Raw genomic sequence first — 138,853 nt, 5'->3', positions numbered from 1 at the left:
GGTGACCTTTTTTGCTGCTGTGACCAAAAGACCTGACAAGAACAATTAGATGAGGAAAAGTTTATTTAGGGCTCACGGTTTCAGAGTCTCAGTCCTCTGATGGCCCACTCTATTGCTCCAGGCCCAGGGTGAGGTGGAGCTTCATAAGTGACAGAGGACAGCAGCTCAGGGCATGACAATCAGGAAACAGAGAGAACTCCACTCGAAAAGGACAAAATATAAACCCAGTGGCACACGCCCAGGGCCCGGTCTCCTCCAGCCATACCCCACCTGCCTCCAGTCACCACCCAGTTACTCCCTGTCAGGAGCTTCATGATTAGGTGAAGGTTCTCAAGACCCAATCTCTTCACCTCTGAACTGTCTTGCATTGTCCCACACAGGAGCTTTGGGGACACCTCACATCTAAACCCGAACCCCTCACGGCGGGTTGTAAGACGCAGATCTCCCCAGCACCCACGGACGGTCTTCACTTTCCTCTCTCCCGTCTCTTAGAATCATCTCCAAATGCACATCCTTGCTCCGGTGCCACATTCGGGGAACCCAGATGGACACACCTGGTGAGAAGTTTGCCCTGCCCCAGGAGACACTGGAGACCTGTTGGAGGTCTGTGCTGGATGGGGCAGGGTGACTCCCTCCACTCCTCACTGTAGGACCGTCCCACAGAGAGGAGGGAGGGACAGGCTGGAGGAGGTGAGACATGGCCCATGAGTTCCCAGATTGGGAACTGGAAAGGGCCACAGTCGCTGAGAGGGAGATCTGGACCCAGAGCCCTTGGAGGCGGGGTGGAGAGCCTGCAACCCAAGGTCCTGGCAGTTGGAGGCCAGGGCTGGGGGACAGGATGGAGACAGGGAGGGGAGATGATTTGGGAGAAGTTGGTCCCATTTTCCTAGTGTCCTTCCTCTCTAAAGAAGCAAGGAGTTCATGAAACGTCCAGCAAAGCTCCGGAGACAGGGAGGAGACCAGTGGCCACCTAGAGCTGGGGGTGGCATGTGCTGCTGCTGGTGGTGGAGAGATTGGGAGTTGGGGCGGAGGGTATGATGGCGGCCACCATCTGGGGTGCTTTTGGGGGGTGTTGAAAACATTCTAGAGTCGGCTGGGGAGATGAATGCACAACTCTGTGAATTTACTAAAAACGATTGAATTATAGACTTTAAATTGGTAAATTAGCAATGATTTTCTTTCTCTTTTTCTTTTCGTTTTTGGTACTGGGGATTGAACTCCAGGGCACTTGACCACTGAGCCCCAGCCCCAGCATTTATTGTATTTTATTTAGTTGCTTAAGGCCTCACTGTTGCTGAGGCTGGCTTTGAACTCATGATCCTCCTGCCTCAGCCTCCCGAGCTGCTGGGATCACAAGCGTGTGCCACCAAACCCAGCTATAGTTATGATTTTAATAAAGGGAATGAATGCAGTTGGGCCAGGGCTGCAGCTTGGCCGTGGGAGGATTTGCTGGCTAACCAAGGTGAGATGGACCTCAGAAGCCCTGCTACTCAACCACCTTATTTGCCAGTGGGACCAACCCTGGTGGCTGCCGTGGGACAGGGTGAGGTGGGGGCTGAAGCCCAGATCCCCGACCTCACTCACCACCTCCTGCCACTGTCCACTGCATGGCCTGCCCTGTGTCCAGCAGCCTGCTCAGAGGTGGGTGACGCATCGGATGAAGCACTATGAGCCCTGCCCTGCCCTGCCCGGAGCCTCTTCACCGTCCCCACAAGGGACCTTCCTGCTGCCAAGGAGGCGGCCTGGGAGGACCCAGCCTGGGTGGAGGGACAACATGTTTGGTTCTCAGAGCAGGAGGAGGTTGGGAGATTGAAGCCGACACCTGGCAGAGTCCTCAGCCTGGGCAGAAGGTTGGGGAGACTGGCCCAAGCTCCCCGCCAGGCTTGTCCAGGCCAGCCCCTCTCCAGGGTCCTGGCAGAGGCCAGAGCGGGCGTGCCCCCGGGACCGCGGGTGGCAGGCCGCCCGTTGGTCATGGTGGGCTGACAGGATTTTGCATGTTGATGTTAACAATAGGGAAGGGACTGGGGAGTTCTTGCCAGAGACTCTGGGATTCCCAGTGTCTGCTCGGAACACATGCTTGGATAGCTTCTGGAGTTTTCCTGCCATCATACCCCACCCTTGCCGCCAGTGAGGCCCTGGAGCCTTCAACCTCCGCTGCCTCCGTCAACCCCACTCTCCCTTCCACCTTTCCAGTGTCGGTCTCTTCCGAGCCTCTACCAGGGACTGCCTGTCCTCCAGGACACCCCCAGAGGCTCAGGGCGTCTCTGCAGCCACCCGGGAAGGCCTCGCTTCAGTCCTGGAACAGGAAGGCCTGTCCCCAGGTCCCATTCCCGGCTGTCTGGCACCCAGTACGGAGACTGCCCCTGGTTTGGCAGCCCCAACACCGTCCACCGCCTGAGTCCTCTGGGTGCTGTAGCTGACATCGGCGGGCACCTGGGTGTCCTTACCCCCCCCCCGGGATCTTGTCTGGCAGAAGGGGCTTCTGAGAACCAACGCAGGGGGTCTATGCCAGGCCCGGGCGCGCTCCGTGCTCAGGGGAGGGGCCTGGTCCAGTTGCCCACAGAAATGCTCTTCTGGTGGCTGGTCTGGCCGTTACCCGTGTCTCCAGGTCACTATCCACAGCAGTGTCCCCACCCGTCCCCATCTCTGCAGCCAGGGCCCTCACCGTTCCTGTCCTTCCTTCCACCCCACCTTCGTGGTCACCCCCCCACCCCCTTGGTTGTCACTGCCTCCATTCTCTGCACCTCCCACCCCGTCCCCAGGATGGGCTCCTGGCAGTGCCAAATGCTTCTAAATGGCCAGATGTGTGTTTGATGGAGAGGTGACCCTGGGGGGCGGGGGTATGTGTGACTGGGACCGCAGGCCCTGGCTGCCTGTGGCTCACACCAGCCTGTGAGTTGGGACCCTTTCCTTGCAGGGCGATGGTGGCCAGATGGGGGACGTCCGTGCCGACTGGCTTGCCACTCACACAGCCAATGCCTGGGAATCCACAGACAGGCCCTCAGGTCAGGGCCACCTGTGTCATGTGCTCTGGGAGCCAGGAGCCTCGTGCTCTTCACATCCGACCTCTAAGAAAGCAGAGGGCCCCTGGGTGTGGAAGGACAGCCAGGTCAAGAGGCCTCTGCTTTGTTTTCTGAGCTCCTGTTGACTGGAGAGTGCGTATCCAGACTGCAAGGGGCATACGGGGACACGGAGGCCTGTCCCCTGCCCTGGAACCCATGGCCTGGGCCAGGAGGAAGGGCGATTGGCCCCAGCAGCAGAGCTGGGCCGGGAGGGAGTACATGGTCGCTGGACTCGGCAGGAAGCAGTTGGGGAGCTGAGGCAGGGACGCTGGGCAGGGCAGTTAGCTGGGGTGGACGTTAGAAAACCAGGAGGACTTGGAAAACCCAGGACAAGGACAACAGGCAGCCGGGTCAGGGGACCTGAGCCAGCAAGTGCTGATACCCCCGAGGGCATGTTTGGGGGCAGGGGATGGACGCCCCTTCGCCTGCCTTGTAAGTAAGAAGAATCCTGGGACCTGAAAGTCAAAGGCTGAAAGAGTCCCTGGGGCCACCAGCGCACCCACGTCGTCACCAGGAGAACCAGGCCAGAGAAGGGCAGGGCAAGGCGGAACCTGAGCTGGTACCGGCTCCCTCCTTCCCTGCCTAGCACTGGGTTTGCCTCTCGCCACCAACAGAATGGCCCAGGGTCCTTGAAGATGGCGGTCAAGAGCAGGCCTGCGTTTGGGGCTCTCCTTCTTTCTTGTTCTAGGGATCTACGTCCAGGAGCCCTACTCCAGAGGAGGCCCCAGCAGAAGACTGATTAATGGAGGATTAATAATGGAGGACGGCCTTCAGAAGAGCCTCCTTCCTGGGCCCTGTGATGGGGCCATGGGGCGTTGCCCTCTCATGTTCGCTGACCACCCACCAGAGGCCAGGCACCAGGCCAACGTGTCTTCTTCGTGTCAAAGCTGGAAACCGAGGCTCAGAGAGGCAGCTTGTCCATGAAGTGCAGCCAGGGCTCTGGGGTTGGCCCAACGGGGCTGACTGACGGCCCTGGGAGGCACACTTGCCCCAGGGCCCCTCAGGAAGGCCGTGAACTGGCTGGTGCTACGGGGAGGAGACGGAAAACAAGCTGAGCAGCTGCCCCCAGAGCCAGCCACCCGCAGGCCCGGGCTCCCTGCCACCCACAGTCCCGCCTACCCTGCCAGGGCCTGATGCCCGCTGCACCGTGGGCGGCTGGAATGGCCAGGATCCTTGGGCCACCTCCCTCTCTCCCCATGTCCCTGCACAGGTCCCCATGCCAAAGGCCCTGGACGTCAGATCACCACCCCGAAGAAAGCCCCAGGCCTTTGGCCAGTGATGGCCAGCCACAGAGCCCAGAAACCCAGGCTGGGTCTTCAGAGATGCTCGGTGGACACCCGTAGCCCCAGTGAGCAGGGGACAGGACACCTCTGTGCCTGGTTAGGATAGGGCTCAGATCTGGCCTCTAGGCTTGGTTCTGGGCCACCCAGGCAAGGCCTGGCTCTGTCCCCTGCTGCTGTCCCCCTAGCGGGGGGACCTGATGTGGGAGAGGGGACCCAGAGCCTGGCCATCACCGGCCAGTTTAGAGGGTAATTTTCCGGGTGAAAGGAAGAAAGAGGAAGCCAAGCCCAGCCATTCCCAGGAGCCCCGGCTGCTCCTCCTCTGCTCACGGCCACTCTGCTCCTGGGCGTCCTGTCTTGACAGGCGAACCTCCCCCAAATCGCCGCAGGCCCTGGGCTCCTCCTTTGCTGAACTCGGCCCCCGTTCCCGGGCTGCTCAGTCGTCCTCTTCTCTGTCCCTAACCCCTTCCCAGCTGCATCAGCGACTCCAGCACACATCCCTCCATCTCTCTTGGGGACCACGGTGCCACCCTGCAACAGAGCTTTCCTGCCCCTCCAGTTCTCCCTTGTCTGTCCACCCCATCCATGGCCAGAGTGACCTTACGAGAGCAGCAAGTCTGACGGTGTCCCCTGATACACGTCCTTTCCTGGCTGCCCGTCGATTGCAGAGAGCATTCCAGGCCCTTAGCCAGACGGTCAAGGCCCTGGAGTTCTGGCCGCTATGGCCTGGGTGCTGAGTGGGCCTCTTCTCCCCCAGGCACCCCACCCACCTCCCAAGGAAGCCACAGTGGTCCTGGAAAGTCTGGGCTGCTGGGCAGTGCCCCCTCTTCTCCGTCCTCCAGACCCAGCCCGACACCCAGCTTCATGCATGTGCCCACCTCTCCCCTCTCCTCCTGGCTGCCCTGGGCTCCGGTGGGCCTGTTGATGACTAAACTTAGGAGCTTGGATGCAAGTCCTGGCACGGCTTCCCGCTAACATGAATGCTCCCGGGGGCAGGAGCTGAGTTGCCCACTCAGATGCCAATGACCGCTCCTCTCCTCTCCTCGCCTCCCAGGACCCACTGGCTGCCCCAGGCCCTGTGGTTTTGAGTACAGCCACCCAGGTCTTCAAGGAGCACCTTGATAGTACTGAAGTTTGAGTGTCAGCTCTGTGGCCTCCTAGCTGTGCATTCTGGGTAAGCTGCCTACCCTCTCTGAGCCTTTGTTGCCTCATCTGTGAAGCTAGATGTGGTAAGCAGGAGGGGTGCCCACCACCTCTGTCCCCCACAGGGACCTCTGTTCAATATGGAATGTCTGGGGTCCCTCTTCCAAGAAGCAGGGAGCTGGGGCAACCCAGCTTGAAGAAACCGCTCTGATGTGCCCACATGGGAATGTGATGGGAACAGTGTGACCCGGAGACCCCTGCTCTGGGAGGAGGAGCTGCCGAAGTGGGGTACAGGGGTCTCTCCCACTCACAAGTCACCATGGGCCCTGTCCTCTGCACTCCTGAGCAGCCAGGCACCAGGAGGACCCAGCACTAGCCCCAGGGCCATGGGCGGGCCACATCTGTCACGGGAGGCGTCCCTGGGCCTGGCACCCCTGCTGGCACTGCCTGGGCACTGGCTTCCTATAGGTGGATGCAGGATGGTACCAAGCCCATGCCTGCTGACCCTCGGGGCAGGCCAACTGACCTTTACCTGCTGACCCTCCAGGGCACGCCTGATGAATGGGGGCTCCTGGAAAGGAACCCTCTGTCCCCTCAGGTCACACTCCCAGGCAGGTCCCTCTGCCTATTGGGGCTTCTCAAGGCAGGGCCTTGAACCCCACCTCACCCCACCTCCCTATCGGACTTCCCAGGCCAGGGCCGTGTCCCCCATCATACCCTCCCAGGCCAGGGCCGTGTGCCCCACACCCTCCAAAGGTCTTACTTTTTGGAGCACGTCCACGTCTCCTGCCTGAACTGGGGGAGAGAGTGACAGAACATTCTAGAAGGAAGTGGCATGAGCGGATCCTGGCGTGGGGGGGAGCATGGTGAGGTCTAGGCTCCGTGGTGCTCCGTGGGCAGGGGATGAAGAGGTGGAGGGCAGCAGACAGCAGACGAAGGGCGAGGGTCCAGGTAGGCCTGGGCCTCTGACCTGAGGACTCTGGGGGCGAGGAAGTCCGATGGCCCCCATGTGAGGCGGCCTGGGGGGCCGGGGGAGGGCCCTGACTGGTGAGGAAGCTGGGGAGCAGGTCGGCCCCCGGGGAGGAAGAAGCCAGGCCCAGGGCTGGCTGCTCACTCACCCGGGCACCTGAGGAGACGTCCACGGGAGGAGTCATGGGCCACCCCAAGGGGGCTGCATCGGGGGGGCGGCTGCCAAGGGGCTGCAGGCTGTGCAGATGTAGCGCCCACTGAGGTAGAAACAGGGGTCACGGCTGCTGTGCGAGGTCACCTGGGGTGGGGACATTCGGATGCAGAGCCAGGGGACCCGGGCAGGAGGCAAGGAGAGGAAGTCCAGGAGGCCCCTCCCCAGGGCCCACCTGGCCTGGCCTGGCTCCTGCCCCAGCCCTGCACTCAGCAGGAAGCCCTCGCACGCCTCTGGAATTTTCCAGGTGGAAATTCTCCTCAAGGGCCCCGTGGGGTTCCGCATGCTCAGGACATCTTGTCTCTGGGCCACAGCCCCCTGGAGCGCTGGGCCCTCCTCCTACAGGGGGCAGCGGCCAAGGAAGGAGACGGGCCTCCGGTGACCCCCGCTCACCTCTCCCCTCTCCCCACCAGTTCCAGACACATTCGCGATTTATCTTTCTCTGTTGTTTATTGTGTGGAGGCCAGGCCTCCCGGCCAACTCGGAGCTGGACGGGCCAGCGCAGCCCGAGACGGCGGTCCCAGCCAAGCCCGGAGCAGCCCCCCGCCTGCCGTCCCCTCAGCCGCCCCCGAGCCAGGCAGGCCCTGAGCTCTGGCCTGGCCGGACACTCTTTATGGAGCCCCAGGGCCTGTCTCCCCTATTGTCTGCCCGTGTTTACAAGCCCGACCCTGTTTGCTTCATGATTTTCTCCGGGTGACGCCCCGGTCTGGCCACGGCCTGCGTGCCATCTTGCTGAGGCCTTGCTTAGCCTGGGCCTGGGCTCCCCATCCATCATCTCCCTGAGCCTCCAGCAGGGTTGGGGGAGAGCCTGCACCCAGAGGAGCAGCACGTGTGGCCGGAGAGCCGGGTGGGAAGCCTGCAGCACAGGGGGTGCATGAACACCCGTGTGCACCGGGGTCTGTGTGCGTGTGTGTGTGTATACGCATGTATGCACATATGTGCATACTAGGGTTTGGGGAGGCTTACACCTGACCCCGACCCCAACACCTCCTGGTAAACCCAGCCTGGGGAGCCCACGGGCCAGCTCTGGCTTCCAGATGACAATCTGCTCCACAGGCAGGTGACCCTGGCCAACTCGTCCTCTCTGGGGCTCGGTTTCCCCTTGGTGAAAGAGAGGCAGTGGGAATCCAGCCCTCAAGGCCTGCCTTTCAGCATGGAATGGCTGTGTTGGGATCTGGCTGCAGACCCAGGGCCTGTCTGTCCCTCTGTCCCTCTCTCAACAGTGGTTCTTAATCTTTGGGACTTTTCCCAGAAAAACCACCTGTTCACATCGATACCAATAAATGCCCCAAAGCAACCCTCTCCTCCCTCTGGTTAGAAACCTTCCTGGTGGATCTGGACAGAATTGTCAGGGGCCCAGAGCCTTCCACAGCCAATATTGGGTTGGAGGGGGCGGCCACCAGGATGTCCCTGGGGGCAATGGAGACCCAGGGCTGCCACTTGGGCCTATCTCCTTGGTCCTGCAGGCAACAAATCATGGTGATTCTCGGACCCAGGACCATAGAGGTGAGCCGAGGCCACAGGAACCTGGTGCCCAAATTCAGGGGGCAGCTTTGGCAGCTTGTTCACGTGTGTATGTGATCACACGAGTGTGAGCTGGTGTCTTCACATGGAAACCTGCAGGTCTCCGTCCAGCTGTGCAGAGGATTGGACGTGCGCCCATGGCCTGGGCAGGCTGAGGGGCCACGAGAGCTCCAGGCTGTCCCCCTCCATCTGAGCGTCCACCCCCTCGACTCCAGGTCCAGCATGGCTCTCGGATGGCCTTTCCTGGAAAAGGGGGCTGGGCTTCGAGGTCCTGGAGGACCCACAGAGGTAGGTGCCAATGACTGTTCATCTTCCCCAAAATGACACCTAAGAAACAAAGAGCCAGCGCCCCACGCCTTCATCCCGGGCTGGGGACCGTGCTGTGGGTCCCATCACCTTCCCGGGCTCTGGGAACCTCTGGGGCTCCTCCAGAGCCTGCCCCGCCCCGCAGCCCAGACGCCCGTGAGTGCTCTGCTCGCTCCCAGCTCCCCGCTGCCTGTGAAAAGCCCCACCCGGTCTGCTCCTCCGTCCAAGCGCTCAACGCCTTCGAGATTTTATGATTTCGGGTTATTGACTTGGCCTCCTGGGTCCCCTGTGGCAGCCGGCTGTTTGAGAGAGGCTTTGGGTGACCTCAGCTTCACCCCTTGCCTGGCCGGAGCCGGGAGGATCCTGCAAAACCCTGGCAGTGGCCGAGGGGCCCGTGGCCTAGTGTGGGGGCTCCTGGTCTGGGGAGGCCCCTCTGTGCCCAGCTTAAGCCCTGCACCCAGCACCTCCTGAATTCCCCCTTCATTTCCCTTGGCTTCCTAGACAGTAATTGCCCAAACCTCGGCTCCTGCACACTCCCAGCCCCAGTTCCTCATTTCCACGGGGAATCCCCCAGGAGGACAGAGGCCAGGTGCATGGAGGGGTCCCTGCGCAGGGTCTTGTGCACACCACGGCCAGCCCTGGGCCTCCTCCGAGCCCCACCTCACGCTGCCACCAAGAGCCAGATAAGGCGTCGCTGGTTTTCAGCTGATCAATCCTGGAAAGCATTACAGGTTGTGAAAGGGGTTGGCAGACATCTAGAGGGAAGAGACACGTGTCCTAGCTTGGAGGGAGCCCGCTGCCCCTGGAGGGAAGCAGGCAGGTGACCCGCATGCCATCAGGCCAGTAGCCAGGTGTGTTCAGCATGCTCGGGGTCTGGTGGAATCAGCTGGTGCTGTCCAGGGCTCCTGGCAGGAGAGGGTGGGCCACTTCTGAGTTAATCCCTGCAGGACCCACCGGAAACACCAAAGGTTGTAGTGACAGAGGGGCAGGGGAGTGACAAGTGCAGGCAGGAGGAGCCATGTGGCCCAAACCCAGAAGCCTGAGAGAGATGCTTGGCACGTTTGGAACAGGGAGGTGAAAGCTGGAGACGAGGCTGGGGCAGGTCATGCTTGGCCATCTGCAAAGCTGGGCTGGGAGCCTCAGGTCTGCCCTCGTGGGTGACCAGGTAGGCGGGGGGGGGGGGGCGGGGGAGGCGGCACAGGCTTCAGACTTTAGCAAAATCCATCTTCAGTGAGAAGGAGGAGGAAGAGGGAGACGGGGGGGAAGTGACTTTCTCTCATACCACACACAGACGAACTCAAAGTCCATCAGACCTACCTTGTAAAAGCTAAAACTATACATTTTCTAAAAGAAACTCGGAGAAAAATCTTCTACCTTGAGCTTGGCAAATACTTCTGAAAGACAACACAAAAAGCACAAGAGATAAGAGACAAAAAAAAAAAAAAAAAAAATCACCAGGCACAGGGACGCACACTTGTAATCCCAGAGTCTCGGGAGGCTAGGGCAGGAGGATTGAGAATTCAAGGCCAGCCTCAGCAATTTAGTGAGACACCTAAACAATTTAGGAAGTCCCTCTCTCTAAATAAAATACAAAAAAAGGGGGCTGGGGGTGTGGCTCAGTGGTTGAGCGCCCCTGGGTTCAAACCCTGGTATATATAGAGAGAAGAGAAACCAAAAAAGAAAAAGAAAATCAATAAATTGGAGTTATCCCAATGAAAAACTTTAGTTCTTCTAAAACATTATAGGCAAGCCACAGCCTGAAACTTTGGTAAACACACATGCAACCAAGGGCTTATCTAGAGTCTCTAAAGAACGTTTCCGACTCCTTAGTAAGAGGACACCAACCCACTTTAGGAGGGTCTGGGAGGCGAGTGACGGGGACAGTGGATGTGGACAAGTCTCAAAAGAGTGCTGCCTGGAAGGAGAGGAGAGTTCACTATCAGGAGATCAGGAGGGGAGTGGGGGGCTAAGGGAAGTTGGGGATTTTAGTTACAGAAAGACTTGGGCATACTAAATCCCTATAGATAGTCGCCAGAATGGAAGAGTCTGGAAACAGTCCTTGGCGGTCAGGGCACGAGCGTCATGCCCGAGCCAGGGGTGCCATTGTATGGTAAAGGGCCTCTTTTCAATTCTCGCTGCCAGAGCACCTGAGCATACGTAGTGAGGGCAGAAAGTGAGCCTGGACCCCTACCTCACACCACACACACGTGAATCCAAGACGAACCAGAGACTTAAGAGTGAGATCTAAAACCACACAGCTCGTAGAAGGAATTGTAGAGTATCTGTGACTTCAAGATAGGCAAATGTACATTAATGCTTAAAAAGCACCAACCATGAGAGAAGGGGTGATAAACTGGAATTCATTTAAAAACTGAAAACTTTGTGTTTTTTTTTCAGAATCCCACTGAAGGCCACATGAGGAGGCATGTGCCTGTAGTACCAGCGACTCAGGAGACTGAGGCAGGAGGATGCCAAGTTTGAGGCCAGCCTCAGCAACTTTGTGAGGCTCTGAGCAACTTAGTGAAACCCTTTCTCAAAATAAAAAATAAATTAAAAAAAAAATGGATAGGGATATGGTAAAGCAACCCTGGATTTAATTCCCTATAGAAAGAAAAAGAAAGAGTGGCTTAGCCAGAGAGGCTGAGCCTGGGGAGGAGGAATTGTCAGGAAAAGGCCTCTGGAGTCCCACAGGAGGTCAGGAGCTCCTTCTCCGGCCTGGGGCTGAGGGTAATGGAAGCCAGGAGGCTGTGGCCTTCCAAGTAAGAAGAGGCCGAGAGGGGTTGCAGAGGCCAGGGGCCAGGCGAGGATGGGAAGGAGCGGTCAGAGGGGTCCAGTCCTGGGCAAGAAGGCCATGATCTGGGGGCTCCACTATGGGCAGCAAGGTCAGGACCTGGGCTGGCGGGATAGTGAGGGACAAGGAAACAGGCCCCAGGGCAGGCTGGCCAGGCTGGGCTCCTGTGTAGGACCAACAGCCGGACAGCATTTCCAGGCCACTCTGAGGGTCGAGTGCGGCTGTCCTGTGCCAGGACGGAGGGAGTTTGCCGGACCCCCTGCCTCTGTCCCTGCCGCAGGCCTGGGCGCCCAGGGGCTAGGAGCCACTAGACTCAGGCACAAGCCCCCTCTAACCTCCCCTTTCTTTCTGTGCTCACCTGCAGCCCGGGGCACCTGAGGCCACACACCCAGTCCTATCAGGCCCTGGAGCAGAGGCCCAGCCTCCCCCTGGCAGGGCCAGGCCTCCCTCGGCATCCCTCAACCCCCGGCTGGCATCAGCCTCCCAGAAACCTGGCCACCCATAGCCCGCGGTCAGCCACACATGGCCTCCCTAGCTCCTGTCGGACCAGGCGGGAACAAGCAAGTCCTGTGGGGACAGAGGGTGCCCAGCTGATCATCACTGTCCCCCTTGAAGGCAGGAACACGCTCGCCTGGTTCTCGGGGCACCCAGAGGCCCACAGAGCTGGGCAGAGTGTGACACCTGGTGGGCTCCAGCACGTGGGGGTGGAGGAGGGGTGGCTGCAGGGGACGGCCATCGGGCCCACCTGGGGACCTACACAGCCAGGCAGTATTGACTGGGAGGTGGACGGGTCCTGACTTCCCAGAGGAAGGGATGCCACCGACTGGGCCAGGGTCAGGACCCAGAAGCTCAGGGAGGAAAACTGAGGCAGAACCTAGACCCCAGGAAGAGGCCACACAGAGGGTGACAGGAAAGGATAAACCCCACGCCCCTGGGACAAGGGCACTGAGGCGGGGCCCCCGGCCAAAGGATCCATTTCCAAGCGGAGGGCACCATTGGCTTCAAGGGCAGCTCAGGAGCCTCAGATACTGCGCTAGTTCCTGGACCCAGAGGACCCCGGCAGGGGACAGAACCCACACCCAGGGGACTCCCAGAAGAGACCTACAGAGGCAGGGGTGGGGGTTGGGAGCCCTGAGGGGCCGGGCCTGGGGAGCACAGGGGCAGTCGGGGTCAGAAGGGAGCTGGGACCTTGCAAGAGGACCTTCTCCACCCCCCAGCGGGGCCCTGAGGGACACGGCCACTGACCCGGCCAGGACAGGCATGAAGGGTCAGGAAGCACCTCCGTCCTCTCCTGCAGCCATGCCTCCCGGGGTAAGGGGGCCTGGTGAAGCAGGCCCCAGGGGTCAGTCTACTGGGCACAAAGGGACAGAGAAGAGTGGATGGTGACTGGAGCAGAAAAACCAGCGAGAGCCCTTCCCCTGCCTCATGCCATCGTCCTTCAAGGTGGTGGCTTGGGACCATTTCTGCATAAGGAAACAGAAGCTGAGACTTGAGGGGACTTTTCTGGGATGGGTCGGGGCTCTGCATCTCGGTGCCCAGGCCAAGCCTCCGAGGCCTTCCTCTGCTTCTGCCGGCCCCCAAGAGGTGGCAGGTGGACGTGGTGAAAGCTGTCCTTGGGGACCCCGAGCTCCCTTGGAGGATGACCTCAGCCCCCTCCTCCCTCGGGGCTGGGGCACGGAGCCTGTCTGGCCCCTCCTCTGGGAGCTGCCCTCAGCCACAACTGGACACTGGCCCGTCACGTGGCCTGTGCTGACAGATTGGGTGTCTCCGGTGCAACAGCAGCTGCCGCTGAGTGGCTTCCTGGCAGGGAGTCGGGGGTCACCTCCAGCAGCCCTGGTCTTTTCGGGGGACGCCCACCGCCCCCGTCTGCGGCACGCGGAATGTTCAGTGTCAAGTCTGAGGTCCAGCCACCTGCTGGTGGCTCCAGGGAGAGTGGCCCCTTGGGACAGATGGCTCTCTGGATGGAGGGGCCCTGTGCTAGTGTTGTGAGCTGACAAGTCCCGTCACGTTCACCAAGTGCCACATGCACAGGGTCCTTCGGAATCCAGAAATCTGGCTTCCAGGTTCCCATCCTGGGGATTCAGGCCTGTGGTGTCCAGGCCTCTGGCTCTGGACCTCAGTTCTGAACAAGACAGTCACAGTTCTTCTCAACTGTAGGCAGTGCGTCCTGCTAAGGCCCAGCAGCTGCTGGAGTGAGCCAGGACTGCCGTCCTCTGGGTCAGTGAGGCCACCAGAATAAGCACAAACGCTCCAGGTCAACTCCACCACCTCTGAGCGGAGTGACCCTGTGGGAGGTCATTTCCCTTCCCGGACTCAGTCTCCTCCTTTGAAAAACGGTGACCAGGGAACGGAGTACTTGATAGGTCTTGGGCACGTCAGCCTCCTGCTCCCCTGTCCCACTCTGTGATGTCCCCTGAAGCATATGGGTCTGAGCACACTTGTGTCATGGATAGGCCTCTGGCCTGCCCTGCTCAGCCAGCCGTCCTTGGCTGGCCTTGAGCTGGGGGTCCAGACAGGGCCAGGCTCCTGATGAGCTCCCAGCCAGGATGGCACAGCCTCAGCCCAGAGGAATGAGCAGGTGTCAAAGATCCGTCAGAACACAGGGCCGGGACAGATGAGGCCGGGATCAGGAAAGGCTTCCCAGAGGTGACCCGGAGCCGGTCGCTAGGCCAAGTAGGGATGTGTTGGATAGAAAGGAGGCCATGAGCAAGAAGTTTGGAACAAGGACCAGCCCACGGAGAGGAAGATCCAGAGAGCACTGGGAACAGGTGCAGCTCCCCAGGTCAGGGCAGAGGGTGCCTGGTGGGGCGTCGGCTTCCAGGAAGTGCCCTGCAAGAGTGGGGCTCAAGTACCAGGAGCCAGGCCTGGTAGTGACCAGCTGACTCAGGGAAAGGGCCTGCTGGAGCTGGGGAGAGGGTGGGCAGACAGCAGAGGAGCCAGAATGGACAGGTTGTGGGAAAACCAGGGGGTGAGAGAGGCGCCCCATCTTAGCTGGCCAGGGCCTGGGGCATCCGGGGACTGTTGGAAGACAGTCCAGGCCACGGGGAGTCAGGCGGACAGGCTCTGGGGTGCCCCCCGTACCTTGCCTGTGGGAGACTCCTGAGGAAGGCCCTGGTAACACTCAGTGACATTCGAAGCAGGCAGAGGGCCACTTAGCTCTGCCTCCTTCCTCTGTGGCAACGAGGGCAGAGCTGAGCCTCTCTCGTGCCCTGTGGCAGGAGGTCTGCCCCACGGCCGGCAGGCACGGTCCCATCCAGCTCGCACACTCGTTCTTTGTCTGCGTCTCAGCGGGGGACAGTGCCCGGGTTGGTGTCCAGCTTGGTCAGCGTCCAGGCCGGTCAGCAGCGCCAGCCTCCCATCAGGCCCTGGAGACAGCCCCCCAGAGTTCTGGGGCTCCTTTGAGAGAGGCCAGTTTGGCCTGTGGTGGCCAAAGGCCACAAGAGCGGGAGCTGGCATGGGCTGGGTAGGGGCACCTCAGGAATAAACAGACCCCCCACAACAGGCAGCCTGGCGACAGACAGAGGGCTCAGCGGGAGCCCCAGAGCATGGGTGGGTGGGTGGGTGGGGCTGCAGCCCAGGCCCAGCAGGCCGGACTGGCCAGCCCCACACCTGATCCAGATGGCTCTGTGCTCTGTGACCTGGCACATTAGAGCCAAGTGTCACCTAGCTTCCCCAAGGCTCCAGGAGAGGAGACTCAAGTCACCCCAGCTGGGGGAGGGTGTTGCTCAGGGACAGGGCCCACACAGGCCGCCGGAGCTCTGTGGGGTCTGCGGCCTGAGCCCGGGGCCAGGCAAGGCTTGTCCTGGGCTGAGCTCCTGGTGCCTGGCACAGCCGACGAGCCCTCCTGGGCCCGGGCGGGGCTGCTCATATCTTCCCCGTTACTTCACTCACTGTGCTCCTGCCGATCCCGTGTTGATCCCGCTGGGCACACAGCCGCCGCCGCAGTGCAAGCTGGGGCCCAGGGAAGGCCAAGCCTGGGCGGCCTCCAGGAGCCCAGCCCCGGGCACCCTCCCCCTCACCTGGATCCCTGGGCAGAGCGCATCTGAGCACAGCCCTGGAGGCACCAGCCGCGCATGCAGGGGCCGGCCTGGACCCCCCCATGGAACACAGAGGCCAGGTCTAGACGGCACCCTGCTGCCCCCAGGCCTCAGGACAGGCTGAGAACCGAGTCTCTGGCTGTCCTTTCTTCTGGGTTGTTCCAAATGGCCTCAGAGAAAGATCCCCATCCTCAGAAAGAAGCCTGCCATTTCCCAGTGCCCACCCTGTGCTCGGTCATGGGCTGGCCCAAGTTCTGTGCTCACATCTAGTCCTCAAGGTCCCCAAGAGGTGTGGGGGTAGAGTCCAGACTGGGGGAAGACCCTCTGGGCAGAGTGGGCAGTGCGGGGGAGCCCAACAAGGAAATTCACTGAGGAACTGGCCCAAGGGCCATGCCAGTCCTCTACCAGGTATGGCTGCTGCAGAGCCTCTGCCAGGGGCCATTGCTGAACCCCAGAGGCTTTGGTTTAATCGGCCCTAATCCCACTGCCAAGCCAACCTGTCTGTCCCAGAAGATCACCTTCCAAGACTCCAGCCCCTAGACAAACGTGGCCTGGCCTCGCCACCCTCAGGAGCAGGGGCAGGTACTCATTGTTGTTGTTGGGTTTTTGTACTGGGACTGAACCCAGGGTCTCACGCATGAGTGTCCTACCTCTGAGCTACATCCCAGCCATACATACATACATACGTACATACATACATATACATAAAGGGTTTCACTAAGTTACTGAGGCTGCCCTCAACTTGCCATCCTCCTACTTCAGCTCCCAGTCCTTCAGATGACAGGTGTGGTGACCCTGGCCAGCAGGTACTCTAATTTTAAGCAGGCCTATCTGAGCCCTGTCCTTAGCACCGATCTCCAAGGACATCACAGCCCTGAGAGGAAGAGGCTGCCAAGACCCTGTCAGAGGTGAAAATCGGGGTCCAGAGAAGGCAATTCAGTTACTAAGGGTCACTCAGCCATGCAGCAGAGCTGAGATCCAAGCTCAGCCTTTCTGCTCCTGGAACTCGCTCACCGTCTGGTCACCTGCTGGACCTCTCTTGCGGGTCCCATCTCCAGACTCAGCAGACCTGGGAGGGCATGAGTTCAGGCTGAGCAGCAGGCTCAGGGCTTCCCTGTTCTTTCTTTTTCTTTCCTCTGCGAGTCAGTTTTCCAGTCTGTGAAATGGGGAGGGTGGGTCCAGCTCCAGGCCTGGATCCTGGAGGAGGAATGAGGTCAGCGGTGTCCAGAGGCTGGAGCGTCTTGGAAGGAGAAGTCTCAACAGAGACAAGGGCCTATTGTCCCCCCTTCCCTTCCCCCCCCCGTCAGTTCCCACCCCAATCACCACACGAGGCCAGCCCTGCCCACGGGCCCCCATGGCCACCACACGCGCCAGCATGGGGTGACTCAGTGTCCCCTCCCTTCCTGTGGATAACACTGCCAGGAATCAATCCACCATCAAAGCTTGGTTGGGGTGCCTCTGGGGATGGGGAGAGCAAAGGAGAGAAGCTGTGGGGGAACCTTGGCTGGAAGAGCCACACAAGGTGGCCTTGGAGGAGAAACGCTGACCGCGGCACCCCCAGGCCTGCTCATCGGCGGCTGGGGAGAGAATCCTCTGCGAGCCCTGAGAGGGGCACTGCTGTCACCCCGTCTCCCAGGTGCAGCCCCAGTTCCTAACTACCAGGTGGATAGAGAAGGAGGAACTGGAACTGAGGGGTCCTGCAGAGGGGCCCAGGCGTAGGGGCCAGTCTGGGTGGTGGGGCAGGTGCAGGCCCAGAGCCCGGAGCTCCCAGCCAGGGGGTCCCCGGCGGGACCACGTGCGCCTTCCCACTGAACCCTGGGCACAAGGCCCCGGTCCCTCTTTGCTGTACAAGGAACAGGCTGAGGCTGGTCAATTCCGCTCCTGGGGCCTGGGAAGGATCCAGGGTCCTTGGCTCTGAGGAGGGACAAACAGCACTCAAACCATTTTGGTCCTTTGAACACATAATGGGGACACACATGGGCAGATGGGGGTCACTGCCTCTCTGAGGCCCCCAGGGCTGGGCCAGCCATAGCTGGGCGGAACGGGTAATAGCTCCAGCTCCACACGTCCAGAAGCAACCTCCCGTTTTCCTCCCCGGCCTCCTCCCTGTGTCTCCCCATCTCAGGAAACGGTACCATCTCCCGCCCAGAGGCTTGGGCCAGAAAACTGGGAGGCAGCCTTCTATCCTCCTGCCCCTCACCACCCACGTCCCCGCCATTGCCAAGACCTGTCAATTCTCCCTCCAAAGTAAACCCCAAATCCACTCTTCTCCACTCAAGCTGCCACCCCCCCGCCACCCCCATGTCCAAGCCACCACCCGCTCTCCCTTGGACCACAGAACTGCCTGTTCCTCCCAGCCGCCCCCGGCCCCTCCCTGACATGAGCCCGAGGGAAATCAGGCCCATCACTCTCCTGAGAAGAAGGTCCCCCTCCACCAACGGCTTCCCACAGCTCTGGGACCCAAATGAGGTCCCTGGCGACCTGGTGCTGACCTTCCACCTGGCCCCAACAGTCTTCTCTGCACCGGTGGGTTCACAATGCTGTTCCCTCTGCCTGGAAGCTCTTCCCCTCATTCCTCGTCCAACAGACTCCTTCCCACTCTTTAGGTCTCAACTCATGGCTCATTCTCTGTCCCTTCCAAAAAAAAAAAAAAATATAAAAAGATCTGCCCCCAGCCCTTGTCTGTCTCCTTCATGGGACTTAGGCTTGATTTTGTTTATTTAATTACCATTTTTTTCTTTGTAGTACTGGGATGGAACCCAGGAGTCCTCTACCACCGAGCCACATCCCCAGCACTGTTGATGTTTTATTTTGAGATAGGGACTCGCTAAGTCACCGAGGCTGGCCCTGAACTTGTGACCCTCCTGTCTCAGCCTCCCGAGTCACTGGGATCATAGGCGTGCACCGCTGTGCCCAGCCTTCATTTACAACTCTGTGCCCATCTGTGTCACTGCCACCATCAGCAAGATCCCTGCAGACAGGAGGCTCGGTTGTCCTGTCCACTGCTACGGTCCAGGCAGGCACGCAGAGATCTGTTGCATGGATCAGTGACTGACACGCCAGGCACTTGCAAGTCTTTGAGGGAATGTCACCATCTCGGCCACCCTTCAGTGCGTCACATTTTCCAGATGGAGAAACTGAGACACCGAGGCTCAGTTTTATGGGCCACGTGGACACTCCGATAATTAAACTATAACCTGCCATCCCCGTTTCAAAGATGGGAAAACGGTGCTTACTGAGAATTGATGAAATGGCTGTTGGGAGAGTAAAAGTCATTCAGTGCTGAGAATAGACGGGTGTCCCAGGAGCGCCCAGGAGGCTCTGTCCCCACCTGGAGCCGTGGATGCCCTGAGAGCTCCTGGTCCCTGGGGAATGCTGCAGCCGCAGGAGCCCAGGACTTCCTAGGGGGGCGAGGGAGGGACCATTCCCGCAGGGAGAGATGCAAAGACAGGGGCCAACCGTGGTGCGGAGCTCTCTGGTCAGTGCAGGAGAGGAGGCCGCAGTGTCCTGGGGCAGACAGGAATGGCCCTCTTCCCAGGGTCCACAGAGGACCTCAGGCCTCATCCTGCAGGGCAGGGGACACTTGAGACCATCACGAGGCAGCCGAGTGACAGGGCTGCCGCTGTAAAGGAGGAGGATGGCGTGAGGGCGGAAGGGAGGCTGGAGGCCGGGTGGAGGCCTGGGAATGTCTGGGCAGATGCCGTCAAGGATCTCTGGTCACCCTTGGGCTGGACAGTGATAGATGGCCTGGGTCAGAAGCCCGCTCTTGGGGGCTCCCCTGGCATGGCCGAGTCCACTGTGAGGGGCTGGGGGCAGGCAGGGTGGAGGGCAGCCTCCCCCGTCCAGGCCTGGGAACGTCTGGGCTGGCTGGGGGCCCGCTGGCGGCTGGTGAAAGGCCCACTTACCATGACGGATGGGGTCCCCGCCAGGCCCCGCCAATTAGGCAAGATGCAGTGCCAGGGCTGGGCTATAAATATCTCGGCTGCCGACCGGCCCTGGAATGTAAATGATGGTGTTGAACAAGCGAGAGAAAATGTTCAGTTTAGACAGGACGGGCTTTGGGGGTTTTAAACACATGTTCTTTCCCCCACCGAGTCTTCAAGTTGGGCAGCCCAGGCTGCTGCCCGAGGCTGGCTTCGAGAGGTGGGGCGTGTCCCTGGAAAGGACACTGAATTGGAAATTCAGAAAAAGCGCCAAGTCTGCTGGCCACTTTGTCCCCGTCAGGAGATGCCTGGGTGAGGGACGGAGCTCACCATCCTGTCTGGGGACACAGGTGTCAGGGGGCACTAGCAGCAAGTAGAAGTGTCTCCCCAAGGTCAGGTTGCCCCTCGGAGCTCTCTTCTCTTTTGAGGGCTTGGGGCTGAACAGGGCTCGTGTGCTGGGGCGGAGGGACATGTCCTTCAAGAGCAGAAACAAGGATGCCTGACTTTCTGTTGAGGTCACTAAAGAACAAGGCTGGGGAGGCCCTCAAGGGTGTGTCAGGAGACATGCGTCCCCCAATCCCAACACACTTCTAAAATCTCAGAGCAACGTGGTCCTATAAGGAGATCAAGCCTCCGGCTCATTCATCTCCTGGTGTTTGGGACAGGTAAGGGCCAATGGCAGTGCAGGCCCACTGCCCTGCATGAGTGAGCTACGCCTCCTACAGAGGTCATAGAGTCACCTCCACCCCAGGCCACCCAGTGATGCTCTAACAGAGAAATGTGCTCAGAGGGGTGCCAGGACACATGGCCACCCATGGGGAAGGTCCAGCTGGGAGGCCAAGGCTGGCAAAGGCACCCAGTGGAGAGACCCCAGGACCAGACAGAACACAGATCAGCTGGGCCCTGGGCTAGACATAACCCTGTGTTGACCCTGCTCTTTGACATCCTGGAAAGGTGCCCTGGGTCTTGCTGCCTGGTGGGTCCTGCAGGGCCTCAGCTGTCACAGGCTTCTGGAGTGTGATGTCACGCCTAAAGGCCCAGGCTGTGCAGGCAGAGGGGACTCTGGCCTGTACCCAACTGAGGGCACATCTTCTCAGTGGATGGGCATGTGTCCCTTGAAGCGACTCCCCAGGGAGCACTCCTGAAGGACACCAACAGGTGCATGCTGGGGAGAAGGATGTGTGTGGAACTCCTAGGACGTGTGATGTCACGCGCAGCCAAAGGTGCGGGTGTGCCCAGGGGGCGCCATCCTGTGAGCCTCCGGGGGCTGCCCGGGGACTCCAGGCACCAGCCACGAGGGCCGTGAGAGTCTGCTGGTGTCTGTTCCTCCATCTTCCAAGATGATTCTCACTGCTGGTCTCTCCCTCCTGCGTGCCTGGTCACTCCGTATGGTCCCACGTTCATGGTAGCGGCCCTCCTGTCCCTTCCTCATCATGAGGCCGGGTAGGTGTGTCTCTTTTGGCATGATTTCTCCTAATGAATGAAAACTTAGAAAACTCCTCAGGAAATTTAAGGGGAAGTTAAGGAAAATTTATAAATGCTTTTCCAGAGGGTGAAAAAGAATTCAATATATTTCCAACTAGCTGGTCTAGAATTTTATGACTTATTTATGTATGTTTCCACTTTATAATCTGTCTGGAGATCTTTTAATGTTAGATATAAACTGTTAGCTAATTTCCTCTCACCCCGGATTTCTGGCTCTGTTTCCCATTGTTATGGAATTCTTCCTTCATCATGGACTGTATTTTTTATAGGTAATTGGTTCTTAAATATAATTGCCCCTTTCTGCTCTATCCTGGTGGTACAGATTGTGCTTTCCCTCCAATGTCACACTCTGAAATTATTGTTCCTCTGGACCATGTTTTACAGAAGGCTTTATAGCATAATAATTAAGATGATGGTCTTTGAAGTCAAACAAGCGGGGATTTATATCCAAACATTGCCACTCAATAAATGTGTGCCCTCAGGCAAATGACCTCACAGTTTGTCATCTGTAACGTGGGATACCAAGAGGTCTTTCGATACTATCTTCTTCACGAGTTCAGAACAAACTGAGAACTAGATACAGGAATCCATCAAACACAAAGAACATCAGCCTTCTCAAGGATGAAAGGTAGCAGCTGTCCATTACCATCACTTGTGTTCAGTCTTATACCAGAGATACTAACCAGTGCAATATGGCAAGAAAAAATAAATAAATGTGTTATGATTTGGATCTTGAATATCCCCCAAAAGCCCATGTGTGAAAGTCTTGGTCCCCAGGACCAAAAGGTGGTGGAAACTAAGAGGTGGGGAGTTGTGGGAGGTCCTTAGATAATTGGGGACATGTCCCCAGAAGGGATTGTGGGAGCCTGGCTCTTTCCTCATTCTCTTTTACTTCTTGGCCATGAGATGAGTGGTTTTGCTACACCACATGCTCCCACTGTTAGGAGGCTCCCATTAGGCTCAAAACAATGGGCCCAATAATCATGGACTGGAATCTCCAAAATTATAAGCCAGCAAACACCTTTTCTCAGGTATTCCATTAGATTGACAGCAGGCTAACACAAAAGGTATGATGATTGGGAAAATCAACCAAAAAACAAAGGCTCAATGGACGTCCTAACACTTATCCTTGACTTAGACTCAGACCACTGGTCATAGGCCGTGGCAGACCCCCAGGTCTTTCCTCCACCTCTACCGGGGTGTATCCCAAAGTTAGCAAGGAGCATGGCAGAAGATGCAGCATCCTGGGGAAAGAGAAGCAAGGATGAGCGAGGACCTTTGGCTGAGGTCCCTTCTCACAGAAAGATGAGGTGCGGGTAGTAGGGGAGACTCCCACCATAGTGAGGCCTTGGCTTGGTGCTGCACACACCCTGGGGACAGAGGAGACACTGCTCGGCTGGCAATGCCTCGTTCCCTTTCACGTCTCCACGTGCCCTCCTGTTGAGGGGAGAGAAGAGGCTCATGGGGAGACCCACCAGGCGCATCAGGTAGCATGAGGAGACCTCAGGAAGCAAAGGGCACAGCCAAGGGTGGTGAGGTCTCCTGGGTCAAGGTCTCCTCGTGTCCCAAGGTCAAGGTCCGGGCCCAGTGGCCAGCTCAGCCACCAGCTACTGGGCGACCCTGGGCCAGCTGCTCTCCCTCCCTGAGCCTCAGATCCCTTTGTTCAGGGAGGGCACCTCTCAGTGCCATGGTGCTCTGAATCTTTCCTCTGATGGGAGGCTGTCCCCTGCTCCCCTCCCGTCCCCTCAGACAGCTCAGGACTGGCTCCTCCAACCTCTTTTCCCATGGGGCCCCCAACGTCCTCTCCACCTCTGAAAAGTCCATCAGGCTGCCTTCTGGGAGGGCAGCCCGGCACAAACCCAGCAGTTCAGCCAGCCCTCCTATGTCCCCAGCCCTCCCCTGGTCCCAAAGGAAAGACAGGAAAAGAAGCCAGGGGCCCAGCACCTGGAGCAGGCTGCAGGGGACCCTCTGTGAACAGGCCCTTTCTTTGTGCCCATTCATCCCAGAAATGTTTCAGAGAGGCTGCCACGTGCCTGGACAAGCCGCGGGGGACACAGACACGGCCTCTCCTCCTGGGGGCTTCCAGACTTGAGGTCAAAGTGCCAGGAAATCATGACTTATGTGATTTGTGCCCCTGGGTCCCGTGGAAGCCAGCAGGGGCCCAGGCCAGGCTTTGGAGGGAGAGAAGGCTTCCTGGGGGAGCCACTTCACTGCCACGACATGAGGGGCAGACACCATCAGCTATGGGAGGAGGGGGAGAGGGGGCTGCAGGAGGGGCCCCGAGTCCTGCAAAGGGTGGCGTGGTGCCCTGGGCATGGCCGAGAGGAGGGCAGCTCCGGGAGGGCTGGAGCAGGAGTGCCTAGCCCAGATTGGCACAGAGCTGCACCTGGGTTACCCAGGGTCCTGTCTGTTATCCTGCGGCTGCTGGGAAGCTGCAGGGGCTCCAGGCTGGTGGCATGATAAGATTTGCATTTGTCCAAGATGGAGCAGGATCAGGAAGGGGTGGGTGTGGACGAGGGTGGCAGGAAAGGAATGGCAGTGGCCTGGGATGGGCTGGGGCAGGGAGTAGGTGGGGATGATGGGCGGGTGAGGAGGAGATGGGCAGCTGCTGGCACCGTGTATGACTCCACTGGGGAGCGCTGAGGAGGGGCAGGGGTGACAGGAATGGGGTGGCGAGGATGGCCCTAGACAGAGCTGGGGGCAGCGATGGGTGAAAATAGACAGGTGAGCACATGGGAAAGATGCTCTCCAGGTAAGATTTCTGCAAGATATCCTGAGGTGGCCAGGGCACAGTCAGGCAGGGGTGAAACCCCTGGTCAGGGCTCAAGGGAGCCTTGAAGAGAAGGTCTGGTGCTATCTTGGCCCTTGTGTGTCCCCAGCACCCATCGTAGAGGGTCTTGATGGGCCACAGTAGGCACCAGCTGCTTGGGGGCTGGGCAGCAGGAGCCAGGGGAAGGGAGACACCTATGCAGGCATTTTTTGGAGTCCCTGGTATGGGACACGGAGGCAAGAGACGGGGGCAGTCAGAGCTGAAAGGGGGGTCAGGAGGGTCTTAAATCTTGCTAATGGAACATTGAAGTGCCATAGAGAAGGGACCAATAACCAGAGAGGCCGTGGCACCTCCACGCGCTGCTGGGCTGCAGGAGCCAGGCTGAGTGGGCCCCCTCTGTGCAAGTGGCCTCTCTTCCCCATGGACAGGGAGAGGAGAGAGGAGACAGAGGGACAGGGTTTGCATCCCTGCAGATTCAATGGTGAGGAAGGTCCCCCGATCTCAGGCTGAGGACGAAGAACCAGAAACTATTGACAGCGAAGAGTGGGGAGGATTGGCAGGAAGGATTTCTGAGACAAACCTTGGGGACAGAGGAAAGCACAGAACAGCCTGGGGTTCAAGTCAGAAGCTGTGATGGGCTGGGATCAGGGGTCACCCTAGACTTGGAGCCAGGTCTCGCCTGGAGTTAGGGTCAAGGCTCAGTATGAGCCAGGTGTGGTGGTGCACACCTGTCATCCCAGCGCCTCAGGAGGCTGAGGCAGGAGGATTGCAAGTTTAAAGCCAGCCTCAGCAAAAGCGAGGCCTAAGCAACTCAATGAGACTCTGTCTCTGGATAAAATACAAAACAGGGCTAGGGATGGGGCTCAGTGGTCGAGTGCCCCTGAGTTCAACCCCCAGCACCAAAAACAACAAAAAAGACTCAGTATGAGTCTCAGGAGAGTTCTGCCCAGAGTCAGAAGCAGTTGTCTAAGTCCAGACCACAGTTCCTATCCCCTGATCTACCCTGAGCCACAGAGGTCAAAGGTAAGCTCCCCTAGGCTGTTCCACCTCCAGGGATCTGATCCAGTTAGGTCTCCCTTCCAGAACCCTCCACCCCAAGGGGAAATGCCAACCCAGGCCCCACTCTTCCTTCAGGCCAGAAGGGCCCCCAGCCCAGGCCCACCCTCCCCAGGCACTGGGCCACGAACCGAGCCCAGACCCACCCCACCCAGACCAGGGTGAGAATTCCGGCCACACGTCCCTGTGATGTGGTCACGTTGGAAAAATGTTAATCAAATCTTCTCCTCTGAGTTTCCTCTCTTTCCCAGGCTGGATTCCTAGAAGACAGGAATTTATGGTGTGAGAGCTCGGCCCCCGCAGCCCGCAGCCAAGGTCAACAGCAGGAGGCGGCAGGGTTGCCAAGCGGGGAGGGGAGCCGAGACTTGAGGAGCTGGGTGCACAGAAAACCCAAGTCCGTGCAATGACAAATCCCTTCTGACCCTCGAGTCCCCAGGCCAGGGGCTCAAACCAGGTCCCCCCTGCCCGTTCCCCCAGCCTGGACTGGTGGGCCCCTTGTCTGGGAAGAGTGTTCCTCTTGGAGACGCTGCCAGGAGGTCACTCGGGCCCAGCCCCCACCAAGCCAGGATACCCGGGGTGCCCCCACTCACTGGCCAGCCGAGGGCAGATGGAAACCCCTGGAGGGGACTGCTTTGCCCGTCCCCACTCCTCCTTCTCGGGTCTGAGGTCTGATCACCCACACGTGTTGGCCACCCAGTGCCCTGGGGGCCAGGCGTCCCCCTGACAGGCCCAGACCTCTGGTCTCTGGCAGCAGTCTCGCCTCCTGCTCTGGGGATGCTGCCCGGGTGGGGGAGGGTGGGTTCAAGGGAGATGCAGAGGGACCTGTAGGCCACCAGGGTCCAACTCCAGATGCTGGGGAAGCAGCACCCGCCCAGCCTCAGGCCCCCACAGGGGTACTGACCCCGGTCAGTCATGGGCTCACCTACATCTGCTGGGCATCTGGGAACCAGCAACAGGAAGAGGAGGCTCCACCTGCAAGTGGGGGTGGGGGAAGATTGGCACAGAAAGGGAGGGTGACCGTCACATAAGGTTGAGGGCTGCAGGTCCTGAGGAGAGAGTGGCCACCCTGAGGGTGGGGGATGGACAGTGTTCAGAGAAAGCTGCCCGGGCGAGGTACACCCTGACGGTGGCCAGGGTTCACCAGGCGGACACAGGGGGAGGGGGCTTGGGGGAACATTCCAGCTAAGCCCACGGCATGTGCAAAGGCCCAGAATGTTTATACCTTGGTAAGACTTTTCATATAAATAAGTTCTCAGATTAAAAAATAAAAAGAAAGGTCTCTGGCAAACCACACGTCTGCATTTCTTACTTAGAGAATGAGGCCCGGACCTATCCTGGAGCCCAGGGTCCAGCCGACAGCCTGACCTGACACATCTCAGGTCCCACCCTCCCCCAGTCCAGCCACCCCGACATTGCCACACTGTGTACCTCAAGCGGTGCTCTGTCTGTGCTTCTGTCCAGTCCTTGCCCACCCCATGCTGCTGCCCCTCCCCATGCCCTGCTATTCCCTGTGCCTCCCGAGGCCAGGCCCAGTGAGCCACTGCATCGTGCCAAAGGGCAGGGCAGTGTGGGACAGCTCAGGGTCCTTCCAGGGTCTCTGTTCCCTGGGTACTTGGAGTAGAGGGACTCTCCAGCTTCTCTTGAATTTTTTAAGTCCCCCCACCATCTGCAGGGGATATAGTCTAAGACCTGCAGTGGACACCTGAAACTCTGGCTTTCACTAAAGCTGAGATATACTACATTTTTTTCCCTAATAAACGTCCCTATGATAAACTTTCCCCTTTTCACTTAAAGGAAGCACTTTCCAACTTCTCTCTGATACATCCAAATTGCCAGCATCACCATTCCTGAACATGGGAGCTATTTTTAAATTTAAACAATGTTACATAACACAAGCACTGTGATACTGTCTATCCTATAGTGACTAATGTGAGAGTAGCATATACCATATGGATACCTTGCACAAAGGGCTGATTCACGTCCCGACCAGGACCAAGTGGGACAGCACGAGAGACTTAATCACACTACTCAGAACAGCACACAATTTAAAATATGAGTTGTTTCTTTCTGGAATTTTCCATTTAACATTTTCAGACTGTGGTTAACCACAAGTAACTAAAACCACAGAAAGTGAAACTGGATAAGGGTGGGGGGTGACTGCATTCACCTAGTCCCTTTTATTCCCATTTCCCTCCCGCATAAAAGTGGCCTGCGTGAGGCACTCAATGTGTGTCCTTATAAAGTGTGGATCACCAGTGACAATTGGTGGGCATGAGTTTTCCCTTTGGGGCAATGAGCATTTCTCAGAACCAGATAGAGGTGACGGATGAACCACTCATGAATGTGCTAAATGCTGGTGCATTGCACACTTAAAAATGGTCCAGGGCTAGATTGATGTTAGGTGAATTTTACCTCAGCTTTTACAAACAGGCCTCACTGTTTGGGGGCATGGATTTTTATTTACACGATCATGTGGGCACCTAGGAGCTTATGGTTGCTGTCCAACATTTCCAGAGAGTATCACACCTTCTATGGCTGGACGAGATCAAAACTGGCCGGGCACAGCGGCACACGCCTATAATCCCAGCAGCTGGCCTCCAACTTGTGATCCTTCTGCCTCAGCCTCCCAAGCCGCTGGGATTACAGGCGTGCACCCTGTGCCCAGCTAAAGATGATTTGAACACAGCCCAGATCCACGGGGCAAGGATAGACTGTTTCATGTGTGAGTTGAGGAAATGGACTCACCCCGTGGAGAAAATGACAACTGATTTCTACCCACGACCTCACAAAAAGGCAGACCTGAATGTGCCGGCCAGACTGGAAGTATCTCGAATAAATTGTCGGTCAATATCTTAGGAAGGCAGGGGTGGAGAAGGACTTCTGAAACAAAACCCAGGGCACAAACCACGGCCGGCCTCCAGCCTTATCCAGAGGAAGCGACACTTCCTCCCGGACACGGCCGGGCCCTGCCCACCTAGTGAGTCATGGCCTCTCAGGCTGGCAGCCTGGCCCGCCCTTCCCGTCGTACCCAGGGGGAGCAGCGTGCTGTGCCCACCTTATCTCACCCTCGTCCACAGCCCTGCAGACATGAGGTCAGGGCCGGGATGTGAGGAGGGCGGGAGGCCGGAGACAGAGGAGGTTCAGGGGGAGGTCAGGGGTCACTGGCAGAGTGTCCCACACTCCCAAGGGGCAGTGGGAGGCAAAGCAGACCCTGGAGGGACCTCAGGCAGCTTCTGGGGGTGGGGACAGCCAAAGTTTGGTGTCACCAGGGTGTGGGGAACAGGGATGGGAGACGCCAGGAGGGCAGGGCCCCGGGCTGTGCTCCCCACCCCGTCGGCGACCCCGTCCTTCCCAGGGTCCTCTTCCATCTCCCTGTGGCTCCTCGGAGCAGCCACCACAGCCAGGACACACAGAGGGAGAAACTGAGTCAATTAAGGACGCCGGGTGTCGCTTTGGAACCCTGTGGGTATCTGTGTCCTTCCCATTTGGTCAACCATGAAGGGTCACCAAACACCAGCGCCACCCCTGCCCTTGAGATACTGAGAACATTGGGACGTTGTGTCTGCCTGGTGGCCTGGCGGCTCCTCTGTGCCCAACACCCTGAGGCCTGCGTGTGGCCTGGACGAGCAAGGGTCCAGCCCTCTATGCCCTCGCTGTTGCTGGGTCAGTGCTGACCACGCTGTCCCATCTTTTTCCAGAAGGTCCCCCACCCCGTGCCCGGGTACCTGGCCAGGGCTGGGCACATGTGGTGGGCACCTGGCTGGCTGACCAAGGTCTATTCGGGAGCTTCTACCGGAGCCCTTGGGCGGGGGCCTTTCTGCTGTCTGTCACTTTGCAGGGACAGGGAAGGGGACACAGTGATCCCCTTGGCCAGGCTCTCAGCAGTTGGAGCTTCTTCCCCTTCCCTCGAGTGCCAGGTCTGTGGGTCACTCTGTCCAGGGTGCAGCGGGACCATGGGGTGCTGTTCCAGGGGTGACACTCCTCCCTCCACCGGCCTCCTACAGAGAGCCCAACGGCACGAGAAAGGACACCCCGGTCCTGCAGAGGCCCCAGGTGGGCGCTGGGCGTGCAGGCGGGTGGACGTGGTGACAGTGGCGATGACTGACCTTCAGATGGAGCTTTGTTCCACTCCCACAGGGAAGTGCTCACCACACAGGTGAACCCGACACTGGCCCCTGAGGCCGCCCCTGCCCCGACAGCCCCAGTTCCGTGCCCGACATGGGGTTGGAGGGGGTACGGGGCAGGGGGCGGGGAGACGTGGGGCTGGGAGACTGCGAGGGGCAGGAGCTGAGGACAGACAAAGTCTCCAGACAGGGAGGGAGGCCTAGGTCCACCTAGGTCCCCTGGGCGAGAGGAGCTGAACAGGGTGGACAGAGGTACAGCCCCAGAGTCACAGGGACCCGCTGCCCTCCAGGACAGGGCACGCGCAGGGACCAACCAACTGCCGGCTCTTCCCCAGGGCTGGGGACACAGACAGGGCCACACACCACTGCCCACACGTCCTTCCCCTCTGACTTCCGAGGCCCAGATTCAGTGACACCTCCTCTGTGAGCCCTCCGTCTCGGCCCACTCCCGGGCCCCTCCAGCCCCTTCCCAGCAGCCCCCGTGATTGTTCCGATTCAGGGTCCCTCACACCGGAGATCACGCCCGCAGGGTCATCCCAGGATGCAAAGGTGACCGAGCTGCCCTCTGCAAAAGCATTCGAATGCATCCGGCAGGACGTGGGCCATGTCCCCCCATTGGGGGCTTCCTGAGCCCACCCCCCAGCCTCGCCTGCTCTTTGGTGGCTCAGTGCTTTTGAATTGCACCGACTTAGATGGCAGAGCCCCTGCCCACTAGGCTCGCGGCCTTCTAGAGGACCCCAGGAGGCCTGCGCTGACTGGCGGGACCGGCACCTCCCCTGGCCCTCCACAGCCCCAGGGGGCAGCTCCTGTGGCCAGAGCTAGCAGAGCCCTGGAGGACCCATCCATGACGAGTCGCCAGGGACTCCAGCCAGTGTCCCACATAAAGCATGTCCCCAGGGATGGGCCATTCTCCCCTCTGAGTTGGCCTGGCAGGTTTCAAGTGATCATGACCTTGTAGGTTAGAAACCAGCCTTGGGCAGCCCTGAGCTGGGGCTGCTCTGACTCCCCAGATGAGCCCCAGGATCCCACAGTCCCCTCACAGGGCTCCCCAACTGCCCAGGCCCGTTCTTCACACAGCAGCCAGATGACACCTGCTCACATGCAGCGCCATCTGTTGATGCTCCCTGCCTCGAACCCTCCATGTCTTCCCAGTGCCTCAGGGCCATAGTCTGCCGACCTCTCCAGCCTCCTGTTTAACACCCACCACCCACCTGAGCACTTCACTCTAGCAGAATAAACCCTGATCTGGTCCCCAAACTTGTGTCCCCTGGGTCTTTGCTGGCCCCACAGCCTCCACCTGCAGGACTCATTAGCCATGCTCCAGAAATGGTCCCTGTTCTCGCCAGAGGTCATGGGTCAAGGCACCAGACCTGTCCCAAGGTGCCACTCACCTCCAATCCTGGACAATGCAACACCTTGGGACCTTCCTGGACTTGCCTATCATCTGTGGGATCCGGGCCAAAGCTCTGCAGTCCCTGTTTGTTGAGTGACTGAGTGAACATATCCATTTCATAGACAAGGCACATGTGGCCCAGAAGAGCAGTGACCATGGCTCAGGTCCATGGTGGAGCCCAAGTTCAGGCCTCCTAGGAGAGTTTCCAAGGGTTCCTGAGCTGGGGTCTGGGCCTCCTGAAAGAGGGCACTGGTGTGGGCCCACCCACCTGGGCAGGCACCTGCAGGGAGCAGCCGGCTAGATCACTTTCCGGGAGCTTGTGAGTGTGGTCCCTGGAGCAGATTTTGGGCCACTTGCTGAGGACAGTCCCGCAGAGCTGGGAGCTCCCAGGGAACCCCAGCTATGCCCCATCCCCTTCCACCTCCCAGCCCTGGGAGACGGGGTGGGCAGGCCACCCAAGGAGGGGTGTGGGAGCAGGGAGGTGTCAGGAGTGGCCATCTGATTTATGAAGCAAGCAGTGATGGCCACCTGGCAAGGTGGGCACACGCCACAGACCCTCGCAGATAAGAGCCCAGAAGTATGTGAGCGATGTAAACAGCAGGCAGCGGGCACTCCAGCACCCCCACCCGTGCCAGCCGGAGACACCTAGACCGGGGAAGGTGCAGGCAGCCCAGTAGCCAGTCCCAGCTCCTGCCCCTGCACCTCTCCTCGACCTATTGCCACCTCCACCTGCAGCTGACCACCCCCCCCACTGTGTTCTGCATCCTCATGTGACCCCTGTCCAGCTCTACCCCTGACTCAAGGCTCATCCACCCCAGGAAGCCACCCACTGTCACCTGGGGAAGCGCTCCTGTGGTCCACATCAGACAGGTCCCTCTCTTTGCCTGCTCTCAGCAGACCTGAGGACACCACCCAAGGCCTAAAGCCCGGGCTCAGGCCCTTTCCAGCAGACCCTGCCAGTCCCCGCTCCTGGATCATCACCGCCCTGATCAAGCTCAGCTCCCAACCTCCTCGGGCCCTTGAATGCCTACCACCTCTCACCACCTCTGGGCCCTCGCCCACAGGACGCCTGGTCTGTCAGCAAACTCCTATTCAGCCTTCAAAGCCCATCTTGTGGGTGGCCTCCCCCGGAGCCCCTTCCTGAGTGTCGAAGGCAGGGCTGCGCTGTCCTCTGCTCTCACAGCACCCCGGCCCAGCCCTCTCAGACTTGCCAAATTGCTCCTCTCTTGAAGGGGAAGAGGCCTCGCATGTGCCCTCCCTGGATCCCTGGCCTCCACCTTGAGCTGTTGAGGACTCAGAGGCTCCAGGTTCAAGGCCAGAGGATCTCCTGCTTGGGGAGGAGGCCTAGAGCTGAGAGGAAAAGGACCAGACTTCAGCATAGTCCCCACCGCCACCCAAGCATACTCCCACCAGCCCAGCCCTGGCCCAGACACAGTCTCCTGGCCACTGCCCTGGATCCGACCACAGTGGTCATGTGAAAAGGAGGACGGGGCCTACGTAGCTCAGTGGTGGAACCCTGCCTGGCACGTGCAGGTCCTGGGTTCTGTCCCCAGCACCGCAGGGAATAAAAAGGAATTAGAGGAGACTGAGGCGGTGGGGGAGCGGACTTACTACCCAGGCCACCCAGCGGACAGAGGGAGGACTCAAGCCGGTGGCTCCCTGGTGACTCTGTGTCCAGAGGAAGTTGCAAACACGCCCACTCGAAGTCCAGAGCAGGGGACCTTCCAGCTGGCGCTCAGGCAGGACACAGTGGCAGGGACGCCCAGCTCAGGAGAGTGGGTGGTGCGCTAGGCAGGGATGCTCTGCCGCCGCTTGGGGCAAGGGCCGCTGTGGGCAGGGTCAGGGCAGTTGGGCCCATGGGGCAGAGACGCACCAGCCGAGGGTCCCCAGCAGGAAATGGAACTGGGGTGTCTGCTGTGAGCAAGGGCGGGATGACAGGTGCCAGACTCACATGAGCAGCCATGCACCAACCTGGACTCCGTGGCCATGGTGCCCCAGGGACCGACGGGGCTGCAGGCTCCCCCAGGCAGGGCTGCCTGTGCTCGGCAGAGCCTTCACCCCCATGTTCTCGGTGCAACGCGACCCGGCCCCTGTGAAGCCACCCCCTGCACCTGCTGGAAAGCCAGGAGGCAGCGCCTGGGGCTGGGACCTAGGAGGTGGCCTGAAGGCCGAGCCCCAGGCCCCAGTGCCAGACACAGAGGCCACTAGCCTCACACCCTCTGAGTCTCAGTCTTGTCCACGCAGCAGGCTCCCTCTAGAACTTTCCATCCCTGGAGGATCTGAAGGCAGAAATGTGGGGTCTTGACCCCAGCAGTCCATACCAAGAAGGTACAAAAGGGCCTCAGGGACACCAGCCTTCGTTTCCTTCCTAGAGGTCCTTCCGTCCCTGGTTGGCCCCCGTCCTGGTGCTGGACGGAGCTGTCCACAGGCCTCTCCTCTCCAGTGAGGAGCCCAGGCCCAGCCCTCAGGGGGCTCTGATATATCTCTGGGGTGGGTGGGCTTCACTGGGGACCCCAGGGTGGCCAGGGAGCGAAAGTGCCAATGACCCAGGCCTTCTGCAGCTGCCAGACTCCTCGCCAGCCCCTCCACACAGACCTCCACCCAGGCAGGGGGTCTGGGTGTCCCTGGCTCTGGTTTGAGGTCAGGCGACACCTGTGCCCAGGCTGAACACAGCAGTGAAGGAGACGGCAGAGCTGGGCAGGTGGGACCGAGTCAGAGGTAGCCAGAGGACCCCGAGCCTCAGGCCAGTTCCCTGCCCTGCAGGGGTTAACTGCGTGCTCGGGCCCCCTTCTGCTTTCGATGTGGACACGGTGGACAGAGTCTAAAGATTGTATCCTTAAACATGTCTGGGCTGGGGCCAGGCAGGAGCTGAGGACAGATCCCTTTGGGGAGAGGACTAGGGCAGGGTGGACAGCGCAGCCCCTGCCTCCAATACCAGCAGCGCTGTCTGCTGTCTACCTGGAAGGCCACGACAGCACAGCAGGCCTGGGGCCACCTGCCCAGGTTCACGGTGGGACCTGTTTCACAGACAGGGAAGCTGAGGCAGAGGGAGCAGGCCTAGAACCAGGGGCCAGGGCAGAGCCCACCTCTGGGCGTCTGCCCGCAGGTTGTGAGAGGGCAGCTTTGAGGAGGGGGCATCTGTGGAGGTCTGAGGCCTGGGTTGCGATGGCCTGTCTCTGCCTGGACGCAGGTGTGTGTCGATGTGCGGGAGTCTGTCCCTCTCTGACCTCCTTCTAACTCAGGGACTTTGGGATTCCCCGTCCAGCCGCTCACCCCCGGGGCCTGGGGTAGCAGCCTCCAGGGCCTCAGCCAGGGCCCCTGCAACCTGAGGGGAGGTAGGGCCTCCACAGAGCCGACATCCAGGAAAGAGTCGGGGCGGCCCCTCGGAGCTCTTGACCTGTGCGCCTGCCCGTCCCGCCTGCCCCCTGTCCTGCTGGTTTGCCTTGGCCGCCTCTCACCAGCCTGAGGAGGCCCAAGGGCCTGGAATGGGTCACATCCGGCCCAGCCGTCTAAACAGGCCTGAGCCCCGGAGCTTGCTGGGCCCAGGGGGAGCCCGAAATAACATCTGAGTCAGTGTCCCTGCAGACATCCCCACCCTCTGGGGCCCAAGGGAGGGACTCAAGGCAGCCCAGACAGGGGACCAGGCCAGGTCAGACAGCCACCTGCTCTGCTGGGGCCCAGCCAGCAGCTGGCAGTGCCCAGAGGGCAGCGAGATCATCAAGATGGTGAAAGAGAAGCCCAGGAGGAGGAGGCGGCCCTGCCCAGGGGCTGGGGTCAATGTCACCGAGACAGACAAGTAGCGGACCAAGAGTCGGGGCCCGAGAGAACCCTCTGCCCACCCTGGGTCAGGGAAAGCCCTCCCGACACAGGCAAGTCCTGGCCGATGGGCTGGATTGGGACAGGGCCGAACCCCCAAAATGAGCAGAAGCCGCTTCACAGGGTGGGTCACCAAGCCTTAAGAGCTCAGGGACGCGTCCCAGGGCCCAGCTGGGGACCTTCGGCTCTGGGCAGTCAGACACGGGCGGTCCAGATGGCTCCCACCCTGGCCTCTCTCTGGAACCACCCCTCAAGTCCCCACCAGGCTCATCAGCCCCACGCTGCCCGGCAGAGCCCAAAAGAGCACCCAGCAAAGGGCCCACCGCCTCCAGGGCGGCCTGTTCCGGGAGATCCCAGGTCCAGAGCAAGCTCGGGGACAGGGTCTAGGCCAATGTCACTCATGGTCAAGTCAGGGTGGGCTGGGGTCGAAGGTGCTCCAGGCCGTGAGGTGGGGCCTGTTTGGGGCAGAAGCCAAGAGCACGCGGCCTCAACTGCTTACTAAAGCTCAGGCTGCAGCACGTCCCCACGTCCCTGAAGGGTGGCTTGTACAGCAAGTTCGTACTGCCCCTTGTCCCCAAGCTGGGGCAGGAGGCAGATACTTCGTCCCGCTGGCCTGCTGGCCTAATCCCCCAGCTTTCCTGAGAGCGGCTCTGCTGTTCTTGGCCAAGGGCCTCCTCTGAGCCTGGCACGGCTCAGGCTTGGCATTCACCAGCGAGTGAGGGCCTGGCCAGGGTCCAGCCAGGGCAGTGGGCATGATTAAAGCACAGAACCTGGGCCTGGGCAGGCAGCAGGGGCCTGCCAGACTCGGGTCCACGGCCCTGCTGCAGGGCTGAGCCCACTCCCAGGGCCCCTCTGGTCCAGCGGAGGCTGCCGGGCCTCCTCCAGCGTACCTGGCAGAGGTTTTGTTCTTCTGAAACCAATCAGGGCTTCCCCATGGGGGACGGAACCCGGAGACAGCAAAGCCGGGATCCTCGGGCCCACACAGGCCTCAGCGAGTCTCTGCCATGTCCCCGGCTCCGTGCCAGCTTCTGGGCAGGGGTGTGGAAGCAGATTTTCTCCAAAGCCCCTCTCCCGGCTCTGGATTCTTGGAATGGCCCTGAGCCAGCGGCCCGAGGGGCTGCAGGGAGAGCCGTAGGCAGCGCGTGCTGAGGGGACACCCTGGGCCAGGACCTGCACCCGTGCAGTAGCTACGCCACTCTCCGGCGCACAGAGCCTCTCCAGCAAACGGGGAAACCGAGGTGTGGGGCAAGTCACCTGCCCGAGGTCAAACAGCCTAAAGTGGAGGGGTGGAGATTGAACCCAGGACCTTGGCTTTGAACCACCCGAGGGCACGGAAGGAAACAGAGAGAGTCCAGGCTAGGGTGGAGGCCCCCAGGCCAGCGTGGAGGACCGGAGGCAGGGCGGCAGGGCAGACCCAGGTGGTTTGCCACTGATGGTCTCCAAACTGTCCCTAAAGACCATCTTAGAGACCCTAGTGTCCCCCAGGTCCGCATAGTCTGCAGTCTGTGTTTTCAACTCCTTTTACTTATGGGCTTTCTGGGGGTTCCTTTCTCGAATGGTACCTCAAGAGAAACATCTCGATAGAACCCTAGTGACCCACCAAGTTCCATTTCTAAATCTGCTGTAGTCTCACCCCAGGGACCAGGGCTGAGGGGAAATGAGAACAAGCTCACCAGGTGGCAAATGACCATCCCATCAGACCACCAATCCCTTAATTCTATACGTGGAATATCAGAGTCAAGGAAATCACGCGCTTATCCCTCGTCCCAGATGCCGGGGGTGAAACCAAGGGCCTCCACATTCTAGGCAAGCCCTCTACCACTGAGCTACGGTCCCACATCCAATAAGGGACACATCAGAGTAGGGCTTAGGCCCCACTGCATCTTCAATGTCCAGCACAAGGCCAGAGACGTAGTCGGTGCTCAATGAATATTTGCTTAATAAATGAACGGGTGCCTCTCTGTTCAACGGATGAATACCAAGCTTCCAAACCAACACTGTTTAACAGCTAAGTGTCATTGCCTGAGTCATTGGTACCCTGACTTTGATCAGTTCCAGAAGAGGGACTCAGATTGGTCATCACAGGCACAGCCACACTCTTGCTTCCAGGCAGACATTTCCAATCGGCTGTGTGATTCTCACCCGCTGGGCCCGGACAGTCTCAGAACCCTCCTTAACTCGGCTCAGGCAGTCACTGTCCCTCAGACACAGGGGGTGAAGGATCCTCTGTCACCCTGAACGGGACTCTTCCTACCCTTAAATCCTTAATCGAGTGGAGAGCAGCAGCTGGAAGGCCAGGGGGTGGCATGGGTACAGGAGTTGGCAAGAAGCAGATCAGGAGGCCCTGGAGATTTCTAACTGCACTCTGGGGACCCTCTGAATGCATGAGCGGGTAAGCTTGCCCGCCCCTGTGAGAAAGGAAATGCCCGTGGAGAGGGAGAGGTGGCCCCCACCTTGGGACCTGAACCCTGGCAGGCTCTGGAACCAGATCTGGGCCTGAAAACCACAAGCTTTTATTAATCCCAGGGCCTGGAGCAAGGGCTGGGCCACAGCAACAGGCTATGCAGCTGGCGACCCAGGAGGGAAGAGCTGTTTCCAAATGCTGGGGCCACCAGGCTCGGGGAGGGTGTGGGCGGGCACGCTAATCCCGACTCTGCTAAGACGCAAAAGGCCTTGGATCAGCGTAGATCATCGGCCTAAATATGAAAAGCCAAACTGCAAAGCTTCTAAAATAAAACAGGAGAATGTCTGCATGACCTTTGGGTAGGCAAAGATTTCTTAAACAAGACAGAAAAAGCACCTAACCTCTAGAGAAACGTTCCATACATGTGAATTCATTAAAAACCAATGAGCAGCCGGGTGCAGTGGTGCATGCCTGTAATCCCAGCGACCAGGGGGAGGCTGAGGCAGGGGAATCACAAGTTCAAAGACAGCTTCAGCAAATGACTGAGGCACTAAGCAACTTAGCAAGACCTTGTCTCGAAATAAAAATAAAAAGAAGGGATGTAGCTCACTGGTAAAGCACCCCTGGGTTTAATCTCCAGTACCAAAACTAACAATGGGCTGGGGGTATAGTGAGCTCAGGGGTAGAGCACTTGCCCAGCACGCATGAGGCCCATGGTCCATCGCATTGCCCCTAAGCAAGAAATTAAAAAAAAAAAAAAAAAAAAAAAAATCAGGGACTTTTGTTTAACACAAGACAACATTTGAAGAAAGGCAAACTATAGGGCAAAAGAAAATCTTTCTAAGGTACAGAGCTAGCCACAAAATGGCACCACCATATATAAAGAATGCCTATAAATCAATAATATCAAACAATCCTGTTTTCAAAAATGGGCCTAAGATTTGAAAAAGCACTTCAAAACCAAGGATGTGAAAGGGCCTTAAAAACATATGAGAAGGTGCTTCATGGTCATTACACCCTAGGAAAATTACAATTAAATCCATAATGGGACACCTGCACACACCCCAGAATGCTAAAATATACAGACTGATGATTCCAATTGCTGCTAGAATGTGGAACAAGTGGAATTCTCTTGCATTCATGGTGGGGATGTCCAATGGTACAATCACTAAAAAAAAAAAAAAAAAAAAAAAAATCTGACAATTCTTCAAAGTGTTAAATAGATATATTACCATAAAACCCAGCAATTACACGCCTAGATGTATACCCATTTCTATGAGCACATTTATGTCTACAGAATGGCAGAAATATGGCCAGCAGCAGCATCTGCATCTGTTATAACAAAAAAATCAAAATAACTCCATGTCCATCAATGCTAGAACGGGTAAAAGCCTGGGCATCCCATATCTCAAAAGCTCGAGGCCAGAAACCTTCATATTTTTTTTCAGATGTTGACATATTTGCTTCTATATAATGAGGTATCTTGGGGATGAAATCCACATCCAAACAGGAAATTTACTTCTTTCTGATATACCTAGCCTCAAGGTGATTTTATACAATATTATTAATAATTCTGTGCATGGGGTGGCGCAGGCTTGGAATCCCAGTTTCTTGGGAGGCTGAGTCAGGAGGATTGCAAGTGTGTGGCCAGCCTCGGCAATTTAGCAAGGCCCTATCTCAAAATTAAAAAATAAAAAGGACTTGGGATAGAGTTCAGAGATAAAGCACCCCTGGGTTTAATACTTAGAAGCAAAATAATAATAATAATAATAATGTTGGGCATGAAACTAGGTTTCATGGTGTGGAATTTTCCATCTGTGGAAGCATTTCTGTACTCAAAGATTTCAGATTTTAGAGCGCTTCGGATTTCGGATTAGAGATGAAGGAATTCTACACAGATAAACTCCTACTACACGTAACCACCCGGTGGACCTCACAGGCACAACATGTGCAAAGGATTCAGGCACAAAAGAACCCAGTGTGGGGTTCCGCTTCTGTGAAGTTCTTATTTGCCTACTGGTGTTGCTGTAACAAATGACCACAAACCTGGTAGCGTAAGATAACAAAAACTCACTCACTCACAGCTCTGGAGCCAGAGTCGAAGTTGAGGTGTGGGCAGGCTGGGCTCCTTCTGAGGATGCCAGAGAAGGGCCCTCCTTGCCTCTTGACAGCAGCCCGTGGCTGCCACGTGGGCATCAGAGGTGTTCCTTGGTTTGTGGATGCCCCACAGCAGTCCGCCTGGGCCTTCAGGTGACCTTGTCCCCTGTGGGTCTCCACTGAACTCAGTGTCCAGGTCTCCCTCTTGCTTCCCTCAAGGAGATCCAGTCATTGACCCAGAGACCTGCCCTGATGCCGTATGACGTCACTGTAACCCGACTTCGCGGGCAAAGACCCCGTTTCCAGAGGAGATCACATTCTACATGTCACTCCTCAAGTCGCGGAGGTCTCTTTTGGAGGGTGACAATTCAACCCAGGACAAAGTTCCAGAACAGGCAAAAGTGATCAATGATGAGAGACAGATGATGAGGACGGGGCGGGGTGGGGGGGGGACAGAGAGAGAGAGACAGAGAGAGAGACAGATGAGGGGTCCTGGTGACTAGAGCACGCTCCCCCTTTGCGACTCCAGGTTCCCCTTCCTCATTGGCCCACCAGGCCCCGGGCTCCCTGTGGTTGATACAAACAACATGAAAACAGCTTATAAAAGAGGCACTTGACCCCTCAGTGACATCCCTACGCCCCCAGCCCTTTTTATTTTCTGAGACAGGATCTGACGAAGTTGCCAAGGCTGGCCTTCAACCTGCAATCCTCCTGCCTCAGCCTCCTGTGTTGTTGGGATCACAGGCTCGCACCACGGCACCTGGACAAAATACAGATTTTATTATTATTATTATTATTATTATTATTATTATTTTATTTTATTGTAGTGAGGCTAACAGTTCAGAGAACAGTTGCCACTGAAAAGCTGGTTTGTTGAACTCATAGATCTCAAAAGAAGTGGCCAGGCCACAGCGCAGGGGACCCTCGGGGCCAGTCCCAGGGTGGGTCACAAGGCAGAGGGAGAAGGGGAAACGGAGGCAAGAGATTTGTTGTGGGAAAAAACTGGCGAGTGGCGGGAGCAGGGTGAGGACAGGCGAGCCGGAGTCACTTCAGCAAGCACTGGGGCTTCGTCGTGCCCCTGGGTGTCTGGAACCTGGCCCTGGGGTCAGCGGGGCTGGTGCGCAGTGACCTGGGGCCCAGGGAAGGAAGGGTCCAGTGCAGGCTCTGGGTGAGCTGTCGCGCAGGAAGGGCGAGCTGCTCGCTGTCCCTAGGATGAGCGAGCCCTGGGAGGGGCCGTCCTTCCCGGATCAGCAAGTCCCCATGAGGCCAAAGCATCAAAAATACAGGACAAAAAAATGTGCTCAAGGAAGGCAAGGATGGCCCTCCCACGCGTGTCTGGCGATTAAATCCGTGACTGTCACGGAAACTTTGCGGCGCCTGGCAGGAGCAAGAGCAGAGGCCAGATCTGACGCCACATCTCACCACCTCTGGGGAGCCCTTGGGGACGGACCCTACCTAGCTCTGTGTCGGCGACTGGCCCCCAGGGACAGTCAGGTGGTAGTTTTCTACACCTGTGAACTCTCAGCACGTGATCTGGGGACGCAGATTCTGGGGCAGCCAAAGACATGGACGAGAACAATCGTGACCCCCTGGACACCCGGATCACCTTGTAATACCGTGTGAGACCAGAAAGGGCCCTTCAGTCTTTCTCCCCCTTGGGACATTCTGAAGAGTGTTCCAGAATGTGCACGCACCTCCTCAAACTCACCTCTCCAGCCCTGGGCTCCTGCTCTCAGGATGGGGTGATGGAAGGAGCCGGAGGGCTTCCATCCAGAATGTTCCATGCACTTGGACTGGGAGGAAGGAGAAGGCCCCCTCCCGGGTCCTGAAAATCCCCGATTATCGGTGGAGCATGACTGTGCCTGGAGACAGGGTATTTTAGGAAGGCTTTAGGTTGAGATGAGGTCATTAAGGGTGGACCCAAGTCAATCATGGCAGGTGTTCTCACAGGAAGAGATTAGGAGCTGGGTGTGGTGCATGCCTGGGATCCTAGTGACTCGTCCCGGGCTGAGGTAGGTGGATGGAAAGTTCGAGGCCAGCTTCAGCAACTTGGTGAGATCCTGTCTCAAAAATAAAAAAATAACAAAGGGTTGGAGATGTAGCTAAAGCAGCCCTGGGCTCAATCCCCAAAAGAAGAAGAAGCAGGGGAGGGAGGAGGAAGAGAGAGGGAGGAGGGGAGGGAGGAGGGAGGAGGAGGGAGGAGGAGGGAGGAAGAGGGAGGAGGAGGGAGGAAGAGGGAGGAGGAGGGAGGAGGAGGGAGGAAGAGGGAGGAGGACAGACACACAGAAGACTGAGAGAGAAGGTCACCATTCAGAAGCCAAGGTTGGAAGTCTCAGAAGGAAACCACCCCGCCAACACCTTGATATTGGAGGTGCAGCCTCTGGAATTGAAAGAAAATGCACTTCTGCTGCTCAAGCCCCCTGGACTGTGGTACTCTGTTATGACAGCCAGGACACTCAGCACAGGCGTCTTGCTTCTTTCTGGGATTAGAAGACGTGACTGGAGACACAGGGAACCCTCACCTGGGGACTCCAGAGGTCACAGCGTCGGGCAGGGGACCTCACGTTGGACATGCAGCAGCATCATCTGGAGGGCTGGTTACAGCAGATTGTCAGTCTCACCCCCAAGTCTCCCAGACAGAAGGATGGACCTGGAAATCTACATTTCTAGCAAGTTCAGTCCCTAGCAAAGCTGGTGCTGCTGCTCCAGAGTCCACACTTTGAAAACCAAAGATTCTGATGCTTGTTAAACTCTGAGAACCACTGTCCTGACAGCTAGGGTCCCCTGGGTAAGGGTCCCACACACACCTGAGCCCGTTGCTTCCCAAACTACCATGCACCAGTGATTCCTGGAATCTGCAAATGCTAAAGCCTCGTCTGCTCTAAAAACTCCCAGATTCAAATGCACAGCAGGGCTCAGAACCTCCTCTGACCCAGTGCCCCCTTGTCCATAGGGAGCTCCTGGCCCAGAGAGGGAAGCCAGTCGCCCAGGGTCTCCCAGGGATGGGGCAGGTCAGGAAGAGGATGCTGAGGGTCCCCAGTGAGTCTGGAGGGCTTTGCGGGGCCGGGAGTTGGAATGGCCTCCAGCCTAAGAACAATGGTGACCCAGGTTAAGGGGCCATCACCCAGCTCCCATGGGTGGCCAGAGCCAAAAGCGGTCAGGGGTAGTGTAGCTATCCTGTGCATTTACTCAGCACCTCCCCAGGTGCCCTCCCCCAGCAGGTCCTGACCCTCCCCCAGCAGGTCCCTAGCCCTCAGTGCAGACGGAGAGCAGGAGCTGTGTGTTTCCGACTTTCGGACAGCGTTGAGTGAGAACTCTGTTCCGCAAAATCTGCTCTCCACGTGCCCAAGTGTGAGCTCACACGAAAGGAGCCGGAAACCCTGCTGAATCGGATCATCCGCCTCACACCCGCCTGTGCGGCTGCTCCCTGAATCACGATGGGCTCCCTCCCTGTAAACCCATCATGAGTTGAAAATATCAGATCAAAAATGTGTTCATCTCCAGGTGCAGTGGTGCATGCCTGATATCCCAGTGACTCGGGAGGCTGAGGCAAGAGGATCTTGAGACCAAACCCAGCCTCAGCCACTTGGCGAGGCCCCAAGCAACTCAGCAAGTCCCTGTCTCTAAATTTAATCTTTTAAAAAGGGCTGGGGATGTGGCTCAGTAATTAAACACCCCTCCATTCAATCCCTAATATCAAAAATAATGATAACAATAAGTGCATTTATCACACGGAACCGACTGAGCCTCTAGCTTAGCAGCGCAGCACCCGGTTGGTTGTTCCCTGACCCAACTGACTGAGTCAAACATCGTAAATCAGCGCTGTCTGGATTCCTATTTTCTTCTATTCTAGTCCATCTGACCTTAAAATGCTACAGGAACATTCAGTGACCCACTAAATTGATTTCACGCCCCACCAATGGGTCACAACCTACAATTTGAAAAATGCTGGTAGAAATGAAAGGCCCTTTATCAGGAGCTGTGAACGTGGACCAGGCAGGGTAGGAAGGGCCAGTGTCCTGGGAGAGTTGTTCCTGGCTGCCTTGCTCTCGGAAGCTCCCCAGCAGGCGGCCGTGTGGGTGGGCTGAAGGTCAAAGGCCGGCCACCAGGTCAGGGCTGCCTCCAGCCCTTGTGTTCCTGCATACACAACATGCCACACCACCGGGAAAGCATGACCCTTTGGGAGCAGGGACCAGGATTCAACCCTGGCGTCAACTCTTCGGGGAAGCCTTCCGGATTGCCTCCACACCTCCAGGGTCCCTGCAAGAGCGCAGCTGCTGGGTCCTTTCTATCTGCCCCCCTCCAGGTACCAGGCCCAGCAGGGCCGCTGCTCAGGAATGCAGAGGACAGACTCAAGAGGAGTGGATTACCCTGGCCCAGCGGGAGCCCCTGGCCCAGCCGTACCTGCCTCTCACCCTGCATCCTGGCAGCTGCCCTGGCCGCCCGTGGGACCCGCCTGGCGCCACCAGGATCATGCCAGCTGAGGTTCCGGGCATGGGTGGAGGGTTCTGCTCAGGACAGGGAGCGGCCGAACGTGGTGTGGGGATGGAGACAGGCGAAAACCTGGGAGGAAGAGAGCTCCCCGCCCCGCAGCATTAGGCTCTTGGAAGGGCTCCTGGGCACGGCAGAGGGCTGGGGGAGGCTGCGGGGAGATAAGGCCCCTGGAAAGGCGGAGAGCACGGCGGGCGAGGTGAGAGCCTGCCCACCACCCAGCGCCAGCTGGGCCCTGGGCGAGGCGGGCAACAGCCCAGCCCCAGGCCCTACTAAATGCCTGGCCCAGGGAAGAGGACCTTGCTGTCCAGGTGCTGAGCAGACTCTGGCCAGGGCCACGCTCCCTCCTGATGTGGTGCCCCAGGGGCCTCAGCGGCATGCACAGAGCCCTTGGGTGGCCTCTGCCCATCCTGTGCTCAGCTATGCATTGAAGGACAGTGTGTAAAGCCCTGAATACCTGCACGTGTCCACCCGAGTCCCTCCCCTCTCTCCCCTCTGAGCAGCATCTGGGTGGGAAGCCGAAAGCAGCGGGAAAGAGTCTCCCCTTGAACTGGGATGGCACATCCCCGAGGAGCAGGGGGACCAGAGGGAGCACTTCCTGGGGGTGGCCCAGCCTCAGCCGAGGCGGCACAGTCCCCAGGAGCACGGGAGCTTGCAGGATCCCAGCAGATCTGGGAGGCCATGTCCTCCAGTCTCCAGACCGAGACGCCTGGGTCTGGGCAGAGGGTGCCAGGCGCAGGGAGACAGAGCCTGTAACTGGGATGGAATTCACTGCCTCCGCCTGCCCACGTGACAAGGGCTTAGAGCTGAAACTCAGGAGATCCCACGAGCTCTTTCTGGCCAGCCCGAGCTTGGAGACAGGACTCCTAATAACTCCTCGGTTTATAAACTGGGATAATAATATCCCTGATGGAAAAGGAAGATGTGCTTTGTAAACTCTCAAGTGTCAAACAAATGAGAGGCGTGTTCTGGACTCCTCCATCCGGGTCCCCCGGGGAGCGGGTGCGCAGGCTGCCCGGCTCTCCGTGTTCCCCGCTAGGCGACGTGGGAACTGCCCCGGGCAGGACAGCCTGTCCAGGACACCCACCCCCTGCCCACACCCATCAAAGACCCAGACTGACAAAGGACTCAGACGCACAGACACCCAGGTCTGGGGAAAGCGTGGCATCACCCAGAGGGCTCTGGGGCTTGGGAACCAGAGCACAGGGCCAGGGTAGGGGACGGTATGTTCAGGGAAGGGGCTTCCTCCTTTGCCTATCCCTCCATCGGCTGCTTCAGTTGCCTGAGACGGTATCAGAGACCCCATCCCATGATTGAGCACTTGCTGAATACCAGACTCTAAAGACATGAGCTTTTGATCTTAAAGGTCGACGAAGACCTCTGTCCCCGTGGGAGGGCACTGGAGCTTCTGGGGCTGAGTTAATAATAATGATGTCACCATTATCAGGTAATCCACCCAGGTTCACACTAACATTAGTCCCCATGACCACACTGATGACACTGGCTGTCCTCCCACCACCTGGGGGCTACAGATGTGGAGTCCCAGCCCCGCTTTCCACAACTCCCGTCCCCGACCCCAAGCACAGCCTGTCCTTCCCTTGGGTCGACCCAGGAGTGGCCCTGCCCACAGGGCCCTCCGTCTGTTCCCGGTTACTGACCCTTGACTTCCAGTAAGGCCTGTCCCCCAGGACAACCCCTTCCTTTCCTGGCCCACAGTCCATCCCGGGGGTCCCTGGCCATCTCCGGGCAGAGACGTCTTCCTCTTTTCCCAGCCAAGATGTCGGCTCTGGGCCGAAGCCTCCTGGGAGCCCACGGTAGGTGGTCACCCTCTCTGCCTCGGCCCCCAGCAAGAGGGCAGGGCCTCTCCCGTGGGGCTACCTGTCATGGGGGCACCTCAGCCTTTCCCTACTGGCCCCCAAGGACACTCTCCTTCTCTGCCCTGCTCCCTTGACCTCAAGCCCCATCCTGCCTCCGACCCTCAAGTAACAGGTCCAGTCTTCCCGCATTGCCTGCCATAATGAAGTCAGCCTCGTCCTCAACCATAACCTCAGTCTAATCCCACACTGTCCCCGGCAGGAGCCATGGCTACAGGAAGCTCCTGGACAATTGAAATGTGAGTAGTCCAAATAGATGCCGTGAAAATGTAAAATACGCTCCAGTTTTAAGACTTGCTACAAAAAAAATGCAAAATATCTTGCCGATAATGTTTATATGGATTAGCGGTTGAAATAATATTTTAGGTATTCTAGGTTAAATATAACATACTGCCAGGTGTGGTGGTGCACGCCTATAATCCCCGCTGCTTGGGAGGCTGAGGCAGGAGGATCACAAGTTCAAGGCCAACCTCAGCAACTCAGCAAGACCCTGTCTCAAAATAAAAAAAATAAAGAGGGCTGGGGACGTGGTTCATCCCAGGTACAGAGTACCTGGGTTCAATCCCCAGGACCACACATGCACGCACACACTCACAAACACACACACAGTTTTACTTAGGTTTTCTTTTAAGTAGCTACTAGAAAGTTTAGAATCAGAGGAGGGGAGATTCCAACCTCACTGTCTGCAGCTGAGTCTAATGGACAAGGCAGGGAGGGCCGGGAAGGTGTATCCTGAGGTCCTTCACCCTGTCTCGCTACTGAGTCTGTCCCAGAGGGGCTGCCCCAACCAGCCTTCATGTCCTTCCCAAACCTCAGTTTGGGCTCATATGAGAAACACTTTTTAGTGAACCGTTGATCCTCTTTCCTCTGGGGCTGGCTGGAGGGACCTTGGCTCATGCGGAGGTATAAATGGCTCTCAGCAGCATCTTCAGTGGCCCGGGGAGGAAGCACCACTGGGGTCCCAGGTCTGGCTGAGCTCTGCTCTGCCTAGATCAGCCCCACAGTCCATTGTCCTCTCTGTAGCTCAGGATCCCACGTCCTGTGTTTCACGGATGATGGGACCATGTGTACACAAGGAAGAAAACAGAAGCCACACCCCAGGGATTCTGTCTACACCAGTATCTGTCCCCATCTCCTAGAAGGTTCATCAGCACTTACAATCCAACATTCTTGGATGAGAGGGGAGAAAGACATGCATTACCCACCAACTGCCTTCCATGATGGCCAGGCCGGTGGGGATAAGAGCAAGCCCCCAAGCTCAGTCCAGGGGGACTTTGTTAAAGACCCTCAGAGAGGTCCAGAGGACAGGGATGCTGAGCACGGGAGCAGACCCGGAGGTGGTGGAAGCCCAGACCAGGGAACCTCGCCAACACAGGTCTCCCACTAAGACCTCCAGGACCAGCCTGGGGGCCAGAGAGCAGCTTCGGAGGCCAGTCGGAGGAAAGAAGGAGACAGGGCAGGTGGAGCTGGGTCTTTTGGGGTTGGAAGTCCTCACTCAGAGATCTGGAGTTTCTCTGAATGGCTACTGAGGGTTTCTAAGCAGAGCAATGACATTCTCAGAGCTGGGCAGAGATCCAGAACTGCATCCTTCTTAGATGGTACACCTGGAGGAGCAGGAATGGAGAGGTGGTGTTCAAGAGACTCACCTGCGAGCCCTTGGCCCACATGGGCCAGGCAGTCAGCAAGTGGTGAGGTTTGTCAAGGGTAAGGGCCGGGGCACCCTGCCGCTCTCTGCAGGTGGCTCTCTGGTGTGCCCTTATGTCATCTGTTCAGGTATTCAGGGAGATGGCTGAGCAGCTGGGGACACTGGGCCTGGATGAACGAGCGGGGAGTGAGTGCCATCAACCCCTGCGCCCCTTCCTTGCATCGGGTGTAGCACATATTGGGCTAACGTGCACCAGGTGATCATTTGATGGATTTGGCCCTGAACCCAGGCCCCTTTGGAGGTGTATAGCAGCCTCCCAGATTACATTGAGAGGAGCAACCACAGCAAACACAGGCTGCTAGGGACAGGGGCGGGGGAGATTCGAGCTGGGCGCAGGACACAGGACCCGGGCCCAGCAGCCTCACGTCTACCCCAGCAAGTGCCCCTGCACACCTCTCCTGGATCCCCACAGCAAATCTTCTCCCGCTGGCTCCAGCCTCTTTCCCAGTCCTGGAATTAATAAAGCCTCCGAGCCGACTGCGGTTTGTAAGTCTGAAAGCTGGTTCCTGCCCACGTCACTGCCCCAAGAGGAGTGGGGCCCAGTTCCCCACCAGAACCCCCTTCCTTTCCCCTTCTTGGGAGGAAGGCAGACACACAGATGCACCCCTGACCTCCCTCCCCTCCCAGCAGATGGCTCCCAGGCACAGCATCTCAGCCTCTACCCTCGGACCCCTGACCGTACCAACAAGGGCTGACTTGGGGGGTTTTAGGCCCCCCCAACCAACACACTTCCAAATAAACACACACCATGTAAGAACTGTATGTTTAAAGATTATTCTCCTAGTGTGTCCGCACCTCCCAAAAATTTGGAGCTGCTTTGACCAGAGACCAGAGGGAGGCAGAGATTGCCTGGGGTCCCAGGGTGGCCTGGCAGAGAGCCATCCTGATAGTTACGCTAAAACCAGGAACAGCTCTTGAAGACCTGGCGGTGGCAATGGCAGTCCAAATGGTACCAGAGGGTATAGAGTGCATTTGTAAGCTGCAAGCACAGGTGGAGTAGATGACCATTTTCAATTTACCTTTGCCATCATCTTCCTGGGCAGGGACATTTGTCACCCTCTGAGAGGTGAGCAGACTCAAGCCCTGTGGAGAAGTTAGCCCACTAGAAAGTGCCACAGCTGGAACTCAGTCCCAGGTCCACCTGAGTTCCAAACCTGCGTTTGACCTCTTTCCTCCTGGCCACTCCCGCCAGCCCTGCAGACTGCCACCGTGTTCTTGGCTGGACGAGGGGCATTAACTCATCCCTCTGTGCAGGGAAAGCCCCAGAGACATGGTCCAGACTGTCCCCTGACCAGCTGTGTCTTAGGGCACAGCTTCCTCTCCTATCCTGTGGTTCCGACAGCTATTTCCCACTAGCGAGGGCCAGGGGGGACATGACCCTCCCCTGATCCACCATACACACACCCCAAAACCCCCAGAGCCCCATCCTGCTCAGGCCGAGGGCATCAGGGTTCTGCTGCCCGCTGCCCCAGCTGCTCAGCGCAGGCGCCCCCTCCTGGCCACCGGAGGAATGGCAATCCTGGACTTTTCTCCCAAGAGCAGAGAGCCAGTCCTGAGTCTGGGGCTCTGGGGTCTTATCTGGACACTAGTGCTGCTCAGCCTTGGGACAGGTGGTGAGCAAGTGACAGTGAGGAGACTGGGCTGCCTGTCAGTATGCGTGGGGCTCCCACCTCCCTATTCCCCATAGTGACTTTTGCCAGACACTGTGACCTGTATGGAACTGTGGCCTGGACCCATGCAGAATAGAACCTCGTATGTCAGGGTCCCCTGCATGCCCCAGAGGTCTCAGGGGACAATGTAAACGTGGCCTTCACTCCCAGGCCGTTCTCCTGACTGCAGTCTCCTGGCTTCTACAGATGTCCACCACAAACCTGTCCAACACCCTGTTGCAGCTTCAGGCAGGAGACTGAGTCCTTGGCCCATGCAGAAAGGAGCCTTATAGCATTCCAGGGTCTCCACGCTGTCCCCTGTGTGCTCCAGACAGCACCAACCTTACTGGTCCTTCTACAGAGGGGCCCTGGACCTCTGCAGACATTGCGCCCTTGTCCTGCCCAACCTCCCCATCCCAGCTTTGGGCAGGGCGGGTCTCTAGCCAGGCTTAGGGGTGCTGGGGTGTCTGGAGGGCCAGGGTGGGGGCTGAGGCTCGAGACAGCTGGCCTGTGTCCCCACACTGGGCCCGGGGCCCAGCCATAGGGGCGGGGGCCTGGCCACTCAGGACTTGGCGAGGGCCGGCCGTTTTGGCCGGGCTGCGGGGCCCTCCCTTCTGCTTCCTCTCCTGAGGGCCGTCCTGGCAGAGGCCCCCTCGCACTTTCTGGCGGGAACGGGGCCAGCAGCGAGAGCAGCCACAGAGGGAAAGCGGGAAAGGGATGGGGAAAGTGTGTGTGTGTGTGTGTGTGTGTGTGTGTGTGTGTGTTTGCGCGCGCGCGGGCGTGAGCGCGAGTGTGTGTGCAGGAGAAGGCCCTGGGTCCAGGCGGCCCCGCCGGAGGCTGCAGCGGGGCTTTCGTAATTGCCCCCTCCCGGCCCCCGCCGGCCTCCCCCGCCCGCCGCCGCCCGCCTCCGCCCGCCTCCTTCCCGCGCAGCCGACCAGGCAGCAATTACGCTTTGGGGATAAAACGAGGCGCGGAGAGCAGGCCGGGGCATTCCTCCCCGAGATGGCGATGGCGGGTCTGACGGCGGCGGCCCCGAGGCCCGGAGTCCTGCTGCTCCTGCTGGCCCTCCTCCACCCCGCGCAGCCTGGAGGTAAGGGCCCTGCCCGTTCCCACGCTGCTGCCCGCGCCCCAGGCGGCGGACGGACAGGGGGCCTGAGGGTGGACCGGCCGACGGAGCCTCCACCCCCGGCCTCCCAACCTCAGCCCACCGGCCTGGAAGCGCGGCCCCGTGCGCAAGGGGGTCCTGTCAAAGGACCCGCAGCTCAGGACGGTCCCACCTCGTGCCAGGCTCTGCTGCCCCGAGAGGACTGCGGGGCCCCTGCGCCACCCAGTGCGCTCTGCCGGGTGGTTCGCACCTGCGGACCAGCCGGGTGTGCTGCGTGCAGCCCGCGGGGGCAGGGGACCTGGATTGGAGATCACAGTGAGCTTGTGACCTCGGCAGGTTCCTCCTCCGATGGGAAGTCCCCCTGAAGAAGGTCAGGGTCAGGTTGGTTACGGGACTGCAGATTGAAGAACTGCTGCTGTGGTCTGTCCCCAGGGAAGGGACTCTGGAGAGTGTGTTTCACATGTGCTCATGTATGAATAAGTGTGTCGCATGCTACATTGCACAGGTGTCCCTGTGTGCCCGTGCTCAAGCTTTTCGCTGAAGCAGGGGGACTTTCTGGGGAGGTTTGAACATCCACTCACAGGCTCACCACTGGACAGGTGTTTGTGTACGGGGCAGGGGGCTCCAGGAGCTGCCACCCCACAGACAACTACACATGGAAGATCTGGCATGCAGATGTATCCCTGGGTGTGGATTGTCACTGTGCATGTGACCGTGAGTGTCTGCGTGCACAACTCTGTGTGTGAGAGAGACGGGGAGTCCGAGCAAGGAAAGGCAAGCTGGGGAAGGTGACCACCTCCCGGCAGAGGGACAAGCTGGTGTCTCAGGCTGGAGTGGACCCCAGTCTGTTGCTGGCCTATCTGGTGTGTGTCCAGACCCAGATGCTGCTGGATTTGTGGGACTGCCCACAGGGGCCAGCTGGGAGCCCAGAGGTGCGTTGGGTTACAGGAAGAGAGAGGTGCAAGATCACTGGCCATCTGCTGCGGTGGCCTAGGTGGGGTCTGTTTCCATGGGAACCTCCTTGCCATGAGAGCCAGACTCTGCCTGGGTGACAGGTGGGGCCCAGGGTGCCTCAGGGCTGTTTCCATGAGATTGACCTGCAGGGCCAGATGCCGGGACAGGAGCTTCTTGTGCAGGATCCAGTCCTGGATGAGGCCAAGGGATGTGGGCACCAGTGGTAGTGGGGAGCAGAGAGTCAGCCCCTGAGAGCAGCGTCTCTGGGCTGTCTGGGTCCCCTCCCCAGGTGTGACCCCCAAACACCCACTCATCTCCTTCCCAGCCAATGCCACCAACTGCGAGTGGCAGTGAACCCCCCCAGCTGGGAGAGACGGGAATCATTATCTCCACTTCACACCTGGGAAACTGAGGCTCGGTCAGTCTCAGGCAGTCCCTGGGGGTCAGCACCAGCCAGCTCTCTGCCCTGGGTCAAAGGAAGAGGGAGTTGGGAATAAGGTACAGGCAACATTGGGGAGGGGGACCTTTAAGGGCAAAGTAACCCTGTTCCTCTAGCCCTGGTGACATCATTAATCCCTCAGAGGGTATCATTTTTTACAAAGATAAATCTCCATTCTATCCCAAACTTCTGGACTGGCTTTGTTCAAATAAGGGGCTTGTGAATGGATAAGCTCTTCTGGGGTTTGGGTGCAGAGTCAGGAGACGTCAGGAACAGATACCGCAGTCACGCACTCCCAGCACCCACCTGGATACCCTGGGGGAGCCCAGCCTCTCTGCAAGAGGAAGGTGTCACATGTGCAAATTCCCTAGTTGGGTCAGGACAGCATTTCCTGGGAGAATAGCCCCCCTAAAAATACCCTCAGGGTTCCTCCCCATCCCCCGGATTTCTGAGCCAATGGTGGTTTGGATCGGGCCCGGCTGGGTCCGTGAGCTCCCCAGGGGAACCTTGAACAATTCCTGTGCCAGGTCCCACCCAAGGATTCCTCCTCCATTTGGTCTGGAGAGGAACCTGGATTGCGGGGACATTCTTTTAAGCTCCCCAAGTATCTCTGATGAGCCGCCAGAGCCAAGAAGCTCTGCCTGAGGGATGGATCCAGCTCTGTGTGTCTGCTGGGGCCTCGGCAGGAACACAAATATGCCCCCACGTGGGAGGGGACAGAGTCACCCACCGAGGACAGATTGTTTTTGAAAAACCATTGGCAACCTTTTCCTGCAAACAACAAAGCCTCGTGAGGTTTTATCTGCTCCCCAGCCGCCCCCCCTGGACTTGGCTTGGCAGAGCCCCCTGCCAAGGCCCACGGCCGCGGCTCCCTCCCAAACAGGCTTTTCCCAGATCTTTGAACCTGGAGCCCAGGCTCCGGGCAGAAGGCCCTGCATGTGACTGGGGTCAGCTACAGGTCCCAGGCCAGCCCTTCGTCTCTCTGGCTCTCGGTTTCCCTGGCTGCAAAATGGGAAGAGACATCCCGTCTGAAGTCCCTGCCTCCTAGAGCCAGTGGGAGCTACAGCCATGTCACCCCTGCCAAAAATGCCTTCAATCAGAGGACTGTGGGAATGTCCAGATGTAAAACGATATATTCTCGTATTCAGGCTGATGGATCCTTGCGGTTCCTTTCTAGGTTTAATTTCTCAGGTTGAATTCTCCCCCCAGGGGAGCAGAGGTATAAATGGCTGTGCCCTGATAGAGGACACAGACAGGACTCGGGGAATGGGTGGCCCAGGAGCCCCAAGAAACCCAGGAAGGCTTCCCAGTGGAAGGGATGTTTAAGCCAGACCTTGAACGAAAGGTCCAACTTTCTTTCAAGGGGCTGTGAGTCGGGGGGCGATGGGCCTCCTCCATCTGGGGGGCTCTGGCCATGGAGCAGGAGAGAAGGGGTCCATTCAGCCTCAGCAGGAGGAAGACCCCTTCAGGTAGAGCCGAGGGGAGGGAGGGAGCTTCTGTCCCCCTCCCCAAATGTTGCCTGTACCTTATTCCCAACTCCCTTTTCCTCCAGCCCAGGCCAGAGACTGTTGTGATCCCTGAGAGCCGGGGATCAGGATTCTTAGCTGCAAGACAAGTTCCGCCCTGGGCTGCTTCAGTAGGACAAGCCAAACCCACATAAAACAAGACCAGTGTGTTCCAGGCCGCCAGGCCAGCTGAGCGGCGGGCGAGAGCAGCCGCAGGCCCAGGAAGGCAGAGGGAGAACAGCTCGGCCTCGGAGCCAGGGCCGGGCCTGGAGGGAGGCGGGGGCCTTCTTGGCAGGAAGCGCACTTCTGTCGCGGAGGTGGGAACGCGGGTGACCCGCTGGGCTCTGCCAGGAGCCTGCCACTTCTCCAGGGCCCTTTCTCCACTCGGGTGCCATTTTCCTCTCACCTGCCCCACATTGGAAGAGAGACAGGGCAGAAACGGCTGCCCCAGGGTGGTCAGGGTTTGGGTGTGGAGTTTGGCCAGCCCTGTCCCGCATCTGAAATGTGGGCGTGGAGAGTGGGGAAAAGGGAAGCAGAGTCCTCCTCCAGAAAGGGCCTGGCCACAAGTCCAGCACCAGGAGAGAAGTGGGGTTCAGCCAGGCCTGGCAGCTGCACAAGTCTGAGATGGGGAGACCCCAGGGCAGATACGATGGGGTGAAACAGGTCAGACCCAGATCCATAAGCGTCCTCTCTGCCTCCCCTGCACCTGCTTCACCCATCGTTCACTGAGCACCTACTATCCACCCAACCCGAGCAGCAGAGTGGGAAGAAATGGAGATTAGAGGTCACCCATAGTTTCTTTGTTGTTGTTGTTGTTTTGTTTTGTATTGATTTTTGAACAATGACTCTGGGCCAGGTACCGACAAGACACAGCCTCTTACTTGAACCCTTGCAACCGTGCAAGACAGTGAGGATCAGCCCCACTTTGAAAAAAGGAAAATGAGGCTCAGAGAGGTTAAATGACTTGCCTGAGGTCACACAGATAGTAAGAAGCAGCAAAGTTAAGATTAGAAGCCGGGGGCTAGGGGGGATCTGTCCTGAGCCTCCTCCTACCCCTTCCCACCCACCTCACTGTCCCCTGCTGTCTTCTCTAGAGCCTGAAGGCAGAGAAGAGGGGACAGGGGGCCATGAGAGAGGAGGGGAGAAAGTGCAGGAAGAGAGGCTGAGGCAGAGAGAGATGCATTGGGAGCTGGAGGCCAGAGCCGGAGACAGCACCAAAGCCCCAAGGCAAGCCCTGTGTGGACTTGGCAGCCGATGACAGGGCCGCCTGCTCATTCCCAGCAGGCCCAGCCCCCTGGGGCCACTCCTCCAATCCCCCAGGCTCTGGCCAGATTGCTCACACACTCCAGGACTGGACCGTGTTCCCCGGGGGGCCACAGACCCCTGTGCTGGCTTTGGCATGGGGTGGCCAAGACAGCCAGCATCCCCAGCCCTGCTGAGCTCTAGCTGAGGCTGACCAGGCCCAGGGGCCAGCTGGGACATGTCACCCGGCCCCAGAGCCAGACATCTGGCCACGGTGCCTCTCAGATGCACTGCAAATCTGTGTGGCGCTGCCCCTGAGCCAGCCTGTGCCCCCCGAGATGCCCCAGCCCCCTGGGACAGGGCGGGGCTGGAGCCTTGGCAAGGTGACTGGTCGAGGTTGGGAGCATTCTGTGGTGGAGCCAGGGCCTGGTTTGAGACCCTGCTGGTTGCCATGACAACGGCTCAGGCCTAGGTCCAGGGCCAGCATGCCAGTATCCTCCAGTGACAGCTTCACTGGTCCATGGGGACTGTACTCCTGACCTTGGCCAGGGAATTAGCTGTGCCTTAAGAAACTATTCACTTTGCTCATTCATGATGTCTCCCTCCCGGACCCGGCGCCTCCCTAAACAGCCCTGTGTCAGATGGCCAGGACTCCACCCCAATACTGTGGCCCAGTGGTTCAGGACGCTGACCTCACGCCATCCTATCAGGGTGGGAATGGCCGCGATCTTGCTGGCAGCCGCTGCAGCCAGCTCTGCCCTCCCACAGCTCTGGCTCTGACCTAGGCTGCTCAGTGCAGGAGGGAACTGTCTGCCCAGCGCCCAGCCCCAGCCCCGTGCAGAGCCCTCTGCCCCTAAGGAGATCAGGTAGCACCACATCACAGCATTCTCAGAGGCCGGGTCTGGGTTGAGCCCAGGCCCCATCTTGTTTCAGCTGTGTGACCCCAGACACATCCCTTAACCTCTCAGAGCCCAACTTCACATCTGTTAAATCCCTGTGAGTGATCCCCACCCTTCCAGCCTCCCGGGCTACTTTGAGAAGCGAGAATTTGAAAATGTAAACAGAACCTGCTTTGTCAACAAAACCATTACCATTCTCTCCTGTTTATCCATGTCACCAAGCTTTTGTGAGTTCTGACTGATGAAAGACTCTACCTCCTTCCTTCCAGGGGTCCCAGGGGCTGTTCCTGGTGGAGTTCCTGGAGGAGTCTATTATCCAGGTAGGACACACAGCAGCCAGCACCCAGGGTGGGCAGAGGGGATGGAGATGCTCGGAAGAGATGGCATGTTTTGTCACTGCAAGAACATTAGCAGGCCTACCCCTGGGGACCCACCAGTCAGCCCCTTCGGAGTGCAGCTAACAGGTCCTGATTTACAGCTTCCAAGAGCATAAATATTCTGAAGGATAAAACACGGCTCTTGGGGAGGAGGGCATGGGCACACATTCCTACCTTAGGTTTCACTGTCTTCTAACCATGTACCCCGCTCTTGGCCATCCATTCGAGGCAAATAATTGTAAAGAACAGAAAAACCGCAGCTCACAGGAGCAGTCTTTGCAGAAATCTGCACAGCAAACCACCTATCTGATTGGCAGGTGTGATTAACTCAACAACTCAGGCCCCAGGGCGACGTGCAGTGTGGGTCCTGGGCTGGTGCCCCCCCCCCCCACGAGAGAGAATGGGCAGGATGTTGGGACAATGGTATGAGGGAAGGGGGACTTCTTTTCCTCTATTCATCTAGGGGGAAACATAATGTTTTTAAGTCAATAAAAAAAATATGGAAAGGAGCCTTTTCAATACTGGAAAGGTAGGTGGGTGTTCGGAATCAGAGGAAGCCTGGCAGGACCCCAGGGCACACATTGGCCCCAGGATGTTGACCCAGGGAGGAGAAATGGAGGGCCACAGAGGTTGACCTGCCCAAGGTCGGGTAGCCGGGCAGAGGTCGGGGGGAGGAAGGATGGAGAGCGGCTTCTCTGGAGGATGCTGATGGTTTTTTCTCCCTCTCTCTCCTCACAGGGGCTGGTCTCGGAGGCCTGGGAGGAGGAGGTGAGACCACAAACCAGCGGGTGGGGGGTCCTGTGGCCACACTCACCCTCAGGGCCCAGCTCCCCAGAAGGTCCAGGTATCAAAGTCCCAGATTGAGTGTCCCGTGGGAAGACACCTGTCTGAGAACTGAGCCCCCAGACCTCTCCAGCCCTTCCCTGGGCTCTTCCCTGGGCCCCTGTCGACCCTCAGACCTCCATCCTCACTCTCCCTGGGGTGGGGGTAACTAGTAAGACGTGGGCCGGGGCCCCCTTCACTCCCGTCTCCTCTCTCTGCAGCTCTGGGGCCCGGAGGCAAACCACCCAAACCAGGTAAGAGAGGAGTAAGAGGCTCAGAGTCCTAAGGAAAGGCCGAGAGGCGGGGGAGGGCTGACTGACGGCACTGGGGGGCAGGAAGGGGAGGGGAGGGCAGCAGCAGGGGTCCTCCTTTGGTAACACGTACCCAGCTCTATCCAGTCAGTGCCCACGCATCCAGCTCCCCAGAGACAGCCCTCTGCTCAGAGCCTCAGAAACAGCCCCAGTGCTGGAGGCAAAATTAGAGATTGAGGTCCCAGGGGCCACCAAGCCTGTAAAACAGCGCTGCAGGAGCAGGCGCAGACGAGAGCCCCGGACTCCACCTGCTCGGCCTTCAGACCCTTGATCCCAAACTAACCCCTGTCTAATCCCAGGTCGAGACCCCCGATAGGCCTGAGCTTGATGCCGGTCTGAGCCCTAATCCTGACCCCTGACCAAGCCCTGAGCTCAACCCCAGGCTGAACCCTGACCCTCACCCCAGATGCTAAAGTGGAGCTCCCTTCCGGCCCCAGGCCCCGTCCAGCTGTGTCCAAACTGTGGAGCTTTCCAGTAGGAAGGCGGGGTAGGTCTGTCCAGGCCTCACCCCCTGGGGCTCAGATTTGCCCCCGAGGGCCACCCTCAGCTCTGGGGAATTCACCCCAAGGGGGCGTCTCTTGGAGACTCTGGGGGATGAGGAGCAGGTGGAGGCCACAGTGTCTCCACCCAGATTTATGGCCCCTAGTGTGAGATGCTGCACATGTGGCCTTGGCGTCCCCATCCCCACCCTGCGCCATACGGCCCTGGCTCTGAAGCCCCAGGCTCCGGGACACAGCTTGGCTGCCCAACAGCTCTTACGAAACCCTGGCGGCCCCTGATCCAAGCACAGATGAATCCACAGACTCCCCTTCGCTAAAAGCCCATCTGCGTTGTGAAACCCTGGGGCGGGAGCCAGTGGGAGAAGCAGAGGGGTGTGAGGGCCAGAGGGACCCTGGGGTCTGAGGGGTCTGCCAGGCCAGGAGACCAGGCCCACTGCTTCCCCCTGCTTGAACCCCATCCTGTCTTCCTGGAGGGTGAGGGCTCTTAGCAGGGTCTTGGGAGGCCGAGAGAATACAGGGATGGCCAGACGAGCCGTGGTGTGGAGAGAGGGCCGTGCACAGCATAGAAGGCCCAAGTGTGGAGGTCACACCTGCAAAGATAGAGGGTGCATTCACTGATTGACCCCATAGACAGTGGAGGAACCAGGCCAGGTTGTCATTAAGTAATGGAGGGAAGACTGAGGTACCTGCGTGCAGTCTCCTGATGGATCGTAGCTAAAGTGAAGCTTCTACGGATGAAAGACTTAGGTTAGACTTCCAAAAGAACTTCCAACTCAGGCCAAATGAATAGACCAAAGGAAAGTCAGGATATCTCCTTTGGAAGCCAAGAGCACTGTCTGGAGGAGGAGGGCTGGATTCCATGACCTCCCTAAGGTCACCTTTCAGCCTCAGGATTTAGGGCTACAAAGGCTTTGGCAGAGCCACTGTGGCTACCCGAACGAAGCTCCCTACATCCGGGCTGGGGGGACGTCCGGGCCTGCCCAGGCAGGACGGGATGGGTCACAGGCAGCGCATGTCATGCTTGGGAACAATTAATCCCTTGGTGATAGAGGGTGGGTGGCCTGGCAGCTGCTCCTACACGTGGGCCCCGCAGGCTGTCCCCGCCCTGGTTCAGGCTCAGCGGGGGACCAGGCAGCTGGGAGCCTGCACTGCCCACGCCCGAGCTCTAGCTGGAGGACAGCTGCCCACCCAGGGGGGGAGCGGGGGCAAGGACAGCCTGGGGGCACCTCTGGGCGCACTGGTTCCCAGGAGGCAGGGAGCGTTAGGGCCACCTGCAGATGGGGAAGCTGAGGCTCAGAGAGGGGAGGTGACTCGCTCCTGCACACAGAGCCGCAGGGGCAGGAGGATCTGAATCAGAACTTTCTGACTCCAGAAATAAAAGTGGTTGGGCTGGGGGCTGGGGGGTGCTCTGGGCCGTGTTCAGCCCCTCCCCTTTCTCCTCTCCAGGTGCAGGACTCCTGGGGGCATTTGGAGCAGGTGAGTCCAGGGAAGGGAACACACAGGGGTGGAGCTGGCCCCAAGGGAGAGCCTTCTGGGGCACTGTGGGAGAAGGTCAGATGATGCACAGGGGCTGTCTGTCCCCAGGCCTGACCCCACCCCTGCCCCAGCCTCTCCTTAATTCCACTCTGGTCGCATCTCTTCCTTCCAGCCCCTGTGGACAGGAAAGATCCAAGCATGTCCCCTGCCCCCTGGGAGCTCAGGAAACAGACCTGGCTTGGGGACAGCCACTGCCAGAGCCAGGAAGGTTTGGGGACAGCCACTGGCTTGGGGACAGCCCAGGCCCTGTCTGTCCACCTCCAGGGGCAGTTACAGACCCATCTTACAGAGGGACTGCCTGAGCTTCCCAAGGCCCAGGCCACGCAATTAAGAAGTGAGTGGGGCCAGGTGCAGTGGTGCCCGCCTGTAATCCCAGAGGCTCAGGAGGCTGAAGCAGGAGGATCGAAAGTTTGAGTCCAGCCTCAGCAACTTAGTGAGGCCATAAGCAACCTAGTGAGACCCTGTCTCAAAATAAAAAATAAAAAGGGCTGGGTTTGTAGCTTGGTGGTTAAACACCCCAGGTTCAATCTTCAGTACCAGGAAGAGAGAGAGAGAGAGAGAGAGAGAGAGAGAAAGGAAGGAGTGGGCAGGGCTGGTTAGAAGAGAGACCACACCCAGCGGGAGCCCACTAGTCTCCCCCAGGGCTCAGCAGGCCCCGAGCCGGAGGTCCCTGGAGAGTGTTCCCCCGGGGCCTGGACCCTGGCAGCCAGGACTGGTGCTCGCAGGAGAGAGTCTCATAATTGGAAACAAACCTGTGTAGCTGTAAACTCCAGCCCGATTGCCCATTGTCCCAGCCAAGGCCGAGGAATGTCCCCTGGGAGGGGCAATGGGGCCCAGATGTGGGGAGGAGAGTGCCAGGGACCCATCTGGCTCTAGCCACGAGGCTCCTGGACGGCGGGGCAGGCTGGACGGAAGGACAGATGATGGGGACAGACCCAGGTGAAGTCAGAGGCACCTGCGAGGGAGCGGGCAGGCCCAGGTGGGGCCCCTGGCTTGGCTGAGGCCTAGCCTGCAGTCCATGCCCAGCTCTGGCCCCGCAGGAAGCCCTGCTGCCTCTGGTTGGCTGTTAGGGGCACAGCCCTTCCCAGGTCGCCAGGGGCTTCGGCACAGTCCTGTCTACACAGCATAGCGCATGGTCACTCAAGGGTGGCTACCCTTTTAGCAGAATCAGGCAACGTACCAAAGGCCTAAGGACCAGCTTAGAGACCAGAGTTGTGACCTGCTCGTCACAGCGCTGCCAGGGTCCTGCCCCCACTCTGGGAGACCCTTCTCCCCATGGGCCAGGGCTGGTGCCCACACACCACCCTCCTCTCATCTGCTGTCTTTCTCCTGCAGGTCCCGGAGGGCTTGCGGGCGCTGGCCCTGGGGCAGGTGAGTGTGGACATGCCCGACGGGGGACTGGTGACTAGGTCCAGTGGGGCCCGAGGCTAAGACCACTTGCTTCGAGCAGCCATGTGGGCAGGAGGGGGTCCCAGCTGGGTGAGGGGACTATCACAAGGAAGTGATGAGGACCAGATGGAGGCTGCCCAGGGCATCAGCTCCCCAGGGCACTTGGGAAGGCATGGTGGGGTGCTTGGCCCAAAAGATCCTGCCCACTGGAGCCGGGGCCCCCCTGGCCTCCAACACAGGGTCCAGTCCTCCTGAGCGGCCGTGGCTTCCTGGCTGAGGTCTTGCAGGGAGCAGAGGGGTCGCAGATGAGCTTCCTGAGTGGGCAGGGCCGGCGGGCTGGGGCTGGGCAGTTTCCAGGGTGCCGTGCCCAGGACCTCACCCTGTCCTCTCCTCCGCAGGGTTGGGAGCCTTCCCTGCAGGTGCCTTCCCGGGGGGCGTGGTACCAGGTGGAGCTGCTGGTGCTGCTGCAGCCTATAAGGCTGCCAAGGCTGGTGAGTGGGACCCTTTAGGACGGGCCATCAGCCCCTGGCTTCCCTGGGCTCCACTTTAACTTCTCTTGCCCAGGGGCCTGCGAGGCGGATGGGCAGGATCCTCATCTCCAACCTGCAGAGGCTGGGGAGGCAGCCAGGGGGGTTAGTGGCAGGGCCGGAGCTCCAGGGTCTCTGCCTTCCGCCGTCCTGTCCCTCGAGTGACCCCTCCACCTGGCCCTGCAGGTGCTGGGCTCGGAGGCGTCGGCGGAGTTGGCGGGGTTGGTGGTGTTGGAGGAGTCGGTGGCGTTGGAGGAGTCGGTGGCGTTGGCGGAGTCGGTGGCTTAGGAGTGTCCACAGGTGAGGTGGCTGACCTGAGTTCTCTGGGCGAAGCCAGTGGGCCGAGGAACCAACCCTCACGTGCCTCCTGCTGTGCCAGGTGCCGTGGTCCCTCAGGTCGGAGCTGGAGTCGGTGTCGGAGCTGGAGCGAAGCCAGGGAAAGTGCCCGGTGAGTGTGGAGTCTCTGGGGCTGGAGGGCAGAGGTCAGGGAGGGGCAGAGCCCCTTCCCCATTGTGCTCATGGAGAAGGGGCAGGGCCTGACCGCAGCAGGGCGGGGGAGATGGCCAGGTCAACCTGCTTCTGTGGAACGGGGCAGAGGGCCCCCTGGCCCTTCTAGGAACTTGAAGCAGAGAAATACTTCAGAGACAAGCTTGTGGCAGGCTCTTGGGTGACCGTGTGGACACTGAGGCTCAGCATCAAGAGTCAGAGTGGGAGGGGCTGTGGCTGGTCCCGGCAGAGCCAGGGTGACATCCTCTGACTCTTCATCTGGTACTCATTCCACCTCACCAAGCCCTGTAGGAAGTGACTTGAGGTTCAACAAAAGGCTGCCTGTCCACTCAGCAGGGAGGGGACATCTGGAAGCTGTTAGCCAGAGGTGGGCTGGCTCCAGGAGACAGACAGAAATCCATGCACGGGAGGGTCAGCAGATGACTTCCGAGAGTCGTAGGAGGAGGGACGCTGACACCCAATGTCTGTCCCTGGCTCCCGCAGTGGGCACAGGGCTGCTCTTTGGGATCCCTGGAGCTTCCTGGGTGGGGGGCTGGCGGAGTCCCTGGACTCTGAGCTACTGCTCATGGTACCTCCTTCTCCTCCTTCCTCCAGGTGTGGGGCTCCCAGGTGTATACCCAGGTGGCGTGCTCCCCGGCACAGGTGAGGACCAGAAAGCAAAGGGAAACTTCTAGAAAGAAAGCAGCCCCCATCAGCCTCCCCAAAACCCCACCCCCACAGGCAGAGGCCGTCAGAGGCCTTGGGTCCTGGTCAGTGGCTGTTTTCTTAAGTGTCAGAGCGCCAGCTAGTGAACAGAGGTCCCTGGCACTGAGCATCAGCCTCCCTGGCCCCACCCAAGCCCTGACCCCAGGCCCCAACCCCCCTCGCAGCCCAGGCAGGCCCCCAGGGGTAGACCAAGACTCCAGTGTAGCCAGCTGTTTCCTCAAAGTCGTGAGTCACCAGGGGGCCTGCCCAGCAGGTCTGCCCTGCAGGAGACCCCGAAAAGCCACCCCTACCCCCTTTCCCTGCCAGGGCCTGCCACCCCACCCAACATGTGACCTCCTGAAATCCCCCAAAAGCCCAGATCCAGGCGATTCTGTGGGATTTGCTGACAGAGTGGCCCCCACCCCCTCGGGGTCAGGTCAGGCAGCCCAGCCCCAGGGCAGGAGGGAGAGGAAGGAGACCCTGGCACTCAGTCCCAGGCCACCGCCGGGAAGCTGCTCTGCGCACACACAGCCACTTTGCCTCCACTCTGGCACTCCGCGCTTCTCCCCCGAGGGTGGGCGAGGTGGATTTGTGATGAAGTCCACTCAGGCCTGAGGCCACGTGACTGCAAAATAGGGTGAAAGCTCAGGCCTACTGACCTTGGGCCGGGAAGGGGAGGAGAGTGCCCAGCAACAGGTCCCTGGGAGCCATGCCCATCACAGACAGATCCACCAGAGACCCGAGGCAGGAGAGGGGCCAAGGAGGGCCTTCTGCCACAGCCGTAGCCCTCTTTGCCCCGCAGGAGCTCGGTTCCCTGGAGTAGGGGTGCTCCCTGGGGTGCCCACCGGAGCAGGAGTCAAGGCCAAGGCCCCAGGTATGCAGCCGGCTGGGCTGGGCCCCTGGGGGAGGCTCTGCACCCACTTGCAGGCTCCTGGGGGCTGGACTGTGGGCTATGGAGGGATCTGGGGCCTACTCAGGGTCCTCTGGAGGGCATTCTTGTGCCCAGCCCTGAACCTGCAGGCCAGGAAGGGCAGCCCGCTGCTCAGAAATCCCAGACCGTGCGCAAGGATGGGACGAGCTGCGAGGTCTGGGTACAAGTGGCCCCTGCCGGAGTTTGCCCGCCCCTCTGTGCTGCCTGGCCAACGTTGCCCCCCGGGGCCCTGTGCCCATGGTGCCAGGGCCGCCGTGACAGGACTTTATCATTGCAGGTGGAGGCGGAGCTTTTGCAGGAATCCCAGGTGAGACAGGGCTGACCTGCTCAGGCCAGGGGGAGGACAGGCAGGTGGCCAGCTGGGCAGGGGCTCTGGCCCTGGGAGGAGTTGGGTACCCAGCATCCATCCAGACCTGGGAGTCCCCTCATGGCTCCCACTCGGGCCCTGAGCTGACTTCAGCGTGAAGGGACACCAGGCCAGTTCCCACCCCCAACCCATCTGCACAGAGCCCCAAACTGCCAAACCCAGCCCCCTTCAAGGAGGGCAAGACTATCAGATCCAGCAGGGGTCCAACACCCCCGGGGGGTCCTGAAGTTCCCCAGAAAGTGGCCTGTTGAACTGCTGCTGTCTGAGCAGGAAGCAGCGTCCACGGAAGGTGTAGAAGGGGCTGCTGGCCCAGGGAGCTGGGCCCTGATTTGCTTTCGGTTTCCACAGGGGTCGGGCCCTTTGGGGGCCAGCAGCCTGGGGTCCCACTGGGATACCCCATCAAGGCACCCAAGCTTCCAGGTGAGTCAGGGGGGCTTCAGGAGGAAGGACTTGCTGAGACTCAGCCTAGGGGGACACAGATGTCCTGGGGTGGGAGGGTGGGGAGTGGTATTGAAGTCACTTCTGGTCACCAGTCAAAGAAAACCTGGGGAAACCCAGCCACAGACGTTAGGCACACGTCCCTGTGCATGAGTGCGCACGCACACAGAGACCCAAAGCTCTGAGGGAGAGCCATTGTGTCGACGGTATTGGACACCTTGGGAAAGAACCCTTCACCATCAAGTCACCCGCAGGGCCACCCCTACCTCGGCTATCAGCCAGTGGCATTCTTCCCGTAGAGAGGGACCCAAGGACGATGCTCAGAACTCAGGGCCAGGTGGGCCCTGGACTTGCAGGGGGAGGAATGTCCCGTCAGACCCAGGGGGAGGGAGTCCTCCCTCCTCCACACAGGGCTCTTGGGGGAGGGTGGTCTGTCCACCCAGGGGGGCAGCCCTGGAGCCCACCCTGTTCTCTCCTCAGGTGGCTACGGACTGCCCTACGCCAATGGGAAAGCGCCCTTCAGTGAGTCCGCCCTTGTGGGCTTCCAGCCTTAGGGGCCCGGAGAGGGTGCCTCTGGCCCAGCCCTGGGCAGCGGGGTGGACTGTTGGAACGGGGATCTCCAAAGGACACAGCACAAAATGTGGCCTTGGCCTGGGCCTCGCTCTGGGCCTCTCCCTCTCATGAGACCTCCGAGAGCCTGTCCTCCTCTCTGTCCTCTCCTCTGTCCTCTTCTGTGCAGTGGGAATCCCAGGGCCACTTGCCCATTTGTATTTGTTCTCACTCCTGATGGGGGTGACACAGGGACATTCAGGGCGGCAGGACCCTGCAGGGAAGGGGAGGGACGGCAGAGGTGGCCAAGTCTGCTTGGGTGAGGGTGACACCAGCCCTGTCCTCTGACAGGCTATGGACCCGGAGGAGTGGCTGGTGCCGCGGGCAAGGCCGGCTACCCAACGGGGACAGGTGAGGCAGCCTGGTCACTCCCAGGCAAAGGGGCCCTGGTCACTGTGGCTGGCCAGTGTCCCTCCAGCCCTGCGGGCTCTGCCTGCCGCAAAGCCCCTCCTCACCCGTGTGTCAGAGGGCGGGTCATCCTGCGCCTGGTAGCAGGTGGGCACCATTCTCAGAATCTCCCCTCCGATCCCTGTCCTCCCCCAGGAGTGGGCCCCCAGGCGGCCGCAGCGGCAGCAGCTAAGGCAGCGAAATATGGTAAGCACCTCTGGGGTCCTCAGCCACCCCCAACCCACCCGCAGCACCCCCTTACAGTTGAGAACCGCCTCACAGCTGATCCAGTGGCCCCCAGGCCCGCATTGATCTATCCCTCCCTCGACTCATCCCTCTCCTGTCCATCCATCCCTCCTTCCATCCATCCCTCCCACACCTCCCCTCCCCACCCATCCCTCCACATCCCTTTCTCATTCCTCCCTCTCTCCATCTCTATATCCCTTCCTCCATCTATCCCTCTGTCCCTTCACCCATCTATCCATCCTCCCATCCATCCATCCATCTATCCATCCATTCCTCCCTCCCCACCCAGCCCTCAACCTCCCTCCCTCATCCCTCATCCCTCCCTCTCTCCATTTCTACTTCCCTTCCCCCATCTATCTCTCTGTCCCTCCATCCATCCATCCCTCCATCCATCCATCCCTCCATCCATCCATCCATCCCTCCATCCATCCATCCCTCCATCCATCCATCCATCCATCCATCCATCCATCTATCCATCCATCCATCCCTCCCACTCCTGTCCCTCCCCACCCAGCCCTCCACCTTTCCCCCCTCCCTCCCTACATCCACCTCTATGTCCCTTCCTCCTTCTGTCCCTCTGTCCCTCCACCCATCCATCTCAGAGGTGGGGGCAGCGAGTGGCAGCTTAGTGGAGGAGGTTGGCCTTGTCATAGGAGCTGAATGGAGAAGAGGGACACATTGTTCCTACCTGGGGCAAATCGGGGAGGCTTCCCAGAGAAAGTGATGTTTGACTCCAGCCTTACACTTTATGAGGAGCCTGCCTCCAGGTTGAAAGAGGCAGGAGGAGCATGAGCAGGGCGGGGGGGTGCCTCGGTGGTCAGAAAGACCGTTTGAGGTGGGACCTACACAAGCTTTTTTAAAACTTAATGGTTTCGCATCCATTTAATGCATACCATAAAACCTTAACGCGTTCCTCAAGCCCGGATCTCTTGGATGGCGTTGCCGCAGTATGGCGCGGACATCCCATTCCCGTGCCATGGGCAGGGTGGGCAATTGTCCCCTGCCAAAGAAACCCTCAGTTCAGGGTCAGACCACAAGGGCTGAAGTCCCCTCCTCTGTCCCCAGCCCCAGGGAGCCCTTCCTGTTTCTAGGGTGGGCCAGAAGATGTCTCCCACCAGCCTGGGGGACAAGAATGTGGGGAGGGGGACCTGCCCTTGGGGCCCCCACAGGCCCCCCTCAGGCCCCAGAGGCCAGCAGGGGCTGGTGGGGACGACTGGAATGCGGGAGCGGAGAGCAGGCAGGAAGGGGCTGCCAGGGCCGGGCGGCCAGGCACTCGGATGACGAACTTGGCTGGGTCTTCGGAACACAGGGAAAGGAAGCCTCGAACATTCCTTTGGGGGCCCCTCTGGCCCAGGGAGCGGCGGCTTGTGGTTTCTCAGTATGTGGCAGTGATTAGGGCTGGATCTGTCCGGAAACGTCCAACTCCCTTAATGAGTGTGTGGAAAGGGACCCACTGGGCTTCAGGAGCCGAGGCAGGGCCCCCGCAGCGCAGCCCGAGGTGCCAGGGCCGAGTCCCGGGGTGGAATGGTGCTGGTTCCAATGCCAGCCTCCTGGAGACCTTCCTGCGCGGCCCCAGGGGGACCCTGAGGAGCCACACACACTGGCCCTGTCCCACCAGGTGCTGGAGGAGCTGGCGTCATCCCTGGTGTTGGAGGTGGCGGCATTCCTGGCGGGGCTGGTGCGGTTCCTGGGATTGGAGGCATTGCAGGTACTGTCAGGTCCAGCAGGGCTGCAGGTGGCCTTGAGCAGCCACAGGCAAAGGACCTCACCCTCTGTGGCTGTCCTTCCAGGGGCCGGGACTCCTGCGGCTGCTGCTGCTGCTGCAAAGGCAGCCGCCAAGGCTGCGAAGTACGGTGAGTGACCCCGGATGGCAGGTCCAGGGCACAGGGCCTGCCCCAGTCTCCTTGTGGGCTCTGGAGACCCAGTCCTGGGTAGCTGGAGGGATTTGCCTGTGTCCACCTGGGGAGCCTCCTTCTCCCCGCCCACTCCTTGAACTTGCCCATTCTGGTCACTGCACCTGGGGTGCCATCTCCTGGTTCTCTGTGAATTGAATGCATAAGGGGCCCTGGGGAGCACTGGCTCCTCCCCACCCATCCCCACACTGCCCCCATGTCCCAGGGCGGTCCAATGGCCGAGGTGCCCACGGCTGGTAGTTCTAGATCTTGCTCTAGAAATCAATCATGCTCTTCCCAGCCGCAGACCCAATCCTGCTAGTCCTTCAGGCTCTCAGAGTTCCTCCCAACCTCTGAAGAGCTGGATCCATGCCGAGCAGATGCCAACCCACCTGAGCGATCCTGCACTCAGACCCTTACCCTTTAGTTCCCCTACACCCCTGCTCTTGGGGGTCTTCAGAGGCCCCCACAAGGCTTAGGCTAGAAGAACAATCCTTTTTCTTTGCAGGAGCTGCTGGGGGCTTAGTGCCTGGTGGGCCAGGAGTTAGGGTCCCAGGTGTTGGGATCCCAGGTGTTGGCGGAGTCCCAGGTGTTGGGATCCCAGGTGTTGGCGGAGTCCCAGGTGTTGGAGTCCCGGGTGTTGGAGTCCCAGGTGTTGGGGTCCCAGGTGTTGGGGGTCCAGGCATCGGGGGTGTACCAGGTAAGCTGGACTTGCTCCTTGTGTGTGCATGTGCGTGTGTGTGAGAGAGAAATAGACTATTGCTGAGATTCTGGGGTCCTCCCCAAGACCTCACTCATCTGTCCACACCCTCGGCTCTGCCTCACCCCTTCATCCTCCCTCCCTGGACTATAACAACCTCCCACCGAGCTGCCACCAGCACCAGCTCTTCTATTTTCCTTCTGGCTGTTGCTGTGCTGCCAGAGGCAAGAATCACACCTTTTTCACTTCTGTTTCCAACACTTAGCTGAGTAGGTGCTCAGTAAATTGTGGATAGATGGGTGAGTGGATGGGTGGGAAAATGGGTGGTCACATATTGGCCATGCAGATGAGCAGTCAAATTGATGGATGAAGGAGTGATTGGGTAGAAGGATGAGCAGATGCAAGAATGGGTGGATGGATGGATGGATAGATATATAGATAGATAGATAGATTAAAAAAAGTTGGATGGAAAGATAAATACATAGATAAAAAGACAGATAGATAGGCAGCTGGGGGACTAAAGTAGTTAGAAGGATGGATAGATAGATGGATGATTGGACGGATGGATGGATGGATGGATGATTGGATGGATGGATGGATAATTGGATGGATGGATGGATGGATGGTTGGATGGATGGACAGATGGTTGGATGGATGGATGGATGGATGGATGATTGGATGAATGGATGGATGGACGATTGGAGGGGTGGGTGGATAGTTGGATGAGCAGATGGATAGATATGTGGGTGAAAGTGTGGACCAGCCAATGCAAAATGGACAGCTGGGCAGATGGTTAGCTGAATGGGTAGGTAGGCAGGTGTGTGGGTAAGTTGATGGATGGGTGGGTGCATAGAGGAACAGGTAGGTGATAGGTAGTTGGACTGAGGTCCAAGGATAGACAGACAAATGGACAGACATAGAAGTAGGACAGCAGGTGAATGGATGGCTGAGCAACTCTATCTTGACTTGATAGAGAGAAAGAAGATGGACCGACAGACAGGTGGGTGGAGAGAGGACTGTGCGCTGAGCATTTCTCCTCTATTTTCTCCTGAACATTTGTGTCCCTTTGATCTTTTCAGGGGCCGTGTCACCAGCTGCTGCTGCCAAAGCAGCCGCCAAAGCAGCCAAATATGGTTAGTATCCTGCCCACCCTGTCTTGGCCTCTACTTGCCTGAACCAAATGGCTCTGGTCTGCTTACTCAGACTTGCAGAGCAGGTCCTTGGCAGAGCTGGGACATGGAGGGGGCGGGCCCCAGGAGAGTGAGGGTCTTCCCAGTGGTCTCCCACCATGAAGCCATAGGCTGAGAGAGTCCCAGAATGACTTTCCCCAGAGAGAGACCCCCTCAGAGGAGCCCAAGCCTGGGGATGAGCCTGCTCTCATTCTCCCCCACAAAGGGAGCCCTCTCCAAGTGCTCAGAGAAGAGGGAAGTCAAGGGGGGACTGAGCTTCGTGGAGGAGGCAGAGGGGCCCAGGCATCCCTGTTTCCTGCCCTTGAGGACCAGACGTTGGGGAAGTGGACATCTTTTCCTCCTGTCCTCCTTCCCTGAGGTGCCTCCCCGCCTGGTTATCTTCCCTCTGCAGGGGCCAGAGCTGGAGTGGGCGTTGGAGGCATCCCCACATACGGGGTTGGTGCTGGGGGCTTTCCTGGCTATGGTGTTGGAGCAGGCCTTGGAGGTGTCCCCGGAGCTGGCCTTGGAGGTGTCCCCGGTGCTGGCATTGGAGGTGTCCCCGGAGCTGGCCTTTCCCGTGAGCCTAAGTTCTCTCTAGTGGAGGGAGGTGGGGCTCCCCAGCTGGCTCTGCAGGGTGGGCAGGGAGTGTGGGCTGGACTTCAGTGTGCTCAGAGACAGTGGGGACAGGGCAGGACTCTGGTGCCTTTTGGGGCCAGGAGCTAGAATTCTGCCCGCTGAGATGGGGTCTGAGAGTCTGTCCCCTCTTCCCTTGTAGCTGCAGCCCAAGCAGCCGCTGCGGCTAAAGCTGCCAAGTACGGTAAGTGGCCCTGCCCTGCCCACCCCCAGTCCCTGTTCTCCCCCACCTCCTGCTCCCCAAGAGCTGAGCACTGGACACTCTTCTGTCCTCCAGGTGCTGGAGGAGCTGGAGCCCTGGGAGGGCTGGTGCCAGGTGCCGTGCCAGGTGCAGTGCCAGGTTTAGTGCCAGGTGTGCCAGGAGCCGGAGGGGTGCCAGGTGAGCAGTGTCCCCCACTGAGAGACGGGTTTGGTTTGTCTCGCAGAAGGGTCCCTGGAGGTGGCTGGAAGCATCCGCATCATTTTACAGATGGGATGGCTGAGCCCAGAGGCGGAGAGGGACCATGATCTCCCCAAAGTAGCCCAGAGGGAAGAGCCCTCCATGGGGCCCAGCCTGCTGATCCCTGGCAAGGCCCCTCCCTGCCTAGGGATGCTGGGGGATGTCACCTGGCTTGGTGGCATCAGATTCTGGGTTCCACCCCTAGCACGGCAAAATTTAAAAATAAATTAAATTAAAAAGCAATTCATTTCCTGCAGTAGTTTGGATCCTGGAGCTTTCAGGATTTTAAAGAATTACCTGCATTCAAAGTAGAAAGCTCCACAAATCCTTTGGGGTAGGTCTAGGAGAGGATCATGGTGCCCCTTTCCAATCACTACTTTGGCCCCAGGCTGGATTCTCACAGGCTGCTTGTCAGGGCTCCACCAAAGCCCAAGAAGGGCAGGGAGGTGCCCGGGGGCCAGGGGTGGTCCTCACAACCTCAGAACTCAGGCTGGACCTGCGTGTGCGTCCCCGTCTCCAGCATAAGGTTGTGGCTCAGGAGAAACTTCTGTGGGGGATTTTGGGAGGGCTCAGAGGGGGCAGCGGGGCTGGGGATGGCTCCCCATTCCCTGTCTTCACCCACCCAGGAGCCGGGACCCCGGCAGCTGCAGCCGCCAAAGCAGCCGCCAAAGCTGCCCAGTTTGGTAAGTGCCCCCCAGGGCCCGACCCCTGTTCCAAAGCATTGCTCTCAGGTCCCCTGCTCAGAGGTCTGTCATATTCTGACGGTGGGGGCTCTCCTCACCTTGGCTCCTCTGATCAGCTCTGGGGGCTGGTGACATTGGGAAAGCAGCTCAAGATGGCCCTGGAGAGCACCCCCTCCCACCGTCCTCCACCCCAGCTGAACCCGGCCCGGATTCTGGGCTCCGTGCTGTGACTGGGGTCCTTCCTGCTACCTTCTGAGGGCCACCCTGGCAGGCCCAGGCACACACACTTTACTGAAAGTGGCCAGTGGTGGCATTCCGGCCAGTGATCCTTCTTCTTCCCATCAGAATCCCATGGCCCGTGAGGCCCTAGAAGGTTCTAACTCCAGGTTCACCGACCTCCTGGCTCCCAGGAGGCCGGCTCTACTCAGCCCCTCTGCCAGACGTGGAGACAGAGGCCCCAGCCTTAGGACCCTGCTCACGGCCACAGCTCAATGGCGGCTGAGCAGAGGTTTAAACCAGGTCTGCCTATCTTTAGTAAAGTGCTCCCTTTCCTGTCACTCTCCAGGCTCCAGGGGTCCTTGTCCCCCAAAAGGCCTTGATCTCCTGAACTTGCACAGACTTTGTATTAGGGAGGAGGAAGCTGAGACTCATCATGGGGAAGTGTCCGGCCCAGGGTCTCTCGGCCAGTCTGCCCTGGCTGGGGCGAGAACCCACGGACCCTGCCTCTGGACCCAGGCCTCTTTCCAGCACCTTCCTTCTTCTTTGCTCAGGCCTTGGTTAGCCAGGCCCTGGGCAGCTATGGGTGCTCTTGCAGGTTTGGGCCCTGGAGTCGGTGGAGTTCCTGGTGGAGTTGGGGTTCCTGGTGGTGTTGGGGTTCCTGGTGGCATTGGAGTTCCTGGTGGCGTCGGGGTTCCTGGTGGCGTCGGAGTTCCTGGTGGCATTATCCCCGGTGGTATCGCGGGTGAGTGTCGTTTCTGAGAAGCCTGGGGGTCCCCTGCAGCCCTCATGGGCACCATCCTGAACTCCCCCTCCTTCCAGGAGCAGGACCCGCTGCTGCCAAATCCGCTGCTAAAGCCGCCGCCAAAGCTCAGTACCGTGAGTGCCCGCCTCTCCCCCATGCCCAGAGGGCCCAGGCCCCCCACACACACACCAGACCCACTCTGTGCATCCGGCAGCATCATCGGCCCCAAGAGAGCAGGCGGAGGGCCTAAAAGCACAGATTCAGGGAGAGAGAGTCCTGGGTTCCAATCCTGGGTCCGAAAGAAACTGAGTGACCTTGGGGTTCTAGCCGGGGAGTCAGCAGCCCAGCGCCCGCCTCGTGCAGAAGGCTGTCGGGAGAATTTAGTGAGTTCACTCGAGATGGGAGGGCAGTAGGCAAGGCAGGAAAGGAAGTGGGGTCTACACCGCAACCCCAGGTTCCAGCCTGTGGATGGGCTGGACTTGGTGGTCAGTGGCCATCTCAGGAAGACTGTTCCAGGGCCACAGAGCTATAGATAAAGGTAGGGAGTCTGGAGATGGGGACAGAGCCATGGAGGAGGTCGCTGCTCCACCGGGGGCCCTTCCCTTGGGGTTGGACTCGGCTCTCAGGGTGGGACATCTCCAAAGGGTCAAGCTGCCTGCTGCCCAGGTGGGCTCCCTGGAGGAGGAGGCAGGGCTCAGTCCCACTGCCCATGTCCCCACAGAGGCAGCTGCTGGGCTGGGTGCCGGGGTTCCTGGATTAGGAGCTGGTGCCGGGGTTCCTGGATTAGGAGCTGGTGCCGGGGTTCCTGGATTTGGAGCTGGTGCCGGGGTTCCTGGATTTGGAGCTGGTGCAGGTGAGGAGGTTTCTAGAGGTTAGACAGAAACTGCCCCCCTGAGCTCAAAAGCAGGAGACCCCTCCTCCTCCCAGCACTGCCCCAGCTCCCCTGGCACCCAGAGGTGCACAGTGAACCCTCCATTAGATTTTCCTGGGCAGTCAGAGACAACTGGGATCCCAGGGGGAGGCAAAGCCAGGCAGAGGTCTCCAGGCTGCCAGGTTTCAGAGGGAGCCATGACAGGGCTCCAGACCTCAAAAAAGCCCACCTGCCCCCCAAGGAAGGAGGTAGGAGTCCTAGGGTCGGTGGGCAGGGGTAGGCCAGCCCCAGGCCTTCAGGAATGTTCCACGGCAAGAGGGCCACTAGGAACTCCAGTTCTTCACCATGTAGTGACTGAGCCCCACGTGGTGCCCAGCCACAGTGGGCCTGGAGGGGACAGGAGGGGACAGGTGGAAGGAGGAAGCACAGTTCAGCCCTCAGGCCCCCACATCAGATTTGCAATGGCCTGTTAGATAGTAAGCCCCATATCTGGCGGCGAGAACTCCTGGCAGGAGGGTCAGGACTTCGGGGCTTTGAGGAAGCAACGTGACCAAGGAAGGCAGGGTGGGCTCCCTGGAGGAGGAGGCAGGGCCTCAGGCAGGGGCTCAGCTGCTGATCCCCCTTTCCCTTGTCCCCAGTGCCTGGATCTCTGGCCGCTGCCAAAGCTGCCAAATATGGTGAGTGTGACCCACCCCCCCACCCCCGTCCCTGCCACACCACAGCGGTACTCTTGCCACCCCGCCAGCCTGACGGCACAAGGCCTGATGAGCAGGACAGAAAGAGGCAGTGCCTAGGTCACGTTGCTGGCAGCTACAGTTCTGGCCCCTGCCCACTAAATGCTTGTGGTGCCTCCATCCCCTGTGACAAACAAAACCCCCCAGGGGACAGGAACCAAGGCCCCTCTGGCCCTGACAGTTTCTTGAGCCCTGGGTGCAGGAACCTCCGCCTCCTTCCCCACCCTTTGGCCAGAGCAGAGGGGTCTGTTTCCTGCTCCGGGCACCCCCAGCCCCCCTCCCTGCCTTCCTGTCAGCCTCGAGGACGTGGCAGAGCTGCTGGCCTTGCCACTTGGCACTCTGGACGTCCCGCCTGGCCAGACCCATGTCTGTGCCCCCGCATTCCTGGCCTCCTGGGAGCCAGGCAGGGGCCTCCACCAGGGATCTGCCAACTGGCCCCCATCGGTCCCCTTGGGGCCAGTTTCCACTTCGGAAAATCCCAGCTTCCTCAGCCCCACCCGCCGCGGCCCCGGGGAACCCAGGGCCCTTCTGCTGTTCCTCACGGGCTGCTCAGCCAGCCTGAGTCCACCCACGTCGCCAGGGAAACGGAGCAGTGTGGTGGGTGGTGTAGTGGGGCGGCTGTGGACTCCGGTGGCTCTTGAGCTGTGTCCTGCCTGTGGAACGAGCACACTGCTTAACCCCTGCTTACCTCTACCCTCTCATCTGCAAAATGGGGGGCATAGCCGGCTCTGCCTTTCCTGTCATGACACAATGAGCTAGATAAAACTCACGGAGCCCCTGTGAACTCCTGTGCATGCGCAGAAGCCACCCACACGAACCGTAGGATTTGGCACTTACAGAGTGCATAACGGGTGTGCCCTACTCTCACACACCCAGAGGGCAAGCAGGGCATCCTGCAGGGCATAGGGACTCTGGGGCTCAGAGAGGCCACAGCCATGTCAAGAGGACAAGCCAAGATTTGAACCCAGGGCTGTCAAGAGCTGAGACCAAGTAGTCCACAGTCGGCCACGTTCACAGCCACACTGTCACTCCAGTAGGCTCCCAGCACGGTCCAGGGAGAGAAGGCCTGTCCACTCTGTATTGGAGACAGAGAGACCAAGGCCTGAGGGGGATCCCCCTCACTGAGGGCAGAGCCAGGACTCGGGCCCAGGGCTCAGGGACAGTCCTTCCCCACACTCCTCCCACTGGTCACATGGGTTGGGCCACCTCTCTGCTTCCCTTGTGTCCCTGGGTCAGGGAGGCCCATCCTCCAGAAACGGGGGGCTGATCCTCCACCCTCTCTCCGCAGGAGCAGGGGGCGCTGGGGCCCTGGGAGGCGTCGGGGGTCTCGGTGGAGTTGGAGTCCCAGGTGGCGTGGCAGGTGAGTCGCACTTCGGGAAGGGCTGGCAGGGAGAGAGGCAGGGACCTGGGACAGTTCCTCCCTGAGCTCCCGCTGTGTCCCCAGGGGCCGGACCTGCCGCCTCTGCTGCTGCTGCCAAGGCTGCTGCCAAAGCCGCCCAGTACGGTGAGCACGGGACGTGGGGAGCCCCCGCGGGGGTCCAGGCTCCGTCCACTAGGGGACAGCACCGTCCCTCTACAGGCAGACTTTGCTAGGACTCCCTGACCTGCAGGTTCAACATCTGCTCTCTCCACAGGCCTCGGGGTCGGTGGGCTCGGAGCCGGAGGACTGGGGGTCGGTGGGCTTGGGGCCGGAGGAGCCGTCCCCGGCGTTGGCTTTGGAGGTGAGGACTCTTCTAGAGTCAGCAAGCATGTGGCACATGTGTGTCAGACAGACAGACAGACAGGGACAAGCCTTTCTTCCCCTCGCCGGATACTGCTCAGCCTTCCTGAGCAGCAAGGTGAAACAGGAGAAGGGAGGACCCAGCGGAGCAAGGGACAGGGACAGGGCACCTGGGTGCCCCTGGGTGACTGGAACACAATCTGAAGCCAGGTCGGATTTCACTCTCAACCAGCTTGACAAGGTTTCTCAGCAGGTCACCCAGTCCCTCTAGAGCACTGCATATATGACATCGTGAGCCACTCCACTGCTCAGGCTGTCCCCTCTCCCAGGACGCCTCCCCCTCCCCCACCCTGCAGTGCATCTGCCCCTGGACCCTGCCCTCCCCACCGGGCCCCTGAGGCTGCAGACCAGGGCTGGGCAAGGGGCAGCCAGGCCACCCAGCAGCAGAGGTCACCTACCGTCCTCTTCCTTCTCTTCCGACCCACTGACCACCACGAGTGGGAGTTCCTTGGAGCGGGGGGGTCAGGCACATTTTGCAGACACGGAGATCAAAGTCTGGAGAGAAATTACTTTTCCAAGTCTGTGCCCCCATGGCCAACCTGATGACATTTTCCTCTCTCTCGGGTGGTCACTGGGTCCCCCTACCTAAACTGGCCTGCAAGACTCTCCCTGTGGGCTCCACAGGATGGGACACACAGCAGGAGCTTAGTAAAGGCTGTTGAAAGGCTGGATGGCGGGGGGTAGGGTGGCTGGATGTGGGAGGACAAGTCAGGGCCTGAATTCCTCATCCCCCCGTGCCCCATCTCTCCAGGTGTGTCCCCAGCTGCAGCTGCTAAAGCAGCCAAATATGGTGAGTTGTCCCTGCTGGCCTCCTCCAGCAGGCCCGCTAGTGGCCCTCACCCCTGCCGTCACCCCCACCCTGGCTCAGGCCTCCCTCCTGCTCAGGGTTCCCCTGAAGGTCGGTGCAAGACAAATCCTGGCCCCAGAATGGAGACAGAGGGGTGTCAGGGTGCCCACATGTGGGCCTGGTCCTGACCCCCATCTGCCCTCTCCTCAGGTGCTGCTGGCCTTGGAGGTGTCCTAGGAGCCACCAGGCCATTCCCAGGTGGAGGTAGGGCTGGCTCTGCTCTAGCAGAGGGGGCTCATGGAGCCCACATCCACAGAGGACCCGAGGCTGGGGGTGGACAGGGCACTCCAAGACAGGACACACCCTGGGCCAATGGCAGGCCTCAGGGTTGAGGCAATGCCGGGAAGTTCAGAGGTGTCACATCAGGGCACTTGGTGGGGACACGTTTAGTTGAGGAAGCTGCCTGGCTGCAGGGGAGCACGCGGTGACGGGGAGACTCGGCCCCAGACAGGCTTGGGTGACCAGGGCCTGCCTCCCCCCGGCCGCCAACCCCTAGTCTCCCCTGCAGGAGTGGCAGCGAGACCTGGCTTCGGATTGTCTCCCATTTTCCCAGGTACACCCAGGCGCCGCGCCCCGGCCCTGTCCTGAGCTCTGCCGGGTCCCTCCTCCTCCCCTGCTTCAGCTCCTGCTCAGAAGGGCTGAGCCGGTGTCCAGGGTTGAACCCCACGACCCCAGGTCACACCAGGCCAGACCCCAAACCGACACAAAGTCGCCCCATCCCCGTGCTGTCTCCCTCCTCTCCAAGGACAGGGAAAACATTGGCCTTTCTAAGCCACTTTTCATGCCTCTGGGGTCCTTGGGGGACAGATGGCTTCTCCATCATGTTCCACATGAGGCAAACTGAGTTCAGGGAGTGCCAGGGACCGCTCCAAAGTCACACAGGGAGCTGAGGCAGAAGCCCAGAATCAGCCCCTCCCGCTGCATACCCTGTGCCAGCCTCACCAGCCGGGAGGGTGTGGTGGGCTCCCGGGAGCGGGAACCCTCAGCCCCTCTCCTTGCCTTGTAGGTGGAGGCGCCGGGGGCCTGGGAGTCGGCGGTGAGTCTGCAATAACAGATGTCCCCTGTCTGGGGTCCCAGGGCTGCTTTCCTGGAGTAGAGGGAGTGGCTAGTGTGGCCATGGCCCTGGGCAGGTCCTCTGGTATGGGGGGAGCCCCAGGAGGAGATAGGAGCCAAGCCCTTGGGTAGCCATCGGAGCAAGACAGGGACCTGGATCACTCTGGAGCAAGGGACTCACTGGAGAGACTGATAAGTTCCAGAGGAAGGGACAGTAGAACTGTCCCATGGGTAGGTCGAGGCCAGGCAGCACACAGGGGTCTGACTGGGATGGGCTGAGGCACCTGCTGAGTGGCCAGACCTCCAGGGCCAGGCCACTGAAAGGCCTCTGGCTTGGGCTGTGGAGGACAGGTTCAGGGCATGGGCAGGCTGGCACAGGAGGTCTTTGCCACCTGCAGAGACAGGACAGGCTGGGCACACAGCAGGGGCGCTGGGAGAGCCCTTCCCCAATCCCACCCTTCCTCCACAGGAAAGCCCCCCAAGGCCTACGGAGGGGCCCTGGGAGCCCTGGGATACCAAGGTGAGTAGAGACGCAGCTCTGGGAAGGGACAGGGGACAGGAGGATGAAGACAGAGGCCAGGGTCGGGGGCCACTAGCCTGGGCCTGGGGGAGAAGCAGGTTCCTGAGCTGCTGCCCACCCCCACCTGTAGGGAGGGACCCAGGGAGTGGCTAGAGCAGGGGCACCCGAGCCAGAGCAGTCAGAGGTAGGCAGGAGGGTCAGCGGCCACCAGCTGGAACTTGCTGGAAAATGCAGATGAGCCAGTGGGAACTGTGTGGTGTAGGTTCTGGTCACCTGCCCTTGGCCATTGATGCTTCAAGTTGTCCAAAGCAGGCATAGTCTGACCTTGGTCCCGCAGGAGAGTGGAGGCCCTTCTGCACCCACCTGCCTGCAGTTCACAAAGGAGGTGGCAGAGGCCAGAGGTGGTAGGGTCAGGGAAAAGCCCAGATTGTCCTTTCCTAGGGTGCCAACTGTCCATCAGGCTGATGCCAGTGACCCTATCAAGGGACTTTTCAGTCACCTAGGATGAGCATCAGAGAGATGCCACATGAGCCCGGTCCTCCGTCCCCTATTTGTCTGCTGGTTGCCACCAGGTGGCGGTAACGAGCCACATGTCGCTCCAGAGGTGGGAGGGACTCCAAGACTCCAAGACCAGATCCAGTGGCCTCTTACCCCAGAGGGAGACCAGAAACCATTTACCAATCAGACCCTCCCCCGGAATCCGGCGTTCCTCTTCCAGCTCAGGCACAGACTCTCCCTTTCTCTGGACCTCAGTTTGCTTTTGTGATAAACCCTCCCCTTCAAGGGCCCACCCCACCCCCTTAGGCGGCCATCCCTTCCAGACACCTGGACTCCTCCTTCACCCCATCTGATGGGGCTGCTCTGCAGGATGCCCAGAATCCAGGGACCCTGTCCAGCCTGGTACTTTCCCAACCTAGCCCCACCCCCACCAGCCTCGATTTCATCAATCACACCTGAGGCCCGGCTCCCACCCCACCTGCCCAGTGGGAGTTTGTACGATGCGCGGAGTTTTCCCTGGGCCGTGGACTGGCTTCTCCGAGCCTCTGCTTGAGCAAGCAGGGGGCTTAGGAAACAACCCGGCACTGGGCACGGTGGCGCGCACCTGTAATCCCAGCAGCTCGGGAGGCCGAGTCAGGAGGTTCAAGAGTTCAAAGCCAGCCTCAGCAACTTAGTGAGGTCTTAAGCAACTTAAAGAGACCCTGTCTCTAAATAAAATACAAAAAAGGGGGGGGGCTGGGATGTGGCTCAGTGGTTAAGCATCCTTGGGTTCAATCTCCCGTAAAAACAAACAAACAAACAAAAAAGCCCAGGGTGGGGGACACCCGCTGACCTTTGTGTGCATCTCCCCTGCCCAGGTGGGGCCTGCCTGGGGAAATCCTGTGGCCGGAAGAGAAAGTGAGCTTCCCGGGACCCCTGACTCGCGACCTCATCAACGTTGGTGCTACTGCTTGGTGGAGAATGTAAACCCTCTGTGATCCCACCCCAAGCCCCACTCAATGCCCACCCGGGAGGGGACGGTAGGCCGGCGGCCTTGGAAATCCACAGGACAAGGAATCAAGAGCAGTGGCCACGTGCCCCGATTGGGAGGCCACCGGCTCCAGAGGCCAGGGCTGGTGGGCTCAGCCCCGGCCCCACCCCTCCTCCTGGGAGCTCCCCCCACACAGTCTCCATCTCCAGGGGAAATTGGTGCTACTTGTTGGTGCTTTTGTCTTCCTGGGGGGAGGGAGGAGGGTAGGGCAGCCCCTGGGGGACCCCCACCCGGGCTCCTCTGAAGATGGTGCAGATGCTTCCTGGGCAGTCCCACCTCCCCCTGCCCACCAGGAACCACCCCCGGCTGCAGTCCAGCTGGTACCCAAGCACCTGAAGCCTCAAAGCTGGATTCGGTCACAAGATCCCTCCTCTCCTTGGGTCCACTCAGCCCTTTCCCCCTATCAATGGCTGTTCCCCACAACTGGGGCGCCTTTGGAGTCAGAAGAACCCCCCACTCACACTGGGAATAGCCCCCTTGCTCTTGTGGAATCCATGTGTCCGTCCATCCACCCAACCGTCCATCTGTTTATTCTTGTCCCCAGTTGACTGCCTGGTGCCACTAGCTGGCTGGGCACGCCCACACCCACCTGGGTAACCTCCCATGGCAGCCTCCGCCCCTGCCACACACCCCCGACGCTGGCCCAGGGTGTGAGGGCTGTGTGGGCTGGGGTGACAGGACTCTCGTCCCCGGCCTGGGTCCCCCCACATGCAGTACTGTATCCCCCGTCCCGCCCTCGAGCCACTACTACAGAGCATGTCCCGTTCCGCCCTCCCCATCTCTTCGTGTTTCGCTGTGATAGATCAATAAATATTTTATTTTTTGTCCTGGATATGTGGGGAATATGTTTGATTGTGGATGTTCTCTTTGGGTTTTATTTTTGTGGTTCATTGAAAAACATTTTTTTTCTCTGATCTGGGGAGCTGTATCTCCAGTCGAAGATTCATTTTAATCACTTTGATATAACTCTGGATGAAACACACATATTTTTTAAATAATTAAAAAGAATTAACTGCTTCGGAAAAGACTAATAAATCAAATCCTTTTAAAGGAAAGTGTGTCGGGCTCCTTTGTGTTTCTCCATCTGCCTTCAGCTCTGGGCCCAGTGGGAACAGCGCCCCCCGGTGGGGAACCTGGAACTGCCCCTGGTGTGTGAAGAGGCTTCTGGGCCCTCCATCCCTCTTCAAGGTCGGCTTGTCCTTTGGCAATGGAAGCTTCTCTGCAGGGAGGCGGGGCCTGGACAGCCTCTTCCACAGAGGTGGGTTCACCCACTGGCCACATCTTCCCCTGCACTTGTCCCAGAGGCGCAAGTCCCCAAGGACAGGTCTTGGTGGGTGACCTCTGGAGCCTGCAGATGGAGGGTGGAGGAAACAAAGCTGACCCCTCTGTCTAGACCTAAGCCTTGAACTTCGCGAACAGCCACGAAGAGGGAGGGATGGCCAACCTGAGCACATTCAGAAAGGAGCTGAGGATCCCCTGCCGTCCGTCTCTCCAGGGAAGACCCCCCCTCCCGAGGGCCCATGGAGGCACCACCTCTCTTCATTTTGCAGCATGAGAACTGTCGCCCTGAAGGTGGGCGGTCCCAGCAGCTCGGGGGCTGAGGCAGGAGGCTCCCAGGGCCCAGGCCAGCTCTGCAACTCAGCAAGACTCTGTCTCAAACTTTTTTTAAAAAGGGCTGAGAATGTAGCTTAGTGGTAAAGCACCGCTGGGTTCAATCCCCAGCACAAAACAGAGAGAAAGGAGGGAGAAAGAAAGAAGAAAAGAAGAAAGAGAAAGAAATGACACCCACAGGTGGCAGGAGGACACGCAGCACCATCCTTAGGTGACCCACTCCCACACTCCATCCTGCTCCCCTGGGAGCTCCGAATCCCCGGGGCCCAGGAATGTGCTCCCTGGAGGCCACATACGCCCTGCTCTGGGGGTCAGATTCTAGAATTCTCTCCCCAAACCGCTGAACCCACTTCTGGGACCCACATGGCCTCCTGCGGCCTGAGCTGTGGGCAGACCCTTGTCAATGAGGAGAGTAACCCAGGAGCTCCTTTGGGGATGGGGATGGCATTCTCCCTGCAGCGGGAAGGCTGAGCCTCTGCAAGCAAGTACCCTCACAGGGTGGAAAGAGTGGTCTTGCTCAGGACAGTAAAGGGCAAAAGAATACAGTGGGAGGCTGAGACAGGAGGATCGCAAGTTCAAGGCCAGCCTCAGCAATGGCGAGGTGCTAAGCAACTCAGTGAGACCCTGTCTCTAAATAAAATACAAAATAGGGCTGGGGATGTGGCTCAGTGGTTGTCTGCCCCTGAGTTCAATCCCCAGTTCCCCCAAAAAGAAAAAAGAATAGAGTGGGGAGGAGTTGGGGGGCCAGACAGCCAGAGAACCTGGAGGGAGGGACAGAGCTGAGGACATCTGGAGGACGGGTCAGGAGGCTGGGAGGGTTGTGGTACTTATTGTGGTCCAGGGTAACTGTCCAGTGACGGGGACCCAGCCTTCCCAAGAGTCTGGCAAAGTTGACCAGACACCGCTCATTCATTTCCCCATTCAAAGAGAAAGACCTTCTCCTGGTGCCTCCGCAGCCCGCTGGCCTGGGAAAGTTGGCAAGACTCGGTCCCCAGCCCTGGGGCCCCTGGCTTGGGCTCTCATCACTCATGGCTTTAGATGTCACCTGTGCACTGGCAACCCCCAAACTGACGTCCCCTACATGGGCTTCTCCCCCGCGCCCAGGACTTGCATGCCCGAGGTCAATTCCAACCTCGTCATCTGGAAGTCTTAGAGATAGAGATGTGACCTAGCAGGACTCTTCCTGTCCACCAAAGCTGTCCCCTCCTCGCCTTCTTTACCTCAGGGAATGACTGCAGCTCAGGCGGACCCGGGAGCCACCTCTCTCAGGTTTTCCTGCCTCGCTCTCTGCAGCAGTTCCACCAATGAATTCTGGGGCATGACTCTGAGAATAGACCCAGGGTGGTCCACCTCTCCCCACCTGCAGGGCAAGGCCCTGGCCCACCAGCCTCTCAGCCTGGGTTCCCGAAACAGCCTCTGGGTCCTTCCCAATCCTCCTTCAGCCTTCTCTCTCCTGCAGCCCAGACGACCCTTTAAAACGGAAGTTGGTGAAGGCCATGACCCTGCGCAAGCTTCTTCAGTGGCTCCCACCTCCCCCCGAGCACAAGCCAGAGGCTGTTCAGTGGCCAGGGAACCCCTCCCTTGGTTGCAATGGCTCCCTCTCCTGCTCCAGAACTTAAATGGCACCTTATCAGAAGGTCCCTCCCTGGCCCCTCTCCCCCACCCCCAGGGATTGAACCCAGGGGCACTTAACCACTGAGCCCCAGCCCCAGCCCTTTTTTTTATGTAGAGGCACGGTCTTGCTGAGTTGCTTAGGACCTCAGTGATTTGCTGAGGCTGGCTTTGAACTTTCGATCCTCCTGCCTCAGCCTCCTGAGCTGCTAGGATTACAGGCATGCCCCACCATACCTGACAGGATGGATGAGTACTGTTTTAAGAACAAAATAGATGAAATTCCTGCCTTTATTAGTTAGAAGTTCTGGCAGGAAGATATGAAGGACTGCTCCAGGCTGGTAATGACCCCAAGGACATCCAGGTGCCATCCTCAGAACTCATGAACACCTCTGTTTCCTAGAGCTGCCCGTAACCGGACAACAAGGGACTTAACTAACAGGACTGCAACTTCTCGCCATTCTGGAGGCCGGGGCTCTGGGATCCACTGCTGGGAAAGACCTGTTCTATGAACGCTCCTCTTGTGGACTTCACATGGCCACCTTCTCCCTGCACCGTCGCCTGCCTTCCTTCTGTGCCTGACTGTGTTCTAATCTTTTCCACGAAGGACTGTGAGTTCAAAGGATTCAAGGATTTCGAGGATTGCGAATTTCCAGGATTTCAATTCGAGGATTCAAGGATTTCGAGGATTATATAATCACACTCTGAGCCACCGGGGCACAGATTTCAACATACAGGTTCTGGGGAGACAATTGAGCTAGTAACTGTTGCCCATTATGGGGAAAGGATCTTCGCAAATGAACTTGAGTTAAAGATCCTGGTGTGTCCCAAATGCCATGACGAGTGTCCCTATAAGAAGCTGGAAGGACTGCAGGCCAACAAATGGGAAAATCTAAATATAATAAGTAAATTCCTGCAAACGCACAACCCACCAAGGTTGAATCATGAGGAAATAGGCCATTTGAGCAGATCAATAATGAGTAAAAAGTTGAATCTGTAACAAGAATTCCAACAAAGAAAAGCCTAAGACCAGATGGCTTCCCTGGAGAATTTTGCCAGACATTTAGAGAATTAACACCAGCCCTCCCAAAAGCCTTCCAAAAAATTAAAGAGGAGGGAACACTTCCAATCTCATCCTATGAGGCCAGCAGGACTCTAATATCAAAAACAGACAAAAGACACAGGAAAAGAACTACAGACCAACATCCCAGATGAATACTGATGCAAAACCCTCAACAAAACTCTGGCAAACTAGATACAATAGTATATTAAAAGATCATAGGCAGCTAGGCACAGTGACAAACACCAGCAACTCAGGAGGCTAAGGCAGGAGGATGGCAAGTTGGAGGCCAGCCTCAGCAACTTAACAAGGACCTAAGCAACTTAGCAAGATCCTGTCTCAAAATTTAAAAAAAAAAAAGGGGGGGGGATTGGGGGCCGGGCACAGTGGTGCACGCCTGTAATCCCAGCAGCTTGGGAGGCTGAGACAGGAGAATAGTGAGTTCAGAGCCAGCCTCAGAAAAAGTGAGGTGTTAAGCAACTTGGTGAGACCCTGTCTATAAATAAAATAAAAACAGGGCTGGGGGGTGTGGCTCCGTGGTAGAGCACCCCTGGGTTGAATCCCTGGTACGAAAAAAGTAAAGGTTTTCCTGTTCACAAGACAACATACTCCTACATGTAGAAAACCCTAAAGATTCAACACACACACACACACAAATTTTTTTTATGTACCAACAAGTGATGATATGCAAAAGAAATTGAGAAAATAATTCCATTTATAACACACTTGCATCAAAAATATAAAATACTAAGGAAAATAACCTAATCAAGGAGGTGGAAGACTTGTCCACTGGACCCTACAAAACATTGCAGAAGAAATTAAAGATGACACAAAGAAATAAAAAGACATCCCATGCTCATTGAGTGGAAGACTTAATATGAAGACGTCCATACGACCCAAAGTGTCCACGTCCTCCACCCAATCCCTAGCAAAAGCTCAAGAACAGTTTGTGCAGAAACAGAAAATTTTATCTTCACATTCACATGGACTCTCAAGGTGCCCCAGAGGACCCACACAATTCAGAAACAGAACAAAGTTGGAAGACTCACACTTCCCGATCTCAAAAAAAAAAAAATCACAGAGTTACAGTGATCAAAACAGTGCGGGGGCATAAAGTCAGACACATCAACTCATGGGCTAGAACAGAAAGCCCCCAAACAAGCCCTTGAACGTATGTTACATGATCTTGGACCATTTAACAAATGGGGCAGAGTCCTCAAGAAAATGATGTGGGGAAACCAGACGCCCACCTGCAAAAGAATGATGTTGGAGCCTTATCCCGAGCAACATAGATGCTCAAGACTAAAGACCTAAATGTAAGATCTCAAACTATGAAAATTCTAAACAAAAGAGTAGAAAAGCTTCACGTCATCAGGTTTGGCCATGATTTCTTTGATGTGACACTAAAAGCCCAGGCAACGAAAGAAAAAATAAAGGGGACTAGTCAAACTCTTGTGTATCAAGAACACAATCATCAAAGTGATGACCTACAGAATAGGAGGAGATATTTGCAAATGATGCAGCTGAGAAGAGAGAAATATGCAGCATTCATAAAGAACTCCAACACGCAAGAGTGGTGACACTCGTCTGTGATCTCAGCTCCTCGGGAGGCTGAGGCAGGAGGATTGCAAGTTTGAGGCCAGACTGGGCAACTTTGTAACACCTTGTCTCCAAATATTTTTTTAAAGGGGTTGAGGGCATAATTAAATGGAGCATTTCCCTAGCATGTGTGAGGCCCTGGATTCAATCTGCAGTGCAGAAAGAAAACAAAAACAAAAATTCTAACAACAACAGCAAAAAAATCAAAAAAAAAAAAAACAATTTAAAAATGAGAACAGACTTGAAGAGTTATTTCTCCAAAGATAACATGCAAGTGGCCAGAAGGATATGAAAAGATGCTCAACCTCATGAGCACGTCTCACACTAATTAGGATAGCTGTTATCCAGGAAGGAGGAGGAACAGAAGGAAATTCACGAAGGAGTGCCTGTGAGGACGTAGAGAAATCGAAACCTTCTGCACTGGTGGTAGGAATGGGAAGTGGAGCAACTGCCAAGAACAATAGCCTGGCACTTCTTCAAAAAATAAAATGGAGTCCGGGCATGGTGATGCACGCCTGTAATCCCAGTGGCTCAGGAGGCGGAGGCAGGAGGATCGCGAGTTCAAAGCCAGCCTCAGCAACTTAGTGAGTCCCTGGAAGGCTTAGTGAGACCTAGACAGCTTAGTGTCTTAAAGTAAAAAATGTAAAGGGTTGGGCTGGGGTTGTGCTCAGAGGTAGACCACTGGCCAAGCACACGTGAGGCACTGTGTTTGATCCTCAGCACCATATAAAAATAAAATATATTGTGTCCACCTATAACTAAAAAAAAAAATAGTAAATATTTGTTTAAAAAAGTAAAGGGCTTGGGATGTGGCTCAGTGGTTAAGGGCCCCTGGGTTCAATCCCCAGTACCAATAAAATAAATGAATGAATAATATTAAAATGAAGCTAACTATGTCATCCAGCAAGTCCACCTATAGCCAAAGGTGTGAATTCAGGATCTCAAAGAGATAAGTGCATAACTACGTTCCTAGCAGCACTGTTCACGAGAGCCAAGAGGCAGAAGCAACCCAAGGGTTCGTGGAGGAACAAATGGATAGACGACACAAACTGCACGCATGTGCACATGCACACAGAACAGTATTCAGCTTTAAAAAGGAAAGAAACCGTGTCACCTACTGCAACACAAAGGAACCCCTAAGGACCTGACTGTAAGTTAGATAAGCCAGTCACCCACAAAAACAAATACTGTGTGACCCTACTATTGTGAGGTTTCTCAAATCAAATTCACAGAGTCAGAGAGTCAGACCGTGGTCACCAGGGCTGGGAAGGGCAGGGGCAGTGGGAGTTTCATGGGTAAAGTTTCAGGTTTGCAAGATGATACAGTCCTGGAGATTGGCTTCACAGCAGTGTGATATGGTGAGCACAACTCCAGGGCAGACATAGGTCAAGATGGCAAATTTTATTCGGTGTGTTTTTCTATTGGTTTGTTGGGGGTTTGGTTTGGTTTTGTTTTTTACTCAATTGAAAAAAAAAAAAAAAACAGCAACATCTAGAAGAGACCAGAACAGATTCTCCTCTGGAGACTCCAGAAAGGTGTGGACTTCAGGGCCTCCAGAACCGCAATGAATAGCGGTGGCTCTCAGTCTCCCAGTTTGGGTGATTTGCCACAAGAGCCACTGGAAACTAATATGGTGAATAAATGGTCAGCTCTAAGGCCAGGCGAATCAGCACCATGAGGACAAAAACCCAGGGAAGGTGTCCTGAGGTCCCAGGCTCAGGACATTGGAGGAGTTGAGAGGTGCCCTGTGGTGTTAACAAAAGTGACCAAGAGGAGGAGAAATTAGGATCAAGTAGCCAGGGCGTAGGTCCCATAAAAGCCAAAGTAAGGACTCTGGGTTTAGAGAGACAGAAAGGGTCACCTCAGACCAGCATGCTCAGAGGCTGTGCTGGTAACAGGGAGCAGGGATGTGACTTAGGGGCTCATGGCCCTAAACGCCCAGCTGGACCAGGGGACAGTGTGGCATCCTGGATAGATGTTGTACTTGGAGGCAAAGGACCTGCTGAGGGACTAGATAGAGGGGGTGGGGACAAGATGGGAGGCCTCAAAAATAGGTGCCCGCTTTCAAAGTTGGCCTGCACGACTGGGTGACCTTGGCACCCTTTCCTGAGATGAGAAGCACCTGAGGAGGAGCTGATCTGGGGGCAGATTAAGAGCTCTGGCTTGGGCATGCTAAGGTACCCACTTAGCATCCAAGCTGAGATGCCAGGTGGACACGTGGGACCCTGGGACTGCAGTTCAAGAAGAGGTCTGGAACCAGGTGAGGTGCACACCTGTAAGCCCAGCTACTAGGGAGGCTGAAGCAAGAGGATCCATCACATGTTGGAGGCCAGCCTGGACAATTCAGCGAGACCCTGTCTCAAAATAAAAAATAAAAAAGGGCTGGGGAGGTGGCTCAGTGGTAGAGCACCTCTGGGTTCAATCCCCAGTGCCAATTAAAAAGAAAAAAGGCCAAGACAGTCACTGAGTCTCCCATCTGGACGAGGTCACCCTGCAAAAGTAAGGAGGGGGCAGACTGGGACGGACAGCAGGGATCCCACGATGCCATCTGTCTTGGCTAAGACAGCTCAGGCTTTGTCCCCTGCTCTCAGCAACAGTCTTGGGCTCATTTTGTGGCTGTGGCCGTGTCCCCAAGGAGGCTCTTGCTTGTCACCAGCTTTTGTTCACCCAGGCACCAATTTGGCAAGCTTAGACCCATCCTAATTGCTGACCTGGAACAGGCAAACTTTTTCCATGGGACTCTCAACGCTTCATCTAGAAAACGCTGATCATGAAGCCATAAGTAAAATATCTTTGAGCAAACACCAAGTACATATTTGCCACTTGGATAGATTAGAATAGCCATCCGTGGATCCTTGGCCCCCAGTTCCCATAAGTTGGCTGCATCCCTGTCATGAGCCCTCTCCTCCAGGTGTCCTCTCCAAGCCCCTTCCCCCTGGCCTGGTACCTGCTGCCACCCACTACAGCTTGCCAGCCCTCATTGTCTCCCTCAACCCTGCCTGGTCCATTGCAAACATCCCCTTTATTAAACAGGGAGCCTGCAGTCCCAGCCATTACGGGAGAGACTGAGGCAGGAGGATCACTTGAGCCCAGGAGTTCAGGGCCAGCCTGGGGAACATAGTGAGACCTTGTCTCTAAACTCAACCAATCAATGCCAGGCACAGTGGCACACACCTGTAATCCCAGTGACTTGGGAAGCTAAGGCACGAGGATCGCAAGCACAAGGACAGCCCTGGCAGTTTAGCAGGATCCTAACCAACTTAGCGAGACCTGGTCTCAAAATGAAAAATCAAAAGGGCTAGGGAGGGGCTGGGGTTGTGGCTCAGTGGTAGAGCACTTGCCTAGCAAGTGAGAGGAACTGGGTTCGATCCTCAGCACCACATAAAAATAAATAAATAAAATGAAGGTATTGTGTCCATCCACAATGAAAAAAAACATTTTTAAAAATAAACAAAGGGTTAGGGATATGGCTCAGTAGTTAAGCTCCCCCTAGGTTCAATCCCCAGTAGCAAAAATTTTTTAAATACATAAATAAAATAAACAAGGTCCCACTAAGTGTGCTTTCTGTTTCCTGCTAGGGCCTGAGATAAACACCAAAGGAAAGCAATGAGCAAGCCAAAAGTTGCAGGGCAGCCTCTGAGGTCCTTCATGTCTCCTTGTGACACTTCACTGTGAGTGTCCAGGGACCATCTGACCAAAAGATACGGTGAAGTCTTCAGCATCCACCTAAATGTTAATTACTAGAAAAACTTGTTTTTATTGAAAACAAGAATCTAATCTTCTTCCCTGTCTGTACGATTGTTTACACCCAGAGGGGAGCATCTCCTACTTTGCTGGCCACTGGCCCAAGAGCTGCCTAGATCTGTCTGCACAAACGCAACAGAAGCTAGCTCTGCCTCTGTCCTTGCTTGGCCCAGTTTACAGCCTCCTGTGCAGCGGGCTTAAGCAAGCAGGTGCATCTAGGGGAGACAGGGTTGCCCCCATGAAGGTCAGCATTCTAGAACTGTCCAACTCTGGGCAGCGTGCAACACCCTTCCAGTGCTGGACTAGACAGAGGAATTTCTTTGATCACTTGACTCAACCAAAACCTTATTCAACTGGGCCTGCTCCTGGACCCTGAGCAGAGCCTCTCCAGGTCCCCCCGAAAGACCCCCACCACTCGAAGTATGAAAGTGAGGAGCACTGGGTTGCCTAGAGATGGACTTATTCGGCACAGGCTTCAGGAGAGGCGGAGCAGTAGCGGTGTGTTCTAGGGACTTCTATAGCCCCTAAGGGAACTGTGCGAGGTCACAGTTGTCAGTTCCCTATTGGGCTCCTGGGCCAGTGACGGTCCTTTGGCAGGCTCTTTTGGTGGGCTCTTCCTCCTAATCAGGAAGAAGAACTCCAGAGCCTAGAGCCCTAGGGGTAGCCACCACTGTTGGGTGGTGGCCCGGCCCTGACCTGACTCCAAGCCCAGCATTCCTCCCTTTTGGGTTTATTAAAAGGAAATGGGCACCAAGTCCTCAGGCTACTTCCTGCTGAGTCAGGGGTGTCATGGGGTAGGAGGAGGGGTGTTGGGGACAGAGGGCTGGACAGGAGAGTTCATAAGGTAGTGGGTGATAGCAAAATCAGCAGATGCCTGCCAAAGCCAGCGATTTCGGGTGGTGGTGGTCGGGGGTCTATAAAGTGCCTTGTCACCATAGTTCTTTGAGGGCCTGCTCCCAGTCGAATGCCATGAGGGGGTCAGGGAGCAGCCATGCATCTTCGTGCATCGCCTGCCTGGTTGGGGGTCCCAGTGTCATTCCTCTCCTCCATAGATGACACAGGCCACAATTACAAAGTGTAGATAAGCACTTTGCAAGATCATGAGCATAGACTGAGAACCATGGGAGACATGGTCACCTATCAACCCCGTTACAAGCAGTAAGATCCAGAGGCCGTGGCCGTTATTGAATCCTGGGTGGTACAGCAGAGGCTGTGGTGGTGCCGTAGGTTGCAGTGAAGAGCCTCGGGGCAGCGAGAGTTGGAGGGTGCATGAGAATTTACAGCATTGAGAGGTCCCTGGGATAGGTCAGCCTCTCTTGGGAGTGGTTGGTAATGCCTAAGAAGGAGCTGGTTGAAAGTCTGGCTAGAGATTGTTGAGATCTGAGAGCTGATACACCTGAGGATGCAAGGAATGACAGGTAAGATGGCAAAAATGGCAGTGAGGGGCCCCAGCAAGGGTAACAGCCAAGGAAGCCGACTCTCCATGGGCTCCGTGCATTCCGGACAAAGGACTGTCCTCGATTTTCCCTGAGGTCTTTGATGACTTGCTTTAGCTTGTGTGGGCTGTGGTTTGTCACCCCAGCCTGGCTCACATAATCACAGCCCTCCTCGCCCTGGAACACACCTGTGCCTCCCTTTCCAGCTATTATGACGTCTAAGGCCCATCTATTTTGGAGGATGACCTCTGCCAAGGAGGAGCGTTGGGCCTGGAGGGAGTGGGTGGCACTGAGGGAGGCCTCTGCTGTTTGTGTGAGTTAGTCCCCTAGGTCTGCCAGCTCCTGAGAGAAGGATTGAGCAATGACCAACGCCCCCGATGGCTACCCCTGAAGCGCTGTTGAAGCCACGAGGCTGACTCCCGCCAGGATGGCTGCTCTCCTGTGGTGATGAAGGAGATGTAAGGATGTCCTCAGCCTCCGCCCAGGTGCATAGGGTGAGGCTGGGAATAAGGATGATGGGTAACAGGCCCTGGCATGGACGAACAGGAGACGCAGGAGAACAGGTAGGATCTGCAGAGGAAAAGCGCAGGAGGGGGCAGAGGGACGTTGGCGTTGAGGGTGTTGTGGGTCCCCTGGGGGCAGGATGAGGAAGTGGTCGCCCAACAGGCAGTGACGTTAATGTAATGAACTGGGGAAGAGGGGTGTAGGCTGGGAGATATGGTGCTGTTGGTGGCTGGGCAGGACCCAGCAGAGGGGGTGGCATTAATAGTGATAGGAGCCAGTAGGAGTCGCCAGAGAGGCGCACAGAGAAAGCAGGAAGAGAAGATGAAAGTAGAATAGTTGAGCAGGAGCTGGAGGGAGAGTGTTCATATCCTATCCCATGAGAAGGTAGGGAGTGGTTTAAGGATTTGTGCTGTGACTTGGTGTGGATTTGGTGGCATTGAGACGTTGTAGGCCCCCCTTGTGAGGAGGAGTCAGTAATAATCGCTTTTATGATGATTTTCCCTCGGCCACTGTACCTGTTGGGGTTGTAGAAGCCTACGGCTGCTATCCTGGATTGCCAAGAGGAGGGATCGGGAAACTGAAACCTAACATGAAGGACCATGTTACTGATTGACTGTAGGCGACCGGCCTGATTCCCCAGTAGGATTTCCCCATGGTGGGATGGGACCAATGATACCCACAGTTCCAGGAAGGGCAGCCCACCCAGCCCAAGTGGAGACTGCATCAAAGGAGAGGGTGATGGAGGGGCAACTAGCTAATGGGCAGGAGGACTGATTGAATAGACGGGTTTCCTGACCGTGGTTAAGCTACCAAACTTGAAAAGTGTACATGCCTGGCGGGGTACTGCAAGAGTCGGGGGCAAGCCTGGGAAGAGGGAGGAGGAAAACATGTAAGAGGGTCGTGAGCAAGGCTAGTATGATGCCCGGGAGACGCAGAGCTTAAGAGGCCTATCAGGGTGGAGGTGAAAGGTATAAGTGGGTTTAGGAGGTAGCGCAAGCGAGGTGTCTGAATGTTGTTCCTCCTTGGCGGGGCGGGGAGTCAGTTTCAGTCGGGAGATGTGAGTCCAAGGGGACAGCGTAGCTGATCCTTCCAAGAGTCTGACCCCTGTGGGGGGTAGATAGGACAACTTATAAGGGTCCTTTCCATTTTGGGGAAAGATCTGTTCTTGGAAAGGGGGGCATAATAGACCCATGTGCCTGAGGTTAAAGGGAAGGTCGGGGAAGGATCGGATGCATCAGGCAACAGGAGGTCTTGGTGTTTCCAACGCTCGGAGCTGATGAAGGAGAGAAGGGGAAAGGAAAGGTTTTCAGCCAAGGGCCAGGGGAGGGGGTGAGGCCAGGGGGCAGAACTGGGCATCCATAGAGGACCTTGAAGGGTGAGAGTTGTGGGTGTTTCTTTGAAAGGACTCTAATGCGGAATAAGGCCATGGGAAGGGGCTTGACCCAATCACAGTGAACTTCGAGGGAAAGTTTGGCTAGAATCTCTTAAGAGTCCAATTGGAGCGTTCAACCTTACCAGACGATCGTGGATGGTAAGGGAGGTGGAAGATCCAGGGTACACCTAGGGCTGCTGTGATTTGTTGTGTGATCCAAGACATAAATTCGGGGTCCATTGTCCAATTGAAAGGACGTAGGTACCCCGAATCTTGGTATAATCTCAGTTAATAGGAGGCGGGCCAGAGTGGAGGCTAGTTTGTGGGGAATGCCTCGACCCAGCCTGGGAAGGTGTCAACAAAGACCAGAAGGTACTTATAACACCTCACCACAGGCATGTGCATAAAGTCAACCTGCCAGTCAGCTCTGGGGATGTGGCCTTGAGCTTGACGAGTAGGAAACGTTCCTGGTTTTAGGGGGGGGTTGTGGGTTGACTTGCTGGCAGACTTGGCAAGCAGTGGTGATGTCTTTAATGACCTTTTAGTTGAAGACAGGGTAAAAAAGGTGGAGAGAAAAGTCTGTAGGGTCAGGGGTTGGGGTGGAAGATTGAGCATAGGTAGTGGATTGTTTCTGTCTCTAGCGGAGAAGCAAGAACAGTGTGTGGCTGGGATACCAGGAGGCAGGTGGCCGAGGTATCCGAAGAGAGCGCAGCTTGCCTGGCCACTACATCTGCTCGATTATTTCCCATGGTCATGAAGCTGGCATCAGACTGGTGTGACTGACAGTGGACGATGCCAATCTTGGCAGGGAGCAAGAATACCTCTAGTAACTGAGAGATCAATTATGAATTGACTATTGAAGACCCTTTGGTGGTGAGGAGTCCCCTTTCCTTCCATGTGGCTGCATGTGATAGGAGGTTATGGAAAACGTACTTGGAATCAGTGTATAGGGTCAGGATGCATCTGCAGCCAGCTGAAAGGCGCGGGTGACCGTGATTAATTCCACCTGCTAGTTGGTGGTACTTGGGGGAAGGGGTTTGACCTCTATGGTTCGGTCTAAGGATACTATTGCATATCTGGCCAGTTGGCGTCCATCCACAAGGAAGGAACTGCCATCTGAGAACCAGGTGTGGGTAGAGTTCTCGAGGGGGCCCTCAGAGAGATGACTAGGGCATGAAGGATCTGTTCCAAGACCTGTCCACAGTCGTGTAAGGGAGGGGTAGCTGAAATGGGGAGCAAGGAGGCAGGGTTTAAGGGTGCGCAAGCCTGGAAGGGGGTAGAGGTGTTGTGTATGAAAGTCACCAAGAGGAGAAGGATGTGGCAAGGCAGGAGAGTCTGGTTAACTTTGTAGCTTCCAGGAGCAAGATATAGGCTGCTGCCAGGGCGCGGAGACATGGCGCCCACCCCCACACAGTAGGGTCTGTCTAGACAGACAAGCCATAGGGGCAAACCAGGGGCCTACGTTTGACTCAACACCCCCAGAGCTAGACCCCGGTTCTCATGGCAGTACAGAAGGAATGGTCTTTGAAGCTCAGGCAGTTGCAGTGCTGGGGCTTGCAACAGGGCTTGCTGGAGTTTTTGGAAAGGCTGGACGAGGTCTCCTGTAGGGACCAGGGAGGGGAAAGACTTGACAAGGTCATATAGGGGTTTCGCTAGGAGAGAAAAGTTGGGAATCCATACTCTAAAGCATCCTGCCTGCCCCAGGAATGAAGGGGTTTCCTCTCTGGTGCTGGGAGTCTGTAGTTGCTCAATATGAGCCTTGTGGTTGGTGGTGGTAGCCTTGGAGCGGTGGACAGGAGCACGCCCAAGTAGGTAACCTGGGCCTTTGAAAGTTGGACTTTAGCAGGAGAGACCTGGTAGCCCCTTTCAGCTAGAAAATTGAGAAGTGAGGTGTCATTCTGATTGTTCCAGGGAGGGACTGCAGAGGAATAGGTCATCTACATATTGCAGTAATCAGGATTGTGAGAGGGACAGGTCATCTAGATCAGTGGCCAAAGTATACGGGGGCTGTCCCAGAAGCCCTGGGTTAAGTCCGTCCAGGTCAGTTTACAAGACTGGCGTGTCTCAAGATCTGTCCAGGTGAAAGCAAAGAGGTCCTGGGATGTGGGGCCAAGGGAATAGAGAAATGAGTTGATATCTATCACTGAGAAGTGAGTTGAGGAAGGAGGTATAGAGGACAGGATGGTATATGGGTTTGGAACCAAGGAGTATATGGGTTGGACAGCCTCATTGATCAGCCAGAGATCTTGAACTAAACGAAAGGTGCCATTAGGTTTTTTAACTGCCAGGATGGGAGTGTTGAAAGGCGAGTGGGCAGGTCTGAGGAAGCCCTTGGTTAAGAGATCTTGAATGATGGGCTGTAGGCCTATCAGGCTGGCAGAGGGAAGCGGGTATTGGGGTTGACATGGATAGGCATCTGGATGTTTTAAAGTAATAACAACGGGGGAGCAGTGTGCAAGTGATGGGGTTGTGGTGTCCATACCTTGGGGTTGGCTTTGGGGGAAAGGGAAGGAGGAGAGTTCCTCTGTTGGAGGCGACATGAGTAGTGAGAGAATGTAGGAGACTGACTTGTTGAGATTGAAGGTGATGGATATCTCAAATTTGGAGAGGATGTCTCACCCTAGCAGGGGAACTGGGCATTGGGCCATAACCAAGAATTGGTGGGAGAATATGACTCTGAGGAATGAGCAGGGGATTAGGGCAGTGATCCTAGGCATGAGGGTTTGGCCCCCTACCAACAACAGTGGTGGGGCCACCCAACCTCCCTCAGAACAGAGAATGAGGCTCCAGTGTCTAGGAGGAATGAAATGGGGCATCCATCTATGCTAAGTGTGACCCTGGGCTCCTGTGTGGTGATAGCCATCAGGGAAGGAAACCTAGAGCCCGTCAGTCCTCCACCGCCAGTCCCAGAAGGTCATGCCCAGGGCTGTGGGCATGTCCACGGCCCAATGACCAGGACACTGGAACTTTGGGCAGGGTTTGGCAGGAACCCTTGGGTTAGGGTAAGCCCTGGCCCAGTGGCCATCCCTTCCACATTTGAAGCATGGCCCTGGTGAGCTGCATGGAGGTCCTTTAGAGGATGAAGTTGGGGGGCAGATGCCCGAATGGCCTGAGCCAGCATCTGGGATTTGTGGGGTTTGGCCTTTTCCTCCCTATTATGGCAGACCTTGAAGACCAGGGGTGAGAGGCCCCCTTTCCAACCTCTTTAGTTTGGCCTTTATGTCGGGGTAGCTTTGGGGGAAGAAATGGGTCGTTAGGAGCTGCCTCCCGTCAGGGGTTTCGGGGTCTAAATTAGCATATTGTTGGAGGGCCTTAGCCAGCCTACCTAAGAAAGTAGAGGGGTTCTCATTTTTGTCTTGAATGATCTCTTGGAGCTTTTCAAAGTTAACTACCTTCTGAGTTGCCCGTCTGAGTCCGGCAACTAGGCAGGTGGAAAATTGGTCCCTCAGGGCTAATCCTGTGGCAGTATTGTAGTCCCAATTAGGGTCCTGGTCGGGGACTGCCTGAGCACCTAGCGGGTGAGCCTGGGTGGTTTGATGAACCTCATCAGCTTAATTACAGGCTTCCTCCCAGACCCGTCTGTGCTCCTCTGGGAGAAGAGTATTGGCCAGGATGGTGGAAATGTCGTGAAAACTGAGGTTAAAGCCTGAAGAAGGTATTCAAATTCCTCAATGTATGAGGAGGGGTTGGAAGTGTATGAGCCCAGGCGCTTCTCAATTTGGGAGAGGTCTGCCATAGAGAAGGGAACATGAGCCCTCACAATGCCTTCAGCACCCGAAACTTCTGGGGGGGGTGGCGATAGTACTCGAAGAAAGGTGAATTTTAGAACAGGTTGTAGGGGGACTAAAAGGGGGCTGGGAAGCTCTGGGGGTGATGCCAGGGGAGCTGAAGGCTGTGGGGTAGGAGGATTGGGCATGGTTGGGAAGCAAGGCAGAGGCAGGGGTTGGGGGGCCTGCCGGTAAAGAGGTGGCTCGTCTGCAGGGTCAAAGTTGGAAGGACAGGAGGAGAGATCCTTGCATGACTTAATGGTGAGAAGAAGGTGGTGTGGTTTGCAGGGGGTGCATAGGTTAGGGTTTTGGCAGCGAAGAGTGAAAGTTTCCACATAAGGAATCTCTGTCCATTTCCTAATGTGCTCACAGTGATTGAAGAGGTCCCATAAAATATCAGGATCCAGCGACCCTGATGGGGCCATTTATTTTGGTTATCTAGTTGGTACTTTGGGTAATCTTGTATGCAATATTTGATAAGGCACTTAGGTTTAATGTCGGGGGATAGGCTAAGAGTGGACCGATTATTCAATAGACACCTAACTGGGGGAGTCAACTGGCAGGGAGCTGGAATTCCCCATGACAGGCAGATGATTCAGACAAGGCGTCCCTTAACGAACAATTGCCTGGAGAGAGAAATCAGTTTTTGATGTGATTGTCACCAGATCAGAATACCGACTGGACTCCAAGGAGCCGAGGGACCACAGGTCACCCAATATCGGGGTTTATGGGAAAGTCAGACCTGGGCCCCGGGGTAAGGGAAGAGCCTAACCTGTACTAGTAGAATCTGGAGGATTGCTCCAGGTTCGCTGTGACCATAAAGGCCTAGGCAGAGTGAATTCTCCTCCCACAGGTGGTCAGAGGAGCCGACAGATGATCAACCGTCAGTTTCCCCTGAGGGTACACCTGCTCAGGGTACACCTGCTGGTGATCAAGAGAAGGGGAAAACTTACCAATAGATGACCGATGTTGGATATGGGTCCGGTGACCAAGGAAATGGACTGGGGATGACCTGGGGTGAGTGGAGGGTGAGTCTGGATTGGGGTCCTCACTTTAGTGAAGGTGAGGGGATCCCAATCCTAGTCAAGTCACCAATGAAAGACCCTTGAAGACCCCCACCGCTCGAAGTATGAAAGTGAGGGAACACACTGGGTGGGTAGTTCAGAGATGGGCTTACTCAGTGCAGGCTACAGGAGAGGCGGCGGAGTCTGCAGCAGCAGCGGTATGTTCTAGGGACATCCATAGCCCCTAAGGGAAATGTGCGAGGTCACAATTGTCAGTCCCCTATTGGGCTCCTGGGCCGGGGACGGTCCTTTGGTGGGCTCTTTCTCCTAATCAGGAAGAAGAACCTCAAAGCCTAGAGCCCTAGGGGCGACCGCCATTGTTGGGCGGTGGCCCGGCCCTGACCTGACCTGACTCGGTGCCCAACACCCCCAGCCCTGGGAAAGGACGACAGTGAGCCTGGCAGAGAGGCGATCTTTTCCCAGATCCTGCGAGTTCGCACCCTGGGACGCCTGGGACAGTCGTGAGTCTTCGCCTTCCCCCGCCCGGCCTGCCCCCACTGCAGGGCTCAGGGGAGAGGGAGAGGACCCAGCTGGCGCCCCTCCCCAAGGTGACCTCAGCGTCCTCAAGGTCCACTAGGCCTCCATCACCTTCGGCCTGGCCTTCAGATGGCTTGGGTCAGAAGGGCTCCCAGTGGCGAAACGGAGGCGTCTACATGTCCCTGGTCACCGCACTGGAGCGCGCTGCACAGCTAGCGGCGCCCAGCAACGAGCTGTCGCCCTCCTGGGGAAAGATGAATGAAAGGAAGAACGGCGGAGGCTGCCGGGCGGGCGGGGCGCGGCGGCGGGGCGGGGCGCGCAGGCTGCGGCCGCAGGGGGCGGGGCCGGAGCGGGGCGGGGCCGTCTTGGGGGCGGGGCCGCGCAGGGCATATCCCGTCGCCGCGCGCGCCCCGCCCTGCCGCAGCCCGCAGGCCCCGCCCCGCCCCGCCCCTTCGCGCGCTCCCCCGGCCGCCGCTGCGTGGAGCCGGTGCTCCAGCCGGTGTCCGAGAGGCGGCGGCGGCGCCGCGAGCACCGAGCTCCAGGCCCGGCCCGCGCTCCCCGCCTCCGCCTCCCCGGGCCGGCGGCGGGCGAGCTCGCGGGCCCGGCCGCCCCGTCCCGGCCCGCCGGCCCCGCCCCCCGCCGAGTGCATGAGGTTGACGCTACTTTGTTGCACCTGGAGGGAAGAACGTATGGGAGAGGAAGGTGCGCGGGGCGCGGGCGCGGGCGGGCGCGGGCCTGGCCGCCGGCGGAGCCGCGGGCGCGGGAGGGGGCGGCCGGGCCGCCGCGGGGGCCGGGTCTGCGGCGAGGCCGCGCCCCTGCCTCCCGGGGATGAGCTCGCCCTTACCCAGCCCGCAGGCCCCTCCCTGCCGCCTCCCACCCGCTTCCCCGCTCGCCCGGGTGGGCTGCCCTCTCGCCGGCGCCGGCGGAGCGCCCCTCCTCCCTTTCATCCCGGCGGTGCCCCTACCCGGCGGCCCGCCATCCTGGCACTGCCCACCCGGTGCCGGCCTCCGTCCGCGTGCTCCGTTCACCCTGAGCCACCGCTTATCCGGAGTCGAACCCGGCCTAGGGAATAAAGAGCGGCTGGAGGAGCCGCAGCCCCGGGTCCCAGAGGCCACCCCGCGCGGCCGGGTTACGTGACCTTGAGCCAGGCGCCAATACCCTGGGCCTCAGTTTCCCAGTGTGTCCAGTTGGGGACCAGGCGGTCAGTCCCCGGTACTTGTGATTGGGAGCTGGACGGGCAGAGAGGGAATTTGCTTCATGAGAACCGGTGGCTGTATACTGCCACTGCGGGACCCCTCCCCCTCCCCCTGCAGCAAACCAGGTGCCTACCATTATCTTGGCTGGGGAAGTGACTGCCTTCTAGCTTCTCTTTAGCCCTTTCCCCTTTGCTGAACCCAAGGGTTAGGGCTGCACAAAAATTAGGGTTCAAAGACCCCCAAGAATCCCAGTCCCACGGAGTCGGGGGTCTCCTCTGGGTTTCCTTTGCTGACTCCTCACATAGACCCATGGGTTCCAAGCTGGGCCCTAATGGGCCAGCTCCATTCTCCCCTGGGGTTTTCACCAGTCTTTATCCAGGCCAGTGAGCACCTACCTGCCTGGAGCACAGGGACACCTCACCATTGCCCCTTCCTTAGGTCCCTGGGTACTCAGAAGGAGTAGGTCATTGCTTTGGAGCCTGATTGTAAGATAGGGCAAGCCTTGCCCTCTCCAGAGCTCAGTCTCCCCATCTGTACAATGGGGAGAGGCAAACCTGGGTGTCTTATAGGGTCTGCTAGCTCCAGGGCCCTGGGATGACTAAGCATACCAAGTGGCTGGCTCTGCAGCCCCAGCCCCTTGTCAAGACAGGGGCATGGCTAAGCTTCAGTTAGAGCCAGCACCTCTGGGCTTCCTGCTTGTCCCCTTCCAGCGTAGGATGTGCCAATCCAGTCCTGTCCAGTTGCTGCCCTTTGAAGGGCCTCTAAGCAATTTTTCCTGGGCTGTCAAGGGAGGAAAGGGACAAGATTGTCACCCTCCACCTTATTTCCAAACCCCACTGCTTTCTCCTGGTTTACCTTGCCAGAACCTGAGTTAAAGAATGTTGTTGCTGGACAGTGGACATCCGATCCTCCTTCTCAATTTACAGATAGGGGTGCTAAGACCAGAGAGGCTTAGTAACTCAGCAAGACTCAGACCACTGTCCTTTCTCTTCTCCCTTGGCACAAGGACTGCTTAGCCTGGGTGCTGTGCCCTGGGATTTGTGCACATTCACATGAGGTCAGCAGGGGAGGCTGGGCCGGTGCCAAGCTGCACCTCTGGAGAATGGTTCCTGACTCCCTTTCCTCCCTGCAGGAAGTGAGTTGCCCGTGTGTGCGAGCTGCGGCCAGAGGATCTATGACGGCCAGTACCTCCAGGCCCTGAACGCTGACTGGCACGCAGACTGCTTCAGGTAGGGTGGGGTTATTGCCCTGGACAAGGCCTACAGACACCTGGTACTCTTCCTGTGCTGTCCCTAGGTGCCACATAGTGAGTCCTTGGCCTCAGTGTCCTTCTTTAAAATGAAGCGTTTTGACTAGAAGATCCTTAAAGAACTTCCTGTTTTGTCACTTCAGATCCCTAAGGAGAGGGTGGGAAGACCTGCCAGTGCAGTTGTGTCCCCCCCCCATCTACAGGGTATAGGTTCCAGGACCCCCACAGATACAAATCCTTTTTATAAAGTGGCAGAGTGTTTGCAGTATAACCTATGCATATGTGTGCATTGGTGTGTGTTGTTGATGGGGTCTTGCTGTGCTGCCCATGCTCGCCTCTAATTCATGGACCTAAATGATCCTCCTACCTCAGCCCCCCAAGTAGCTGGAACTCCAGCCAGGCATGCGCCACCATGCCTGACTTCAACAATATACTTTAAATCATCTTTAAATGACTTCTGATACCTAATAGAGCATAAATGCTATGTAATTATTGTTATACCATGTTGTTTAAGGATTAAAGACAAGAAGGAAATCTCTACATGTGCAATACAGATGCAATTTTTTTTTTCCTGAAGATTTTCAATCCAACACTATTTGAATCCACAGTGTGGAACCCATGGGGTATAGAGGGCTGATCGTATCACCAAGCCTGCTGGTCCCTGGGTGGGGGAGGAGGGGAGGGCAGTGTGTCCTGCCACTGCTTCAGGGGAGGGAGAGGACAGGACAGGCCTTAAGGGGAGCTGAGCCACCGTCACTGTGCCCCAGCTGGTTGTCAAGATGCATAGCCCAGTGAGACCAGCCCTGGCCTCCAGACAGATGGGCGGTGGGGGCAGGGCTGTGTCAGAGGACAAAGCAGCACATGGCAGCCCAAAGGTGCCCTAGTGACCCAGTAGGATCATCCTGAGCAGCCAGGTGCAGAGGACTGCTGAGATTTAGCGATGGAACCACAGCAGAAGTCTCCAAGGATGTGCGAATCCTGGGTGGAAAAGCATCATGCAGAGGGACTCCAGGCGGGGATCTGGCGCCAACTGCAAATCAGAGATCAGGAGAAGCACTGTCAAGAGAGGGAGGTGCAGCCACATCAGAGCATCATGGCCAGGGGCTTATTTTAAGTTTCTTTTAATTTTGAAGAATAGGTCATAGGACATGGTGACGCATACCTGTATGCCTGTAATCCCACTGACTCAGGAGGCTGAGGTAGGAGGATGGAAAGTTAAAGGTCAGACTCAACAACTTAGCAAGGCCCTAAGCAAAAATGGTGATACCTGTCTCAAAATAAAAAGTCAGAAGAGCTGGGGATGTGTTTCAGTAGTTAAATGCCCCTGGGTTCAATTTCTGGTACCCCACCCACCCCAAAAAAAGAATAAACCTAGGCTAGTATAGGCGTAGGTGGCCTTTAATCCCAGCTACTCAGGAGGCTGAGGCAGGAGGATCCCAAGTTCAAGGCCAGCCTGGGCAATTTAGTGAGACCATATCTCAAAATAAAATAAAAAGGGCTGTGGCTGCAGGTCAGTGGTAGAACACTTTCCTAGCACTCATGAAACCCCAGGCTCAATCCCCAGTACCACCAAAAAAAGAAATAGTCATCTTTAAACATTTTCTTGCATTGAGCAAGGACCACGCACTGTTCTTAGTACTACACATTGTTAGCCATTGTGTCGTTTCCATTCCGCCAGAAGAAAATTGGGACACAAAGAAGTTAATTCTCTTGCCTAAAGCCACACAGCCAGTGAAGAGAACATCCAGTGTCCACTCTGGTGGTAAGGCCAAGAGAGAGGCAGGCGGTATCCCTTGGGTTCCCTATCAGGTCTCAGAAGGAGGCCCTACACGGGGAATAGGGCAGTGCCAAGAGCAGGAACAGCCATTTTGGTAGCAACACTCTGAGTCCAGGGATAGCTTGAGGAGACTGAGTTGAGTGATTTGGGAAGGGTACTGAGTACTATGACGAGGACCTTTGAAGGGGACCAGCTGACCACTGGGGAGGGGCATGGGCAGACATGCTGCTGAAGAATGCCGACCCACTGGACAGATGGTGGCAACTTGGCGGGGAAGGAACTGTCATTAAAGTTCAGAGCTCTGTGCTCATACACCTGACCTAGGATAAGGACAGATAATAGAGAAGAGTTCAGATACAATATTTGCAAGTATAGATCGAGTGTCCTTAATCAAAAAAGCTCCAAAATCGGAAATGTGAGCACTAGCATGGTGTGGAAAGTGGAAAGTTCCACCACGGCTGACCTCGCAGGTCAGGTCGGAGTCAGAGCACATGCCCGCTATACGTTGTGCGGTGACCTTCAGGCTCTGCGCGAGGGGATGTGAAACACAAGTGAAGACTGTGTTTAGACTTGGTTCCTATCCCCAAGAGGCCTCATTAGGTATATGCAGGTATTCCAAAATCCAAACAAATTCAAAACCTGAAACAATTCTGGTCCCCCTCATTTCAGATCGGGGAGACTCCACCTGGACTTGTGGTATTAGCCACCCTTTATCAAGCACGCTTTAATTTTCCTCCCTCACTGTTGACCACATGAAGTACCAGATCTGCCCCGTTTGCGTGGAGGGTTAGGGTTAGGGTTAGCGGGAGCTAGCACCTTGCCGCCGTGAGCCGCCAGAGCTGGAGCGCACCTGTGCCGGCTCCCTCAGCGTCCCTAGAGCTGGAGCAGGCATGGCCGGTGGGGTGGGGGAGGGCTGATGAGTGGCAGGTCTGTGGTTTTCTAACCTGTGTCCTAGGTGGTCACACCTGGGTGGTCCCGGGATGCTCATGATAGTTCCTGACCGTGCTGAGTTTGAGATAGGAAGGCCAGAAGGAATGGGCCCCTCAGAGCCGCTGCCAAGACATGGATGGCTTTGCAGGGGCTAAGAGGTATCAAGGGAAGACCTTGGGGGCCCCTGAACCTGGGATGGGGAGGGAAGGTGGAGCCCTGGAGATGTGAGGGAGGCCAGGTGCAGCACCAGTGCCGCAGGAGGGAAGCAAAGGGGCGAGGCACATGGTGCCTGGCTTTGGAGCCATCTCCCTGCATCACCAGGAGAGGTATGAGGCCCAGCCAGAGACCATGGGGAGAGGCATATTCAGGTTGTCCCTGATGTGGAAGGACACAGGGTCCCACAGTGGGGGAGGGCCCACAGAAAGAGCCACTGTGTAGAAGCATTCCTGGCCCAGTGGTGGGTTTCTCCCAACTGCCAAAGTGAAGGGGTGAGGCCAAGTGTGTCCTCACCCATGATGGAAAGTAGCTCAGGGGTCACTGCTTGCCCGGGCACATGACTGACAGGCAGCCAGAACAGATCTGAGCAGGATCCCTAAGGCTCTAGACCCTGCTAGGTTTCCCTCTGGAAGTGTCACAGTACTGTGATCCTGTAAGTGATATTGAGACCTTTGTTCCAGGGCCCCTGTCCCCTAAGCTGCTCAGGCAATAAGCTGTGACAGCCCTGCAGCCCCCAGCCAGCTCCTCTGTGACTGTGATTGCCATACCCCACCTTCCAGGACCCCCTGCAGTGCCTTCCAGGTGGTACCCCTGGGTCCAAGCCAGTCACTCACCAATGGTGACAGAGCCCCTGCTCTACACCAGCCCCCCAGCAGCCTGTGAAGCAGATGCTGTCTGTTGAAGCAGCTTGACAGATGAGGAGCAGGCCCGGAGCTCAGCTGTGTACCCAGGGGCTCCCTGGGAGCAGGTCGGAGTCCAGACTCAACCCGGGCGGCCTGGCTGCAGAGCCTGCCCTGTCCCTCCCAGACCACAGGTCCCTGCCTTAGTAGGTGAGCCAGGCCCTAAACAGATGCTATCAGGTGCTGCGGAGACAGCGCTCTGGGTGGTTTAGGTGGAATGTCAAAGGAAGCAAGGGAGCAGCCGTGGGGATCCCGGGACCCACAGAGGACTGCATGCAGAAGTCTGTGGTGGGTGCCGTGTGCTTGGCACATCGGGCATCAGCCGAGATACTGGTGTGCTGGAGTGGAGTCAGCCATGCCCAGGGGATGTTTTGTTTGGGGGAAGCCTGTCAAAGGGGCCATTGGCCCTGCATCTTATTTGAATCCCATGGCCTGTGCCCTTGAGTGCGCTGAAGTCCCAGGTCCCCTCAGGTGGGACAGCAGGGCTACATGAGAAGAGTGTCATACCCTCTGAGCAGTGGGAGGCTTGCTGCAGACCTGGCACTAGGACTGGGCTGTGTGGCACCTGTGCTTGCCCCTTTGTCTCTTCTGATAGGCCCACCCCAGGAGATGTACGGCCAGGCCTAGTAGTCCAGGCTTCCCTTTGGCCCAGCTATTGCCTCTGTGCACAGCCAGCAGCCAGCGGAAGCCTCCAGTGCAGGAGCCCTCGGGCTGCTGTAGCTCAAGATCTCCCTGGAGGCTAGGTTGGCTGGCGAGGAGGGGTGAGTGCATCTGGCCATGGGTTGGCTGGGGTGCAGCCCCTCCTTCAGGGAACCTTCTGTGCAGGGACAAACTGTCCATGGGAAGTTGACTTCTGCTCCCTTGGGGGCAACACCGGAAGAGGCAGCTGCTTTTGAGCTTGTCCCTGTCACCAGAGAGGCGCAAGCCCTCAGTACCTTTGTCTAGGCAGAGGCCAAGGAGGATACAAGCTACCTTTCTCCGATGTGCAGGACTAAGGGCAGAATGGTCAGGTCAGAGCCTAGATCTCTCCCTCTTCACCCACTGCCTAGACCCAGAGCCTAGATCCCTCCCCGTTTTCCCCACTGCCTGGGGTCAGCCTAGATCCCTCCCTCTTCACCCCACTGCCTAGACTCAGAGCCTAGATCCCTCCCTCTTCACCCTACTCTTGGGGTCAGAGCCTAGATCCCTCCCCCTTCACCCCCACTTCCTGGGGTCAGAGCATAGACCCCTCCCTCTTCACCCCACTGCCTAGTCTCAGAGCCTAGATCCCTCCCTCTTTGCCCCACTGCTTGGGGTCAGAGCCTAGATCCCTCCCCCTTCACCCCCACTTCCTGGGGTCAGAGCCTAGATCCCTCCCCCTTCACCCCCATTGCTTGGGGTCAGAGCCTAGATCCCTCCCTCTTCACCCCACTGCCTGGGGTCAGAGCCTAGATCATCCCTCTTCACCCTACTTCCTGGGGTCAGAACCTAGAACCCTCCTTCTTCACCTATACCAAAGCTTAAGCAGAAGGCACTTCAGCTGCTTCCTGTTGCAGTCTCAGACCAAGACCTTCGCACCACACTGTGGTATCCTCCCCATGTGGTGTGGCCTCGCTGGCCCCTCCCTCTGCAGCCTCCAATCCTGAGCCCCTGGAGCAGGATAGGGAAGCTCTAGGCTGGCTGCCCTGCACTCCTGCAGGCCTCCAGAGCCCCTGCCAAAGGATGCTGTTGGCCTCCGTCCTGAGAAGACGCCGCTTCCTCAGAGGGGCTAAGTAAGTGGAAAGACCCTTCCCACCTAGTTCTGTCCCAGGCCCCTGGCAGAGGTAACCGTGGGCAGACCTACCTGGGCCAGCATGGGGCAGAACTGAAACTCCCTGCTCATGGCTGGCCGCCATGTGGGGAACAGGCAGCTCCCAGAGCTTTTGGCCCTTTGGGTACAGTCTCCCCAGGAGGCTGGCCTCCAGCCATCCTTCTGCCCTGGTGTCCGTCCCCTGGAGGGACACCCTCAATACCTGTCCCTGCAGTTTTCTGCTGTCTCCCAGTCCAGCCTCTTCACTGCAGGGCACCTCCCATGTCCCTGCGTCTCCTCTCCTGCCCTAGCCTGGCACTGCCCCCGCTGTCAGGGAAGGGACTCCACAGTGGGGCCAAGGCACAAGTCTCTGCAGGAGTTCTCTCACTGGCCCTGCCCCAGCTCCATAAGCCATCAGTACCTGCCCTGCTCACTTGACACTTGAGGTCTCCTGTGGAGACAGGTAGCCTGTGCCCCCTCCGCCTGCCTTTTCTGGCTCCTGGCTGGATGTGGGCCTGAGGGGCAAGGGGCTGGACAGGGGCTGGGCTCTCCAGTACCTTCCACCCACAAAGGTCTGCGGGTTGCAGAGTGCCGCTGCTGAGCCATCACATGAGCCGTGGTCTGGCCCAGGAAGCGGGCAGAGGGGGCTCTGGATGCTGGGGGTTAGGGACCCCAGAAGGGCTGGTGTCCTCTTGGACAGCTTTGCGGCTGCCCAACCTGGGACCCCAGGGAGCCAGCAGGTGCAGGCGGAGGGGTGGGCCCAAGAGGGCTGCTGGTGCCTGGTGCGGTTACTTGGGGGCCACCCGGGAGGGGAGCCCTGGTGCACTCGCAGAGCCCTTGGGAAGGTGATGAGCGAGCGACCAGCGATCAGCATCAGCGGAGGAGCTTCCAGGCAGGCCTGCGAAGGAGAGCAGCCGCTCTCTGGAGGCGGGCAGCTCAGAGACCCCACCCACGGAGAGGCCCTGCTTCCTACAGCCAGCCCCGGGGAGGGGGGGGGGGGGGCTCCTATGACGGTCCTATGACCAAAGTCTGGAGTGGTCGGTGGAAGGGCAGGAAGCGAGTCACAGATGACCGGCGGGGCTTTCCCTTGGGGACAGGAACTGCCACCCCTGCACAGACCACTGGTTAGGTTGGACCGTGGGAGGCGCGGCTCCGCCCCCATCTCCAGACTCCGCCTGCCCCTGCCTCTGATGCCTTGATTGTGGTCCGGGAGGGCGGGCAGTGGCCTTCGGTCGTGGCTTCTGTCCTGTACCCTTCTGCCGTAGCCCCCAGAGCTAACGCGTCAGGCCCCCCTTCTGGGAGCATCCCCACCTACATGCTTCTGAACCCTGACATTTTGTGCTTTCCCCACCCCTCCCCGCAGACTGCCAGACAGTGGGGAACTAGCTGGGTCCTCTTAAAGGGACAGTGTTTCACTGGCTATCTCAGGGCTCACCTCCTGGGGTCACTGGCCACGTGGGGAAAGGACTGTCCCACCCAGGCCCAGCCCTCCACTCTCCTGGATTATTACCCTGCAGAGCCTGGGTCCTCCTGTCCGTATGTGACCCAGCAGCAGAGCTGGCCAGATCCCCTGGCCTGTTCCCTGTGGGGTGGGCACTCTGGCCACACATACCCATGCACAGCAGGAGTCTGGACGCACTCTCCAGGAGCCAGTGGGACTGTGCTCTGCAGGTCCCTGGGAGAGCTTGCTGCTGGCTCAGCAGGGCTGCTGGTCCCCACCCAACCCGGGTGCTTGGGCAGGAGGAAGCCAAGTGTGAGATCTAGCTCCCGCATGGTGGCCAGCACCCAGAGACAGGAGCACCCCTTCTCTCCATCTACCCCTCACCCACCCACCCTCAGGGTTTCCATGCTGGTGACCAGGCAGGGGACTCTGGCCCTGACCACACAGTGTCCCTGGGCATCCCACTCCAGTGTGACCACTTTTCTGAGGAAAGGCAGGGAGACTGGCGCTGAGGTACTGAGCTGGCCCGAGCACCCTTCTGACCAGCAGCACCTGTGGGGCACTGGGCTCTGGGAAGCCAGGAGATCCTTTGTCTGGAGTGGCAGGTCCCAGTTGGTCTATGTGAGCCAGGTCCCTGCCTGGATCTTGGTGAGATGGGAGCAGATTTGTGGGACTCCAGGCAGTGTGGCCCCCTGCACTCCGCCTCTTCTCTAAGTTGAGGTGACACCCCGCCTCATGGTGCCTGGAAGGGTAAGAGGAGTTGAACCAAAGGACTGAGATGTTAGTTCTCTGCAGGCCTCCGGCTCTGAGGGCCAGGTGGGGCAGGGAGGAGCCCACTGGTCCATCCCCGCATCCTCCACCTGGTTGGCGACCAAGAACAAGTCACCTGCCTTGTGGACCCTCCTCTTTGCATGACAAAGCCCAGATGAGAAGTGTCCCTTACCCCTCCAGCCAGCTGCCAGGCCTGGCCCTGTGTGCAGGACTGCGTGGCTGTGCAGGCTGTGCACTGCGTGAGGTATGGAGGAGGAGCTCAAGGGGGACCAAGTCATGTCTGCCAAGCCCTGTGTCAAGCACAGGCTGCTTCTATCCAGAGGACACATATTTTGCTCTTCTTCCAGAGGCTTCTGCCACTGGCTAGGCCCAGGTGTGTGGGAAGCGGGGCGCGGGCACTGGCGACTCAGCCCACCCTCTCCCGGCAGGTGTTGTGAATGCGGCGCCTCCCTCTCGCACCAGTACTATGAGAAGGATGGGCAGCTCTTCTGCAAGAAGGACTACTGGGCCCGCTACGGCGAGTCCTGCCATGGGTGCTCAGAGCACATCACCAAAGGGCTGGTCATGGTGAGCACCCTGCGCACGCCCCCCACCCTTGTGTGCCACACGCTGCGCCTGGAGCCTTGCTGCTCCAGCTCTCCCATCATCTCCTTTTTTTCCTCTTGCTGCTTCTCTGAGCCCCTCGTGCTTGCTGAGCCTGACTGCCATGTCCCTCAGCCCCTATCTGTGTGGCACACACTGTGCTTGAGTCCCCGCGATGTGCTCAGGGCTGCCCTTCTGAGAAGAGGCCATGTGGAGAGAGTGGAGGGGGCCGGAGGCTGGGTCCAGCGGCTCAGCTGGGTTGTCCCCACCCCTCCGCCAGGTGGCTGGGGAGCTGAAGTACCATCCTGAGTGCTTCATCTGCCTCACGTGTGGGACCTTCATCGGCGATGGGGACACCTACACGTTGGTGGAGCACTCCAAGCTGTACTGGTGAGTGTCCCGGCCCCTCTCTGCACCCAGGGCCCCGCATCACGGGCTGCCAGGATGCTGGCTTTCCACACCTGAGCCTGTCTTTCCATGTGGCTGGATTTGAGGGGGCAAGTCCCCCCAGAAACGCCTGAGACAGCAGCCACAGGAGAGAGGTCCCTCCCTCACGTGGCCTGCAGTCACCAGGAGTGGCCCAGACCTCAAAAGCTAAGGACAGTCCCCAGCGAGACTGCCTTCCCCTCAGGCACTGTCTGCACATCCAGGGGTCCCTGGGCACTTGCACCTCTGTCCATCTGGCTCCAAATGCAGGGCCCCGCAACCCCGTCAAGCTGGATGGTTTGATGAAAGACGTGGCACCCTGGAAGGCGCGAGGCGCAGGGCCCTAGCTTTATCATGAGGGCTGTAACTGGGACCTTAGCACACAAGGCACCTCCCTGAAGCCTGGTGCTCGCTGCCAAGGCTTCACAGGGCATCAGCATCCAGGGGTCTTACTGGGCTTCATTCCTCCCTCGTGATTGGTTGGCCACATGATTAAGCTCAGTCTCTAGTCCCTCCTTGAAAGCAGGCTGGCTGGAAGCCCCAGCCCTTCTGCCCCCCCCCCCCATTGGTAGGTTCTTCCAGTGACCCGCCCCAGCTCTGAGTCTTCTCATTAGCATAAACTCCAGCATAAAGTCTGAGGGGCCATAGATAACAATTCACTCCTGTTCAGGGAGTGAGAGTCTCTCCCAGGAAGCAGGGACAAAGACCAGACAAATTCCTTCTCAGCAACAGTGATAAAGCTGCATTAGAGAACAGCAGGCCTCCCCCCAGACCTCCTGCTGCACAGGATGCACCCCAGCCTTTGTCCTGGACATCTGGCAGCATTGCTGGGACTAGACAGCCCAGATGACTAAGCCGCAGAGAGGGCCAGGGCGCTGGGCATGCTCAGTTCTGGTTCCTGGTCCCACCAGTCAGCTGGAAGGGGAAGAGCACAGAGCCCAGGGCGGGGACCACGGTGGGTGGTGATGCTAATGAGGACATTGACATTCTTTTCTTTCTCCTCTTTGGGTCCCACCGCGGGCATATTTTGCAGTGGGCACTGCTACTACCAGACTGTGGTGACCCCCGTCATCGAGCAGATCCTGCCCGACTCCCCTGGCTCCCACCTGCCCCACACAGTCACCCTGGTGTCCATCCCAGCCTCTGCTCATGGCAAACGTGGTCTCTCCGTCTCCATTGACCCACCCCATGGCCCTCCAGGCTGTGGTGCAGAGCACTCCCACACTGTCCGAGTCCAGGGGTGAGTGGCTAGCTACTCTGGCTGCAGTGGGTACAACTTGGCCATTGATGTGGTGGGTGGCAGACTTTGGACTGGAGATTGCATGAGTGTTGGTGGCTTGGCTCTGACTGCCTGGCACAGTAGGCACCTGGTGTGGTTATGCCTGGAAACCATTGCAGATGGAACATAACAGAAAATATTTTCACCAGGTGTGGTGGCTCATGCCTAGGACCACAGCCTTAGTAAGGCCGTAAGCAACTTAGTGAGACACTGTATCTAAATAAAATATAAAAAGAGCTGGGGATGTGGCTCAGTGGTTAAGCACCCCTGGGTTTAATCCCTGGTACCAAAAAAAAAAAAAAAAATCCTAAATGTAACCGCAGCATCCCTATACTCCCCCAAAAAGGTCAAGGCAAAATTGTAAAAGTTTAGCTTCAAGTGACCCTCATTGGTAGTATACCCAGGAACTGACAATCAGGTTTCCTTCCAGAGGACCCACCTCCAGGCTTCAGTGAAGTCCCCTAGATGGGAAATCTAAGGGCGCCAGGCAGAGCTCAGGAGCAGAGTCCTTGCCTGGCATGCACAGCGGGAAGCCACCAAGCACATGAGGAAGCAAGGCTCCCTGTGCAGAAGGCAGCAGGGACACCAGGAGGCTGGCAGCTAGAGCCCCAGAGCCCCAGGTACTGGGTTAGCAGGGATGGTGCAGAACAAACAGGCTCCATATGGTCTCAGAATCCTGTACGTGGAGCACATATACTTGGAAGAGAACCAAATGGAATCCCTAGAAATGAGATGTGTGATTATCAAATGAAAGTCTCGTGGCCAGCATTTAATAGCACAGTAGGGCTTAGAGTCGCTGAGGAAAGAATAGATAAAACGGTGAGCACCGTGAGAGAGAGGTGCAGATACTCAGGATGGAGTGAGGGCGTCCTGTGACCATCAGCTTGAAGTCCAGAAGGGGTGGAGAGTGGGAGACAGGCAATATTTGAAGATATAGTGGCTAAAAACTTCCCGGAACTGATTAAAAAAGTCAACCCACAGACTTGAGCCAAATAAATCCCAAATAGCAGAAGAAATCAACCCCTGAGCCCCTTGAGTGAAACTGTACTTCAGAGGCAGAAAAAAAGACCTGAGTGGACCCAGAAAGAAGAACAATTACTTTTAAAGAAAAGACAGTGAGATCAACAGCCTATTTCTCAACAGAGACCATGGAAGCCCAAAATCAGTGAAATGATGTGGGTTTTTGTGTGTGTGTGTGCACTAAGCACAAGTAACCATCAACTTAGGGTTTTTCTGTCTACTTTATGAAAGTATTTGGCAAGGGCCGGGTACAGTGGTGCATGCCTATGATCACATCAACTTGGGAGCTGAGACCAGCCTCTGCAGTTTAGCAAGGCCCTAAGCAACTCAGTGAGACCCTGTCTCAAAATAAAAATAAAAAGCTGGAGGTGTGGCCCAGTGGCAAAGCATCCCTGGGTGTTCAGACCCCAGTACCAAAAAAAAAAAAAAAAAACCAGGATAAAATAAAAGGTGTGTGATAGCCAGTTTTCAGTCACTATAATGAAATACTTGAGATGATTATAAAGAGAAAAAGGTTATTTTGGCTCATGTGGTTGGAGGTCTAGATCCAAGATCAGTTGGACACATTGTTTTGGGCCTCTGATGAGCATGCCCCACGGCCGTGGTGGGAACCATGTCACAGAACCACCTGTTCACCTCATGGCTAGGAAGCCAAAGAGGAAGAGCCTGGGTCCCACAGTCCCTTCAAGGGCATACTTCGAGTAGACCCCTGAAGTTTCTACTGTCTCCCAAGAGTATCAAGCTAGGGACCAGGCATTTAACACCAGCCTGTGGGGGACATTCAACATCCAAATTACAACAGCAGTAAAAGCAAACAGCCATGATGGGATATTAGAAATTGTCCCTAAAGAAAATGTAGGAAAGATCTCTGAGATGCAAGAACAGGGTAGAAATCCAGCCCAGGTGCTGATATACCTTGTGACTTTGAGCAGGTGTCACCACCGTCTGGACTTTGGGTTCGGTCTGATTATTTTGTGTAGCTATAACACAATGCGGGAGATAGGATACTTTATAAAGAAAGGGTGTCAGTTAGCTCCCCATTCTGGTGACTAGAAAATCCAAACAGCATGGCACCACCTCTGGTGAGGGCCTCCCTGACCACATTACAACAGCAGAAAGGGAAATGGCCACAGGTAGAAGGGGCCATTGCTCTGCTTTGGCTAGAGCTCACCCCATCCTGGAGACTGCCATCAGCCCCTGCTGAGAATGTCCTGCCAGTGACCAGATTATCTTCCACTAGGCCCCACCCCTTAAAGAACTACCACCTCAGTGCCATCACGTGGGGAACCACGCTTCCAGCACCACATCCAAACTGGGGCAGGGTCCACCTAAATAGTGAGGAAGCTGGACACCGTGGTGCCCTCAGAGCCTTCATTGGCACCTTGAGCAGGATTTTGAACATCCCCACCCCCAGGCATGGGAGCTAAGAGCAGCCTCCACCTGGTTCAGTGCAGGAGTCTCCCGTACTCACCAGGTACCGCAGCTGGGCACAGGGAGCAGCGAGAGAGGTGCCGGGGAAGGTGATCCTGGGCAGGTGGCGTCTCCTCCCTACACCGCTGGCCCAAACCCAGGGCTGCCCTCCCTGCCTGCCCCCTGGGCAGTGAAACCCCAGTTTCCCAGCCTTCTCTGCAGAGAGCTCCCTCCTGAAGCTTTCTGGTTGCCCAAGGGCCAGGCGCTGGCCACACTGTGGGATTTTTGGTTTCCTTTGTTGTTTTGCATTTTACAGTAAGGGGGGTTGAAGTCGGGCGTTGAACTACAATCTCCAGCCCTAAGGAACATTTTTTTTTTAATTTTTTTTAGTTGTAGGTGGATACAATATCTTTATTTTTATTTATTTAGTTTTATGTGGTGCTGAGGATTGAACCCAGGACCTCATGAGTGCAAGGCAAGCACTCTACCACTGAGCTACAATCTCAGCCCTAAGGAACATTTTTTTAAGGAACATTTTTCAGATTACATTCGTTCGAAGCGATGCTGGTTCAGTGGCGTACACCTATAATCCCAGTGACTCTGGAGGCTGAGGCAGGAGGATCACAAGTTCCAGGCCAGCCTTAGCAACTTAGCGAGACCTCACCTCAAAAATAAAAAGGTTTGGAAATGTAGCTCAGTAGTAGGGCACCCCTGGATTCAGTTCCCTGTACCTTACAAACATAAGTACGCATCCATAAAGGGCTAGGAGAGAAACAAAACATTTTTTAAAAACTTATGAGATGAAATGAAAACCAAAACCAGTTAAAACCAGAGTTTAAAAAAAGCGAGAAAATGCCGCAAGTTGGCCGTCCCCTGAGTTAGCCGGTGGTCCTCTGCATGCCTCATGCCCATCACCCTGCACCCGAGGCTCAGGGTGGGCTCTTAGCCCCTCTGCCAATTCAGGAGGAAGGGAGCTTCCTCTTGCTGGACGAGTCCCGGGCTTTCGGTAGGAAGCCAGTGGATCCAGACCCTAGGACCCGGCTCAGGACCCTGGTCAGCCCCAGGCATGCCAGGTATCTGGAGGAGAGCTCTGTCCGAGGTGGAGGAGTCATTCACCTGAAACGGGGGCAGACACCTGCGGTGGGCCACCCTTCCCCACTGCCACACCCATGGCAGACACCCATCATCCATTACGGAACTCATCCCACCCGCCAGTGGCATCCTGGAGAATTGCCGCCTTCCTGTCCACGAGATAGTTGCCCGCAACCTCTGATCTGGTCTCCCTGGCCATGGTTTCCTGCTGGGGTTCCAGGGGCAGGTGGGAACTGATGGGGCCATTGCTGTGCCGCAGAGTGGACTCAGGCTGCATGAGCCCAGATGTAAAGAATTCCATCCACGTGGGAGACAGGATCCTGGAGATCAATGGCACACCCATCCGGAATGTGCCTCTGGACGAGGTAGGTCCTGAGACCAGGGCCGGGTTGGGGCAGAGCCTTGGGCCCGAGCCCCTCCACCGCCACCGCAGCGGCCTCAGCTGTCCACGTCCCCTCCCCAGATCGACCTTCTGATACAGGAAACCAGTCGCCTGCTGCAGCTGACCCTTGAGCACGACCCCCACGACCCGCTAGGCCATGGGCCAGGGCCCGAGCCCAGCCCCCTGGGCTCCCCGATGCACGTGCCCAGCGGAGAGGTGGGCAGCTCTGCCCGGCAGAAACCTGTCCTGTAAGTCAGCCTGGTCGGCTTGGGCGGGTGCTGGCGCTGGCACCAAGCCTTGGGACACTGGGACCTGGTCCCTGCCTCCCCTGGCTCTGTCTGACGGAGGAGTCAGCTCAGCCTGGGGCTGTGGGGACGAGTGGTGTGGGGAGCAGGCACCACTTCCCGTGGGGTGACTGGGTGGTGGGCTCCGGCGGTGTGAGGCGTGGCGGCGTCTTTGGACCTTGTCCCTACGTGGTAGGGCTCCCACTGAAGGATGGGGCAGCAGTGTGATGTGTTTCATGAAGACCACTTTGGCCCACCTCGCGGGAGGGACTCGAGACCAGGGATAGCTGGTGGGCCCTTGAGTGGTCCAGGCAACAGGTGCCAAGGGTCGGTATCTTGACCTGGGCAGGTGGGAGGAGGCAGCCTGCCACCCCCCGCACTGCTCAGGATGCTGACGGAGACCTTCAGGGAGGCCACCTGCGGGCAGCCTTGCCCTACGAGGTCACGCTGCTGAAGGCACACGCTCCCCTGTCACCTGCACCCTCCAGAGCCTGGGCCACCTGTGGGGCTGCTTGTTCCAGGGTCACGGGCACCCTAGACAGGTGTCAAGGCCAAGGATGGACATTCATCTAAGGCACCTGTGAGACAGTGGACCTCAGACAGGAGAGCAGGAGTGGGGGCTGGGTACTACCCTGCGGAGGCCGAGCTGTGCCACCCGCCCGTAGCACAGAGCACCACATGACCCGGCCAGGATGGGGCCTAGCGGGCAGGGGCAGGGCCCCAGCCAGGGCCCTTCCTGTGACACTGGGCACTGTGTGCCTCCACAGGAGAAGCTGCAGCATCGACACGTCCCCAGGTGCCGGCTCGCTGGCCTCGCCGGCCTCCCAGCGCAAGGACCTGGGTCGCTCCGAATCCCTCCGGGTGGTCTGCCGGCCACATCGCATCTTCCGGCCATCAGACCTCATCCATGGGGAGGTGCTGGGCAAGGGCTGCTTTGGCCAGGCCATCAAGGTACAGGGGGAGGGGACAGCCCTCTCGTTTCCCACCAGTGCCTCCAGGAGGCCACCACATCTGGCCTCTGGGCTCTCGGGCCAGGGCTCTCTCCTTGGCCTTGGCCTCGGCCTCTTTGGGCTGGGGAGGGGCAGGGACCTTCTAAGGTAGACCCAGGTGGGGGTAGGAGGGCAGGCCAGCCCAGACTGATCTAAGTCCCCTCCCGAGTCTCCATGCTGAGCTTGGTGCCACCCTATCATGACCTCAGGGACCCTTTTACAGTCTCCCTGAGCAAGGACTGAGCCTGGTTCTGGTGTCACCTGGCTATGACCTGACTGGAAGGATCGGGACTATACAAAAGATGTAGGCTGGGCTTCTCAGGACCTACCCTGTCCCCGTCCCCTGGCCAGGCAGGAGTTCCTGACCAAGCTACCACTGACCTCCTCACCCAGGCTCAGCGCCCTCCTTTCCTGCCAGCCAGGAGCCTTGGGCCCTGCTAGGACACCCTTGGGTGTCTGGGAGCATCCCCTGGGCTGTGCAAAGAAGTGACACCATCTGTGCATCTGCCTGGCACTCCTGGGTGGTCCTGTCTGGTGTCCCCACAGGTGACGCACCGGGAGACGGGTGAGGTGATGGTGATGAAGGAGCTGATTCGGTTCGACGAGGAGACCCAGAGGACGTTTCTCAAGGAGGTCTCTGGGGGGCTGTCACGTGCCTCAGGGCCAGACTTCGGGTCCCCGCCCCTTCACCACCCAGATGGGGCAGCAGAGGGTTCCCTGTGGACAGGGCTCAGTCCACACGTTGAGAAGGGAGACGCGGCCTCCCAGGGCGGGCGGCCTCCTGGGGGAGCAGCCCCAGCGGACAGTGGGCAGCCAGGGCCAGGGCCTCGGGGTGTTGGGGGCAGGAGGGGAGGGCCCAGCCTGTTTGTACCCTGCCAGGTGAAGGTCATGAGATGCCTAGAGCACCCCAACGTGCTCAAGTTCATCGGGGTGCTGTACAAGGACAAGAGGCTGAACTTCATCACTGAGTATATCAAGGGTGGCACCCTGCGGGGCATCATCAAGAGCATGGTGAGTAGTGGTGTGGTGGCCTGGAACCGCCACAGCTCTGGAGGCGGAGGCAGGAGGATCTTGAGTTCAAGGCCAGCCTCAGCAACTTAGCAAGGCCCTGTCTCAAAGTCAGAATGGGATAGGGATGTAGCCCAGTGGTGAGGCTCCCCTGGGTTTGGTTCAGTCTTCAGTACCGAAAAAAAAAGTGTGTGTGTGTGTGTGTGTGTGTGTGTGTGTACACGGTGCCGGGCAGAGTGTGTGTGTGTGTGTGTGTGTGTGTGTGTGTGTGTGTGTGTACGGTGCCGGGCAGAGTGTGTGTGTGTGTGTGTGTGTGTACACGGTGCCGGGCAGAGTGTGTGTGTGTGTGTGTGTGTGTGTGTGTGTGTACGGTGCCGGGCAGAGTGTGTGTGTGTGTGTGTGTGTGTGTGTACACGGTGCCGGGCAGAGTGTGTGTGTGTGTGTGTGTGTGTGTGTACACGGTGCCGGGCAGAGTGTGTGTGTGTGTGTGTGTACACGGTGCCGGGCAGAATGTGTGTGTGTGTGTGTGTACGGTACCGGGCAGAGTGTGTGTGTGTGTGTACACGGTGCCGGGCAGAGCCCCACCTGCCACCTTCCTGTGGCCAAGGCAGCTCCCTCTGGGCCTCCGCCTCATCTGTTCAGGGGGTGATGGCTGTGGGGCCTCAAGACCCTTTAAGCCCTGATTCCAAACCAAGCAAGGGATCAACCAGTTCCAACTAAAGCTGGAGCCCCAGGAGAGTGGCACCTTCCCCAGGGGTCACCCAGCTGTCCTGGAACAGCTGGCCGCAGGCCTCAGGCAGCCACCCGGGGAGCGGCAGCCTCCATTACCAGTCCTGGGGCCTTTGCTCTGCTTCTCATCACTTAACCATTTCGCACAATTCAGAACTTTCTTTATGGATTCGCACAAAGTTTCCAATTCATCTTCAGAAACGAGGTGTTGGGCCGGGTGCAGTGGCAAAGCCTGTGATCCCTGCAACTTGGGAGGCCAAGGAGGAGGATGAAGGGTTCAGAGCCAGCCTCAGCAACCTAGAGAGGCCCTAAGCAACTCCGTGAGACCCTGTCTCTAAATAAAATATAAAGAGGGCCAGGAGGTGGCTCAGTGGTTAAGTGCCTCTGGGTTCCATCCCTGGGACCAAAAAATGAAATGAAGCGCTGGAGGGAAGCCATCTGGCACTCTTGGTTTCTTGTTGGCTGGCACCCTGGTGATCCATCCTGCCTTCTGGGCCCTTTCAGCAGTACCCGAGACCACGAGATCTTGTCCCTTCTCCAGCTTCTGCCGTCTCATTACCTCAGTTTACCTGGTGTTTTCCAAAGTGTGGCCCCAGGAGCCTGCTATGTGGGAGCCCCCCGGGATGTTCTGTAGTCAGGTGGGCTTTAGAGATACCAGGGAGACTTCCCAGTCTCACTGCTCAGCTGACGCACCCAGGTACTCCAACACTTCCTCTGGAGCCCTCCTAGGGGATGGCCGGGGGTGAGTGGTCTGTGTGTGTGATCCAAGACCTGGATTAGCCATCTTTCCATGACCGTAACAAAGTCCCTGAGATCATTTATAAAGGAGAAAAGGGGTATCTGGGCTTTGCAGATTTGGAGCTACCACTTCATGACTGGCTGTCCCCACTGCTTTGGGTGGTGGCAAGATGGCACATCTTGGTGGGAGCTCTTGGTAGAGCAAAGCTACTTGCCTCGTGGACAGAAATCAAAAGAGAAAGAGGCCGAGGGCCCACAGACCCCCGCAAGGGCATGGCTCAGTGACCTAAGGACCTGTCACGAGGCCCAGCCTCTCTGAAGTTCCACCACCGCCCAGTGCCAGGCCTTTCACCTGTGGGCCTACGGGGGACAGTCCAGATCTGGGCCCTGCCCACAGCAGGGCCAAGCCCTGGTCTCCCAGAGTGGCTCGGTGCTGATGGAGGGTGACCATCACAGGCCCTTCTAGCTCCATCTGCGAAACAGGTTCAAATTCTTTAAAACTTGGAAGGATTCGGTTTACTGTGTAGAACAATTCCTCGTGTGGCATTTAGGGGTGATCAGTGTTAGGAGTCATCTAGGATGGTGGGACCTGGGGGGTCATCTAGGATGGTGGGACCTGGTGGGGACCCATGCGGCTTCTGCGCAGCCACCGTGCCATCTTAAGGACTTGCCAGAACCAGCAGCCAGGGGCCGAGGTCAGCCCACTGCTGATGCTGGGGGGGGCGGGGGCTCGAGGTCTTCCTCCTCAGAGGAGCAGCCCCCCGAGGGTTTGAAGTCACTTCTGTAAAGGAAATGTCCCCTTTCAAAGGAGACAGTTGTGGGTGCAGGAGAGATAGGGCCGTCTGTCCCCAGGACACTGGCCCCCGTGACTCTCACATGGGGTCCTATGGCCACATCCCAGCTGCTCTCCCCGACCCCCAGGACAGCCAGTACCCATGGACTCAGAGAGTGAGCTTTGCCAAGGACATCGCATCAGGCATGGTAAGTGGCTGGTGACCTCCATGCTGGAAACTGACCCTGAGGAATCTGGAAGGGGGCAAAGCAGACCAAACAGAGTGGGAAGACCCCTGGATGGCCCGATTGGGGTGGGGTGGGGTGGGAGCCCGGGGTGGGGGCCGGGTCCCTGCACGCCCCTCCTGACACCTGTGTCCCCCAGGCCTACCTCCACTCCATGAACATCATCCACCGAGACCTCAACTCTCACAACTGCCTGGTCCGTGAGGTGAGCAGCTGCCGCCTGTGGCTGGGTTTGTAGGGACACACCCTGCGCTCCAGCCTCAGGGCTTTCCCTCAGCAGAGGTCCTTGGGTCACCTGTGCTACCCTTTGAAGTGGGAGGTGGGGAAGCAGCCCAAGGGCAGGAGGCGGGCAGCCTGGCTCAGTAGTCAGCATGATGGCTTCTTGGGAGAGTCTAGTAACAAAGGAGGAGATCTTGGCCTCCTGAGCTGTTAGTGACCAGGACAGGTGATCACCAAGTGCAGCCCACGGCAGGGTGGCCACAGGCTGCAGCAGGCCGCATGTGTGGGGGCTGGGAGGTCAGCAGGGTGGCCACAGGCTGCAGCAGGCCACATGTGTGGGGGCTGGGAGGTCAGCAGCTTCCCTGAGGAGGAGGCTGGGGGTGCTTGTAAGTGGGGGTAGAGGCAGGGTGCCCAGGGTCCACAGGCTGGTGGTCAGGGGACCCAGGCTCTCCGCAGAAGGCAGAGGGAGTGAGGGCGTCCAGGAGGAGGCATATTCGCTTCCCAGGCTGACCCACAGGGCCCCAGAGGCTGACACACAGGGCTTAAGGCAGCAGACTCTCACTCAGAGTTCAGGAAGCCTCACCCAAACCCAGGTTCCCTCTGCAGGCTTCAGAGAGGCACAGGCTGGGCCAGCAGGGCCAGAAGGTGTCCAGCACTGGTGACTCTGCTTGTCTCCCCAGAACAACAATGTGGTGGTGGCCGACTTCGGGCTGGCGCGGCTCATGGTGGATGAGAAGACCCAGCCTGAGGACCTGCGGAGCCTCAAGAAGCCCGACCGCAAGAAGCGCTACACCGTGGTGGGCAACCCCTACTGGATGGCGCCCGAGATGATCAACGGTGAGTGGCCTGCCCATCATGCCACCTCCTGGGTCCTGGGTGCGTTTCCTGTTACTGCCACTCTTGGTAGCTCAGGTAACACGTCACCCAGCAGTCCACAGGTCAGAAGTCCAGCCAGGGCCTCTCTGGACCAGCAGGCCAGTCCTCCTGTGGGCTCTGCCGGAGGCCCTGTTGCCTACCATTTCTGTCCTCAGCTCAGGGCCCTGCCTCCACCTCGGGCCAGCAGCCTCTCATGTTCACCTCCCTGTCCCTGACTCCAACCCTCCCCCTCCCTCTGACCCTGGTGACTACTCTGAGCCACCTGCTAATCCAGGATCATCACTCCATCTCGACCCTAATCCTGGGGCTGGGGACAGTCTCAGTGGTAGAGCGCTTGCCTAGTTCGCACAGGCCCTGCTCCATCCCTGGCACTGCAAAAAAAAAAAAAAACAGGGGGGACCCTGATACCACCCGCAGAGCCCCAGGGTTTGAGACGGGGCCATCTTCTGCAGCTGTGCGTTAGCCCAGGGTGCTGGCCCCCTCACTCCCCAGCTCTGCTGTTCCTGCCGCGTGGTCCTGTGTATGCCCAGACGACAAGGTCCCTCCTGGGTATGTCCAGGTCATAAGGCCCCTCCCCAAACAGGTGACACACAGATTCAGGACAGGCAGACCCGGGGTCAGCCAGCGCCAGCACTGACCAAATAGATGCAATTAGTGTCGCCCCCAGGTGACAGCTAGTCTAAACAGCCCTTGTCTTCAGGGGCAGAGTGAGGATTCGATGGGGTTTGTAAACCACTGCCAACTGGTTGGCATTCACTGAGCAGCCGCCCTGAAGGTTTTGACAAGTGGCCGATGATATTCCCATTTGACAAACAAGGAAACTGAGGCTCAGCAAGGCTGTGTCCATTTCACGAGGTCACCATAATAAAAATATTACAGACTTGGTGACTTAACACAGTTGGTCAGGCATGGTGGCGCCCACTTGTGGTCCCAGCAAGTCAAGGGGCAGAGACAGGAGGGTTTCACACTTGAGGCCAGTCTGTGTGATTTAATGAGACCCTGTTTCAGAACTGAATAAAAAGGGCTTGGGGGGTGGTCAGTGGTTTCCACGGTACCAGGGAAAATCTGACCACACAGTGGAGGCGAGCCCCAGACCTGGCACCACAGGCCCCGCTAGCGGGCATCCTGGCCTCACCTCCTCCCCCGCTGTCCTGCTTCCGATGGTCACCACCTCCTCTGCGAGTGTTCTGTGTCCTGTCTCTCTTAAAGGCACTTGTGATGACACTTAGGACCCCATAGATGATCCAGGCTTACCTGCCCTTCCCCCCCCACTGACTTTCACCACGTCCGCAGAGGAGAACGCAGGGCCTCGTGTGCTGACCACATGGCCCATTAGGTTGGGCGGTGGCTCAGAGGTAGAGTGCTTGCTTGGCATATGTGAGGTCCTGGGTTCGAGCCTCAGCACTGCATATAAAAAATAATCCATTGACAACTAAAAAAAATATTTTTTAAAATATTCATTTTTTAGTTTTAGGTGGACACGATATCTTTATTTTATTTTTATGGGTGCTGAGGATCAAACCGGGTGCCTCACGCATGCCAAACGAGCATGCTACCTCTGAGCCACATTCCCAGCCCTAAAAAAAAATGTATAAAAAAAAAAAAAAACACTTTGTTCACCACTGAGTGACAGCCCAGCCCAAGACCCTTTTCCCAACAAAGTAGCCTCTGGGGCCTCAGGAGTCTGCTTTGCCCAGAGTCCTGCATCAGGTCAGGTGACCCAGCAGAGCCCGGAACGTGGTGTCCCAGGCCCTCATCCTCACCTCTTGATGTTCAGGAGGGTCACTCGGACGTGGGGGGCTGGAACATAGGATCTAAGCTCCGTGCCACGCAGGCTGTCAGCATTGGCCTGTGGCCCACGTGGCTGCTGCTCCCGGCCCTGCTCACACTCAGTGTCTCTGTTCAGGCCGCAGCTATGATGAGAAGGTGGATGTATTTTCCTTCGGAATCGTCCTGTGTGAGGTAGGTCCAGCAGCGGGCAGTGGTGGCACTGAGACCCAGTGGCTCCTCCCCATCCCACCCTCCTGGGCTGCAGGCTGGCAGCCTCCTGAGCACAGGGCTGCCCAGAGCAGGGGGACGGCCTGACTCGTGGGCTCAGTATTCAGTCCAGGCCTTGGCCTAAGTGACCTGCCTGCAGACTCCTGGACGACATCCATCCAGGCTAAGGGCCCCAGATTAACTGAGGGGCCTTGTGCTGGACAGATCATCGGGCGAGTGAACGCAGACCCTGACTACCTGCCCCGCACTATGGACTTTGGCCTCAACGTGCGTGGCTTCCTGGACCGCTACTGCCCCCCAAACTGCCCCCCAAGCTTCTTCCCTATTACTGTGCGCTGCTGCGATTTGGACCCTGAGAAGAGGTGAGTTGGGGGCCTTGGCCTGGGGCATCCTTGCAGGTGAGGCTGATCCCCAGGAGAGCCAGACCCGCCACCCACCCACCTGTCACCCCAGGCCCTGCTTCGTAAAGCTGGAACATTGGCTGGAGACCCTCCGCATGCACCTGGCCGGCCACCTGCCCTTGGGCCCACAGCTGGAACAGCTGGACAGGGGCTTCTGGGAGACCTACCGGCGCAGTGAGAGCGGACTGCCCGCCCACCCTGAGGTCCCCGACTGAGCCTGGCCCCCAGCTGCCCCGCCCCACCTCCAGAGAATCCGCCCTCACCAGGTTCCTCTGCAGGAGGTAGCCAAGGCATGGAGCCCTCCGCCAGGGCTGCGGGTGCCCAGATCCCTCCCCAGAGCCAGGCCCCAACTTGCCTTCTCCCCCGCGGACTGTGTCCTTGCCTCCGCCTCCAGCCCCAGTGCTGCCCAGCTGCCCACACGCGGTCACACCACCCTGCCTTACCTCTTGTCTTGGTGGGGCCGCCCCCACACACTCCTGCATGAGCTGGGGGGCCCAAGAGGGCTGTGCCCACCCCACGCACCGCCCAAGACGTCCACACCCTGCATCTGCGCGCAGCTCCTGAGCCAGGCTGGGCTGGGGGCAGCTTCTGAAGATGCCCCGTAATGGTCAGGCAAGGAGGAGGGAATGGGTCAAGGGGGAGACCACATTCCCAGGAGCCAGACGGGAGTCTGGGGCCCGTTATCCCCCAGGAGTGTCTAGGTAGCGGCAGGCATTGATAATTATCCAGACCCCCCAAACAGAGCAAGGCCTGACCCAGGGCCTGCCCATGGCCAGGCAGCAGCAGGCCTTGCTCTTGGTTTGGGTCTCTTTCCTTTCTTTATCGAAGCCACTTTAGTGAGAAGCAGGTACCAGGCCTCAGGGTGAAGAGGGGTCCCTTGAGGGAGAGGGCGCATGGTGCCTGGGTCAGGGCTGATGGTGGGGAGCTGGCCCCCAGCAGGAATGGCAAGAGGCAGGTGTCCACCAGCAGCCCCGCCCCCAGGATCATCTCAGCACCCCCTGCCTCGCTCCCTGCCAGTAGCTGGAGGAGTCCCTGCCCCTCCTCGTGCCCCTCTGTCCTCTGGGTTCTTTCTGTGTAATCTATTTTTTAAGAAGAGTTTGTATTATTTTTTCATACGGCTGCAGCAGCAGCTGCCGGGGGCTTGGGGTTTATTTTTTTGGCGGGCGGGGTGGGAGGGCCATTTTGTCACTTTGCCTCAGTTGAGCATCTAGGAAGTGTTAAAACTGTGAAGCGCTCTCAGTGCACTTTGAACCTGGAAAATGGTCGCTCGACCCATGGGTGACTGAGGGAGGCAGATGTTCACCTCCCTGGGAACCAGGACGTGGAAGCAACGAAACCCAGACTCGAACAATAAAATCTGTGCTCCTCACCGGGGCCTCCTTGCCGTGTGCTGGGGCCAGGGGCAGAGCCGCTCTGAGAGGAGTGAGGGGGTCCCTGGGAGAGGAAGGCTGGGGGGGGCGGGCAGGGCGGAGGTGCCCCCCCCCCCAGCAGAGGCAGTGGCCCAGCCAGGGTGGGAGGACTGCAGGGTGGGGGTGGGGATGGGGGTGGGTTCAGGAATCTCTAGAGGACTATCTGCAGGGGTCAAAGACAGGGAGGCAAAACAGGGGCCCGGGGTCAGGGTACAGCCCCGTACCATGAGTGAGGCCCTCCCTGGTCCATCCCCAGCCTGTAAAAAAAAAAGGATCAAGGGAAGACGCGGGTGCTAGGTAAGCCCAGATGATGCCCTGCCCTGCTGGAAGTGGCTACCTGCGTGGGTCAGGGGGTTAGGGAAAGACTGGTCTCTTGAGAGACCTTGTGTGGCATAACCCATGGCCCCTGGTCTTGGTGGATTAAGATAACAGTGACCACTGTGCTCACGGTGTATGTCTGTCCAGAACTTAGGAGTGTGGCTCCTGGTAGAGCCCGTATCTGGCCCAGGTGAGGCCCTGGGTTCCATCCCCAGCATCATTCACTCTCACACACACACACTTCACCTGTTTTTTTTAATTGGTTTGTTTTTAACTTTCAGTTGGGAGAGTTCTTGATTCTAGATACAGTCTGTCATCAAATAGATGATTTACAAATATGTAAATACGTTCTTGCACTCTGTGGGCTGTCCAAACATCTTTTTCCCCCCTTTGGTACCAGGGAGTGAACCTAGGGGTGCTTTACCAATGAGCCACATCCCTGGCCCTTTTTATTTTCGAGATGGGCTCTTGCTGTGTTGCTTAGGACTTCACTAAATTGCCCAAACTGGTCTCAAACTTGCGATCCTCCCGCCTCTGCCTCCCAAGCAGCTGGGATCACAGGTGTGCGTGTGCGCTCTTCACTTCTGATGGTGTATTGGGATGCCCAGTGATTTTTAGTTTTAAGGTTTCTTTCTGCTCGGGCCTTTCACGTTCTAAGTTTCTGGAAGTGGGAAGCAAATTTCTGCAAGTGGGTTATTAGGTGCCGTGCAGGCCCCACTCCCAGCTCTGCCTCTCAGTCCCCAGCCCCGTGGAGTGTGGCTGGGAGAGAGAAGGCGACGACTTTTGGCCAGACCCCAGCCTGCAGGACACTCGACCTTTCACTACTGTCTATTTCGTGGAAGGTCCTACCTCAAGAAAAGTAGCTGTAATTGGAGTCACTACCTAATCAAGGTCACGATCCTGTCTTCTCCAAGAGGCATGACCTTGCCAAACAGCAGCTAAATGCAGAAAGGACAAGACACTTGCCACTCCTGCATGTTTCAAATCTCTATTGGCCCTTGTCTCTCACCCTCTCCCAAAGATAAGAACTGCTTTTTTTTATTTTTTTTATTTAATAGTCCTGGGGATTGAAGTAGGATGCTTAACCAACCCATTATTATTATTTATTTATTATATTATTTATTATATATTATATATTATATTATTTATTATATTATTATTATGAGACTGGCCTTGAATTTAGAGTCCTTCCAAATTGCTGGGATTATAGGTTTGCACCACCGAACCAAGCAGAATTGCTTTTTATTTGCCATCCTGAGAAGAAACTCAAAGGCCTTACACTTGGTCCTTCCTACCCCATGGGTCAGGAACACCAGTAGCTCAAGAGAACTATTCCAGCCTTACATGAAGAGCTGGAAAATTGCAGGGTGTGATGGCACATGCCTGTAATCTCAGCAATTTGGAAGGCTAAGGCAGGAGGATCACAAATTAGAGGCCAGCCTCAGCAAATTAGCGAGGCTTTAAGCAATTTAGCTTTTAAGCAACTCAGTGAGACCCCGTCTCTAAGTAAAATATAAAAAGGGCTGGGAATGTGGCTCAGGGGTTGAGTGCCCCTGGGTTTAGTTCCTGATACCAAAAAAAAAAGAAAAGAAAAAGGGAGGAGGAGGAAGAAAGAAACAGCAGCCAATCCCTACCTTCTGCCCCCGGGGCAGCCAGCAAGGCCCAGTCTGCTGCCAGCTGTCTTCTCCATCTCACTCCACAGGGAGTCTCTCCAAGCCTGGACCTCCCCGCCCACAGGTGATCTCTGTGGTGACCCCTGGTAGGGAAAGGAACATGCTTTCAGTGCTGCTGTGATCCTGTTCAATGTCAAAGGACACTTTATTCCCTTACATCAAAGAAAATGTGACAGTACCTGCAAACACACTCGGCGGGCAGAGGGGTGCCTAGGACGTCCACCTCCCGAGGGCACGGGTTCTTGGAAGATGGAGCTCCAGAAGAAGGGAGGGTGAAGGGGTCCCCTGACCTGCGGGGAGTGGAGAGGGCAGAAGCTCCTCTGGGCGTCTCCATGGTCATGTCCATCCCAAGATGGGACACGGGGAGAGGGAGAGTCCTGGGGAGGTGGCAAACAGCACCGCGTGCCCCACCAACAGCACCCTGTTCTGGACACATGTTCAGGGCAGATGTGTGTGGGGAGTGGGAGGGAGACCCGTGATGCAGGCCCAGTGGACCAGGGGGAAGCTTGCTCCGGCCCCCTGGTCCTTCCGCAAAGGACACTGCCTTGCTCAGCGCCGAGGAGGGTGACCAAACTCTCCACCGAGCTGGCTCCCTCGTCCAGTTTTATTCTAATGGTAAAGTAACCAGTGCATAGGGACGTATGCAGGTACCCGGAGGGGTGTGCTCGTTAATTTTCACCAACACAAGTGAAAAAAAAAAGTCCTCAGTTCGAAGACAAGATTTGTGGAGGGGAAGGAGGACCAGGGATTGAACCCGGGCGTTTTACCACTCAGCCCCAGCCCCAGCCCTTTTTTTATTTTTTTGAGACAGGGTCTTGCTAAATTGCTGAGACTGACCTGGGATTTGCAATCCTCCTGCCTTAGTTTCCCAAGCCGCTGGAATTACAAGAGTGTCCCACTGTTCTGGCTATAATTGTTTTTTTTTGTTGTTGTTGTTGTTTGGTTTTGGTTTGTTTGTTTTTGGTACTGGGGATTGAATTCAGGGGCACTTGACCATTCAGCTCCATCCCCAGCCCTATTTTGTGTTTTATTTAGAGGCAGGGTCTCACTGAGTTGCTTAGCACCTCACTGTTGCCCAGGTTGGCTTTGAACTTGAGATTCTCCTGTCTCAGCCTCCCAAACTGCTGGGATTACAGGCGCATATGCCATCATGCCAGCTATAATTATTTTTTATTAACAATCATACATACATTAAAGAACTCAAGAGAAATGCTGGGTGTGGTGACCACACCTGTAATCCCAGTGTGTTTGGAGGCTAAGGCAGGAGGATCTCCAAGTTCAAAGCCAGCCCTTGCAATTTAGTGATGTCTCAAATTTTTAAACAAAGGGCTGGGGATGTGGCTCAATGTTAGAGCACCCCTGGGTTCGATCCCCAGTACCCCCTACCCCCAAAAAAACTAATTCTGGCAATCTCTCTTAATTACTGTGCACAAATCATTTGATGTAAGTTCTGAATGGGTTAATATAGTCTGCCGTTCTATTATTTATTTTTTACTTTTTTCATCTTTTGTTTCTCTGCTTGTACTTTCCCTGTTTCTGGTTATTTAAATATTTGTAGTATTATGTTTTATCTTTTGCCATTTATTTGTTTGTTTTGTTGTTGTTTTGGTACTGGGGATTGCACACACAAACGCTTTACCACTGAGCCACATCCCCAGCCCTATTTATTAGTTTTAGTTAATTAGTACTGGGGATTGAACTGAGGGGCACTCAACCACTGAGCCACGACGTCCCCAGCCCCATTTTGTATTTATTAGAGACAGGGTCTCACTGAGTTGCTTAACACCGCACTTTTGCTGAGGCTGGCTTTGAACTTGTCATCCTCCAGCCTCAGCCTCCTGAGCTGCTGGGATTACAGGCGTGCACCTTGGTGCGCGGCTCCCAGCCCTATTCATTTTTCATTTCAAGACAGGACCTTGCTATATTGCTTAGGGACCTGCAGAATTGCCCTGGCTGGTCTTGAATTTTCCTTCCTTCTGTCTCAACCTCCTGACTGGGATTTCAGACTTGCAGCAACACACCTTGCTACTTTTTTTTTTTTCTTTTTAGTTGTTGATGGACCTTTATTTTATTTTTATGGTGCTGAGATTTGAACCTAGTGTTTCATACATGCCAGGCAAGTCCTCTACTGCTGAGCCACAACCCAGCCCAGCCCTGCTACTTTTTAACAAATTTAAAAGAATTGAAATTATGAAATGTCCTCAGATATTAAGGGAATTAAACAAGAAACCAATAACAGAAAGATACCTGGAAAATTTCCAAATTAATACACTTCTAAATAATCCATGGATCCACAGAAAATTTTAAAATATTTTCAACTAAATGAAAATTAAAATTCGACATCAAAATGTGTGGGATACAGCTAAAGCAATACTTAGAAATTAATTGCATATTTTAAAAGAAATAAAAATAAACATTACATAAATGCATATTTTGGTAAAAATCTATTTGTTTGTTTGTTTGTTTATTTATTTATTTATTGGTGCATGGGATTGAACCCAGGGACACAGTCACTGAGCCACATCAGCCCTTTTTTGTATTTTTTTATTTAGACACATGGTCCCACTGAGTTGCTTAGGGCCTCACTAAGTTGCTGAAGCTGGTTTTGAACTTGGGATCCTCCTGCTTCAGCCTCCCGACCCACTGGGAATGCAAGCAGGCGCCACCATGCTCATTGAGAAAAAATCTGAAATCAAAAATTTCAGTTTTTATCTTAAGAAGATGTAAAAATACCCGGGCATGGTGGCACCCACCTATAATCCCAACTCTGGAGGCTAAGGCAGCAGAATAGCAAGTTCAAAGCCAACCTCAGCACCTTTTTCTTTTCTTTTTTGTGGTGCTGGGGATTAAACCCAGGGCCTCGTGCATGCAAGCCAGGCACTCTACCAACTGAGCTATAGTCTTAGCCCAGCCTCAACAACTTGTTGAGATCCTATCTCCAAATAAAAAATTTTTTAAAAAGAGCTTGGGATGTGACTTAGTGGTGAAGTGCCCCTGGGTTCAATCCCTGGTATTTAAAAACTAAGTAAATAACCAGGTGCAGTGGTGCACGCCTATTTATTTAGTGATGCACCAGGTGCAGTGGTGCCTTCCTGCAGCTCAAGAAGCAGAGGCAAGAGGATCACAAGTTCAAGGCCAGCCCAGGCAATTTAGCAAGACCCTGTCTCAAAAAATAAAAAGGGCTGGGTTTGTGGCTCAGTGGTTAAGTGCCCCAGTATCCCACACACACACACAAATTTACATCTATGTTTTCTCTCAAGAGTTGTATAGTTTCAAGACACATTTAGATCTGTGAGCCACTTTAATTGGTTTTGTTTCCTTTTTTTTTTTTTTTTTTTCCTGACACAGTGACTCACTCTGCACAGACTAGTCTCAAACTCAAGTTCAAGCTGTCCTCCCACTCAGCCTCCCCATACCTGAACTGCAGACAGGCTCCCCCACACCTGGCGGAGCTCATTTTTTTAATTTGGTGTGAGGTACGGGTCCAACTTCATTCTTTTGTATGTGGACCTTGAAGTTGTCCCAGCAACATTTGTTGACAAGATTATTCTTAGTCAGGTGTGGTGGTGCAGGTTTGTAATCCCGGCCACTCTGGAGGCTGAGGTACAAGAATGACAATTGGAGTCGTGAGTCTGGACAATTTTGCAAGACCCTGTCTCAAAAGAGATGCCAGAGATGTAGCTCAGTGGTGGAATGTTTGCCTAGGGAGAACTAGGCGCAGAGTTAGGTTCCTAGCAAAACACACACACACACACACACACACACACACACATACACACACACACACACACACACACACATACCCCTAAGTATTTTATTCTTTTTTAAATGGAACTATTTTCTCAATTTTATTTTTGGATTGTTTAATGCTAGTAAATGCTAGAAATACAATGGATTTTTGCATATTGATTCAATACTGCAAGCTACTGAGCTGTTTGTTTTATTTTATTATTTGTGATACTAGGGATTGATCCCAGGGCCTTGAACATGTTAAGCAAATGCTCTACCATTGACCTGTACCCCCTTTCTATTTTTATTTATTTGTTGGTACTGGGGATTGAACTCAGGGGTGCTTTATCACTAAGCCACATCCCCAGCCCTTTTTATTATTTTTATTTGGAGACAAGGTCTAGCTGGGTGCAGTGGTGCACACCTGTAATCCTAGTAGCTCGGGAGGCTGAGGCAAGAGGATCACAAGTTTGAGGCTGGACTCAGCAATTTAGCAAGGCCTTAAGCAACTTAGCAAGACCCTGTCTTAAGATAAAAAATAAAAAGAGCTGGGGGTATGGCTCAGTGGTTGAGGTTCCCTAGGTTCAAGCCTTGGTACCAATAAAGTAAAATAAAGGCAAGAGATAATTGATCTTTTGCAAAATACTTTGAATGAAACAACTTTCAGTCTCAGAAATACCATTTAATGGCTAACAAGACCTTGCCCTGAAATGTGAAACAAAATTCATCTATTTATTCTTCATGTTGTTTTTGCTTTAAACAAAATCCGTTTATTATATAGTTTTATTGTTTTCAGTGGATTTAAATAATCAGAAATGAGGATTTCCCAAAAATAAAAATCATTGTGGTATATTTAGCCATTAGTAAAAGTCAATTTTTCCCCCAGCTGTGGCACTATATTATTGAAAGTATTAAGTACCTGAGATTTATGCTGCAGCTGACTTATAAGTCAAATAATATACAGATCTCCCTCCCTCCCACCTCCCCCACCCTTTCCCAGGGCTGAGGACCAAACCCAGAGTCATGTGCATGCTAGGCAGGCATCTACCACTGAGCCACACCCCAGGGCATGGGTCTTCTTTGGAAAGAATGCTTTGTGGTCACAATAACTTCAAAATGCAATTATATTCATCTAATCTAACATCTCATAGCAATTACAGAAGTGTGCTGTTGACACAGGCAATCTCACGAGGCACACAGATGTCAAACGCTAAAGCACGTGAGTCACTCCTCTGTTTGAGTCTAAAGTGCTGCAAATTTTAGGTCATATTTTCCAGTTAATATAATAAGCCTATAATACAGCATTCTAACTCATGGAGTCTTCTGAAAGTATTAATCAAAAGAAGGCAATACCTTTTCCAAATCATGAGCTTCTGTAAAACAGTGCCGTACTTGGTAATACAAAGAAACTATGTTTTTGTTGGAGTCAAATATTATTTCAATAATCATTTCCGTGGTGGAAAAAAAAAATACCATGTTAAGTACTAAATCAAATGACGAAGGCTTTTCACAATAAGTGACAGCAGAGCCAGTTGTTTTATACAAGTTTATACAGCTTTTTAAATTATATAATCATCTTCACTCAGAGAGCGTGCCTTCCTGCAAGCCGCTGAATTAACACCACAGAACCATTACTGCACATTAAATGTGTTCTGTCTCCTTCTGGGGCTGGTCCAAAAAGGCTCAGGAAAAGCTTTAAAACTTGTGGCGCACGCCTGTAATCCCAGGGGCCCTGGAGACTGAGGCAGGAGGATTGCAAATTCAAGGCCAGCCTCAGCAATTTAGCAAGGCCCAAAGCAACTTAGTCTCACAATATTGTGGTGAGCATAGCTCAGTGGTAGAGCTGCCTTGATTTCAGCCCCTAGTCCAGTACTAAAGGGGGAAAATATGCTCCAAACCATGGAGATAGCTCATCTCGCACCAGAATGTCCTACCAAGATCCAGACAGCAATGAAGCCTGAACTGGCGGAGATAAAAGATTCGCGGTGTAGTATGCACCCTGGTGCGCTATGTCCGGCCTGGGGCCCATCAGAAGAAAGACTGTTTCCTTCCACCAACAAAGTGGTCACAGTCAGCTGAGGCTGTGGGCAGAAAAGATGGGAGAATCCTCAAGACAAAAAAAATTTGCTGCAGTTGCCAGGATGGCCCTACAGTCCCCAGTGTGGGCTCAGCCAGCCTGCAGCAGGTGGTCACCCTGTCAGGAGAAATCATTGCTCCTTACTGTGGGAACCCAGAGCTCCCACAGGAGGACACCTCTCTCCTGCCTGGCTTGCCAAAATTGTCACCAGAATCAAACGTGCTGGCCACTAGCCACTCGAGTGTCAAGGTTCAGGAAATGATGTTGGGAGGAAGGAATGGGGTTTATTAAAAGCTGGCCCAGAAAAAGTCAGAGGGGCAGCTCCTCAGAGATCTGCCTTCCAGGCTCAGGGCCACTAAAGGGTCTTATCGGGAGGGGAGAGGAGGAAGTGAGGTTGGGCAGCGTCTGCCTCAGTGAGGCCTGGGTCTTCTCCAGGCCCCAGGGGATTCCCACCTCCTGTGGCTAGTCACCAAGGAAGGCTGCTGCAGGCCACCTGGGTTCTGGGAGCCTAGAGGAAGGGTTAGCAGTTGACATGCAGGTGAGAGCCTCTTCAGATTAGGGAGTGATGGAGTGGGATGGCAGGGGTGGAGCTTTGCGGTGGGGCACTTGCCTAGCATGCACCACACCGGGCCCCAGGTTCAAGCCCAGCCCCACAAACAAACAAACAAACAAAAAAAGGAGGGGTGAGAAACTGAGGCAGGGGATCACAAGACCCCCCACCCCAGGCAATTTAGGGAGACTCCATCTCAAAATAAAGACAAGAGGAGTTAGGAATGTGTCTTATGGCCAAGTGTTTGCCTAGCAGGCACAAGGACCTGGGCTCCATCCCCAGCACCGCCAAAATAAAAGAAATTCAAAAAATCAAAAGGACTGTGGATCTAGCTGGATGGTTAAGTACACCTGGCTTCAATCCCAGGTAGTAAAAAAAAATTTAAAAAGTAAAAAACGGTGTTTTTTTAAAAAAGCTATTAGCTTACTGGTTCAGCACCCCTTGATTAAATCCCTAGTATAGGGCCCCCAAAATGTGTGTGTATAAAACAAAACCAAGTGTAAATGGAAATAGACTTGAATATGTGCCGTAATATGTGGGAAAGACGTCAAGGGAAGGTGGCCTTTGTAAGGTCGGGCACCTGTCACCAAAAGGAGGCAGCTGAAGGAGGGCTGGGCTGTGGCTCAGGGTAGCGGGCTTGCCTGGAATGTGTGAGGCACTGGGTTTGATCCTCAGCACCACGTATAAGTAAATAAAAAAATGATAATAATAAAGGTCCATTGACAACTAAAAAAAAAAAAAATTAAAAAAAAAAAAAAAGCTGAATAAGGCTTTGTTGAGATTCGCTCCGGGCGAGACCCTCTGGTCCAACAGAGCAGATCAGGGAGTCACTCCCAGGCTCAGCTGGGTTGGAGTTTTAATTGGGTTTAGGGCAGGAAGGGAGGGCTTGGGACTGGAAAGGGAGGCTTTTAGAGTCCCTCCTCCTCCTGGGGTTGGCCGTGGGATCTTGCTGAGACCCTTGTCCTTCCAGGTTTGGTAGCAGACCCCGCTGATTGACAGGTGGTCAGGAGGCACCATCACTGCTAGTCTGTCGGCGCCTGATTGGTTAGGCTTTCGAAGGCGGGTGGCCTGGTGCTTTGTTCCCTTAGCACCTCAAACCCACCTAACAGCATTTGAGATTAATTTTTGTTGTTGTTTTGTTTTGTTATTTTGAGGTGTGTTTGTGTTTGTGTGTGTATGTGTGTAAAACAAGAATTGAACCCAGGGGCGCTCAACCACTAGGCCATATCCCTAGCCCGTTTTTTTTTTGTTGTTGTTGATTTGTTTGTTTCTTTTTAGTTGTAGGTAGACACAACACCTTTATTTTATTTATTTTTATGTGGTGTTGAGGATCGAACCCAGGGCCTCACACATGCTAGGCAAGTGCTCTGCCACTGAACTACAAGCCCAGCCCCAGTCTTATTATTTTTATTTATTTACAGTTTTGCAGTGCTGGGAATCCACTCTACCACTGAGCTACACCCCCAGCCTCCGTTTTTGTTTTTTTTTGTTTTTTTTTTTTTTTTTTTTTTACGCTGGAATGGGACCTCATTAAATTGCCAATACTGGCTTCGAACTTTCGATCCTCCTGCCTCAGCCTTCAGAGACGCTGGGGATTACAGGCACAAGTCACTGGGTGGTGCCAGGCTGAGATTAGTCTTGAAAAAGAAGGGCAAAGTTGCCCCTAAGCAAAGTGAGCAGGAGGCCACTCCAAGGGACTTGCTAGGAGAGAGGGGCTGCACGGAAGAGAAGTGGTGGTATCTGAGAACCCCAAGGCTGTGAGGTTATGCAAGGGAGTTGACATCCTCCTTAGAGGATGGGATCTCCCCGGGGCATTTGCAGATCAGGAAGTGGCTGAGAGCAGAATGAGATGGGGAGGATAGAAACAAACAAAAAAAAGGTCCTCAGGAATCCAGTCACTCAGTGTTTATGGGCCTAAAATAGAGTTCTAAGTTCCCCTAAGGCAAGTCCCCCAGGCTGGTTGACCCAAGTACCAGTCAAAGGAATCTAGAGCACCCAGTATCCTTCCACCCAGACCTCCACCAAGCACCTAGGAGAGCAGGGCGAAGGAGGGGCTGGAATGCAGGTAGTCCCCGCCCTGAGATTAGTGGGTGACTAGCCTCTGAGCCTCCCAGGGGATGAGCTCCTTCTTTATCTTTAGGGCAAAATGGAAGCCACTGGCCACACATGGCTACTGAAATTGAAGTGGAAATTAAATTAAAATCAGTTCCATGTCACATTAGCTACACATCAAGGGCTCAATACCTTATGAAATAGCTCCTGAGAAGTTTCTGATTTGAGGTACAAAATAACCTGAATGTTTTCCCATCACAAATGTCTTAAAATGGAGCCAGGCTTGGTGGTGCTCCTCTGTAATCCCAGGGCCTAGGGAGGCTAAAGCAGGAGGATCCCAAGTTCAAGGTCAGTCTCAGCAATTTAAAGAGACCCTGGTCTCAAAATTTTAAATATTAAAAGGACTGGGGATGTAGCTCAGTGGCAGAGCACTTGTTTAGCATGTGAACCCAGGGCTCCATTCCCAGCACTGCAAAAAAAAAAAAAAAGAAAGAAAACTGTAAAAGTAAAAAGGACTTAGGGATCTTAAGAACTGCAATTCAAAATAAAGAAAATGTGATATGGGCTGGGGCTATAGCTCAGAGACAGAGGGCTTGCCTAGCATGCATGAGCCACTTAGTCTGATCCTCAGCACCACATAAAGATAAACAAAATAAAGGAATTCTGTCCATCTATAACTGCAAAAAATAAAATTTTTAAAAATGTGGTATATATACACATTGGAATATCACTAAGCCATAAAGAAGAATGAAATTATGACCGTTGCTGGTAAATGGATAGAACTGGGGGTGGGGAGAGGGGGGCAGAGGATAGAAGTTCACTGGATTAGACAAAGGGGCTCGAGGGAAGGCAGGCTGGGTGGGAATGGGAAAGAGAGTAGAATGAATCCACATCACTTTCCTGTGTTCCTATATGAATATATAACCAGTGTTATTCCACATCATGTACAACCACAAGAAAGGAGAGTTATACTCCATGTATGTGTGATGTCAAAATATACTCTACTGTCATGTATAACTAAAAAGAACAAAAAAAAATTCATTCCAAAAAAATAAAAATATAAGAATTGCCAGGCATGGTGGCACATGACTGTAATCCCAGGGGCTGGGGAGGCTGAGGCAGGAGGATCACAAGTTCAAAGCCAGCCTCAGCAAGTGAGGTGCTAAGCAACTCAGTGAAACCCTGTATCTAAGTAAAATACAAAACAGGGCTGGGGATGGGGCTCAGTGGTCAGTGCCCCTGCATTCAATCCCCAGTACAAACCCCCACCAAAAAAAAAAATTCAGTTGATAGCGTGTAGCCAGAATGCAAGAAGACAGGAAGAGTGGTGGCTCCTGTGGGGTGGTGAATGTTAAGAAGGAACAAGGCTAGATGCCTGAGGATAAGGAATGGATAAACAGAAGGCAACGTCCAGGAAACAAGAGCCCTACAACCTCTCCTTTGGGGGGAGCACCAGGGATTGAACCCAAGGTGCTTTCACTGAGCCACATCCCCAGCCCCCCGCCTTATTTTTTTTTTTAATTTGGGACAGGGTCTTGGTAAGTTGCTTATGGAGTCTAAGTTGCTTAGGCTGGCCTTGAACTTGTGATCCTCCTGCCTCAGCCTCCCAAGTTGCTGGGATCACAGGCCTACATCCCCAAACCCAGCAGGTTCCTATAATCTCTTGACATTCATCTTGAGCCTCTGGGTACACTGTCTGGTCATTCTAGATGCCTTGGGTCAAGGGTGGTAGTAGCCAAAGCTCCCATTCTTAGTAGTGACTAAGGTGCACAGGTCCTGTCACCTCCTTTGGAGAAGCTCAGTTGACGGTGCTTTCATCCTTATTTTCCCACTGCTGTACAGGACACAGATGGGGACAGAGTGGAAGCATCCTTCTTCAAATACTTCTGTCTCTGGGGCTGGGAATGTGGCTCAGTGGTAGAGTGTGTACTTGGCATGTGCCTGGCCCCAGGTCCATTTTCAGGCACACACACAACAAACAAATCCCCCCACCCTTTTTCTTTGTATCGGGGATTGAACTCAGGCCTCTTGGCCACTGAGCCACATCCCAGCCCTATTTTGTATATTATTTACAGACAGGGTCTCACTGAGTTGCTTAGCACCTCACCACTGCTGATCCTCCTGCCTCAGTCTCCAAGCCACTAGGATCACAGGCGTGCGCTACTATGTCTGGCTTAGAAATCCCATTTCTTATTTGAAGTACTTGAGATCTTCAGAACAACTGGAGTTATTCTGTAACATGCACACATTTTTATTTTACTTTTTCTGCACAGTTTTCGAGCTAATGAACTGCATTTTGTTTTGTCCTCCAAGAAAGTATATTCAAAACTTTTTCTCTTCTTTATGTTCACCGAGTAGAGATGCAGTTTCCGTGGGTCAATTTCCATTTTTCTCATATCCATACTCATTTGTTTCAAAAGCCCTTGGCCTAGAATAACACTCATGCTTTAACAGAAGCTCTGTAGTAGCTCAATATGGATGTTTTGCACAGGGGCGGATCTGAATAGATTTGTGGAGTAACACTGAGTATTTTCACATAAATTGAATCCAAATTGTTGATCTTAATCTGAACATAAACATAAAACATATTCCAGGTTATTTTTAGGTAATAAATTAGCAATATATACCAACAAAATACCAACATTTCAGAACTTTTAAAACAGCATGAGTCCCCAAAACCAGTATTGCAAAGACTATTACTTATGGAGTATTATTTATAGACAAAGAACTGGGAGATTAAGCAACTCGCTTGAGGTCACCCAGATGGTAGTCATGTATCACTTAATGATGGGGACACATTCTGAGAAACACCTGTGAGCTGATTTTGTCACTGAACAAACAACATAAAGTGCGTCTGCACAAACCTAGCCGGTGTTGTCAGTCACTCCACCCCAGGGAAGGGTTAAAGAGTGCATTAAATAAACAGTGACACAGTGGCTCACTGTCATCTGGGAGCTGCTGTGTAGTCTACATAACTGTGTGTGCTCTACTTTTGTAACCGCCCAGGTCTGCTTATACCAGCCTCACCACAAACATGTGAGTGATGAGTTTCATCACAACGTGGCAACTGTGGCAGGGTCACCACTGACAGGAGTCTTTCAGTTCTAATCTGATGGGATCGTCATGACATACGCATGCGGCCCAGGTTGACAGGAACATCATTATGTAGCACATGTCTACAGTAGGTGGCTTGGAGAGCATGAGAAACACCAACCCACAGGCTTGGTCACACCAAAAGTTGTTCAGACACAGACCTCTGAGCTGGTCCTTCCAGACAGAGGCTCAAGGGCACAGGGAAGGGTAGAATATGTCCAGGGAGGGGTTAGGGAACAAATCAGGACCCACCCCCCTGAGGATAACCTCAGGAGGGGTTGGACATTCAACTTGGCCACAGGCGCAGGTATAATTATTGCTGAAAGCCCAGTCCTTGTCCCCAATGCCAATCCAATAATGAGGACATAATTTTGAGAAAAAGGAAAAATAAGGTTTATTGCTTTGCTAGCAAAGAAAAAACATAGGGGACACTCCTGTCCCAAAGGCTGATTCTGCCCATCTGCAGGAACAGGGGGCTTTTATAGAGGTCATTCAGAGAAAATGAGATTTGGGAGGAGAGATCAGGGAGGAGAAGGTCAGGGAAAAGAAGATCAGGGAGGAGGTCAGGAAGAAGATAAGGGAAAAAAGATCAGGAAAGAGAAGTTTAGGGAAAAGAAGATTGGGAGAAAGAAAAAAACATGTCAGTTTCAAAGCCACAAGGGACACAAAGTATCAAGTGAGCCCCTGTCACACAATGTTTTGGAACTTTCTGGAGTTGCTGTCAATCCTCTGGATCCTGGGTAGGAGATGGGTTGTATGCCGGAGACCAAAGAGGGGAGTTCCACAGACAGGATGATCCAGGACTGTGCCTTGGGTGCTGGCTGGGTGGGAAGGGGGATAAGCCGAGAGGAGAGTGACCCATGGAAGGTCCCAACTCTGAGAAAACCCCAGCCTTCCTAGAAGCCGTCCCTTCTTTTCCATCATTAAGGACAAATGACCCCGTTCCCCCTCGGAGGACAGCATGACTCCATCAACATGGTTCCTGTCCTCCAAGAATGTCACCTTGGGCTGGGAAACTTGAATAAAAGAATTTTAAGGCCACGGGGCTGGGACTGTGGCTCAGTGGTAGGGCGCTCGTACAGCACCTGAGAGGCCCTGGTTCAATCCTCAGCACCACATAAAAATAAATAAATAAAGGGCTGGGGATGTGGCTCAAGCGGTAGCGCGCTCGCCTGGGTTCGATCCTCAGCACCACATACAAACAAAGATGTTGTGTCTGCCAAAAACGAAAAAATAAATATTAAAATTCTCTCTCTCTCTTTAAAAAAAATAATTAAATAAATAAATAAGTAAAATAAAGGTATTGTGTCCACCTACAACTAAAAAATAAATGTTTTGTTTTGTTTTTTTTTTAAAGAATTGTAAGGCCAGGGCTGGGGTTGTAGCTCAGTGGTACAGCTTACCTAGCTCCTGTGAGGCACTGGGTTCTATCCTCAGCACCACATAAAAATAAATAACAACTAACAATATTAAAAAAAAAAAGAATTGTAAGGCCATTCATGAATGAACATTAGCTGGGCCTGGTGGCTCACACAAGTAATCCCAACTACTTGAGAAGCTGAGGCAAGTTCGAGCGCAGCCTCAGCAACTTAGTGAGACTCTGTCACAAAATTAAAAAATAAAAAGGGTTTAGATGTAGCTTGGTGGTAAAGCACCCCTGGGTTCAATCTCCAGGACCAAAAACAAATAAATAAACATTAGGGGCTGGGGATGTGGCTCAAGTGGTAGTGCGCTCGCCTGGCGTGCGTGCGGCCTGGGTTCGATCCTCAGCACCACATACAAACAAAGATGCTGTATCTGCCGAAAACGAAAAAATAAATATTAAAAAATTCTAAATAAATAAACAAACATTAATGTTTGGGGGTGTGTCTCAGCGGCACAGCACCTACCCAGCATGTGTGAGACCCTGGGTTGGATCCCCAGCACTGCAAAACAAAAAATTGCAAGGAGAGGAAAAAAAAAACACTGGCTTTTGTCTGAACACTGTGCTAAGAGGTCTATGCTGCATGATCTTGGGCCAGTCACTTTCCCTTCATGGGTGGCTGCACAGCTGTGGAACATATTTGGAAATAACAGACATAAAACACTCATAATAGTGCCAGACACATAGTTTGTACTTAATATATATTACTATGTGCTGAGAATCTTATAAATATATTTATCCACTTAACCTTTACAACTTTGAAGAGGTAGAAGACATGGTCCCTTTATATAGATGAGGAAATTGAGATAAGAGGTTAAGTTGTTTCAAGTCATCTAGACAGGAAGAGGTAGAGCTCAGGTCAAGGGGTTCCAGGTTTAATCTGGGTATACTACATAGCAAAGTGTTTATTACTTGGAAAGTCAGAGAGGCAGACAAACAAACAAAAAAATGAGTTAACAGCAGTCTGTCCATTCCTGTGGTGGCATAAAGGAGTTTTTTAAAAGATACTTAAATTTAAAAGTACTGGATAAGGATATTGGTAAGATCCCTAGGTGATTCCTAGGATACCATATAAGAATTCTATGGATATAGGGTCTGGGCTTCTGGGCTGGTGATATAGCTCAGTTGGTAGAGTGCTTGCCTCACATGCATAAGGCCCTGGGTTCAATCAGGGTCTGGGGTTGTGGCTCAGCAGTCAAGCGCATGCCAAGCACGTGTGAGGCACTGGGTTTGGTCTTCAACATCACATAAAATAAATAGAAGAAAAATTCTGTGGAGATATATATATATATATATACACACACACACACACATTGGGGATTGAACACAGGGGCGCTTTATCACCCATCTTCATCTCCAGTCTTTACTTTTTGTTTGGAGACAGGTCCCCAAACAAACAGGTCCTGCTTGGTCGCCCAGACTGGCCTCTGGCCTCTGACTTGCAGAAGGGTCTGCGTCTGCCTCCAGAGTTGCTGGGATTGCTCGCGCGTGCCACAGGCCCGGTGCGCTTGCAAGGAAGGCTCTGTTAGGCTGTGCTCAGGACACATCAGGGTCGGCCAAAGCTGGCACAATCCGGGGCAGCAGTACCGCATGTTACCACCATCTCACTCACAGGCAGAAAGGCCGTCGGTTCTCACCACGTACCCCCTCTCTCGCTACAGCTGGAGGATGCACATCTGCATTCCATTGTGCTCCAGCGCGGTGACTTCTGCAAAAGCGAGATGCACTGACTCCCTCACTAGTTAACCACAACCTGCGCCCTCAGCTAAACCCCCGCCCCACACCGGGCAGTGAGTAGAGCCCAGAGGGCAGAACCTGTGGCTGGCACAGCCCGTGGCCTCGCACCACCTTCCAGGCCCTCGGCCCCTGGGCACCCACAGCGTGTGACCAGCTCCGAGGGTCTCCGCCTAGAGGAGGTGGCCTCGACTTGGGAGTTACCCGGCGACCACTTGGCCGGAAGAGGTGTGCCCGAGTGTGGGACGCGGAGGAGCAGGGCTCGGGGTCCCCGCCGGACCCGGGGTACCGAGGCCGAGCCACAGTAGAAAGCGCCGCGCGTCGGAGGGGGCCCGGGCGGGCGGGGTTGTGTCGCCGCGCGCGGGCGCGCGGGCGGG

The 138,853-nt window shown here is 56.5% G+C and overlaps 2 protein-coding genes and 1 long non-coding RNA gene across 8 annotated transcripts; 2 read left to right on the top strand and 1 right to left on the bottom strand.

Annotated features, from left to right (window-relative positions):
- Window positions 1–48,789: 48,789 nt before the first annotated feature.
- On the top strand, window positions 48,790–78,717 carry Eln (elastin). Of its 3 annotated transcripts, XM_077105947.1 has the most exons (37): window positions 48,790–49,200; window positions 54,524–54,574; window positions 55,370–55,399; window positions 55,675–55,707; window positions 57,711–57,740; window positions 59,136–59,171; window positions 59,588–59,680; window positions 59,903–60,016; window positions 60,096–60,164; window positions 60,818–60,865; window positions 61,710–61,781; window positions 62,116–62,145; window positions 62,554–62,625; window positions 63,124–63,165; window positions 63,544–63,603; window positions 63,796–63,846; window positions 65,504–65,593; window positions 65,676–65,738; window positions 66,286–66,477; window positions 67,557–67,610; window positions 68,059–68,223; window positions 68,422–68,463; window positions 68,557–68,658; window positions 69,345–69,401; window positions 70,216–70,362; window positions 70,440–70,496; window positions 71,084–71,215; window positions 71,872–71,910; window positions 73,256–73,327; window positions 73,412–73,471; window positions 73,602–73,688; window positions 74,499–74,537; window positions 74,745–74,798; window positions 75,103–75,147; window positions 75,601–75,630; window positions 76,117–76,167; window positions 77,523–78,717. In XM_077105947.1, exons 1-37 carry the CDS (start codon window positions 48,828–48,830, stop codon window positions 77,564–77,566), a joined length of 2,826 nt encoding a protein of 941 aa, XP_076962062.1. In that variant the 5' UTR covers window positions 48,790–48,827; the 3' UTR covers window positions 77,567–78,717. The 3 variants fall into 3 exon arrangements, with proteins under 3 accessions (XP_076962062.1, XP_076962063.1, XP_076962064.1); XM_077105948.1 differs by lacking the exon at window positions 74,745–74,798; XM_077105949.1 differs by lacking the exons at window positions 74,499–74,537; window positions 74,745–74,798; window positions 75,103–75,147 and having other exon boundaries at window positions 48,791–49,200.
- On the bottom strand, window positions 78,492–96,236 carry LOC143638236 (uncharacterized). 3 transcript variants are annotated; one of them, XR_013154573.1, is made up of 4 exons: window positions 96,052–96,236; window positions 95,577–95,647; window positions 95,353–95,411; window positions 78,492–79,043 (listed from the first exon to the last, which is right to left on the bottom strand). It is a non-coding gene; the product is annotated as an uncharacterized LOC143638236 (long non-coding RNA). The 3 variants fall into 3 exon arrangements; XR_013154575.1 differs by lacking the exon at window positions 78,492–79,043 and adding an exon at window positions 89,775–89,844; XR_013154574.1 differs by lacking the exons at window positions 95,353–95,411; window positions 95,577–95,647.
- A 235-nt stretch (window positions 96,237–96,471) lies between these two features.
- On the top strand, window positions 96,472–121,787 carry Limk1 (LIM domain kinase 1). 2 transcript variants are annotated; one of them, XM_077105955.1, is made up of 16 exons: window positions 96,472–96,642; window positions 98,269–98,365; window positions 106,397–106,535; window positions 106,831–106,940; window positions 108,010–108,216; window positions 112,037–112,142; window positions 112,241–112,407; window positions 113,211–113,394; window positions 113,979–114,065; window positions 114,312–114,443; window positions 116,829–116,888; window positions 117,064–117,129; window positions 117,824–117,980; window positions 119,926–119,981; window positions 120,222–120,379; window positions 120,471–121,787. In XM_077105955.1, the coding sequence occupies exons 1-16, from the start codon at window positions 96,588–96,590 to the stop codon at window positions 120,631–120,633; spliced, it is 1,944 nt and encodes a 647-aa protein (XP_076962070.1). In that variant the 5' UTR covers window positions 96,472–96,587; the 3' UTR covers window positions 120,634–121,787. The 2 variants fall into 2 exon arrangements, with proteins under 2 accessions (XP_076962070.1, XP_076962071.1); XM_077105956.1 differs by lacking the exons at window positions 96,472–96,642; window positions 98,269–98,365 and adding an exon at window positions 102,930–103,739.
- Window positions 121,788–138,853: the final 17,066 nt, after the last annotated feature.

Source organism: Callospermophilus lateralis, chromosome 19 (genome assembly GCF_048772815.1).
Source record: "Callospermophilus lateralis isolate mCalLat2 chromosome 19, mCalLat2.hap1, whole genome shotgun sequence".
Classification (NCBI taxonomy): domain Eukaryota; kingdom Metazoa; phylum Chordata; class Mammalia; order Rodentia; family Sciuridae; genus Callospermophilus; species Callospermophilus lateralis.
Note: the sequence above shows the minus strand (reverse complement) of the source record. Positions and strands in the feature narration are given on the sequence as shown.

Excerpts from the sequence above, each read along its gene's own strand:
- Eln (XM_077105947.1), top strand. The coding sequence starts at position 48,828 with ATGGGGAAAGTGTGTGTGTGTGTGTGTGTGTGTGTGTGTGTGTGTGTT. Across the intron at positions 60,866-61,709 it reads TGGCGTGCTCCCCGGCACAG|GAGCTCGGTTCCCTGGAGTA; the intron begins GTGAGGACCAGA and ends TTTGCCCCGCAG. Across the intron at positions 69,402-70,215 it reads CGCCAAAGCTGCCCAGTTTG|GTTTGGGCCCTGGAGTCGGT; the intron begins GTAAGTGCCCCC and ends GTGCTCTTGCAG.
- Limk1 (XM_077105955.1), top strand. The coding sequence starts at position 96,588 with ATGAGGTTGACGCTACTTTGTTGCACCTGGAGGGAAGAACGTATGGGA. Across the intron at positions 116,889-117,063 it reads AGGACATCGCATCAGGCATG|GCCTACCTCCACTCCATGAA; the intron begins GTAAGTGGCTGG and ends TGTGTCCCCCAG. Across the intron at positions 117,130-117,823 it reads ACAACTGCCTGGTCCGTGAG|AACAACAATGTGGTGGTGGC; the intron begins GTGAGCAGCTGC and ends TTGTCTCCCCAG.